General features: G+C 32.6%; 14 protein-coding genes, 1 non-coding gene and 1 pseudogene across 17 annotated transcripts; 7 read left to right on the top strand and 9 right to left on the bottom strand.

Annotated features, from left to right (window-relative positions):
- Positions 1-8,956: 8,956 nt before the first annotated feature.
- LOC130965343 (uncharacterized) lies at positions 8,957-11,018 on the bottom strand. The gene is made up of 2 exons (XM_057890111.1): positions 10,885-11,018; positions 8,957-10,700 (listed from the first exon to the last, which is right to left on the bottom strand). Exons 1-2 carry the CDS (start codon positions 11,016-11,018, stop codon positions 8,957-8,959), a joined length of 1,878 nt encoding a protein of 625 aa, XP_057746094.1.
- Positions 11,019-11,132: 114 nt separating this feature from the next.
- On the bottom strand, positions 11,133-12,518 carry LOC130965342 (uncharacterized). The gene has a single exon (XM_057890110.1). It carries the CDS (start codon positions 12,516-12,518, stop codon positions 11,133-11,135), a length of 1,386 nt encoding a protein of 461 aa, XP_057746093.1.
- Positions 12,519-19,720: 7,202 nt separating this feature from the next.
- Positions 19,721-23,306, top strand: LOC130968785 (probable receptor-like serine/threonine-protein kinase At4g34500). Its single transcript, XM_057894242.1, has 7 exons — positions 19,721-20,497; positions 21,401-21,505; positions 21,613-21,735; positions 22,039-22,209; positions 22,286-22,415; positions 22,505-22,714; positions 22,814-23,306. Exons 1-7 carry the CDS (start codon positions 19,887-19,889, stop codon positions 22,928-22,930), a joined length of 1,467 nt encoding a protein of 488 aa, XP_057750225.1. The 5' UTR covers positions 19,721-19,886; the 3' UTR covers positions 22,931-23,306.
- Positions 23,307-26,828: 3,522 nt separating this feature from the next.
- LOC130967769 (cyclase-associated protein 1-like) lies at positions 26,829-30,613 on the top strand. Its single transcript, XM_057892774.1, has 10 exons — positions 26,829-27,258; positions 27,860-28,028; positions 28,110-28,174; positions 28,579-28,879; positions 28,950-29,097; positions 29,207-29,316; positions 29,422-29,477; positions 29,583-29,639; positions 29,800-29,943; positions 30,240-30,613. Exons 1-10 carry the CDS (start codon positions 26,971-26,973, stop codon positions 30,324-30,326), a joined length of 1,425 nt encoding a protein of 474 aa, XP_057748757.1. The 5' UTR covers positions 26,829-26,970; the 3' UTR covers positions 30,327-30,613.
- Positions 30,614-31,536: 923 nt separating this feature from the next.
- On the top strand, positions 31,537-31,608 carry TRNAE-UUC (transfer RNA glutamic acid (anticodon UUC)). Its single transcript has one exon. It is a non-coding gene; the product is annotated as a tRNA-Glu (tRNA).
- Positions 31,609-34,078: 2,470 nt separating this feature from the next.
- Positions 34,079-37,200, top strand: LOC130968819 (guanine nucleotide-binding protein subunit beta-1-like). 2 transcript variants are annotated; one of them, XR_009081744.1, is made up of 6 exons: positions 34,079-34,428; positions 34,532-34,626; positions 35,135-35,559; positions 36,047-36,433; positions 36,518-36,631; positions 36,945-37,200. XR_009081744.1 is itself a non-coding variant. In XM_057894287.1 (6 exons), the coding sequence occupies exons 1-6, from the start codon at positions 34,302-34,304 to the stop codon at positions 36,978-36,980; spliced, it is 1,155 nt and encodes a 384-aa protein (XP_057750270.1). In that variant the 5' UTR covers positions 34,079-34,301; the 3' UTR covers positions 36,981-37,200. The 2 variants fall into 2 exon arrangements, 1 of the variants encoding a protein (XP_057750270.1); XM_057894287.1 differs by having other exon boundaries at positions 36,076-36,433.
- A 173-nt stretch (positions 37,201-37,373) lies between these two features.
- LOC130968818 (coatomer subunit gamma-2-like) lies at positions 37,374-43,340 on the bottom strand. Its single transcript, XM_057894285.1, has 18 exons — positions 43,131-43,340; positions 42,636-42,733; positions 42,480-42,530; positions 42,222-42,335; positions 41,913-42,113; positions 41,737-41,838; positions 41,436-41,543; positions 41,125-41,358; positions 40,593-40,843; positions 40,301-40,472; positions 40,056-40,211; positions 39,857-39,907; positions 39,581-39,721; positions 39,313-39,510; positions 39,073-39,204; positions 38,815-38,988; positions 38,163-38,402; positions 37,374-37,855 (listed from the first exon to the last, which is right to left on the bottom strand). Exons 1-18 carry the CDS (start codon positions 43,174-43,176, stop codon positions 37,661-37,663), a joined length of 2,664 nt encoding a protein of 887 aa, XP_057750268.1. The 5' UTR covers positions 43,177-43,340; the 3' UTR covers positions 37,374-37,660.
- Positions 43,341-44,288: 948 nt separating this feature from the next.
- Positions 44,289-47,504, top strand: LOC130968817 (guanine nucleotide-binding protein subunit beta-like). The gene is made up of 6 exons (XM_057894284.1): positions 44,289-44,573; positions 44,685-44,779; positions 45,166-45,590; positions 46,313-46,670; positions 46,755-46,868; positions 47,132-47,504. Exons 1-6 carry the CDS (start codon positions 44,447-44,449, stop codon positions 47,165-47,167), a joined length of 1,155 nt encoding a protein of 384 aa, XP_057750267.1. The 5' UTR covers positions 44,289-44,446; the 3' UTR covers positions 47,168-47,504.
- Positions 47,505-47,775: 271 nt separating this feature from the next.
- Positions 47,776-55,254, bottom strand: LOC130968341 (coatomer subunit gamma-2). Its single transcript, XM_057893553.1, has 18 exons — positions 55,029-55,254; positions 54,436-54,533; positions 54,274-54,324; positions 54,026-54,139; positions 53,700-53,900; positions 53,520-53,621; positions 53,140-53,247; positions 52,827-53,060; positions 52,304-52,554; positions 52,019-52,190; positions 51,774-51,929; positions 51,594-51,644; positions 50,012-50,152; positions 49,744-49,941; positions 49,504-49,635; positions 49,244-49,417; positions 48,637-48,876; positions 47,776-48,270 (listed from the first exon to the last, which is right to left on the bottom strand). The coding sequence occupies exons 1-18, from the start codon at positions 55,072-55,074 to the stop codon at positions 48,076-48,078; spliced, it is 2,664 nt and encodes an 887-aa protein (XP_057749536.1). The 5' UTR covers positions 55,075-55,254; the 3' UTR covers positions 47,776-48,075.
- A 2,911-nt stretch (positions 55,255-58,165) lies between these two features.
- Positions 58,166-61,645, top strand: LOC130969422 (ras-related protein Rab7-like). The gene is made up of 7 exons (XM_057895132.1): positions 58,166-58,424; positions 58,753-58,779; positions 58,938-59,037; positions 59,807-59,953; positions 60,060-60,140; positions 60,299-60,444; positions 61,368-61,645. The coding sequence occupies exons 1-7, from the start codon at positions 58,372-58,374 to the stop codon at positions 61,432-61,434; spliced, it is 621 nt and encodes a 206-aa protein (XP_057751115.1). The 5' UTR covers positions 58,166-58,371; the 3' UTR covers positions 61,435-61,645.
- Positions 61,646-62,292: 647 nt separating this feature from the next.
- On the bottom strand, positions 62,293-68,524 carry LOC130969421 (SWI/SNF complex subunit SWI3D). 2 transcript variants are annotated; one of them, XM_057895131.1, is made up of 8 exons: positions 67,898-68,524; positions 66,934-67,469; positions 65,553-66,203; positions 65,035-65,192; positions 64,199-64,935; positions 63,808-63,998; positions 63,275-63,721; positions 62,293-62,616 (listed from the first exon to the last, which is right to left on the bottom strand). In XM_057895131.1, the coding sequence occupies exons 1-7, from the start codon at positions 68,370-68,372 to the stop codon at positions 63,347-63,349; spliced, it is 3,123 nt and encodes a 1,040-aa protein (XP_057751114.1). In that variant the 5' UTR covers positions 68,373-68,524; the 3' UTR covers positions 62,293-62,616; positions 63,275-63,346. The 2 variants fall into 2 exon arrangements, with proteins under 2 accessions (XP_057751114.1, XP_057751113.1); XM_057895130.1 differs by having other exon boundaries at positions 62,293-62,604.
- Positions 68,525-81,685: 13,161 nt separating this feature from the next.
- Positions 81,686-83,184, bottom strand: LOC130968223 (organ-specific protein S2-like). Its single transcript, XM_057893390.1, has 2 exons — positions 83,089-83,184; positions 81,686-82,342 (listed from the first exon to the last, which is right to left on the bottom strand). Exons 1-2 carry the CDS (start codon positions 83,137-83,139, stop codon positions 81,875-81,877), a joined length of 519 nt encoding a protein of 172 aa, XP_057749373.1. The 5' UTR covers positions 83,140-83,184; the 3' UTR covers positions 81,686-81,874.
- Positions 83,185-93,196: 10,012 nt separating this feature from the next.
- Positions 93,197-94,469, top strand: LOC130968222 (BURP domain-containing protein BNM2A-like). The gene is made up of 2 exons (XM_057893389.1): positions 93,197-93,395; positions 93,475-94,469. Exons 1-2 carry the CDS (start codon positions 93,321-93,323, stop codon positions 94,288-94,290), a joined length of 891 nt encoding a protein of 296 aa, XP_057749372.1. The 5' UTR covers positions 93,197-93,320; the 3' UTR covers positions 94,291-94,469.
- A 2,202-nt stretch (positions 94,470-96,671) lies between these two features.
- Positions 96,672-98,647, bottom strand: LOC130965341 (lysM domain receptor-like kinase 4). Its single transcript, XM_057890109.1, has 2 exons — positions 97,384-98,647; positions 96,672-97,264 (listed from the first exon to the last, which is right to left on the bottom strand). The coding sequence occupies exons 1-2, from the start codon at positions 98,645-98,647 to the stop codon at positions 96,672-96,674; spliced, it is 1,857 nt and encodes a 618-aa protein (XP_057746092.1).
- Positions 98,648-108,818: 10,171 nt separating this feature from the next.
- LOC130968224 (organ-specific protein S2-like) lies at positions 108,819-110,018 on the bottom strand. The gene is made up of 2 exons (XM_057893391.1): positions 109,927-110,018; positions 108,819-109,234 (listed from the first exon to the last, which is right to left on the bottom strand). The coding sequence occupies exons 1-2, from the start codon at positions 109,978-109,980 to the stop codon at positions 108,911-108,913; spliced, it is 378 nt and encodes a 125-aa protein (XP_057749374.1). The 5' UTR covers positions 109,981-110,018; the 3' UTR covers positions 108,819-108,910.
- A 12,100-nt stretch (positions 110,019-122,118) lies between these two features.
- LOC130965340 (chitin elicitor receptor kinase 1-like) lies at positions 122,119-124,953 on the bottom strand (annotated as a pseudogene).
- Positions 124,954-125,273: the final 320 nt, after the last annotated feature.

The following is a 125,273-nucleotide window of genomic DNA, read 5'->3' as shown; positions in this document are numbered from 1 at the left end:
TTATCTTAAATTTAAAAAAATTTAATGTGTATATTTTTATATTTGATTATATATTAAGTCTATTGTACAAATAGAAATAATTAATTTTTATGCCTATTATTTAAATATATTTTTTCTATACATATAAAAATATAATTAGATATTAGCATAAAAAATTTATATTAATAGTTATAAAATTAACTCAAAATTATTTTTTAAAACAATTGAATCTTAATTCTAATTTTTAATCACAACATTAGTATTCTTTTCAAATTATCTGTAATAAATATTTGAAGGAAAAAAAATGAAAATATATATTAGAAAAAGATAAGTAATAAAAATTTAAAATTAAATAAAAATATGTATATAATAATAATAATAATAATAATAATAATAATAATAATAATAATCTTAATTTAAATTATATTATTTTGTTAATTTTATTTTTTGTAAAATAGAAAGATAGAAAAAAATAGAAAATGAGAAAAAGAGAGAGAAAGATAAATAAGAATGAGAGAAGAAATTTGTTAATTTTGAAAAGAGAAATTTTATTTTAATTATAATGAAAAAATATCTAGTGATACATTTTAATTTGTCAAATTATTAATATAAAATATAAATTATAAATTATATAGAAAGTGAAAAGTCTAGAGAGAAATAAAAAATGAGAGAGAGATAGATAAAAAAAATGTAGAAAGGAAATTTATTAATTTTTGAGAGTCTTCTCAATTTTAATAAAAAAAAAATATCATGTGACACATTTTAGTTATTAAATTAATTTTTTTTCGATTGTTGGATAACAAACTCGACCCAAAAAGGAAAGAAAAGACACACAACAAATTCTACATCTCAATTATATTTCTTTCGGCATTGCCATCAAGAATAATAATCAAGAATAGGACAACACTACTAATACTAAAATGTCCCAAATGCAAAAACATCACACCTAATTCAGGGACTAATGCCAAATCAAAAAGTAAGTTCTCCAACTAAATACTAGAGTTACAATAACTCTTGCTATGTTATCTTCATCTTTTATTGCAATATTCTGTCTCCAGCACGGTATAAAAGACCACATCTCTATGATCAATGCCATAATTGCACACAAAAATAATTTTGGTGATCACCAGTGACGGATCCAGAAAATTTTGTCAATGGAGGCAAAATATATATAACATAATAATAATTTTTATAATTATATTATAATATAAAATATGATTATTCTTCAAATTATTTAACTAATAAATTAAAATAATAAAATAATAATTTAAAATAATAACAAATAATTTAAAATTTTATTCTTCTAAATTTCATAGTTTGAAAAAATTGAATAATCTTTTCATTGTATTAAATATTTTTCTTTTTATTTATGTCGCTAAATAATAATTTAAAAATTCATCTCCCATACGATTACGAAGCCGACTTTTTATAATATTCATAGCAGAAAAAGCTCTTAAAAAGCTCTTTCAATTGATGCAGTTACTATGAGCAAAACTAAAGCTAATTTCAAAAAGTCACAAAAAAAAGCTAATTTCAAAAGAAAACAATATGTTTTTGAGTCTTAACCAATTTATGAGAAACGACACGATCCCATTTAAATTTGAGAATTTATTATCAGAAAGTATATCTAATATGAAGTTCTCAAGTTGACTATTAAATGCTAAAAATTAAGAGAAAAAAAATTCTAACAGATAGAATTGAGCTAAACTGGATCAACTTCTCTTTATCAACTTCTCAATTACTAATAGGATAAAATTATAAACCTAAGTTAATTAACTAATACAAATAATTCACAATTCTACACAAATTTAAAAGTCCATAATAAAATTATAAATCTAAAACTGACAATCATATCTCATTCAAATTAATTTCCAACTACAACAAATAATAATATCCTAAATTCTTAATTCAAAACAAGTTAATATACAATAATAATTAACAAACAGATTAATGAAACCAAATTAATAAACTAACTAAAGTAATTATCAAACAATGAAGCAAATAAGCAATGAAGCAAACAGCTCAGTGATTCAGACATTCAGTATTTTAAGCTTTCAGTGAATCATGAATGAATGTACCAAGAGTCTAAAGAGGCAGACTTTCAGTATTTCAAATTTTCAGTATTGCTTTACTTATTTGCTTCACTGGACTGAACTGCTAAATCCAGGAGACAAAACATAGCAGCGGTGCCGAGGGACAGATCGTAGAAGAAGAAGACAGAACTAGAAGAGCTGAAGTCACTAAAGAGGAAGAAGAAGGTAATGAAACGCTAAAGAAGGTAAAACCAGACACCGAAGTAGCGGCAGAACCACACAGGTACACAGCTAGTGACGCGGAAGAAGAAGGCAGATTCAGAAGCTGAGCCACGCGGAAGAAGAAGGCAATGCAAGGAGATTTATATACAGTCACGGAGCCATGCGAAAGAAACGTTAAATGGGGGCAGCGGCGCAGCACTGTCAGCAGCAGTGAGTCAGTGATACCGGCAGAGACGAGGAGTGCGACACTAGCGGCAATAGCTCTGGAGGGCAGAGGTTGGAGCAGCGGAAGAAAATTGGAAAAAGGGAAAAAAAGAAAAGGGTTAGGGATTTGGGGGTGGGGTCAAAATTAATTAAGTAATGGGGGCAAATAAGGTGTAACACTAAAAGCTACTTAGTACTTTTTCAAATTTCACTGGGGGCACTTGCCCCCACTGGCTGAAGAGTGCATCCGTCCCTGGTGATCACACAACTTTTCATTACCATCACAAGACTTTCCTATTCTCATTCTGATTATTGACCATTTTTTTTCTAATTGTTTATGAATTTGAACTCCTTGTGTGAAGCATATTGAACCTTAATATTATTGAAACTTTGCAGAAAATTTTTCAATTTATTTCTTTTAACATTCAGCCTCCAATAGTTATCTCCTTTTTTCTTTGGCCCATCTCATCAACATTGCTTCATTGGTGTTGAAAATCACCCGCTCTAGAACTGCACTATACTCTTCCAGCAAGAATTGAATGGAAGTTTCAATGCACTCCACAAAAACATTAACTCTAAAATTTGCATTCAAAAACTCACTAAAAACACAACAATATTATTTTTCAGCATTCACAAGATAGTCACCCACTGTCATACATTGTTTTGAAGCAACATATTCAGCACAAATTCACCAAAAAAATTCATATTCAATGTTCACATCCGGTCTTAGACTACTTGTTGCCCCTTAAACAATAGTTGACTACTCTTTTTTTTTTTGTTAAGAATTTTTCATTCTTTTAGTTGGTACATAATAAACTCTCATGCATTCTCCCACGATATATCCTTTCTTTTAAAAATAAATTGGTTTCTAATCCTCCATATCACCCATACTATTGCAAACCAATAATTTATCCACCTTCTTCCCACTCTCACCACTTCTTGCTCACACCAAAATTCAAAAAAAAATTTCATCCCCTTTGACTTAACTCATGTAATTCCCCCCACAACCATAGCTTTATACCACAAACGAATAACATAGTTACAATGGATGAAAAGGTAATCTATATCCTCATCATCTAAACCGCATAAAGCACAAGTTACCTCATTTGTACCCACCACATTAATCTGGGCCAACCTTTTCATTGTGTTGAGTTTGCCTAAGATCAGAAACCAGCCCATCATCTCTATTCTTGGAAGTACTATTCTCTGCCAGATATTATCAAAAGTATGACGTGTTTTAGGAAAGCCCAACGCTTTTGACTTCCCTGAAGTGATGAACGACTTTACTGAAAAACTTCTATCCTCCGAGCAACTCCAAATGAGCTTATCTTCTGTACCTGCATTTAAACAAACTTTTTATAATAATACTAGTAATTTCTCACAATGTTTACACTCTCACTCAAAAAAGCGTCTCCTCCATCTCAGGTTCCAGACCCACCTAAAGCCGTTCCAAAAATCACAGTTAGCAATAATTTCTTCTTGTTGGGAAGAAATCAAATAAAGCCTTGAAAATTTTTCTCTAGTCTTAAATCACCTAACCACTTATCATCCCATAATTTTGATTTTTCATCATTTCCAACACACATTCTAAGTTACATTATGATATCCTTTACACAGTTGGTTACTTCTAACTCCATTTATGATATCCTTCCATGGTCCGCTAGACTTAAGTACATTATGCTCATCGACCGGTTCATCTAAAGGTACCACATTACACGAAGATACGATTTTCTTTCACATTGGTTTATCCTTTGCTAAGTATCTCTACCACCATTTAAACAGCAAAACATCATTTTTAATAGTGATATCTCTCACTCCAAGTCCTCTATGCTCATTTGGCTTTTGTACAGTGTCTCGTGCTATAGTTGGTAACTTTGTTCACCCTTCTTTTGTACTCTAAAAAAATTTTGATTGCAGGAAGATGATCTTCTTAACCACCGCCTTAGCTAGTTTGAATAAACTCAGATAGTAAATTAGTAAATTATTTATTACCGATTTGATAATTGTCAACCTACTCGCCCTTGACAGTAACCCTAACTTCTATTTTAACAGTTTCTTCTCCATTTTCTCAATGATCGGCTTCTAAGTTTTATTAATTAGTTAGTAATATATAATATATAATATAGTTATATTTTAATTTTAATTTTAATTTAATTTTAACCAATTAGAGAATGTCACATATATATTTTGATGGTCAAATTTATAATTAGTCATTGATAATGATATATAAAAAAAATAGAGTAGGTGAAGAAATAAGAGAAATAGAAAAAATGAGAGGGAGAAGAGGAGAATTTCTTAATCTTAAAAAATTATTTTATTTTAATTATAATGAGAGAGTAACATGTAACATATTTTAATTGTAAAATTAATAATATATAATAGATGAAATAGTTATTTTGGCATATTCTTTAATTTTTTTAATAAAAAAATAGACTAAATTATTCAAAAAAAAATAAAACTTAAGGATGGAGAGATTTTAATTAAGAAAAAAATAAATTAATTTTAAGAAACTGTTTTTTTTTCCTTTTTATTTTAGTTGATGTTATTAAATTATCATTATAATGATTATATGATATTTTTTATATACTTTTTTTTGTCTTATTTAAGGTTAATTTTTTACATGTTATTTTATTGTTAGTGAATCACTTAAATATTGAACATTTTGGTGTTTAACAAATTTCTGGAAGCGTTTTTGACATAATTAAACAATTCGCTAAGAGCGAATTATAAACAAAATTTTTTATTTATAAAAGAATAATTTTTATAAAATAATATCTCACTATTTTAATTTAAGACTAATTAATTTTTTATTTTATTATTTTATTCATTTTTTTAAATAATCTAAATTTCTGTTTTGTAATATCAAAATAAAAAATTATTTATTTAATAAATATATGAAAAAAAAAAGATACTACTTTAGAGAAAAATTTAGTCTTTTCTAATATGATGAGATGGATATTGGGCAATTAGCGTAGCAGTAGTGATGTAATTAATAAAATGAGAGTGAGTGAGGAGCTAGGCGAAAGAAATGCTTATCTTGAATTAGGAGGTGGATAAGATTAAGCTAAGTCTGGATTATTTGATCTGATTGATAGATTTATCCAAAGGGATGCATTGGACGGTGCCCTGTCCTACCACATAAACAGATGGACAAATCACATACTGCCTCCTCTTCAAACCAAATATGTTTCCGTTTTGGATAGAAAGAGACACCACTGTCATTACTTTTAGCTTTCTTTTCTTTTAGGTCTACCCGATTAATTCAGTTTAAAAAATTTAAATAATTAATATTTATATTAAACATAATTTATAAATAAATTATTTATATTTAATTTTTTAATTTTAAAAATATTTATTTAAAAAAATAATAAAAAAATTATTATAACAAAATTTAATTTTTTTATTTTTGTTAAACACTTGAATGATTTTTGAAAATATTATAATTTGCTTTTAAAAATTATATTAAACATTAATATTATAATTTTCATAAGTTACAAATAAAAAAATTACTCATGAATTTATCTAAATTGGTCCTTAATATAGCGTGCAAGTATATAGCAATATACGTCTATTAAGGGGTGGCAACATGCATCCTACATGCAGGTATTTAAACTGATTTTACTCGGTCGGTAGGGTTGTCAATTCAATTCACAACGAATAGGATAGGGTGCGAATAGGAATTTTGTGAGGACCCGGTAGGGTAAGGGTTGAGTCTCAACCCTACTCGACCAACTCGCACCTTATATATGTATATGTTATATACTTATATAAAAATATGTTTCAAGTGGATATTGAACGAAAGACCTCTCACTAAATGCAAAAAATCCTTAGCTACTAAAAAATATCATTAATTGATAATTTAATTTTTTTTATATAAAAATCAATTCTATTTTAAATTATCATCAAGTTATATAATAATGTTATATCTTTTTTATAACTCATGGGTTAAGAACGGTAGGATATTCTCAATCTGCAGATAGGATAGAATTAAGTTTATATAAAAATTTCAACCCACGGATAAAATTAAGATTGACTCCAAACCTTACTCTACTCTATTCTCTTTAGGTGAAAACTCAAGTGCAGTCGACTTCACATGAAGTTGATAGCTGAAAGTCGTTAGATGATTTAACTAATTTAACAGCTCTCTATTATCAACTTTACATAAAATTAACTGCACCTGAGTTTTTTCTTTCTCTTTTTTTTTTTTGGTATTCAAACGGGGCTAAAACGCCCAAAAGGAAAAAACCGGAAACTAAATACAGATAGAACGGGGTAAGGTAGCCCCTCTCTCATCCTCCTGGAGAATGCTAACTAACTCTGGGAATGGATAGTCCCAGAACAAAAACCCAAAATCAAGATCAATACTCTTCTTGGCCAGGCAATCTGCACACTTGGTGCCTTTCCTGTAGTTATGTACAAAAAAAATTCTCCAATCAAGTTTTTTCAGCTCACTAATCCTTCTAATCAGAGAATTAGGGTGCATTTCTAACTTTCTTTCCTCATTCAATAACTTCACCACTCCCTCTGAGTCACATTCTACCATTATATTCTTCATCCCCAATCTCCTTGCCATGTTCAGCCCTTGCACAACACCCCACAGTTCGGCGATGAGGGTAGAGCAGTTTCCAATCGTGTGAGTGAAGCCCGCAACCCACTTCCCGTTCTCATCCCGCAGGAGGCCGCCGCACCCCGCCTTGCCCGCATCCCCTCCCGATGCTCCATCGACATTAAGCTTCAACCATCCCTTCGGCGGGGGTTTCCACCCCACCCGGCCCAGTCTTCTCGCCCGCGCTTTTCCCATCAGGTAAGTTTTTTCAAAAGCTTTGTTAATTTCCTGAATTTCTTTGATGATTTATGTGTATGGCTGGATTGGTCTTCTGTAGTTGTCCTCATGATTTTCCTTATTTCTCCAAAACCAGATTTTTGAGCATGTAACCATGTATATATCCTTCCAATCTATATTTTGGTTCTATCCCAATTGTTTTATTAGGTTAGCTTCCACCCAATCTCCCCAATTAAGACTGAAGAATTTCTGCAATTCCATAGGATTAAGAAAATTAACCCAAATTGTTGATGCTTTAGGGCAATCTCTGAATAGGTGTAGAAGATCTTCTTGCACTCCTTGGCAAACCTTGCAGTCTCCACTTCCACCAAACAATCTTGCTATTCTCTGATTTATAAGAGTTCTCTTATGCATAACAGTCCACATGAAAACCTTGACTCTTTGGGGGCCTTTCCAACTCCATAGGTGACTCCAAATAGATTTATTGGGTTTGCTCCAATTGTTTAGAGCTTTATAGGTCGATGCAATCGAGAAATCTCCCTCCTCATTATGCTTCCACCCTTTTCTATCATCATCTGCCTCAGAATGAGGAGGGTATGTTGCTGTAATTTTCTGGACAATCTCTTCTGGCAGATAGGTATTGAGTCTTCTTGCAGTGCTCCTACCCCTTCAAGCCAGTGATCATGCCAAAATCTAGTACCCCTTCCATTCCCAATAAACTTAATAGTGTTTGATTGAAAAGTTGGCCACATCTTGAGAACTTCTCTCCAGAAGCTTGAATCTGTGTTTCTACTTTGCGTGTCATCATCAATTAGGTTCCCATCACAGTATTTGTGCTTAAGGACTTTCACCCACATTTGCTCTGGGTTTTCATCCATTTGCCATAAAATTTTTATAAGGAAAGCATCATTCAAGATGATAGCTTCCTGAACCCCAATCCTCCTTCATGCCTTGGGAAACACATAGTCTTCCATCCAATCAGGTGCAATCTTTTTTTATTTGGTTCGTCTCCCCATATGAAGTTTCTTTGAAGTCTTTTCACCTCTCTACAAACTCCCTTAGGTACCCTTTCGTGCTGCATCTGGTAGTTCAGAATCGGACTAATAGTTGATTGTGCAAGTGTTAACCTTCCTGCCAAGGAAAGACACTTAGTCTTCCAGCCTTTAAGTTTGCTTTGAACCCTTCTCACTATATCCTTATACCTCTCCTTTCCTTCCCTTTTGTCAGAGATGCTCGCTCCCAAGTATTTTCCTAGCTCTTTCTGTTCTTTAAATTTAGACAAATTTAGAATCTCCTCCCTTGTGCTTCCAGCCGTACCCTTAGAGAACACAATAGCAGTCTTCTGCTCGTTTATTTTCAACCCCGAAGCATTACAAAAAATTTCCAAGACACCTTTTATTCTTGCCATTTGGTCTTGTGTTGCTTCCGCAAAAAGAAGAAGGTCGTCCGCAAACATAAGATGGGAAATTTTTGGTCCATCTCTACCCACCCCAATCGGCTTCCATTTCCCGTCCAGCACATTTTGTTCTATGAGATGCGAGAGCTTATCCATGCACATAACGAACAAGTAGGGCGAAATGGGATCCCCTTATCGCAATCCTTTTCTTGGAATAAATTCTTCCGTCTTATTCCCATTCCAAATAACATTGAACGATACCGTGCTCACGCATTGCATTATAATCTTGACCATCTTATCTGGCAATCTGAATTCTTCCAATCTAGTATTGAGAAAATCCTAACCCATCTTGTCATAGGCTTTTTCGAAATCTATTTTGATCGTCATGAACTGTTTTCTCCCCTTCATTCTCTTCATAGTGTGAATAAGCTCCTTTGCAATGATGATGTTGTCTTGAATTTTCCTTCCCGGTATGAAATTTGACTGGTGCGTCGCTATTCTGTCATTCAAGTGTGGTTTTAACCTTTCCACTAGCACTTTTGTTATGACCTTATAGCACACATTGCATAGCGCTATAGGCCTGAATTGGTTAATCAGCTCTGGATTGTTGATCTTAGGCACCAAAGCAATGAGGGTGGAGTTTGCTTGTCTGATAGTTTCTGGATTCCTCCAGCACATATCTATGAATTCCTGTACTTTTCCTTTCATGTTGTCCCAGTTACTCTTATAGATGAGAGCAGGGAATCCATCACTTCCAGGTGCTTTCAGGGAGCCAATGCTGAAAATGGCTTTCCTCACTTCTTCTTCATTTGGAGGTGTTATGAATCTCCTGCAATCATCATTGGTAAAATCAGGTGGGGCATAGTATTTTAATTCAAAAGGAACAGTCATTACCTCATTTTGATAGATATTTTTGAAGTGGTTAATAATGTGGTCTCCTAGCTCCTCCTCTTCTTCGATCCACTCCCCATCTGTTCCTTTGAGCTTCATAATTCTATTCTTCCCCCTCTTGACAATTGTTTTAGTATGGTAGTATCGTGTGTTTCTATCTCCATCCACGATCCAATTCTCCCTAGATTTCTGCAACCAAAAAGATTTCTCTTTGTCCAGAATGTCATCTAGCTCTCTATTAAGTTTTTGCTCTAGATCTTCAAGGTAGAGATTCCTTCCGTAGCTATTGCTTCTTTGAATTCCTTCAATTCTATTAAGAAGTCTCCTTTTTGTTTTGAAAATGTTGCCAAAACTTTTCTTGTTCCATTCTTGGAGGTCCTCTTTGAGCTTATTGAGGGCACTGCAAAGTGAGGCCTGATTGTTCCAGCTGTCGTTAAAACAGTTCTGAAATTCTGGGTGAAGAGTCCACATAGCCTCAAACCTAAAGGGTTTGTTGTTGGCTATATGTGTAACTCTCTCTGTTTTAATCAGCAGCGGGTGGTGATTCGATCTTCTTCTCGTAAGCACCTCGACAGTAGCATCATGGAATATCGTTCTCCATTGATTATTAGCCAGACCTCTATCTAGTCTCTTAAAGACCCTCTTTTGTCCCTCCCATTGGGGTCCTCTCCAGGTGAACCGGGAGCCGATGAAACCGAGATCAATTAGCCCACTTTCATTGATCCAATTAGCAAACCGGTTATAAGCATTAAGGTCAATAGCCGCTCCACCTTTTTTCTCTGAGCTGTCCTTGATCTCATTGAAGTCCCCTGCTATTAGCCATTCGCCTCTCATAGTATTGGCTATATCCAGAAGCTTTGACCAGATTAATCTCCTCATTTGATAGTGTGGATTAGTATAAACTGCAGTAAAGAACCATTCTTTCTTTCCATCTTCTTGTATTTTAGTGTGAATAAATTGTGCATGGAATTCCACTATGCTAATATTCAGGTCTACTCTGTTCCAACAAATCCAGATCCCTCCTGCAAAACCCTGGGCTTCTTCCCAAATATAGTTGTTAAACCCAATCTGTCTAATAACATTATTTGCATTCTCTCCACTGCATTTAGTTTCTAACAAGATAGAAATATCAGGCTTGTGTTGTCTGATTATTTCTTTGAACGTTCTTCTAAAAGCATTACTTGCTGCTCCCCTGACATTCCAAATTAAACTAATCATTAAAAAGATTGGAAGGGAAGTAAAAAACAAAACAAAATATTTAAAACAGGCACTCAATAAAAGCACAGGAAGCCCAACACCTGGCACCCTAATTGTCATCCATTTTAGCGTCCTCAAGAGCACTGATGTAGGGAGTAGTGAAGTCTACCCCCTCCAACAATCTTATATTCAGGTCTTCTGTCTCTTCCTCCATTTCCATGGGAGCTGGACTATTTTCCTTTGTATTATCTATGTCAGGTGGTCTTCCATTGGTTGGAGTGTTTTGATTTGATAATTCAATGTCTTCGTCCATAGTGCATTGGGTAGAATCAACTTTATCTATCCAATTTTCTTCATGATGTTTTCCCTTTTCTTGTTGTTTAGTCATGCTTCTGTTTCCATTTTCTTTTCCCCCCTTTTTCTTATGTTATGTGTTGAGTGTATGCTGTTGCTGTTCAACATTGTTGGCTCCCCCTATGCCTTTCCCTTCCCGATTCTCTCTTTGTGTTTCAGGTTTTTTTTGCTGAAACTTAACCCTCTTCCCTTTTGCATTATCTTTCTTTCCTTTTTCCTTCTCCTTTTTTCCCTCTGATTTTTCCCTATTTTCACCTTCAGTTATCTCTTCATTCACTTCCTCAATATGCAGCACACTAAATTTGCTCTTATTTTCTGTCTTCGTACTTGTTTCTTTTGTCTTGCTAGATCCTGCCTCTTGGCCTTTTCTTCCTTTTTTTGGTCTTTGGACAACCATCCAATCACCAAAATTTTCTTGACTTTCTTGCATGACTTGCTTTCCTTTATCCAGCTTCTTTCCGTCTTCCTTATTATTCCTTTTATCACTCATCTGATCTTTCTCTGGTAACTCCTTCTCCCTCTCTCCTTGAACACTTGGCACATTGTTTTGGGCTACTTTTAACGGACAGAGCTTTTGATCATGATCTATCCGTCCACAAGAAAAACAGATCTGATGTATCCCTTCATATTCCACCCTATACTCCCTTCCGTTGATTAGGTACTTCCCCACAAGTGGCTTTGTTAGGTCCACTTCTACGCACATTCTCGCAAACTTTCCTCTACTTAGCTCTGCTGTATTGCTATCCACTTTTATTGTTCTTCCAACTAAATTTTCAATCTTCCTTAGCACCATTCTGTCATACATTTCAATGGGGAGTCCCGGTAGTCTTATCCAAGCAGTTACCTTGTCTATACTTGCTATCAGGGGATTGAAGTTTGGTTCCCACATTCTCACTGTGAGGTAATGATCATAAATCTTCCAAGGTCCTTCTAGCAGGGCAAAATCAAAATCTTCCATCGAATAGAACTTTACTAGGTAGTATTCCTGGCCCAAGTCTATCACATCAATGCATCCTTTCCTACCCCACATAGTTTCTAGCCGTCTCTTCATTGCTGCGTATCCAACCTTCCTTCCTAAGAGCTTTACAATGAGTGTATTCCACCATGGCTTCCATAATCTTCGTTCTGTTGTCTCATTTATGATTATATTGTAGAGCCCTTCCTTAACTGCCTCTACTCTTATCTCTGGGCTGGTTTTCTGTTCTGTTTCCTGCACATTTTCTGACCCTTCAACTCCTTCTTCTTCTGATGACATGAAGTCATCTTCCAAGTTATTTTCTGTTGGTCCATTCTTTACGGTTTGTGCAAACGATCTTTGTCTAACCTGGTCCTTCTTTCCACCTAAATCTTCGACCATCCACTCCTCTTCCCTGGGAGTAAGTAGTTGATCCCCTGTAAAACCTCCTTCATTTGTTCTTACTTTTTTCTTTCTTCCTTGCAGGGTTTCTCTTTCCTCCATCGCTAGAGGATGTTCTTGGGTAGCTCCTCCTGGATCTCCAGGGTCGCTGGTGCCAGACATCAAGAGCGAAAAGGAAAAAACACTCACACACAAACTCACTTCAGAGAGAAAAACTAGCCGTTATTCCCTTTCTCTTTATTACCATTTACCACCCCTATCTTGTCTAAATAGAAAGTGAATTGTGGGCTTCGTTTTATTGGGCCTTGTGAGTCAGTTAGCTTTAGGATCATTGCTTCATTCAACATTTACATATGGCTCCTTCTATCTTTTTTCTTTTGAAAATTTTATTTAGTAAAAGAGTGAAATTAGATAAAAATAAATAAATAAATAAAATAGCTATTGTTTTTAAAAATACATATTATATATAATGTTTTTATTTTTTATATTATAAAAATTTAATTTTTAATTTTATTAAAATATACTCTTTATTATGGTATAACTTTTTCTCTTTAAACTTTGTCAACATTCTTCAATACCTTTTCTTTTTTTCTTCTTTTAAGAGATATGCTCATTTCATAAAATAAATATTACAATACACAAAAGACAATAATTTGTATACGTATATTTAATTATGAAATATTATATTATAAAAATAAATATAATTAAATGATGGTGTAAAATATTTTATAATATTAGTGAATCAAAATTAAATTTAAAAACATTAGGTTTAACCTTACAATAGTGCTATATCGTAACGTTGTTATTGCTCCCATAGCCGATCCACCACTACCAAATTCAACATTAGATCATTAATACATTATACGTTAATCTCTCAGAGTCAAAGTTGAAAAATTGCATGGTGGCCTAAATTGTTGGTTTTTCACTTTTAATCAAGAAAAACAACTAATTAAACAACAACCCAGTTCTCAATTTGAGAATATACTGTGGCCCTACATTTTTATTATTTACCAACAATGCCAACTGAATACATTAATTACATAAAAGCCCATAACAGTTAGAAACGCTAAATCCACAGCAACCTCAAAACTCCCAGTAATTGCATCACAGTCCAAGACCATAGTACTGAGAAGGGTGAAGCTTGGATAAATTCAGAAATTCCCGATCTGATTTTTTTAAAAATGAATAATAGATTAATTTATATACACATTATTATTAATAATGAATCGAAAATTCAAAATGAGGCAACCCATCATTTTTCTATTTCAACTAAAGCCTAAGGCAAATATTATATGTAACATTAGATTAAATTTTTATATTGGTCTCTAAAATTTATAATTTTTACTATTTTAATTTTTTAAATTTAAAATTTATTATATTGATCTCCAAAATCTTATATTAGTTTTCAGACCATTTTCAGTGAATACGAATAAAATATTAAGCTATGTTTTGATTTATCACACTATATACATGACTAAATGATGTTTGTTCGTTTTGGAGAATGAGTGGAAATAAAATAATTTGCACATTGTATAAACTTTTTTTTTTATCTTCTCATTTTATCTTGTTTAAATGCAAAAACAACGTATCTATCATATATCTAAAGTAATAAATTAGAACTAATTCAACACATTATGTGTTAAAAAGAGTTTAGAAATCAGACTAATATAATATCCAAAACTAAATTATGAGGATTAATATAACAAATTTTGAATTTAAGAAACTAAAATAATATAAGCCATGAATCTAAAGTACTACTTTAGAGATTTAATCGTAACATTAGTTATATGTATTGGTATTTCTACTAAAGTCAGAGTTGATGGTTGAATTCATTGGTTATAGTAGGAATGGTACACGTTAAATGAAAAAGGAAGTTGAATGTGCTTCTCCACTTCCAACAGCATAATAATGTGGCATGGCCTTCGCTTTCGGTAAATTATTTCTTCTGGTCCAACTTGTGAAAGCCATCACCATTATTACTTTCATGAAATAGTAAATGTGAAGTTCTAAAGTTGTACTCAATTGTTTCAATATTCAAACTAATTATCATTTTCATGGCATTAATGCATGGCACATGGTGTATGTGGATGCCTTGCGCCATTACCGGACAACAATACAAACGCAGAGTGAATTGAAAGAAAACATTGCATATCTTCAGTTCTCCACTAAAGCTATAAATCATTACATTATAGGCACATCTCAATACACATTCATGTAAAATGTGAAAATTATACAATTTTAGGAATTTTGTCTTTATGTTTCATTTCTACATGATGTTTAGATACACTTAATAAGTTTATGGCTACACCTAATTAATTAAAACAAAGACTACTCAAGTTTATAATTCATAATTTATGTTAGAATAAACCGATCTTTTTAATTTAAACCTAGATCATTAATGTTATATCATTAAAAAGTAAATACTAATGTGAAAGCATATAAGAATCTATGAACATAATTGAGGGTTAGTAATCTCAGTGTTGACTTGTACTAATTTGATTTTAATCGCTAGTGATTCTTCCATTTTCCTCAATTAAAATCTTTAGAAGAGAGATGAATAACAACTCTTTTAACAGAAATGGATTGATAAGACGATTTTAGTATGTTGGATTGAAATTTTAAAATTTTTATTTATATTTAGATGTGATTTTTATAAAATCTTAAAATCCAATAAAATAAAATGTTTAATTTTATTTAGACTTATTTTATTTAATACTTATAATAATAAATGAAATCACCCATATATAAATTTATAATATAAAATAGTTAAATGGATTATAATTAATTATATAAATGTATTGGCCACAATAGGAATTATAATTTAATCTCTTAATTAATTACTTGAAAGTTGTTGAAACTATATATAATCGAGGGTGGTCCTTTGAATGGTTTTGATTTTTGAAAATACATAGGGGTACAATTTACCTGAAAACATTGAATAACCACGAGAGAAGGCAGCTAGCATATGTCTAATTTTTTCACGTACTTTGAGCTGTCCATTAATGTTATTTTATATATATATATATGTTGCAAACTCGCATGGAGCCCCACTCAATTACTTTCACAATCTCCCATTGCTACATGGCTTAATTATAAACTACAACCAAATAATTAATGATGAGAGATGTTCTATACTACAAGAATTTATTATTTTGATCATTTTTAGTTATTAATTTAAACTTTTTAATTTAATAATTTAATAATAAATTTTTAATTTATATTTTTAAATATCAATAATTAATTATTGACTAAAAATAATAAATTTTGTTGGTTTTATAATATTTTTTATTAGTTATATTATCTAATAATACTATTTATTTGTAATTTTTATTTTAAAAATGTATGTATTTTGTGTTCGAAAAATACATATTAAAATTATAAATTATTTTTTTATTAAAAATATAAAAAAATTAAAGTTTTTTATATTTTATTTTATATTTATTAAATAAAAAATTAAAATCTTTCACTTTAAGATACATGTTTGTTAGCTAATAGTACACTTAATTATTATTTATTCTATTCAATTTTGAGAATATAATTGTGGGGTAAAAAACCAAATAAATCAAGCTGAGAAGTTTATTACCCAAATCAGCCAAAATAAAAATTATTTCAACAATTTACCAATGACCATTTATATATAATTCGAATCAATATGATTCGAACTATAAATGCATGTAATTCAAAACAACTTGCTTCGAATTACGTTTGAATGGATATACATGTAATTCAAATCAAGTAGAATCGAATTAGAGAAGGGTAAATCAAATTGACTCGATTCGAATTAGTAGGCTCACGTGACTTTATGGAGTTCGAATCATATTAATTCGAATTATTCAATGTTGGTGACACTAGGTAGATCGAATTAAGTTGATTCGAATTACTAGTGAGTTGCCTATATAATGCTACGTTAGTTGGATATATATCAAATTTTATTTTTCACATTCTTACTTGGATAGTTGGATATATATTTTATAGTTGATACAAAAAATATTTATTGTATAATTTTATTTTTCTAAAAATATTATATATATATATATATATATTTTTATTGATGATTACAAAATTTTAGAAATATTTAAAAAATATTATTAAAATTAAAATTATATTTTTTATTATTTGACAATAAAATTAAAAATTAAAAATTAGGGATTAATATTAACTTCCAATAGTTAATTTTGTTAATGAAATGTTCTATAACCAAATTTATATAATTTTAATTTTAATAATATTTTTTAAATATTTCTAAAATTTTGTAATCATCAATAAAAATATATATATATATATATATAATATTTTTAGAAAAATAAAATTATACAATAAATATCTTTTGTATCAACTATAAGATATATATCCAACTATCCAAGTAAGAATGTGAAAAAAAAAATTGATATATATCTAACTGACGTAGCATTATATAGGCAACTCACTAGTAATTCGAATCAACTTAATTCGATCTACCTAGTGTCACCAACATTGAATAATTTGAATCAATATGATTCGAACTCCATAAAATCACGTGAGCCTACTAATTCGAATCGAGTCAATTCAATTTACCCTTCTCTAATTCGATTCTACTTGATTCGAATTACATGCATATCCATTCAAACGTAATTCGAAACAAGTTGTTTCGAATTACATGCATTTATAGTTCGAATCATATTGATTCGAATTATATATAAATGGTCATTGATACACTGCTAAAATAATTTTTGTTTTGACTGATTTGGGTAATAAACTTGTCAACTTAGTTTATTTGAATTTTTTACCCATAATTGTGTATATGTTGGAAAAAAATGTAATTATTACGAACTAGCTCTCCTGTTGGATTCGGGGTGATGGTCAACCCAATAATACCCTTTCTAGGAGTATCTCGGTCCAAATAAGAATATCTATCTATATTTAAATTTAAAGGATATCGACTTAAGTTTATAAAAATCCTATTCAAATCTTCCCATAATATTTTATCTAAATATTATAAATAAAATGTTTAATGTGCCTCTGAAATATATTATCTAACTCTAATTCTTATATTTTTTAAATTATTACTGAGTTGATCGAATGATCAACTTATTTATCTGTTTAAATAAATATTAGAAATTTAAATTTCGTCTTATATAAACAACAATTTATTGATTAATAATAAACTCTTAAATATAAATTTAAATTTACGATGAATTAATTTTTTATTTATCGAACTAAAAATACTATGAACAACTAAAAAAAAAAATATGTTAAGTAGTGGATGGTGTGTTAACCTAATTTCCTTCAATGTATTAGGTTTGAGTAACTGAGCTAAGAAGTACCATATTGTCCTTTTCTTTAACATTATTTAATATTAGTTAATAAACGGACCAAATACAAAACGTACTAGATTGTGTTGTTACTCCATTAAAGGTTATATATTTATTTCCATAAGTAAAGAGCTATATATATACATATGAATATGAAGGTGAGTTTGGTGAAATTAATTGTCATAAGCTAGAGGAATATTTCATTCTTTAAAAAATCGTTTGGTGGTGAGTTAATATTGAATCACGTTCGTGTGGAATCACAAACCAGTCAATAATATGACATATAAATACATCCAAATCCAGGGTCTATGATAATTAAGGATTATGTTCAAAGAATGTAATTTGATTGGCTCAAATTAAAAAATGGTCCAATATATTAAAACATGGCTTAAAAATCTGAAGACGTAGCAGTCGGTTCAACAATGGGATGCCAAATTCAACCCCTTTCTTTGTCTTATTTTGAGTCTCCTTCATTGTTTAAATAGGACCTTTAATTTAAATAAATCATTTAGACAATTAGGGTATCTAAAATAGACGTTTTCTCTTTCAGATACAAACAACTATATGTACCCTCTCTTTGGATAAAAGATAAAGATGTGCTTATCGAGTCAAAAATAATCATATGCTTAAAAGACTATGTTAAGTTAATTTTAACAGTCATCATTGCATATCAAACGGGATTTTCCGGTAACTCCAATTTTTGTATACTAAATAAAAATTTAATTAGCCAATGAATAATAGCTCAAATAACATAGTCTCCTCATGCTCAATTAAGAGGTTGCGAATTCAAATTTCCTATCTTTGATAAAAAAAACTAATTACAAATTAAAAATAATATAAAAATATAATTTAAAAGATATAAAAATTTAATTATAAATTTAATAAAATTATAATATTAATAAAATAATTAAACACTAGTAATAAAATTTTTAATAAAATTAGTAGTTCAAATTTTTTTAAACTAAATCACAATATATACATATTATCACTTCAACAATGTTATTATTGTCATTGCTGTTTTTTTTTTATTCATTTCTAATGTTGTTATCTTTTTTTTCTTTTTAATATTTTTTTTGTTTGATTTCTTTTCCTTCTTATATTTTCCTTGTCATCTTTTGTCATTATCATTGTAGTCATTGTTGTTGTCATCTTCATTTTTTTTTTCTATAAAAATTTTGAATCACAGCATAAAAATTTTAATGTACAACACAAAAAATTCTTAAAAAATTACATATGTTTTAGAACATTAATATCTAACCCACAAAATAAACATAGCACATAAGTTTTAGTATACATTACAAAAAATTTGATAAATAATACAAAAACTTTTGAATAATTTTATGTCTAAAATATTGACTCCAACCAACAAAATACATATAATATAAAATTTCGGATGTACATAAATTTTGTATACACAATATAAATTTTTCGATATACATCACAATTTTTTTAAAAGCTACGTATTTAAAACATTGATTTACCCATACCAATAAATTATATTCGTAATAAAAATTTACATATTATATACAAATTTTTTTATGCTATCAATAAATGTGTATTTCGTACAAAATTCTGTATTATGTAAAAAATTTATGTATTATATTAATAAATTTTGATATTATTCAATAAAAAATTTCTATATTAAAAATATACAAAAAAAAAGACAATAACACATGCACATATTTTTTTATTAAATTTATGTCAATTTAATTGGAGTTTGTTAAAAAAAAAAACATATATCATCGCCATGAAAATTTTAATTTATTCCTTTACAAATGTTAAGATTTTTTTTCCCCTTACATAACACAATTTCATGTAATAATGAGTTCTTCCCAATTACCCAACATGTCCCCACCGTGGCACAGTGTGTTTCCTTCTTTTGTGCGTAGAAAGTCAGCAATCAAAGGGCGATAGTGAGAGTGAGAGTGGCATTCCAGTAATTACACCCTCCACGCCAAAGCCCAGAAAAAACACTTCACTTTCTTTTTCCCCCCCTTGTTCGTTGTTGTTTTTCACTTTCGTTTATTGTATCCGTTGAAACCCCACTCTTCCTCCACACTCTCTTTTCAATGCTTCAAAAACCCCCTCACAATTTTCTTAGCTACCAAACACTCCTTCTTCGCTAAGACAAAAAAGTATTCACTGTTTTCACACTTTCTTCTTCTTCTTCTTCACGTCAATGGCGGTTTCCGGTAACTCCTCCGGCGAACCTCTACCTGAATTGAACACAACATCATCGGTTCTAGGCGTGAAGCTCGTGGTTCTAGTTGCAATTATCTTCATTGCGATCGTGGTAACGATCTTGCTCATCTTCTTCCTCTGCTTCAGAAGAAGCAGAACCTCCTCTTGCAGAAACCACAGAACCCTCGGGAAACATAGCTCAGGAACAATCCCTCTGGTTTCAAAGGAGATCAACGTCGTCAAATCCCTAGATCTCGAACAACAACAGCAACAGCAACAGATTCTCGAAGACGTTGTTGTTGTTGATGATGATCTAAAGAAGAAGAAGAAGAAGGAGGAGGAAGGTGAAGGCATCAAGAATAAAAAGAGTGAGGGAGAAGGGAGTGATGACGTGTCAATTTCCGGTGGGAGAAGGAGTGAGGCGTCGTCGATGTCGGTGGAGGATCCGAACATCGGGTGGGGGAGGTGGTATAGTCTGAAGGAGGTGGAGGTGGCGACACGTGGCTTCGCGGAGGAGAATGTCATTGGTGAAGGTGGCTATGGGATTGTATACAGAGGAGTTCTGCAAGATGGTTCTGTTGTTGCCGTCAAGAATCTTCTCAACAACAAGTATGTTTTCAATTTTCATCTCCGTTCATTCTTTTTTTTTTTTAATTTTCTTTTAGTATTCAAATTTTCAGTGCTTAAGCTATGCTTGTGTGTTTATTATCTGTGTATGTTACTTTGCTTCTTCATTGATGATGATTATTATGAGAATGTAAGTCGATGCAGTTAAGTATTGTTTAGTCAACTCTTTCCCTGTTTATGCACATGCATGTATTCGTTTGTTTAATTAATTCGCAAGTGGGGAATAAATTTCTGAAATGGGATATTTAGGTCTTCATTCTGGTCAAAAGTACTGGAAAGTTGGATCAAACCCGTGGAAATGAGTATTACATTTTGTTGAAATTCATTTAGAAAAAGTAACTGTCCACTTTGTTTTTCTTCTATGTTGTTAATTGTATATTTTTAATGGCATGATATTAGGATATAGTTAATTGATAGTTTCACTATATAAAAAGTCAGTTTTTTGTTTGGAGGTGGGGTAATGTTACTTTACTCTTTACTTTTACTTTCTGTCCGTTTATTTTAACATATTATTCCATGATTGCTGGATTAACTTTGTCCTTTGGTAAGACACTTTCTTAATCCCGAGAAAACTTTAGTTTAAAATACAGGAAAAAGAGTTAATGTGTCTTGACTCTGGAACTGGATACAAGATTACAAGTACGTTAACTAACGCGCTTTATGTCTATTCCGGGATTTGCAACTACTTATTACTAATATATTGTGGTAACATCAAGTTACTTCAAATTCCAACTCATGCAGCAGAATATTAGGACTTCAGGAGTGTAGTACATGGAAGAGTCCTTAAGCCAAATCAAGTTTTCTGAAATAATACAATGCAACAACTATAATATAGTACTATTAAAAATTAATTTCTTTTTTTTTTTTTTATTGTATGGTGAACAGGGGTCAAGCGGAAAAGGAGTTTAAGGTGGAGGTTGAAGCCATTGGAAAAGTAAGGCATAAGAATTTGGTTGGGCTGGTAGGATATTGTGCAGAAGGTCCTAAAAGGTATTGTTAATTATATTATTCTGTTTAATGCCTGATTTTCTTTTGATTCAAAGTCTTTTAGATCCCACTTTACTTTTAATGCCAATTTTGTTTATCATCTCATTCAGGATGCTTGTTTATGAATATGTTAACAATGGAAATTTGGAGCAGTGGCTGCATGGTGATGTAGGACCAGTTAGCCCCTTGACATGGGATATTCGGATGAAGATTGCCATTGGCACTGCTAAAGGGTGTGTTTATTGTTTACGGTTTTATCCACCTTCTATATTTTTTGGTCTTTGTCAATGCTAGTCGGATTCTCTTACAGGAAATTTGACTAATTCATCTCAAGGATTCTATCTCGTTCTTTGATAATAGTAGATACTTATCATTTAAGGATTACTTCAATTTTTTTAATTTAATTTTATAATACAATTACTTGTTAAGTGGGATCTTTCATGTCCAATAAGTATTTCAGAATGTTATTTGTTCCATGATGATTAATAAATTATGTTATCTTAAGTGAGAACTAATGGTTCTGAATTGCGAAACAGGCTAGCTTACTTGCATGAAGGCTTAGAACCCAAAGTTGTGCATCGAGATATAAAATCCAGTAACATTCTTTTGGACAAAAACTGGAATGCCAAAGTATCCGATTTTGGACTTGCCAAGCTCTTAGGATCCGAGAAAACCCACGTGACTACGCGTGTAATGGGAACATTTGGGTAATTATTGCTGTTTATCCAAATCGAACTCATTTGGTTGTCTATACTATTTCTTATTACCACTAATTTTCTGCAGATATGTGTCACCTGAATATGCAAGCACCGGTATGCTTAATGAGCGCAGTGATGTGTATAGCTTCGGAGTTCTTCTCATGGAGATAATTACAGGAAGATCCCCCATTGATTATTCTAGACCTCCTGGAGAGGTGATTACTGGTTTTTGAACTGATTTTCATTGGTTCATTCGATGAACACCATAGTTACTTAACTCTGCTCGTTTTTTATTTTGATTCAGATGAATTTGGTTGATTGGTTCAAGGGAATGGTAGCAAATCGTCGTGGTGAAGAGTTAGTCGATCCTTTAATCGAGGTTCAGCCCTCTCAAAGATCCCTGAAGCGAATGTTACTCATTTGTCTTCGCTGTATTGATTTGGATGTTGTTAAGCGACCAAAGATGGGTCAAATTGTTCATATGCTTGAGGCAGATGATTTCCCATTTCGTTCTGTAAGCCCTTTATATGCTTTTCAAAAAAATAATAATAACAAAATCTATATGCCAATTATTGCCTTAAATAACTAACTCTTGTTTTGTTTGTTAAATTAGGAAATTCGTACACTTAAAGAGAAAGACAATGTCCCTTCTTCTGCAGATGTTTCGAGTAAAAGAGTGCCATATGAATCAAAATATGCAGAGTCCATAGGAAAATCAAGATGGAAATAACTGCTTGTATTTTATTTTTGGACACGCAAACTAAGGAGATCAAATTGTTTGTTCTTATGATTTTTTTGTATGCCATGAACAAATTAAATTAGTCAGCATTGTGCATATATGCTATACAGTGTAGTCACTTGTTCAGGTCATGCACCTTTTTTGATGTATTTGTTTATCTTGGGAACATGGAAGAGATGAGCCTTGTAAATATGTATCTCAAGATATATCAATTTTCTGTCTGCATGTCGAGGTATTTTTGCAATATTACTAGTGTGTCCCATGAAATGACATGAAGGAACTTGTTAGGGATGCTACACTGACATTTGTGGGTTTACTAATCCAACTACAAACTTCATTGATAATTTTAATGGGATGACATAGGTTTATGTTTTTATAAGCACCAATTTGCAATAAGAGAAAGAACGAATCAATTCCATACAAACTTACAAGTACTTAACCTATAACTAATGAATTTGCAAATTTATAAGACAATTAACATTGTCTACTCCACTGCAAGGTTGCAATATTCAAAATTATAAGGCTTAATGTGATTATATTAAAGCTTCTCATTATTTATGATCAATGTTACATGAAACTCATCATTTAGGTGTGTATATATCTAGACACCATAAAATTATACTTTTATGTTTCACTTCTCATTTGTTTAAACTTGATATATAAGTACAATTTTGTAATGTCCAAATATATGAACGCCTAAATAAAATTTATATAGCATTGTTCTTTATTATAACATAAATCGAGTTTCTAAATGTATTTCATAAATTTTTATCGGCACTCAACGCAACATTAATTGATTTGTGCCTGTCTGAAATCACTAAAACACTTGGTTGGGATGTAACATGTTACCTCATATACAAAAGAAAAAATGATCAAGTCTCTTTTATCTCATTCTCGACAACTACAAATCCAATAGACAATATGTTTAAATTGGCATCTTGAACAATAGCTATTAGCAACGTACCTCTGTATTTACCATATAAATGGGTGCCATCAATGGAAATAAGTGACTTGCAGTGCTTGAAGGCCTCAACACACGGAAGAAATGTTCAGAATACCCGATGAAACATGACAATATCAGTTGAAGCAGACCAAGATTGTGTTACAAGTTGAACCCAACACTTAAATAACCCCAGATGTTATAATACAAGAGGACTATGTTAAGCATACATAATTGAAGACAATATAATGAATCTTATCAAGTAAGTACATTTGCATAGCGAATAATCAACGAAAAATCTCGTTTTATGACTCCTCTCAATCTCCGTATATCCTACCAATTACTCTTTGCTTTGCAGGCCAAACTTTTTGGTAGGACGCCTTGTAATCGAAGTGATTCTCCACACCTCCTTGCAGAACCCTTGTGCTGATGGTTGGATCTGCTTTGACCATCGTGAATATGTGCTGGGCAATCACCTTCGAATCCAACCTTCTATGGTCTTGACCCACCGATGTTTGCATGCAAGTGTGAGGACCATTATATCTCGTCACCTTTCACTTTATCTGCTTTCGATGATAATATATGTGTATGTTCCATCTAACCGGACCCAAATTGGGTACAATGTACAACATATTTTAACTGGTCACTCTCTAATATTTTATACTCCAGAGCCCTACTGATGTTGTACGTCTTAATGGCCAACATGACTTCCTCCTTGTTTTTAAACTGTTGTCTAATCTCAAACTCACTGACGGGATTCTCTTCGGGGTCTCAATGGCTAAATAAACAATCTGAAGTCATTGTCTCGAGATTCAAAGTCAAGAAGTGATCCAGCCAGTTGTATGGTCGAGAAATGGCAGGTTATGTCAACGCGATTTGTGTGTCACTATAGTAGTTCATCTCTTCTTCCTCTTCACGCTCATTAGGAATTGCCGTTGGTTCAGCCTTGACATCTTCACTGTCATCGAGATTAACCTAATAGGGATCCGTCATTGGCTCCCTAATCGTAGAACCCTCATGACTTTTAACATCACATTACATCATACCATCATTAGAATATTCAACATTTGACCCCTATTGACTATTTTCAGATGACATATTTAAGTCAACCATCGTCCTTCTAGTATTTCTTCTGACAGCTCCACTTAAAGGGCTATTATCAACAGTATCCACAAATGATCCTCATTCACCTAACTCAATTAAGAAAACAAATAATTCCAATAGATGAACATTTGTCCACCAGTTGTGTCACACCCTTATAAGACGTATGTACTCGTCATCACGTAACCGATACCTAAACAAAAAAAACATAAGATATTCTCAAAAACTAAACTCTAATAAAAATAACACAGAAAAATCACAACATCTATGATATATTTTTTGTAAAACAAAACGTTATCTTCTGAAGGATATATATAGTAAATCTTTTTCACTCTTTTCGTGTGTTGTTGGCCAATGAAATATAATATTAAATTTTTCAATGCAGTCAAACTGTTGACTTCGGGTGCCAAGTATGCAAACTCTGGTTGAGCAAACTTAAATACGATAAACCTTTTTTTATCATACACTATTTCATATTTCACCATTATAATGAATAGATATCAATAGAATTCTAGACATTGTAAAGATTAAATTAGAAATAAGAGCAATATCAAAGAAAAGAATGAACTACTAGTATTAAGTTTCATCCTCAATCAGCGTGGGTATTTTTGGAAGAATTGGGTGAAAGTTTGCCGAGATACGGCAAACTCTATAAATAACTTAAAATTTGCCGGGATATGGCAAATCTTAGTAAAGTAATGAGATTCGCTGCCGGGGTACAACAAACTTACTTAAAATGCGAAAAAAAAACTTACTTGTCAACAGCAACATTAATGGAGCCTGCAGCTAACACATAGTCGGCTAACAAATATTTCAAAATTTAAACCAAGACAGCATTATTTCCATGATTCTAGATTTCTAGGTATAGTTTAAGGTTGGTGTCTTTACTGCCACTGCAAGCATGGTTCATATTCATATAGCAAGTTACGTGTTATTTTTAGTAATTATGCATGAGTGAATCTTATTCTTTTGAGTTCTTTCTAATCTTTGGATGAACATGTGTATCTAGTTTGTTAGATGAAGATACATATAACGTTACATGAAAGTCATAACACCACCAAACACGAGAGACCTCAGAGAGAAACAGAAAGTATACGTGGGTTAGTTGGTGGTCACCGAATGTATCAACTCACATGTTTCCTCCATTACTGATAATAATTGAATACTTATTCAAAAAGAATGTCCAATTTTATGGTGGGACATATAATAATAGAACATGTAAATTTCCTTTCTCATGGAATAACCCAGACGGCATGCGATACAAGAAAAAAGAAAAAAGAAAAAACATGTTCATGTTTATACTAGAAGATTTGTTCTATTATTATTATCACACATGACTTATTATATTTTTATCTGGCTTTCTATGATATTATATGGATGTATTTTTGGTAATTTAATCTTGAATTATTAAAAGATAATTATTCATATATAAATGTTAACTAATATGTAAACATGCATTATATTAAAATTTTAGTTAAATATATTAATTTATCTAATAATTTTTATTTAATATTTTTACATAAAATTATTTTATGTGAATTATTACCGTAGTAAAAAGATATTTAATAAGTGGAGAGTAGGATGATCTCCTTTACTAAATCATTGCATTTTGTATACGACAGGCAAAAAGGCAATTGATTATTTGATATGTTTTTTGTTTTCTTTGTGTACGATTATACACAAGAAAAGAAATAATGAGCAACCAGAAAAAAAAAAAGAGTTTAATTTTTTGTTCTAAAAAAAAAGTCCATTTTTTTTAGTCCAGAAAAAAGGACACGTGTAACTGCAGGTCCGAAGCTGCAATCCCGCGCGAAAAGTAAAACTGCAACCGCCAATTCCCAAACCGAAACTAACTTTCTCTTTATTTTTCTTTTTTTTCTTTTTCAATTTCTTATTCGGAAAATAGAAAGCACGTAACGGCCTAACACCACATGTAACCAGATCTATTTTCATATCTTCCGAGAGAAGAGTGTGTGTGATTGTGAGAGTGATGGAAGAGAAACTTATACAGAGGTTGGAATCCGCGGTGTCGCGCTTGGAGGCTCTATCCGCCGGATCACATGGCGGAGCTTTCACGGCCGGTGGTGGTGGTGGTGGTGCCGATGATGCGGCGCGAGATCCCTCCGTCGTGGCATTCGGCGATCTTATTGATGAGCACCTAAGTAAGCTCTCTGCTGCGGCGGAGGTCATCGGAGGTCAGGTGTTGGGTATCAGCAACGTTGTGAAGGAAGCTTTCGCCGCGCAGAAGGAGCTTCTGATTACGCTCAAGCACACTCAGGTTCATCTAATTCTACCTCTTCTGAAATTAATGGATTTTTAATTATACGTGCGTCATTTCGTGAATCATGACAATATTGTTTTCTGTGATAAGTATTCTGGAATTGAGTGCAGGGAGTTGCATGTTTCGTCTGATTTTTTGTTTTGTTATGTTTTAGGATTCAAATGCATGAACATTGTTATGGTTTGTGTGGATTCGATGCATCTGTTACCTGTTGTCCTTGTAAGAGAAAACAGTGAGTTCACATGTTTAATAAGATTTGAAAAAAAAAAATGACACTGTCAATTCTTGAAAGAAAAAAAAATGATATAAAGAAATTTAGCTTAATGTTTTGGTATATTCATTCAGTTGAGGTTGCTATTTTTCTCGATCAAACATTTTCCCTCTCTGCTTGTGTAATTTGAAATTGATCCAGTGGGATACGGGGATTGGTTTGAGAGAATTGTAATTCTGTTTATCGCTAAGAGAAATTCATCTAGGTAGTAGGAGAAAAGAAAGTACATAAAAGATGTGGTTCAATGTTTTGATATTCGTTGGGGTGGGGATGAAAGTCCCAATGTCTGTGAATGCTGACTTAATATGTCATATTGTCACCATGCAGAAGCCCAGCCCTCAGGGAATGGCTGAATTTCTGAAACCATTGAATGACATTATCAAAAAAGCTAACGCAATGGCAGAAGGAAAGAGATCTGATTATTTCAATCACTTGAAGGCTGCTGGAGACAGTCTCTCAGCTCTAGCATGGATTGCATATACAGGGAAGGAATGTGGTAAGTGATGTATGGTTAATTGGTTATTCTCATATAAATTCTGATCTTTTTGGCATCATATTTTTCTTCTGCTGTTTCAAGGTATGAGTATGCCTATTGCGCACGTGGAAGACAGTTGGCAGATGGCTGAGTTTTATAGCAACAAGGTATTCTGTCAGAGGCTTCTTGATTTATGTTGAATAATCATATACTCCTCCATATTTCAGATTAAGCAGGAATAGGATATTGTGAAGGTGACGCCTGCAACTCGCAAACGATGGAAATCATTAATAATTTTCGCAATAGAAAAGTTGTCTTTTCCCCTGTAATTTGTGAATGTATATCCATTTTTTGAGTTACATTGGCTTAATTCTGAGGAATATATTATGCTTAGACTCGGTAACTAGATGACAAATGCTGGATTTGCAATTTACCTTTGAAAATACTTTAGTTACATAATTATGTGTACCAATCTTGCAATAGCCTCTTAGACTTTTTCTTTCACTTTACTAATTCATATTCACTGAAATTTCACATGTGAAGGATTATTTTTCTTTTTGGTAATAATCAGGTGCTTGTCGAGTACAGAAATAAAGACCCAAATCATGTTGAGTGGGTCAAAGCTCTGAAAGATTTATATGTACCTGGCTTGAGGGATTATGTCAAGAAATTTCATCCTTTAGGCCCTGTATGGAGTCCAACAGGAAAAGTAATTGCTGCATCAAAAGCTCCTTCATCTAATTCACCTGCTGCCCCTGCTCCTCCACCTGCTTCTCTCCTTAGTTCTGAAACATCTCGGGCTTCATGTTCTAAGCCAAATGTAGGGATGTCTGCTGTTTTTCAACAGATCAGTTCAGGAGATATTACTTCAGGTAGTTTATTCTTACTCTTGCAATCTTGAGTGAACATTCGGTCTATATAAATTATATTTTTATATCCTAGGTTTGAGAAAGGTTACAAATGACATGAAAGCAAAGAATCGAACGGATAGAACTGGAGTTGTTGGAACTACTGAAAAAGAAAGTCATGCAGCTCCAAAGGCAACTCCTAAAGCAGGACCTCCGAAATTTGAGCTTCAAATGGGCCGCAAGTAGGTTTATATATGTCTGTCTGTGTCTTAGTCACTGTGTTATGAACGATTCAGTATTAAGAATGACACTTGTCCATTTCCCAAGCCTAACTATTCTCTGCCACTGTAGGTGGGTTGTTGAAAATCAAATTGAGAATAAATCTTTGGTCATTGAAGATTGTGATGCAAAGCAGTCTGTATATGTCTATGGATGCAAGAACTCTGTTTTACAGATTCAAGGTAATCATAATTGTGTTACAAGATTCTTTCTTTACTAGCTTGTTTCGAACTTATGAATTGGTGAAAATGCTAAAACTGATTTTATATCTTGTGTACAATTTTCAGGCAAGGTCAACAATATAACCGTTGACAAATGCATTAAGATGGGAGTTGTGTTTAAGGTTAGTGAGGCATGAGAAATGCAGCTTTTATTTTTTTTTCCATAACACGAATGCAGTTGATATTGAGGGATATACAAAGTTAATTTTTCTGTTGTTAAAATGTAGGATGTTGTTGCAGCTTTTGAGGTCGTAAACTGTAGTTCGATAGAGGTGCAGTGTCAGGTACTTTTATTCCTTCCTCTTCCTTTTTACAGTTTACTCCTTAAACTTCTAATGTTGTTGGCACGTCAAACATGATAAAGGGTAAAAGGTTTGATCATAAATAATGATTTTAAGTCAAATCTGGTTTAGCTATAATCATGTTTTGCTTTCACTGATACAGGGTTCCGCTCCAACAATTTCCGTGGACAATACTGGAGGCTGCCAGCTTTATCTGAGCAAGGATTCTTTAGAAACATCCATATCAACGGCAAAGTCAAGTGAGATTAATGTAATGGTTCCTGGTGCTGAGCCTGATGGTGATTGGGTATGTTTCATGTTTGTTCTACTATATATTGAAAATTTTGGTTTTTCTAATATTTGTATCCTTTAATTTCTTAATAGCAAAATATGGTTTGTCATCTAAATATGAAATAAAGCCTATTCTACCCCCCATCCCCAAAAGAAGGGAAATAATTCCAACCATGTACTTCGAATCTTATCTGTTACATTGTAAATTATTGATTGGATGCATCTATCTTGTTCTTAGATTATTAGTGACCCAGGGAACTCAAGTGATTTACTTAATATTCCAAATTTTAAACACTTCCTCTATTATTACAGGTGGAGCATGCTTTGCCCCAACAATATATCCATGTGTTCAAGGATGGTCGTTTTGAAACAACTCCAGCTTCTCACTCTGGAGGCTAAACTGATTTGCAGTTTGAAGCTTCTATCTACATATTCATATCATCTTATTCCTTGGATTGCTGTCAGAATGATTTTATTTGTTGTTTCTTTGATTCATTTATATATACATATAGGTTTTGATTCATCATATAAATGATCGGCTTCTTACCAGTGTAATTATTCCATTGGCTTATTGAACCATTGGAAATATAATGTCCATGTGACTTTTTTTGGAGGCAGAATTTGTGTCTGCTTGAGCTTGTTTTTCTTGTTAAGTTGGGTTATGTAATTGGATTTTTAGATTTCAGATGATCCTTATTTACTTCAATCGTTTGCTTCTCTCTCTCTCTCTCTCTATCAATCTCTCTAAGCCCGAGCCAGATCCCTTAGCGAAAAGCATTAGCAATATCTATTAATATTATTGGAACTAAAAGCTTCGGTGGGAGAAGGTAGGGTGGTGTTCATGGATTGGGTGAAATCAAATTTGTCTTGACTCAAATCTGATCCTAAATATACATAGAGTTTGTTTTTTTAATTCTAACCTGGTCCTAAACCTGATAAAATATAAATATTTTCGGATCACAATTATATTAAGTCTAAATTGGGTCTTTAAAGTTTTAACAATAATTTATAAAAAAACTTATTATGATACACTTATTTATAAAGAAGAAACTTGTTATAAAAAAGTTGATATCTATATTTAAACTTGAATTTGTTCGTAAATTCTAATTTGATGTTTCTTTGATCTATTTTTTAATTCAACAAGTGTGATTGAAAATAAAACAATAAGTTTATAATTAATAAAACATAATATCAAAATTAATTTAAAACATATATATCTTTTTTAGTTCCTTAGAGTGCATATAGAGTGGGTGAAGCCGAATTTATCTTGACCCGGATCCAGCCCAAAATAATAACAGAGACTATTTTATAAGATTTTTATCCGATTCTAAACCCGATAAAATTATACCAAATTAATTCTTAAAATATTAAGAGCTGGGCCATATGGACCTTAGAAGGGTTTAATAGGATAAGCAATTATTAACAATATCTTTGTCATGATTTACATTTGTCTGTCACATAAATAATATGCATTATGCAGAGAATAGTGTAAAAATAAACAAAAATTTGTTTAGGGGAAAGAAAATTGGCAGATGCATAAATGTAATCTTCAGTTTCGTTCAGTTTTTTCTTACTATAAAAATATATCATGGAATATTTGACAATATCATCCGTTGTCGTCCAGCGGTTAGGATATCTGGCTTTCACCCAGGAGACCCGGGTTCGATTCCCGGCAACGGAATTTTTTCATCATTATTCCTTTACCTTAATGAAAGGTTACTAATTAACTGAGGAGAAGATTCATCATTCAACTTTATATTTAAAGGCAAAGTCTATGGTATGGATGGGAGTAAACATCCATATGTATGGATTCTGATGTGTACATCTCACATAGTACCACGTGTACATGTTAAGTTAACTGCTTAACATATTTTTAATAAAAATTATTTTGTTTATTTTTTTTCTATGGACTTGATGGGCTTTTGTTTTTCTTGTTCTTCGAATGGACTGAAAGATGCTGGAAGCTGACGAACAAGGTAGTGTCGCCATAACCTAAGCTCCAAAAGATAAAGAATAGTTCTTTTTTTTTTATTTAAACAAGTGAACCATGTTAGTGAAACTGAAAACCCCACTAGAATAATTTGAAATTAATTAAACAATTTGTCATTCGTTTTCCTCTTTTTTTGCTGTCTAATGGCTTCATTCTTGTTCTCTTCCTAGAGTGCTTCATTCATAATTTTTTTAATTTAGGTATAAAAAATATTTTATTAGAAAAAATAGTTACCAGTTCAGTTGTTTATACTGCAGTGCTTTATTTATTTATTTTAAATTAAATTTCAAATTATTCTAACGTATTAGTGAAAATAATTTTTTTGTTTTACTTTTTTTTGTATTGGGCTAAGCCCAAAAAATCCTACCCGAACCAGTCCGAACCCCCTGACCCAAAACCGCTTCCCCATCGTTTCTATCACAGAAAACTCGCGCCAAGAGCTGTGCTTCCATGGCTGCCACAAGCTGAACATGATAGCTCCTTCTTCCGATTGATCATCGATTCTGGATCAAAATATGATGCGGCTGAACTGGTCCGAGAAGGTCTCTCCGCTGGTATCACCTCCGCAAGAAGTTCTGTCGCAGAGGATAAAGAATGACGCCTCCATTCACTGCCATGCTTCGCCGGCAATCCCCTTTAATTCTCTTCCATCCAAAACTTCATATCCATCCTATTTTCCATTTCGATCTTTACCTGGACCATCACTGTTGCAGTTCAAGCACGGTATCCATTGCCACCTCCAAAACTACCTTCTGCGTGCCGCGTGCCGTCTCTGAACCTCCGTTCCACGTATTGCTCCTCCTTTCAAGGCATTTGCCTTTTTTCCCCTTTTTTTTGGTCAGCTTTTTTTTTGTCAGTTTTTTTTTCCTTTAACTTCCATTTCGTTCTCCTTTGACTGTTATAAGAAACAGAAAAATCTCATGAACCTGAAATAAGCCCAAACAATTAAGAAACCCAAACAATTTCAGCCCACTTCCCAAAAACCCTATAATCGCACACTCACATTAACTGTCTTAATGTAAACAGCCGACACACTCGATAATTATCTGCTACAACCTGCGCTGCCAGGCTTTTAAGTGCGCAGTCCACAGAAGAATGAAACCAGGAGTCGCAACATGCTCCATGCCACGTCGGATCCATACATATGGATGTTTGTTCCAGTCCATACCAGAGAATTTGCCTATAAACTTCACTAAAAGTCAAATATAAAGCCAAGCCTGTGTGGTTATGAAGTTGAGAAGTATAACATACGTGGAAAACCATAGGAAAAAATAATTCTCATTTAGCTATTCTGTTCACAATGATATGATGTACACTTATTTTGAGCATTTTTCCACAAAGGTGGGCTCCTAATAAGTAATATGAGAGATTTGGTTTTGACTTATGAGCAAAAGAGCCACTTGTAAAATCCCGGGTTTCTCATTCGATACACAACGTAGTTTTCAAAGATTCCACCCACTCCAACTTGGCTAGTCCCCATTTAGAAAAAGATCTCATGTTGAGGTGGCCTAATTTTTCATGTTTATCCTTAATCTTAATTTGTGTTTGGTGGATGCTTGGGAAGTGGGGTAGTGTCCAAGGTTAAGACTTTAAAAGTCAATTATCTCTCGTTCTTTTTTTATTATGTTTTTCTGTACAACTATATTAATATAGTTAAACATTAAAAGAATAGAGTCACCAAAAAAAAGAATTAAAAGAATATATACTTGATTCAAGTATGCATTACTTCAAAATCTTACAAAAAGAAGACATGTTTTGAATTTATTTACTTATTCTTATAAATGAAAGAACATTGCAGTTTCGGTTAAACTTAAACATGAATTCAACTATATTAACCTTTTTTTCTTTAGCTTCTAATGAAAAAAATATAAAACAAATATCAATAATGTATGATATACACCAGAAGCTCTTAATATTCATATAAAAATACAATTTTTATTAATTAATTATATATTTAAATTATTTTAATTAACAAAAATAGTATGTAATATCAATGTCCGCGTAGCAGAGATCTTTGAATATGGCAAATTAAAAAAAAAATTGCCAGCTCAGGTCTTCGTTTCAGTAGAGATAGGAAAAGGAAATGTCCTACAAAGTACAAAATACAATTATTCTATTTATTTATTTATTTGATATTATTATTTAAAAAATTTATAATTCATTCACACTTTCCTTCCCCGAGTTTGAACTCCACCTTTCTTCTTCTTCTGTTTGGAAGAACAAGTTGAAAAGTAACACAGCACCAAACACAAAACTCAAGCAACCCCATCATTTCATCGGCATAAATTTCCCAACTTGCATTCATTCTGAAACACACTGCAATGTGATTGTAATTGTGGTTGTGAATTGACTTGTATTGTGTGGTGCTTCAAATTCATGTTCATATGTCCCTTTCTCAACCAAAAATGTCTGTTGCTGAGCTCAAGGAGCGTCACTTAGCTGCCACTGACACACTCAACAATCTCAAACAACGTTTAAACCATACACGCCGTTCTTTGCTTGATACTGATCGTAAACCCAAAAACAATTTCTTTTTTTCTTTTACTCTATACTGTGGAATTTGGATTTTGATCTTCTGAACTCACTGTTTGAAGCATTTTTGTTTTGATTTCAGTTGCTGGGTATGCGAGGTCTCAGGGTAAGAGTCCCGTGACTTTTGGACCTACTGATCTGGTTTGCTGTAGAACTTTGCAGGGCCATACAGGAAAGGTACCCTTTTTCTTGCTGTTTTTGCCTTTTCCTCTTCTTTCCTTCATATGTGAAAAGTAATGCATTACTTTCTTGTTCTTTCCATTCAATAATTAGTTGTTTTTATCAGTTAATACTTTGTTAAATGACTATGGAATTGCCTTATCAAGTATTAGTATGAACTATTATTCATGAAATTTGAGTTGGGAGTTAAAGCATTATGGAAAAAGATCATATCTTGTAAGCTGAAACTGTAAAGTGAGAATACCTTATCTATAAACTAGTGTTAGTGTGTATGTAGTTTGAGAAACTGGAACCAGGGGGGGGGGGGTATAGTTTTCTTTGCTGCACCTGTGAATTTAACAAATGTTTGAGAAATTAATTTGATCAATAGTTATTCAATTCTTTCATCTCTGCTTCCCCACATTGACCTGGTCCTTTGCTTAGTTATATATCAACAGTTTCGTGAAGATTAATACTCATCAGACTAGCAGAATTTAGAAATTTTATTTTCATTTAACTGTTGCAGGTGTATTCATTAGATTGGACATCTGAGAGGAATCGGATTGTTAGTGCATCCCAAGATGGTCGATTAATTGTGTGGAATGCTCTAACAAGGCAGAAAATCCATGCCATAAAGCTTCCTTGTGCATGGGTCATGGCAACTGCATTCTCACCAACTGGTCAGTCAATTACATGTGGTGGACTTGACAGTGTTTGCTCTATTTTCAACCTGAATTCCGCCACCGACAAGGATGGGAATCTACCTGTTTCCCGGACGCTTTGTGGACATAAGGGTTACATTTCATCTTGTCAGTATGTTCCTGACGAAGACACTCACTTAATTACTGGTTCTGGTGATCAGACTTGTGTTCTATGGGATATTACTACCGGCCTTAAAACTTCTGTCTTTGGTGGTGAATTTCAATCTGGACATACTGCAGATGTACTTAGGTATGTTTGATGATTTTATGAATTAATTCAACTATTTGTGGATTTTTTCCGGACTTTGGACTTTGGAGTATATTACTATCCCCTTCTTTATAGTTTGCATTTACTTAATAAGATGTTCCATCTATTACACAAATGTTCAGAAGAACTCCTGCTTTGTGATAAACATAAAATTAAACTTAAAATACTGCTTAGTTCAGTTGATTTCGTTGATAATTTTGTAGTCACTCTTCCCATGTGCAACTTCAAATTTGAGAAAAAAGTGAAGAGCATATTTGTTTTAGGATGCAGCAGAATTGAATGATTGCTTTGGTGTGCTGTCCAATGTTTTGAATTAAAACCCAAAGAATGAATATGCTCTTCTTTTAAACATTTCATCTCATGCAATCCCACTGAGAAAGTGGTGAAATCTTGATGGTAATCAATGTGCTGACTAGGTAACATGTTCATTGGAAAACTATTATGTGTTATTTATTGAATACTTTCTTAGGAATATGCTGTTACTTTGTCCTGCCTCAGCATCTCCATTAACGAATCCAACTCAAGAATGTTTGCATCTGGTTCCTGTGACACCACTGCTCGATTGTGGGATACACGTATGGCAAGTCGAGCAGTTCGGACATTCCATGGGCATGAAGGAGATGTTAATTCGGTCAAGCTCTTTCCAGATGGAAATAGATTCGGAACTGGCTCGGAGGACGGAACATGCAGATTGTTTGACATTCGGACTGGACACCAACTTCAAGTATACTGTCAGAAGCACAGTGACAATGAAACACCACCCGTGACCTCCATCGCGTTCTCCATATCAGGAAGACTCCTTTTTGCTGGATACACAAATGGAGATTGCTACGTATGGGACACTTTGTTGGCAAAGGTACTCGCTTTGTGCCTTAATGTAATGTAACTTGAAAGCTTGTTAAATTTTGTAACATATGATTGATTATTTGTTCCTTTGCAGGTGGTGTTGAATTTAGGGTCTCTTCAAGACTCTCATGAGGGCAGGATCAGCTGTTTAGGTCTGGCAGCTGATGGAAGTGCCTTGTGTACAGGAAGTTGGGACACAAACCTTAAGGTGAGCATTGAATTTTGGCCTTATCAAATCCCTCTGTTTCATTTTCTGTCATGGTAATTGTATCTTGATAAATTGATTTAATGATATACCAAAAGTGACATGGCAGATAAAAAGAAACGGAAGGAGTAACTTACATAATATATGAAGTTGATGAAATTGTGTTACATGTCTGCTTGATATTTATGTTGTTTCATTAGTTAATTAATACTTAATAGTAGATATTATGGGATGAAAACAGTGAGGCAATTGAATCTAATATACTTTTCACTTGTAGGACTTAACTCTTGTTTTCCCCCCTTTTTTTATTGATTAGATATGGGCATTTGGAGGGCATAGGAGGATGATTTGAGCCATTGAAGGAGAGGGTACAGACTAAACTTTTGAGTTCCCTTGTTAGGTCCATTTATATGAAAGGCTATACGAGCGGCTATATACGTTCCTAAGGCATGTAGTATATAACTATATATAAGCGTTCCTAACATTTTCTCGATTGTGAATGTAGTATGAAACAATACTTACGTTCGTTATAACATTAGAATATATAGGCAAATGCTCTTTATGCATCCTAAGTCTCTCTTTCTCCTTTATTTTTTACCTTCTCTATGCATCTCAATATTTTAAACAAAGATTGCGGCTTTTCTAAGTGCGACATATCAACACTGTAACGTAATGATATCAAGAAATAAACAATAGATTTCAAAACTAAGTAGGAGAGAATATCTTTCAGACAAGACAATTGCTATTGAACAAATATCGATTCATTGTCGAAACAAATATTAAGGTGAATGCGCAAAATTTGTATAAAATGTTCTACAAAGAGAATGAAGTATAAATGTATAATAATCAAGACTTTGGAGTATGGTTGCTAGTCTAACAAGCATGCAGTAAGTGACAAATAAATGGTGCATATGCCAAGTCCAAAGCGTACAGTTCTGCAATTCTTTACACACGTCTATCTATGACTATATGTTGCTATTTAACTCCAATTTCATCAACAGAGAAAGGCCGAGCTGAGTCAACGTTTGTTCTTTAGCCGCTTGCCACAATCTCGTGAATGGCATCACTGACGGTTTCATCCTCGGATCTGACGGCCAGTTTCATTGCAACATCCTTAGGACCGTCAAGTCCGAAGGACAACCGCACAAGCACTTTGATGTTCCCTATGTATACACCTGACAGTAAACATGTGTGCGACCTTGAATTGGGAGGGACAACCTCCGTGCCCTACAAAGTGGACAAGATGAGAGTCATGAAAAGATACACACAAATGATACTCTACTTTTATCCTTACAAAGTTCAACTTCCGATTCTTTTAAAGGAACACAATGAATGAGAGCAACAAATTCTTTTGTATGCACCAATGTACTTGAATCTATATGTGAGATATGTCAAACTCTGAAAACTTACGGTGTAGAAGATTAATCTTGTACAGAACCAAATATTGAACAATCGGCTTATTAACAGACTAAGAAGAATAGGTCTCAAAACAAGAAACATGAAACGATGCAGCAAATCGACATCAACGGCTTACCTCACAAGGCTGCATGCCAAGAAGAGTGATGACCGCATTTACAGCTTCGGCCAAACTCTCCCTCGGGCCAAGACCATATTCATCTACTCGTTCACAATCAGGTCCCATACCTTCCCAAGCATTCCTGAAATTGGAGACCCCCACTTTCAATATGTAATCTGCCGCAACAACCTCCAGATCCTCCAGCTGGTATTCATCTTCAACACCATCTTCTTCTGCCTCACCAGTGGATGGGTCAACCTGATCAAAATCAAATTTATATAGTAGTGATGAGATTTCCAGTTTTCCACAACCAAAAAAATGTAACCAAATTATTTTTTATACACAAAATGGATTATATGAAGTGGTGAGACCCACTCATTTATTTTCTTTTGATACTCTAAGATCCACTCATTTATGCAAAGGGAAAACGGTGTGGCCAAATCATTCTAGCAATTCCAATAAAAATTCTGATAAAACACTGGCTGCTGAGTATTTTCAACTTTTTGTTACACAAATATATGGTAGGTTGTAATTTCAAAAAATTTCTGGCATAAGGAAAAAAAATAAAAAATACAAGCTCTAGGCATGAAATATACACATCATTATATACATACTGGGGTGACTGAGATAAAGAAAACCAAAACCTTAGAAGAATAAAAGGGAAACATACCTCTTTAACAATAAATCTCAGGATGTTAGCGAATTTTCCAACTGTTGCCAATCCCTCAGGCTTCTCGAATGCCACAAAAGTTTGCCCAGGTGAATCATAAGGAAGAGACCTGAGAGGCTTGGAGAACACCTCAGAAAATTCTTCTGCTTCTGAAGCATCCACAATTACAATAACCTGGTATATGGGAAAAGATTAAATATAGTCAACCCAGAGAGGTAGTGTAGTATGAAATTGTACAGTAAATGTATTTCACATTACATTTTCTAACAACTGCTCCGGTATTGTGTTTGTGCAGTTGTACTGAAACACAATATGCTTGTCAAATACGTGTTTAACAACATTAACAGCATATTCTGTCTCTGCTTCGGTAAGCTCCACTGGTGCTGAGGACTGGAAAGAAATATGATGTCAGCATACATATCATATTGGATATAAAAAGAAAAATATAATACTAACGGGTTCAGGAAGAAAAAAAAAAGAAAAAAAAGGTGAAAAAACCTTGAAAAGCTTCCCAAAGTTTGCAAACTCAGGAATGGACAAAAGCATCCTTTCATATGAATCAACAGTAGACGGGGGCCCACTACTAGAGACACCCAAACCAGCTGGCTTTTTACCAGGTGCTTTCTTCTCTGCAAGAGGCGCAGACTTCACCTCCCTGGGCACTGAGTTAATGTCAAAAGGCTCTTCAGAAGGCACCTGCATTCACATTCAGAACATTAGATATGTCCTTAACAAATGAAGAGCAAGAAAAATGGATATGACTTACATAATTTTTCAAACTAGTCTCAAGATTGACAAGTGGGATATCAAATGACCCAAAGAGGAAGTCCTTCACATCTTTATCAGTCTCAACAACTGAACCATCGCCTCCAAGCGTATTCTGATAAAGTGTTGCCCTATCACGGACCTACATAGAAATTAAAAAGAACAACATAAAAGTCAAAGCAGGTAGCAGTTTTACACATCTCCAGGGGAGAAAATCTGTGATATCAAAAACCATGCAATTACAGAAATCCCTTAAAAGATATGTTTAGAAATTTACCTCATCATCACTGTCAAAAACACACCGCCTTAGCAGAACAAATATGCGGGGCTGAAAAGGGTAAATATGAGGTTTCAGACTAATTTAATAGCAACTTCACATTAAAATAACTAAAGAAAATATTACAGATATACTATCCACTAGAAAAAATAATAATAATAATAATAACAATAAAATAATAAAGAGAGGCAAGTTACACCTTTAACTCATCAACTGCAGCCCCAAACTTTGCTAGCGTGCTCACAGCACTGGCCCTAACAGTTGCATTCTCAAGATGTACTCTGTTATAAATATAACGAATATATTTGCTGGGGTCTGATGTCTTTGGGCCTTCAACTCCCAGAAAGTGTAGTATCTAGGGTATGACAGGGAAAAAACAATGATTGATGACAAGTGATAAAATTTCAAAACCACACAATAAAGAACAAAGTAAAAAAATAATACCTGTGTGGACAAATAAGTGAATTCACAATCTTCAATGAACTCACAAAGATGGAGCAGCCCACTTTCCTTAGCATCAGGGATATCTCGAATCAGAATCACAATTGAATCTACAATTGCTTTCTTGTAATCAAAACCACCTTCTTCCCTAAGAATGTTACTCAGGAAGTTCATCCTGAATAATGTCATCACAGAACCCATTAATTTAGACTAAATCACTTATCTAGAAAGATATTCGTATGAAATATGTAACATCTGGGAAAAAGGAAACCAACAGAATGACGCATATACTCACAGAGATCTATATTTTAAGGGGAACTTCAAGCATAATGATCTTATTGCTTCAACGACAACAATCTTGAATTCATCCGCAATATCAGACATGAAATTTGTAATCTGCTTCATAAGACGGTCTACGCTGGATTCGTTACCTGTTTTCAAAAGAGTGGTAATAGCTAGTGTAGCAATGCTTCTGTTCTGGTCAGAAATCAAACTTTCCATATCAATGTTGCAGTTAGTGACGGCCATTGGATGTTTCATTGCAACCTGTAAAGTTCAAAGCTATATTCAACAATTATGAATAAAAGTAACTGATCAGGTTTGACCAACATAACTCCTATGATGCATTAGCTAACACAAAATTTATGAACTCAGAAGATTTTTTAAAAGTTTTTCAACTGACTTCCCCCAAAACATAACAGGCAAAAGGCAAAACCTCCCTTGAGGGGGGAACAGGGATTGTGCTGGACCCTTTCTCAGAATCAATGAAACCATAAAAAGCATTTTTTTTTTCTCCCCTCAAATTCAAATGATAAAAGAAAGTTAACCTTGTTCAAAGTTCGGACAGCTGCAAATCTCAAAACTGGCTTAGAAGAACTCAAGAAGAGCTGAAGAACGGTAATTGCTGGTGTTAATTCTCGGCTTGTTACACCATTGAGCTCTGTAATTGCTCTGGCAGCTTCAAAAATCACCATCTCTGATTTGTGACGAAGGCAACCCTCAAGATAATCATAGAAGGGGCGGTCACCTGATTGTGTATTATTTCCTGATTCCCGAATAACCTGCAAACAATATGCATTAAATATTATGCAAACAAATATCATCCCAGCGATAGAAATACACGAAAAGTAAAGCACACCTGACTTGTATAACGAATCAAAAGGCACTGGGCCAAAGGTGAGCGGACAGTTCCCCTTGTCAAGCTGGTAACCAGCTTGCTAACAGCTAGTCGATCATTCTGCCGTATCTGCAATGTTGTAAACCACCATGTGTCACTAAACTGTTTGTAATTCACAGTTGATTACCATGTGAAAATAAAACTAGGATCCTGACTTACTAAATGATTTATAATGATCAATAAAGTATTTATTTTAGTTCAACTTATTTTGCAACACCAAGAACCTGTATATGTATGTTATCAAAGCATTCATGCAGCATACCTGATGTAGCAAAGCCAGTGCATGAAACTGTACAAGAGGTGATCTTGATTGAACAGCTTCCTGAACCTCATTGCTCCACCTTTTTACTATCTCAGGATTTGTCTGAAAGGGGTGATATAAGATAAGCAAGCAATAGAATCTGCTGAATAAGGACAAACTATAAAACTAAGTATTACCTGGAGGAGATGTATGCCACTAACGAGGGCCGCACTTGCAACGACTGGATTCTTATCTACAATGGCTTGTTTCAAATACCGCTCAATTTGGGTAAGGAGCGTTCCATCTGTGATACGACAAAGCACACGAATGGCATTTGCCCTATACATATCAATCTTACTATTCATGTCCTTCATAAGAGAGCTTGTGACAATGATAACCTTTGGAACAAAATAAAAAACAAAGGAGAGAACAGTCAGAAACTAAATTTTTAATGCACAGATCAATGTGTATCTGACAAATAATGAAGTTTGCGTGAGAATTTGTACCTCATCTGAAGAAGGGGAGAGTTCCTTTATTATGAGGTAGACCATTCTCCTAAGCCCAAGATCTCGAGACTGGAAGAGCTTTGTCACAGCAAAGAAAACTTCTGTGGCTTCAACCTACACAATTGAAGCAAGAATAAATTACAAAATATCAATGACTCTAACATGATTATGCAGGCTCAATCTATAAACAAGTGTTCAAGGTACAAAACAGATAACTCTCCACAACAGATAAATGGAAACTTAGGCAAAACTCTTTACCTTTGTAAATGTATCTCCCTGATTCAGTAGGTATAACAGTTTTGTAATAACCTTGAAAAGGTACAACGAACAAACACAATATCAAATTCAACTGCTGAATAACTCGACTGAAACAAGATAGATTACCTAGCTGAGGATAGATAAATAAATAAAAACCTGTGAACATCTCCTCGCATCTAGTTGCGGGTCATTAAAAACCCTGGCCTCCTGAAGAACAGCCCCTTTTTCAATTCCCAAGAAGGGAGAATACTCAGCTGTTAAACAAACCGGAGAAAAAATGAAATTAATACAACACATTCATGATAGTACACTCAAATTCATCTCAGTATACAAGCGTGACTCCGGAGCAACATGCGAAAACTAGCTATGAAGAATATGAATGAATCAACTGAGCAGTATAACGAATTCTAAACAATCAATTGCAAAGAAATAACGATCTGCATTGCAAATTACGTGCCTAAATCAACACAAGTATCTTAATAAACTATGTCCTATGTCGAATCGGAACCAGATCAACAAGGCACCGACACGAGGATCTAAGAATGAGAAACAGGAATTAAGCATTGGATCTGGAAGCGAAACATAGTGATGGAGGAGTGGCAGAGAAAGAAAGAAAGTAGGAAGAAGAAAGGGAAAGAAAGAATGAAGGACCTTCGTCGTCGTGGTCATCGTCCTTCTTCACTAGAGGCTGAGCCATGGGCGGAGCAGAAGGTGGTGAATCCGCGAGATCTGGAAGTTTCAGCTATGTAGGTGCCTCTGCTGAGTACCACTTAACTTCACAAATGAAAGAAAATACGAAGAAGAAGAAGAAGAAGAAGAAATGTGGTATTGTAAAGTTTAAACGCAAAATCGGGGTGTACCTTCAAGTTCAACCTTTTTAAAAAAAAAAAAAAAAGAATAAATTAAATTTCAATGCATAAACCACAGAGATCTAGTTAAGTAATTTCTTACAAGTAAGTAACAATTTTGATCGTTAAAGATTATAATTTTCACAAAATAAATTTCAAAAAAATAAATAATAAAATAATCTTTTAAAAATATGTTTTACTTGACAAATTCAATTAAATATTTAATTAATTTGTTTATATGCGTTTAGTTTATTTTATTATTTGTATTTTAAAAAAATTATTTTGTCTACATTGTAATTTTTTTAAATATGAATTTCAATGAGATTAAAAATTTGTCATGGATCTTTTATTAATAGATATTCAAAAATTTGTCTAAAAAAATTTAAATATTAAGTATTCTTTTGTATTGTTTTTTGGTAAATAAGAAATAATTATTTTTGCAACACCTATATGAATAGTCATAAAAGTTGTAATTAAATTAGATTGTTTAAATAAATCACATAGTTAGGAACATTGAAATTTATTTAGATTAAGTTAATTCTTAAATATTTTGATAGAACATATTGGTATTTATGTATACCAAAAAAGAAAATAGATTAGATCCAACTCCTCTAAAATAATTCACTTAAATTGATTTACATCATTAAAATAAGTCAATAACTTCAGACAAGTTAAATCATTTTTTTTTTTTACCAAAGATAGGAGACTTAAACCCGCAACCTCTTAATTGAGTATGAGGAGACTATGCCATTTGAGCTATTACTTATTAGCGACAAGTTAAATCATTTGATATTATTTATATAATAAATATTAAGTAATCAATATTTTTTATATTATCTTAGAACTAACAGCATGCAATTCTTTCATTTTTTTTAGTAAAAATGTTGGTGTTTTTAAATTTTTTAAAAAATCTTATTTAAGTATTTCAGAAAGAAAAAAAAAATTGCCACTTCCAGTTCAGCTCAGGTACTGCTGCTTCTTCTTCTTCTTCTTGACTTCTTCCGATTTTCTACTGAAGAAGAAGAACCCATCATTCGATCCACATAAATTTCCTAACTTGCATTCATTGTGAACAAACTGAACTTGTATTGCGCTGTGAAAAATCACATTCACATTCATATGTCCCTTTCTCAACCCAAAATGTCCGTTGCTGAGCTCAAGGAGCGTCACTTAGCTGCCACTGACACACTCAACAATCTCAAACAACGTTTAAACCACACACGCCGTTCTTTGCTTGATACTGATCGTAAACCCAAAAACAATTTCTTTTTTTTTTTTTGTTTACTCTATACTGCGGAATTTGGGTTTAGATCTACTGAACTCATTGTTTGAACCATTTTTGTTTTGTTGATTTCAGTTGCTGGGTATGCGAGGTCTCAGGGTAAGAGTCCTGTGACTTTTGGACCCACCGATCTGGTTTGCTGTAGAACTTTGCAGGGACATACAGGAAAGGTACCCTTTTTCATCCTCTTCTTTATGCATTATTTGCTTGTTCTTTTGCTTCAGTATGCTTGGGTTTGACTTTTCGGTCTCAAGAACACATTTGTTGTAAATGATTATGGAATTGCCTTATCATATCAAGCGTTAGTATGTTGAGACTTCAAGAATTATGGAAAAGATTATACCTTGAAAATTGAAGCTGTAGAGTGGAGATTCTTTTATTTATATAGCTTAGCTGCATTAACAAATTTGTTTAAGAATTTAAGCTTGATCAAAAGAGTTGTTTACTTCTTCCTTCTCTGCTTCATTGGTCAGTTATATTGACAAAATTTAGAGTAGCTTACTGAACATGAAACTTGAAGAATTTAGATAACTTCATTTTCATTCAAATGTTATAGGTGTATTCATTAGATTGGACGTCTGAGAGGAATCGGATTGTTAGTGCATCCCAAGATGGCCGATTAATCGTGTGGAATGCTCTAACAAGGCAGAAAATCCATGCCATAAAGCTGCCTTGTGCATGGGTCATGACAACTGCATTCTCACCAACTGGTCAGTCGGTTGCATGTGGTGGTCTTGATAGTGTTTGCTCTATTTTCAATCTGAATTCCGCCACTGACAAGGATGGGAATCTACCTGTTTCCCGGATGCTTAGCGGACACAAGGGTTACATTTCATCTTGTCAATATGTTCCAGATGAAGACACTCACTTAATTACTGGTTCTGGTGATCAGACTTGTGTTCTATGGGATATTACAACTGGCCTTAAAACCTCTGTCTTCGGAGGTGAATTTCAGTCTGGACATACTGCAGATGTACTTAGGTATGTTTGGTGATTTGCTGAAACTAATTTTACTATTTGTGTCGATATTTGTTTTTTGGAGTATGGAGTATATTATTATCCCCGTCACTGTACTTTGCATTTACCATACCTTTTTCCGTTTTCATTACACAGACATACAAATAACTCCCATCTCTTTTTGGAAAACATTGCATCAACTTCAAAACAGTGCTGAGTTTACTTGATTCAATTTATCATGGATGTTTCATAGTCAAATATTATTCCCATGCCATTCATCTTTAAATTTGAGAAAAGGGAAGAGCATATTTGTTTTAGGGTGCGGCAGAGTTAAATGATTGCTTTAAGTGTCCGATGCTTTGAATTAAAACCAAAATATTGAATGTTCTCTTCCCTTTCACCACAGGACACTCGTCAGATAATCTTTTAGTCAAAGAACTTGTTAGGCATGATACTATTTTGGAAATCTTATTTTTTGGCATTTTATGAATGGTACATGTATTAGGGTGAGGAGAGCAACACACTATCGATGTACAATTGTTGTTTTTAACTTGTTGGGGGAGGAAAGAATAATCTGACCACTTTAGCTTCATAAGATGAAGTATCTATATAATTTGAATAATTTTTTTCTTCTGCACTTCCATTGATAAGATTTTGAAATTTTGATGGTGATCAATATGGTGGCTAGATATATGTTATTATGCAATCATATCTTAGGAATATGCTGTTACTTTGTCCTGCCTCAGCATCTCCATTAACGGCTCCAACTCAAGAATATTTGCATCTGGTTCTTGTGATGCCACTGCTCGATTATGGGATACTCGTGTGGCAAGTCGAGCTGTTCGGACATTCCATGGGCATGAAGGAGATGTTAATTCAGTCAAGTTCTTTCCAGATGGAAATAGATTTGGTACTGGCTCAGATGATGGAACATGCAGATTGTTTGACATTCGGACTGGACACCAACTTCAAGTATATTGTCAGAAGCACAGTGACAATGACATTCCACCCGTGACCTCCATTGCATTCTCCATATCAGGAAGACTCCTTTTTGCTGGATACACAAATGGAGATTGCTATGTCTGGGACACTTTGTTGGCAAAGGTACTCACTTTGTGCCTTAATGTAATGTAATTTGAAAGCTTGTTAAAATTTGTAACATATGCTTGATTATTTGTTCCTTTGCAGGTGGTGTTGAATTTAGGGTCTCTTCAAGACTCTCATGAGGGCAGGATCAGCTGTTTAGGTCTGGCAGCTGATGGAAGTGCCTTGTGTACAGGAAGTTGGGACACAAACCTAAAGGTGATCATTGCATTTTGGCCTTGTCATATACCCCTTCTATTCTTTTTTATCTAGGATGATAATTGTATCTAGATACATTGATAAAAAGAGAGTAAGATGCTACAAAGTTGGGTTACCAGTTATGAAATTAGGTTATATGTGTGCTTGACTTGAGTTTCCAATAGTCAATAGATATTATAGGATGAAAACAGTGATGCAACTGAATCTAGTATGCTTTTTTCACTTGTAGATCTTGTGTGCTAACAACTTTGCTGTCTTAGCAGATATGGGCATTTGGAGGGCATAGGAGGATGGTCTGAGCCATTGAAGGTGCGGCAAAGACTTATTGAGTTCCCTTGTTAGGTCCATTGATATGAAAGCATTATTGGTGGATGTGAATGTTCCTGGAGCATTCATTAAATGTTTCAGAAGCGTGCAAGTGTTTCTCCATTGTAGGAGAAGAATAGTGTGGAATGCGAAGGTTATAACCTTTTTGCATTGGAACTAGGGCGACTGATCATTTTACCCTTGTGTCCATTTGTCAATGTGTGTAAACCATAATGGACTTTGATTTCTTGCCTCTCCAATGTCAATGTAGCATGCAATACTATGTAGAATTGTATAAAAATATTAAAATCAAATTTGTTGTGCTGACCATCTTATCTTTCTTTTGGTGTTCAAAAAATTAGAGTATTTTTCCAATTTTAGAATTCTCATGCAGTCATGCGTACTATTTTAACTAAGTGAATGCGGCTATTGTGCGAGACAAAAATCAAGAATGAATGAAACAGCTTTGTTTTCATTTCATTTTAGTGTTTTGAAGTAAACTGACTGAACCAAAACTTATCCCGATAATGATGTGTAAACGATATATTTCAAACCTAAACAAGAGAGAATGCCTTTGAGCCTTTCGCGGTAGACATTGCGATTGAACAAAATGTCAAATTCAATAATTCATTGACGAAACAAACATTATGGCGAATCCGCAAAATTCATAATACATTTGCTACAAAGAAAATGATGTATAGAAGATTAAAAGTAAAATAATCACGACTTCCGAGTATGGTTGCTAGTCTAACAAGCCTGCAGTAAGTGACATAAATTGCAAATGCGTCCAAAGCGTACAGTTCTGCAATTCTTTACACACGTCTATCTATTTGCTATTTAACTCCATTTTCCTTAACAAAAAGAAAGGCCGAGTTGAGTCAACATTTCTTGACTTAGTGAACTAGCCGCTAGCCACGATCTCATGAATGGCGTCGCTCACGGCTTCATCCTCAGATCTGACAGCCAGTTTCATCGCCACATCCTTAGGACCATCGAGTCCAAAGGACAACCGTACAAGCACTTTAATGTTCCCTATGTATACCCCTGACAGCAAACATGTGTGTGACCTTGAATTGGGTGGGACAACCTCCGTGCCCTGCAAAGTGGACAAGATGAAAGTTAATAAGACACCACTTTTCTGAAGAAAATAACACTATACCAGTAAATAAACCATAAGCAGATATTAAATATAAAAGAAACTCAACTTTTTCCTAACAAACTTGAACTTCCCATTCTTTCAAAGGAAAAGATGAATCAGAGCAAGACAGTCTTTTATATCATATGGGTCACCATATTTGAATCTATATATACGAGATAAATCTATAACTCAGAAAACCTAGGGAGTAGGAGATTATCATGTATAGCACCAAGCAATGTACAAATGGCTTGTAATCAGACCAAAAAAAACAGATCTCTAAACAAAAAACATCTACCAATGCAGTAATTGACATTGACAGCTTACCTCACAAGGCTGCATGCCAAGAAGATTGATGACTGTATTTACAGCTTCGGCCAGACTCTCCCTTGGGCCAAGACCATATTCATCTACTCGTTCACAATCAGCTCCCATACTTTCCCATGCATTCCTGAAATTAGAGACCCCAACTTTCAATATGTAATCTGCTGCAACAACATCCAGTTCCTCCAGCTGGTATTCATCTTCAACTCCATCTTCTTCAGCCTCACCAGTGGATGGGTCAACCTGATCAAAATTTATGTAGTAGTGATGAAGTTTCCACAACCACAAAATGCAACCAATTTTTTTTACACAAAACATGGTGATAGTTGGATGAAATAAAGTGGAAAGACTGACCCAGTTATTTATGCGAGGGTTACTGGCATTGTAACATCATTCTACAAATAAAATTCTGACAAACATACTTGTTGTCTAGTATGTTCCTAAGTTCCTTGCACAAAAATATTGTAGGTTTTATTTTCTAAAAAGTTCTTGGTGTCAAAAAAGAATACAAGCTCTAGGCATGAAACATACACATCATCATACATATTGGGAGACTGGGACAAAGAGAAGTAGAGAACCAAGAGCTTAGAAGAATAAAAGGGAAACGTACCTCTTTAACAAAAAATTTCAGAATGTTAGAAAATTTTCCAACTGTTGGCAATCCCTCAGGCTTCTCAAATGCCACAAAAGTCTGCCCAGGTGAATCATAAGGAAGAGACCTGAGAGGCTTGGAGAACACCTCGGAAAATTCTTCTGCTTCTGAAGCATCCACAATTACAATAACCTGGTATTGGGGGGAAAAGATCAAACATAATTGAACCAGAGTTAACTGTAGAATAAAAATGTACAGTATCTAATATTGGTCATTACATCTTCCAATAACTGTTCTGGTATTGTGTTTGTGCAGTTGTACTGAAACACAATATGCCTGTCAAATATGTGTTTAACAACATTAACAGCATATTCTGTCTCCGCTTCAGTAAGCTCCACTGGTGCTGAGGACTGGAAAGACATTATGTCAGCATACATATCAAATTAGATATCTAGACATTAAGACATCCAAAGAAAATTACAGAACTAAAACATTCTGAAAATTTTGGGTGAAAGAACCTTGAATAGCTTTCCAAAGTTTGCAAATTCAGGAATGGACAAAAGCATCCTTTCGTATGCATCTGCAGTAGATGGAGGCCCACTAGGAGGAGCACCCAAACCAGTTGGCTTTTTACCCGCTGCTTTCTTCTCTGCAAGAGGTGCAGACTTCACCTCCTTGGGTACTGAGTTAATATCAAAAGGCTCTTCGGAAGGCTCCTGCATTCACATGCAGAACATGAGGTATGTCCTTAACAAATGAAGAGCAAGAAAAATGGAAAGCACTTACATAATTTTTCAAACTAGTCTCAAAATTGACAAGTGGAATATCAAATAACCCAAATAGGAAGTCCTTCACATCTTTATCTGTCTCAACAACTGAACCATCACCTCCAAGTGTGTTCAGATAAAGTGTTGCCCTATCACGGACCTGCATAGAAATGAAAATGTTCAACAAAAAATCAAAGAGGGCAGCAGTTCACATACCTCTAGGGCAGAAAATCTGCTGATATCATAAACCATGTAATTGTTGTCGGTAGAAACATTGACTAATGACAACATAGAAACTAGGCAAACCTAGTAACTAGTTGCACAGAAACTAAGCACTCCTAGAAAATTATCACTCTAATTTATTATAATGTTTTACAATAGCCTTTTATATTTTTGTATATCAATAAACAAGTCAGTTGTCCATATTTTTCACAATCATATTCTTCAAGGTCACTTCATGAGAGGATTAATCCAATAAGAGCACATTTATCTAGTCATTGATTTAGGAAAGTTAGAATACTTTCTTTGAATTGAAGTTGCTCAATCGAGCATAGGTGTTGTTATCTCTCTAAAGAAGTATGCTCTAGATATACTGAAGGAAAATGGGATGATAAATTGTGACCAACTGATGACTGTATGGATCTGAATCTCAAGTTATTACCTAATCAACGGGAGCTAGTTTCAGGTCCTGAAAAGTACAGAAGACTAGGTGGAAACCTCCTCTATCTCATTATTATTATACCTGATATTTGTTTTACAGTTAGAGTAGTAAGTCAATTTTTGCAATCTCCTTGCTCAAATAAATGGAATGCAATAATGCAAATATTGAGATATATTAAAGGATCTACTGGACGGGGGATACTATAGGAAGACATTGGGAGTTCTCAGACTATTGGCTTCAGCGATGCAGATTGGGCAGACTGTCCTATTGATAGACGATCTACTACAAGTTATTGTGTTTTTTTCTTGGAAAAGTAAAAGGCAAAATATTTTAGCTCATTCTAGTATTGAAGCAGAATACCGTGCTATGGCTTGTGAGCTCATTTGGATCAAACACCTTCAAGACTTTAGATTTGGTGACTTCAAAGAAACAAAATTATATTATGATAATTAGACAACTCTTCATATAGATTCTAATCCAGTATTTCCGGGAAGAACAAAACACATTGAAGTTGGTTGTCAGTTTGTTCGAGAGAAAGTCCACACAGAAGTAGTGACTGAATCAGTAAGCTCCAGGGAACAACTAGTAGCCAATATTTTCACGAAATCTCTCAGAGGACCTCAGATTTAGTATTTTTGTAGAAAACTTGGAGCATTTAACTTATATGCTCCAGCTTGAGGGGAAATATTGGAAAGAAACATGGTCTATATAGAAACTATGCAAACCTAGTAACTGGCTTTATAGAAACGATGCACACCTAGAAAAGTATCACTCTCAGTTATTGTAATTTCTGAGTTCTGACTATAGTCTTTTACATTTTTGTATATGAATGTTCTACTGTCAATATCAATAGGCAAATCAATTGTTCATATTTTTCACAATTATATTCTCCAAAACTTGTTTATTCACGTATTATAAAATGCCCCAAAAGAAAACTTACCTCATCATCACTGTCAAAAACACACCTCCTTAGCAGAACAAATATGCGAGGCTGAAAAGGGCATATATGAGGTTTTAAAGTGAGTTAATACCAATTATCACATAAAAAAAATTAAAAGTAAAATCCTAGAGAAATACCATCAACTAGAAAAAATAATTAATAAACAGAGCCAAGTAGCACCTTCAATTCATCAACTGCAGCCCCAAACTTTGCCAGTGTGCTCACAGCACTGGCCCTAACAGTTGCATTCTCAAGATGTACTCTGTTATAAATATAACGAATATATTTGCTGGGGTCTGATGTCTTTGGACCTTCAACTCCCAAGAAGTGTAGTATCTAGGATACAACAGAAAAATGACTGATGCCAAATGATAAAATTCCAAAACCAAATGGTAAAGAACAAAGCACAAAACAAGAGATAATACCTGTGTGGATAAATAAGTGAATTCACAATCTTCAATGAACTCACAAAGATGGAGCAACCCACTTTCCTTAGCATCAGGGATATCTCGAATCAGAATCACAATTGAATCTACAATTGCTTTCTTGTAATCAAAACCACCTTCTTCTCTGAGAATGTTACTTAGGAAGTTCATCCTGAATAATAACATAACAGAACCTGGTAACTTAGACCACTTATCTAGAAAGATATTCATAAGAAAGATGTAACATCCGTGAAAAGAGACCAATAGAGTGACGGATATACTCACAGAGATCTATATTTTAAAGGGAACTTCAAGCACAATGATCTTATTGCTTCTACAACAACAATTTTGAATTCATCAGCAATATCAGACATGAAATTTGTAATCTGCTTCATAAGACGGTCTACACTTGATTCATTTCCTGTCTTTAAAAGAGTGGTAATAGCAAGTGTAGCAATGCTTCTGTTCTGGTCAGAAATTAAACTTTCCATGTCGATGTTGCAGTTAGTTACAGCCATTGGATGTGTCATTGCAACCTGCAAAGTTCAAAGCAATACTCATTAGTTACAAATAAAAGTAATGATCAATTTTAAATCCTGAGATGCATTCGCTGTAAAAGAAAATTTATGAAACTCAGAAGATTTTTCTATTAACAAAAAATAAAGAAAGAAAAATCAACCAACTTTCCTCAAAATGTAACAGAAAAATGCTTCCTTAAGGGGGACAAGGGTTGTCATGCAACCTTTCTCAAAATCAACAAGCATAACAAGCATTTCTTATGAAATTCAAACAATTAAAGAAGGTAGACCTTGTTCAAAGTGCGGACAGCTGCAAATCTCAAAACTGGCTTAGAAGAACTCAAGAAGAGTTGAAGAACAGTAATTGCAGGTGTTAATTCTCGACTTGTTACACCATTGAGCTCTGTAATTGCTCTGGCAGCTTCAAAAATAACCATCTCTGACTTGTGACGTAGGCAACTCTCAAGATAATCATAGAAAGGGCGGTCCCCTGGTTGTGTATTATTTCCTGACTCACGGATAACCTGCAAAGACTATGCTAAATGAATTGCATGCAAATAAATATCAAGACAGTGATAGCTACCCATGAAAAAGAAAGCACACCTGACTAGTATAACGGATCAAAAGGCATTGAGCCAAAGGCGAGCGAACAGTTCCCCTTGTCAAGCTGGTAACCAGCTTGCTAACAGCTAGTCGATCATTCTGCCGTATCTGCAATGGCATAAGCCACCACAGGTCACTAACTCTGTTTATAATGCTTAGTAGATTACTATGTAACAATGTAATAATAAAACTAGTATCTTGAGAAGGTAAACCAGATCAGGTTATGTGGATATTTATATAGAACTTTAGAGGAACAGAAATGAACAGAATTTGCATTGACTTACAAAATTGTTATTAATGATGACACATTATTATTTAGTATAATTTATTTTGAAACACCTAGAGCCGCCTGTATATTATCAAACCATTTGTCAGTATACCTGATGTAACAAAGCCAGTGCATGAAACTGTACAAGAGGTGCTCTTGATTGAACAGCTTCCTGAACCTCATTGCTCCACCTTTTTACAATCTCGGGATTTGTCTGAAAGGAGTGACATGAGATAAGCAAGCAATGTAATCGAATATGCAGAATAAGAAAACAAATAAAATTTAGTAATACCTGGAGTAGATGAATACCACTAACTAGGGCCGCACTTGCAACAACAGGATTCTTATCTACAATTGCTTGTTTCAAATACCGCTCAATTTGGGTGAGGAGAGTTCCATCCGTGATACGACAAAGCACACGAATGGCATTTGCCCTATACATATCAGTCTTACTATTCATGTCCTTCATGAGAGAGCTTGTGACAATGATAACCTTCGGAACAAAAAAAGAAAGGGGGGGGGGGGGCATAAAAGTGGTAATAGAACAGTCAGAAACTAAATTTGTAATACCAATATTTATATCTGACTAGTAATAAAGTTTGGATGAGAATTTGTAACCTCGTCTGAAGACGGTGAAAGTTCCTTTATTATGAGGTAGACCATTCTCCTTAGCCCAAGATCTCGAGATTGGAAGAGCTTAGTCACGGCAAAAAAAACTTCTGTGGCTTCGATCTATGCAATTGCAGCAAGAACAAATTATGCAAAGGGGCTAACAAGGACTCTATAAATAAGCAAGGATCTTTAATATATATTAAAGATAACTCCATAAAATAAACAAATTAAAAGGCTCAGGTGAAACTGTTTACCTTTGTAAATGTATCTCCCTGATTCAGTAGGTATAACAGTTTTGTGATAACCTTGAAAATGTACAACATAAAACAAAGTCAAAATTCAACTGCTGAATAACTCAAGGGAAACAATATAAATTATGCAGCTGCAGATAAATAAATAAAGAAATAAATAGAAACCTGTGAACATCTCCTAGCATCTAGTTGAGGATCATTAAAAACTCTGGCCTCCTGAAGGACGGCCCCCTTTTCAATTCCCAAGAAGGGAGAATACTCGGCTGTTAAAATAACCAGAGTAAAAAAAATATATCAATACCAATATACCTTACATTCATGATAGCATAGTCGAATTCATCAAAATATACCACCGTTATTTGGCACTAAAAATGCAAAATGGAGTTATGAAGAAATCTATCTTGAATATCTATCAACTCAGCAGGATAAGCATTCCTACTTCTAAACAATCCATTGCGCAGAACTAACGATGCGCATTGCAAATTACGTTCCTAGATCAACTCAAGTTTGTTAAAACGATGTTGAATGGAACCAGATCAACACGCGAGAGGTTCAACAGCACACTAACCGAACGATCTAAGCAAATCCTATCGCATCTAGAATGGGAAACGGGAATTAAGCATTGGATCTGGAAGCGAAACTTAGCGATCAAGCAGTAGCAGTATAGAGAGGTAAAGAAACTAGGAATTTGCGAAGCAGAAGCACGTAGATAACAGATCGAATTAAGATAGAGATAAGCAAGCGAGAAAATGAATGACCTTCGTCGTCGCGGTCATCGTCTTTCTTCACTAGCGGCTGAGCCATGGGAGGAGCAGAAGATGAATCTGCAAGATCTGGAAGATTCAGCTATGCGAATCTCTCTCTCTGTCTGAAGGTGCCTCTGCTAGTGCACCACTTAACTCCACCAATGGAAAATACGAAGAATAAGAGGAAGAAGAAAATGTGTTATTGTGAAGCTTAAACGCATAGCAGAACAATGATAATAGGTGAGGTGGTAATTTAATTTTTTATTTCTTTATTTATTTGTATTTGGGACCTTATATTTGACTAATAAATAATAATACAATACAAATTAGTGAAATTACTGTAAGTACTTGAGGAAATGAAAAATTACAACACGGATTTATCAGTTGTGTGAATATTGTAATTATTTGAAAAATTTTAAGTCCAACATTTTAATTTTTTAAAACTTAATTGATACTTTATTTTTTTAAAAATTTATCATAATTTTTTCGAAAAAATTGTTGGTATTTTTTTGACAATTTATAAATTCAAAAATCAATTATCTTATTATTCTTTTATTTATATTCACCAAAAATTATTATGAAAAGATTGAATTTTAAAAAAAATATTTATTTTTTATTTTTTTTTAAATTAATAGACAAAAATTATTTTATATTTGGATTAGATTATTTAAAAAATATTTTTAAGTATTAAAAATGTCTTTTATTTTTATTTTTTTAACTAAAATATTGTTAGCTTCTAAAAAATATAAATAATTTATTTTTTAAAAAAATATATTCAAATAGATTTAAAATTGAATAAAAATACTTTGTTTTTTAAAAAATATATTTTTTCATTCAAAATAACTTATCTAAACACATATTTTTATGCAAAACATAGCAAAAATTTGACAAAAATGACTATAAAAAAAGAAATTTTGATAGAGTAATCATGATAACAAAGAGAAATATTGGAGTAAGGGAAGAAAAAAATATGATATTTAAAGTTATGGTCGAAAAAGAGTTATTTAAAAGAAATTGACCTAAAGAAGTGCTTAGAGGAGAGTGTGTCCAACCCAACTTATTTAAAACACGAATATCATTATCTATATAAGTAACTGTGCTTTCACTATTATTAATATTGTCCACTTAATGAATAACTGCTACAATATAGGTTAATTTCTTATATATTTAGAAAAGAAATCGCCCACTATTCATAGATGAAAGATTCAAGAGTAATACCATAATATGCTGCTTTGCCATCATATGCTAAAGATACCAGCATATGCTGCTTTGCCATCCTTATGAATTGAACTGTCCAAGTTTAGCAAAATGTTGTTTGTGAAAATGTCAATGAATTTGTCTTTCTTAAATTCACCATTTTTTCTTTTTGTTTGAGAGAATTTTGTTTGGACCAAATAATAGTCTTTAGCTAAGTAATATGACTCCACCTCCAAGGCGTTGGATCTGTCAAAAATGAATTTGTTACAATAGAACCATATAGCATACAAAAATAAGAGGCTACAAAACTCCTTTAAAGAGAGATTGGGCAGATATATATTCTTCACTAACCAAGCTAAGAGAGGTTTGTTGAAGAAATTATCACAATTCAATCTAACATCCAAGTTCTTTCATAGTTTCATGTTCTATGAGCAATCATGCAATTGCAGAGGACGATTAACAAATACTTGAAATTACTACAAGCAACACAACTATTATCTTGAGTCATATGTCTTCTGCAACAAAAGATGAAAAATATTTTTATATTTTTTATTAATTAATTTTTTAAATTAAAAATTAAAAATTTATTTATCATTTTCTCTATATAAATAATAATTATTCAGCTTGTTTAAACTTTATATTTTGAATTTTATATTTTAAAATGACTCCTATAAATAAATTTTATAACCTTCAATAGAAATAGAGACTAATTGTTAGTTCTTAAACATGGTGATATTAGATTATACCTTTTTTTTTTCTATCAAATATAAAGAGACTCGAACCCACAATTTCTAAGTGAATATGAGAAAATTATGCCATTAAACTATAACTTATTGCCAATATTAAATTATACTATTTGAACTATAATTCATTAGAACAAACATTTTTATAATTAAATTTAACTAAGTTACACAAATTTAACAAAAAAATATATGTGCATGTATCACTTTTTTTGTATTTTTCAACACAATCTTTTATTAAAAAGTACAAAATTTTATTAATATAGTACATAAATTTTTATGAACAATACAAAAAAATTTATACATAAAACATTTTATCAATATAACATAATTTTTTTACATAACACAAAATTTTTTATTTATAACATAACTTTTGTTGTGAAAACTTAGGTACAATTAATTTTATGTGAAATTGATAATTAAAAATCATTAAAAATTTTGAATAATTTAATTAAATTATTATCTAAAGCTCTCAATTATCAATTTCACATCAAATTAACTACAACTAAATTTTCACCAATATTTATACATGACACATAAATTTGCATAACTCATGCGAAGTTACTTAATCGCATAGTTTTCTTGTCCGAAAAATGCACAATAGACTTTATCTGGCTGGTTAATTTGGTTATGGAAGTGGTGGGTGTGTTATCCTGGGTAGACCAATATGTGGGACAGTTTTTTTTTTGTCAGAGTTGTTGATGAAAAATCGGACCCAACGATTTCCTCTTTCAGCTTTCCCTGAGCAAATCGGAGGGTCCGTTTTGCATGAAGAGGAGACAAGGAAATCGGACCCTGCGACTTGTACATGTAGGTAGTTTATTTTTATAATCCTTGAAGGTAATCGCATGATCCGTTTTGGTTGTTAAAAAAAATTTGGTCCTAGGTCCGATTTATTTGTGCATATAAAGCTCTCCTCCCCTCCATAACACCGTCCAGCACCAACAACCCCTCCATAACTAAATTAATTTCCGACTTTATCTACATAATTTGTTAATTAGCTCGTTTCGTGTTCTTAGGTCTTTCAAGTTACAACAGTGAACTGCAGAAATAGATTAGGGCAAAAAAAAAAGAGAAAGTTGGAAATTTGTACTAATTTGTAATTTGCCATTTAAGTGAAGTTTATTTATTAAATTAGTGTGTGAATCAGCTACAGCTGTCAGCAGGGGAATATTCTTCTCAATATTAGAAGAAAAAAAAAATAAAAAAGAAGAAGAAAAAAGATTGGGGGTTGTGTTGTGTGTGTGCTTTGATTTGAGGAGGACTAGAAAGCTCGCACCAAGTCTCAACTCTCAACGCAACTGCTTTGCTGAGACTCTCAACAGAAAGCGGTTACACCTTTTTCCGATCTCTCTAACAGAACAACAACAACAAAAAGCGGTTACACTTTTTTTTTCCCGATCGGTGAAAAAGTAACCATGCCTTCCAGAAGAAGAACTCTATTGAAGGTCATCATTCTCGGTGACAGCGGGTAAGTTACTTTTCGATTCCAGTCTTTCTTCTTTGTTGCAATCATGATTTCTCTGCAGATCTTTGCTTTAACCTTCACGATTTCCGTTTTTCTGCCACCTACTTAGCTCAATTCGATCGAATTTTTTTTCTCCCTAGGATCTTGTATTTTTGTCGCTTTCTGCTGCGGAAATTGCCTTTTGTTTTCAACTCTTTTTCTTGATGCATACGCACGATTGGTTGATACTGGAAAGAAATTTTCACTATATTTGATCGTGATTTGAATCATATGTGCACTTTCAATCTTGGTAGCAGCTTGCGTTTATGTAACACTGTTTGTGCTGTTGCAGGGTAGGGAAGACATCTTTGATGAATCAGTATCCTTTGGTATTTGGTTCTTCAAATTCATTCGTCCTTGCTTTCTTTTTTTTACGCGATTTGTTTGGTATAGTTTAGCGCTGTACCAAGGGGTTACATATTGAATTTCGGTTGAGTAGACTTAAAAGCATGCATTTCCCTAACAAATATAATTTAGATATGTGAATAAGAAGTTTAGCAACCAGTACAAGGCAACCATTGGAGCGGACTTTTTAACAAAGGAGGTGCAATTTGAAGATAGGCTTTTCACCTTGCAGGTTTGTGAACGGTACTCAGTTGTGCTTTTTTTTTTTTGGTGCATGTGTGTGTGCTTGACCATATCCATATGCATAAGCTGGATAATTAGGTAAGGTGGCGAATCTCGGGGATATATCTGACTAGTTGCTTGAAAAATGCTATGTGTTGGACTATTAATTTATCTGATACTACTTAGATTTTTCTGTATTTTATATGTTATATTTCATAATACATACTGATTTTAGGTAAAGAACTTAGGCTGCAACTCTCTAAGTGAACGAAGTTGGATATGTTGTTTCTGAGTGATATCAGCTTGTGGAAAAGAAACACTTAGTTGGAAATGCATAACATATTTACCCCAGACTCTTACCATTTGTGATGATTTCTCTGATTAAGATTCTTTCCTTGTTGTACCTTTAATATTAGAAAGCCTAAGCCTTAAAGTGTATCAGTTGATGTCTTTGAAACCTATTGGTTCTTGTCTTCCTGATGTCTTTGAAAATGGGATCGTGATTGTATCAGTTGGTACTGTTTCCTATTGTGTCTCAGAAATTGTTTTTCATCATATGACACATTTCGATGAGGCACATACATGTGATTAGATATAATGATCTCACTCTTGGAGTGCTATCTGATACATCTATGTAACTTTGTCATATAAATAATGCTTGGACTCTTATCTACATACATGATACAACAATTCTCTTGTTATCTCTTGAAAGTTTTAAGCTACAACAGTTGTCAAGTTTTACTATTCTTTATTCTTATTTTAATATTTGCTCCTTGCAGATTTGGGATACAGCTGGTCAGGAAAGATTCCAAAGCCTAGGAGTTGCTTTCTACCGTGGGGCTGATTGCTGTGTTCTTGTATATGATGTTAATTCAATGAAATCATTCGACAACCTTAACAACTGGAGGGAGGAATTTCTGATTCAGGTAGGCCTGCGTTCCTCTTGCTGGACATATTTCTCAGTCTTATCTATTATCACAAGCAATGTCTAAGTGATTTTTCAAATGTTAAGCTGTGCAATAATTTTTTCAGGCTAGTCCTTCCGATCCAGAGAATTTTCCTTTTGTTGTTATAGGAAACAAGGTAGATATTGATGGTGGAAACAGTAGAGTGGTACGTTTTCTCTTTCCTAGAGTTGGCTGTTTTCCATGTTTCTTTTCTTTCCGTCAAATGTTTGATTGGCTCAGATGTGTTCATACTCATAAAATACCTGAAATATACTGCTGGACAGCTGAACTACTTAACACAAGAAAGTGATTGTGTCACTGCAGGTTTCGGAAAAGAAGGCTCGGGCTTGGTGTGCATCAAAAGGAAATATCCCATATTTTGAGACATCTGCCAAGGAAGGTATTAACGTTGAAGAAGCATTCCAGTGCATAGCCAAGAATGCCCTGAAAAGTGGGGAAGAAGAGGAATTGTAAGTTCTCAAATGTTATCTCTCTTCTTCTTTAGTGTATGTGAACAAATGCAGGCACAAATACATTTAGAATCCCTGATTATAGCATCAGTTGATTGGTTGGGGGAACATACTATAATTCCGTTGGTGTTTTAGCTCACAAGAGCCATGTTGTCTCTCACTCTCTTCAAAGGGGAAGATCTATAAATGATGATTATGGAAACAATTACAAACCATTACTGACATAATAATAATAATAATAAGGCGGGCATCCTTGGATAGTTGACTATTATTAAACCTTGAAGTTACATTAGATAGTACCACCGCACTTTAAAGTTACATTGGATATAGTGGTTCCAGTTTATATAATCATACCCTGCAAATGAGTATAACCATTTTTTTAAGTTAGCTCTTCGATTCATTTTTTTCTTGATTTAGTTACCAGATATTAGGCTGTGTTCAGTTCTGAGAACAGAACAAGACAGGATACTGAGAACAAGACACAAATGACAAGGACACAAAAATGAGTGTTGTATTTTGTTTGATGATAAATTAAATATAAGAAAGAATAAATTATGAAAGTCTAATTTAATCATTTTTTCCTTGCAAAAAATTTTAGGAAGAATAATATAAAGATAAAAAATATAATTATGTAAAGTTGATAGATAATAAAAGAAGAAATGAAAAAATAAATTGTCGTTTTTTAGTATCTTAGTGTCTTTCTTGTCAGGAAATATACTAATTCAATGACTCTAGACATAATGTTTGTGTCCATGTCTCATTTGCCAAATATGATTGTGTCTTTATCTCAGTATCCCGTGTCTGGAAACAAACATGGCCTTATAGATCTCGTATATAATTTGGAAAAACTGAGATAATCCGATATGTTATTGATTTCGCGTCTTGACCGAAGCTCTGATTGTGGTAAGTTTGTTTTATTGTAGATACCTACCCGACACAATTGATGTTGGAACCAGCAGTCAGCAACGGGCAACAGGTTGTGAATGCTGAGATATAGACTTGTTTTCAATACAATAAAATTTGTCTGTGTTAGCTATTTCTGGTGTCTGAGGCTTCATTGTACATTGGTGTTTGCTCAAAAACATATTGGTCAAGACCTATTTGCATGGTGCCTGTTTGATCGGATTAATTTTTCACCTTGTATGTCATTCCATTATTGTGACAGGCTTGCACGGCTAAGATAATCCTCCAGTTATGAATACTTGATTGCTTATTTTTCTTATTAGATACAATCGCCCAGAGTTCAACGAATCAAGGATAATAATATGATTTTTCCTCGATCACTAGTTGATAATTGTTATTTCATATAGTTTAAAACATTGTTCAAATTAGATGGGTAAAGACATGGTTTATAGAAAAAAAATAAATTGTCGTTGTGACTCGGTTGAGGCATGATCAGTAATTACCCGTTGATTGAAATTCGCCAAGCATGATTTTGGGCTTTTGGCACCAGGATTGCGGCTGAATCATAATTAGCTATCAGAAATTCAGAATGAACAAATGTGAGGACACACACACATGTATTATATAAGGTGCGCCTTAGGATTTGATAAAATTTTTACACACATCTAAAACATAATCTAAATTTGGTTCGCTCTATCATGTTTGAGCTTTGGCAATTCCACTGAACTTAGGTCAAGGAAAAACAGAACCTAATGTTTGCCCGTCTGAGAGTAACCAAAATATTTAAGTACACCCTTTAAAATACGTCTTCAAAACCGCTTAAAGGGGGAGATTCCTTAATTTTCAAAGTTCGGTTGGGAAGCGGATTTGGATAAAAGAGAATGGTAAAACGAGCAGCATTGCCTTGCCAACTTGTTGACATATTCTTTAGTAAAGTCGCCCAAATTTCCATATGCTGCTCCTAACCAATAATGAAATAGTAAATAGCATTTTTAAGTTACAGGGATTGAACGCACCAGTTTTGCAAAACTATCCACTTGTTCAAGTTATCAAACCATCCTCAAAACTACAAAACCAATTGCCCTCTACAAATTCAAATATATATCATATCACTAAATATTTCATCCTCTCATTTCTAGCCACTCATTATATATAGAAAAGATGAGCCTACAACAATGCACTATTGTGGTCACTGAGCTCCCAATAGCTGTCAATTTAGAGTTAGTCCTCACCAGCACTTGACCTTCGTCAAATTGACTGCATCAAATACTGATCATTAGTTAATAATGCAAGCAAGAGCAACTAATCTCTAGAAAGTAGCAAGATTAGAACCAAATAAGCAACTAGAGCAGCAAACAAGCCATTTGGGGCTGTCAAATAAATTAACAAGCACAGAAGGATAAACCAACCAGTTGCTCTGGCATTTTATAAGGATAAACTAAACCAGCACAGAAGGTGGAAGGAGAATGGATCAAACACATTTTTTACAATAAAGAAAAAGTAGTTTGCAATGAAGCACTGGTTAGCCATTCATTCATTCATTCCTCTCGTAGTCTATCATAATCAGATTTATTAAATGGAATCATACTTAGAAGAATGGGGAGCTGAGGACAATGCTGGGCAAAGAAAACAAAATCTGGTTGTAAATATCCCCAATATACCAGAGTGAAAAACAGGTTGAAAGAAGAGCAATCTATGTGTAAAAAGCATGATTTCTATCAATTGAAATAGGATTTTATGTATTCTTAACTAGGAATATTTGATATCATGTATATTCTCAAGTTGTGTTGCATATGTTCATTCTAATTCCATTGCAGTTCCTAGTTCTGGTCTGTCTGCTTAACTATACACAGAATTTATCTTAATATATGTCATCATTCATTTGATGAAGGATATGAACCATGACAAAATCAAAATGTTTACTCACATTGTCAAAGTGGTGGCAGGTGATCAGTAAGTAAGACGACTATAACTATTTTCTTCCATATGTAGTCTACATTTATTTTGTCCCAACAGACGAAAGTTTTTCCTGGCTCGGTGGCCGAACTGCATTTCCTGCTGCAGTTGCAGATGCTAATGGGTTTGGAATGGTAGCAGCTGCCGTGCTAAAAGGTCGAGGAATTGGTGGTCTTTGGGGATTCATCATCATTTGTGGTCTTGGGAGCGAGTTTGCAAAATTCATAGGAATTCTATTGGCTGGCAAGTTTGGTGGTGCACCTCTAGATGAGGAAGGTGGTATACCAAGCCGGGAAGCAATTATCATAGCACGCTCATGGAAAAGCTTATGCCGTGATCGCTCCAAATGTTCCCTTACCCTCATTACTAAGTTCTCCATATCGCTGAAAAAAGCCAACTTTGCTTGCAACTTATGCAACTGCAAGTTGATGAAAATCACAAACAAAGTCAACGAATCAGCACATATAAATACAATGCAATGAACCTTACAAGCAAAGAGATTACCTGCTTTTCTATCAATGAAGAAGCAAGTTCTCGGATTTGGTCCTCTTCCTCATTTGCTAGAATTTTTGCCTTTACTGCTGCTGCAGCAAGTGTTGTGACTGCAGCACATTTTACTTTCTCAAAATTGTTATGATCTTTCTTCTCCGTCCTATCGTCTTCTCCTTTTGCACCATTCTCTGTTTGATCTTTGCCTGTCATCATATGAAGGTTATATTCGTTTTCATTAACTGATATATTTATGACGCACCCAAAATAAAAAATAAAGAGACAAAAAAAAAAACTCATACTGAATTAGACCTTTGTTTCTACATACACCCCTTATTAATTTACAAATAACCACTGCATTCGTTTTTCTTCTAAATGTGTCTGGATGTTGGAAAAAAGGACAGACCTGCTTTTGTGCCATTTTCAGCACCAGAAATTGATCCAACTGGATGTGAAGGAGACATCATATCCACATCATTTTCTTTCCCATTATGTTCGGTTGAAACTGAAGCACATGGTGGCTGAGATTCACTTTTCTCTGGCAGCTCAACATCCATTACGGAGTCTTTCTTTTGCAGAGTGTCACCAGCAGAACTTGAAGATAGCGTTTGTGACTTGTCCTTGTCTGAGGGAACAGAATCAGACACAACATCAGTATTCTTTGTTTTCTCTACTGGTTCTGGATGGTTTCCTGCAAGATTAGCTTTAACAGACTGCCGAAGACCATTCTTGTCCGACAGACACAAGTCCGAAGCAGGCATGTCCTTTGTTTCCACTTCTGAATGGAACAGTTCTTTATTCAAACTTCGCTCTTGTAGCTCCTCAGAACTAGGTGGATTTTCAGCCTTGGATGTTGAACCACCAGAATCATGCAGAGTGGATGGTGCTTGATCATTGGGTAGCTTCGAATTGCTGGAGCCATTACCATTGTCAAGCCCACCCTCATGGTTGATAATAGCTTGCTCCTTTGAAGTATTTGATTTTTCCAAGTCTCCATTTTCAGAAGCTAGCTGTTTCTTATCTTCTGGAACATTATCTTCAATTTCCATGTTGTTGTGATCATTCGGTAAATCTTTGTCCTCTGAGATTGGTTTATCCTGCTTTGCATTTATCCCATCCTGGCCTTCCTCATTTTTAGAATCCCTATGACAATATTGGGTACAAAGTTGTAAGTCCCAACCAATCATAAATGGAATAGTTATGGAATTTCCAAAAGTGCACACTTTCCATAACATCACATACCTCGTAGTTGGTTCCTTATTATCTGGTTGATCTCCCAGAATAAAAGAATTCCTCGCAGCAAGCTCAGTGCCAGGAGAATTTCCCAAAATGGATTTTAAGGCGGTATGAGCTGAAGCAACAGCCACATCAGGACCCACCAGGCGTGCGAGGAAAGCTGCCTGTAGAAAGAAAAAGCATGACATCAATGCATAAGACTGAACATTGACAAGGAGACACATACATGAGAAGAAGGAAAGGAAGTAGAAGCATAGTATTAGTTAAGCAGTAACGAATAGTATATAAGAAAAAAAATTAAATACTAGCAAGTTAGTTGTTACTTATCATGCAAGCAATAGATATAACAGTATAAAACAAGATGATAGCAACAACATATACAGAAAACTATAAAAATTAATTTTAAATCATTTTTTTGAACTGATAAGACTTTAAATAAATAATTCAGACCAAGTTCTTGTTGACTGTCCAAAAACATGGGAATTGGAAATGCAATTGTTCATACACTCAAGCATTTAACTTACCAATGCCATGACAGGATTACCAACTTCAGCAAATGAAGATGGGCCTTCAGGTTCAGGAGAATAACCAACAGCTACAAATGCTTCCTTGAGAGCAATCAGGGCACAGTCATTGCCTTCTTCTGGACAAATTTTGACTTTATTGGCATCTTCTGATTTAGAAGTTCCCTCACAGGTTTTCTCACCCACACCATCCTCTTGATTCGGAATCTCCTGATCTACTTTTGCCTTAACCTCTTCAGACTTAGAAGCTTCACCATGGCCTTCGGTATTATCACCAGTGTTATTCTCATTACATTCAGAAGCATCTTTATTTGCAGATGCATCATTGTTAGTTGCAGCTGGATCTGCTGTTTCTTTACAACTGGTTTCAACATCATCTTTACAATCCATAAAGGCATCCTCAATAGGCATTTGAACAAAGTGCAAAATGCATTGAGCTTTTGATTTTGTGCCAACGTGCTCTGCAATTTCGTTCCAATTTTCTTTATACAGTTCTAGTGCTTCAAGAAGCAAGAGGGTTTCCTGATCAGTCCATTTTCCACCACTAACTCCTGCAACTTCAGCTGGTTCCATGAGTATAAAATCCGATGAGGACATCCCGGAGCCAAACTTTCTATTACTAAAGCAGTCGGAACATAGATCAAAATCTGCCTGTCAGACACATCACACAACTGATGAAATATATAACATGAAACAAAGATGCAAATAAATAATCATCAATGGAACAAGCATTCCAACAATGTATGTTTGATAAATCAACTAAAAGTTAAAATAGTTAAACCAACTAGTTGCAAACTAAACGAAAATCATTATGCCAACAAAAAACCTACATGAATAAGGACATTCTAAATCTGCAAACACCAGGCCTAATGCATTCTCTTCTAAGTTAGCCAGTATTGAACAGGTCACTGAGTTGATTTTTCAGAACTATTGAATATGATGTTCGTAACATATTAACTTCTGCTTATGCTTCCGCCACTGATAGATGTTACTATAGGGCACTTAATGAACAAATATTTTGAGAGATCTAATTCAATTCAGGTAAGATTAAAATTGGTTCTGTACCATAAACCCACAAGGTATCTGAAATCTGACACAATATATCCGCTGCAGAGATGACAAATAGAAGTTACCAAATAAGATTTCTAGAAGCAAAACATGTTAAAATTTTTACTCAGATGGTAGGAAATGCAACTACACTAAACAATGTACATTACCCTGTGTTTCTACAAGAACATCAAGCTTCGAAGAACACCATATTTGAGAAGTACAGTAGGAACTATAAATTAAATATATCTAGTTAAGGTTAGGCAAATGAAAAAGTCCTTCATGAACCACTTAATTACAAACTTCAATGACTAACTCAAAGTCAGATAACAACCTGCTTCTGGCAATGGTAACGCTTGCGGGAACAATCAGCCGAACAAGAGTTGCAATGATACTCAAGCATCTCAACTGCTGGCCCCTCTTGTTTCACCAATTCTTCAGCAATTGCAGACTCCGGAAACAAGCCAGAGGTCGTAGCTTGAGTCATTAGGCTAGCCTTTTGAACAACAGGCGGACACAATTGGTGCATTCCAAAATAGTACAATTTTTCAAGCAAGGAATTCCTTTCCGCCTCCCCATCATCACTTGTACTGGCATCAGCAGAACCCATAGATGGGAAAGGGTGGTAATTAATTAGACCCCAATAATCCAAAAACTCCATTATCTCTTGCCTAGAATCCAAGTCTCCAACATTAATCTCTGACAAATCTTTCACTTCTATTTGTGTGTTGGGATTTGCATGAAACTTCTTCATTACCCAATTCCTTATCTCCATGTATATATCAGGAGTACGACTTTCAGTTTTGCCATTAAAGAAAGAAGGCATCATAAACTTTTCAATTGGATGAATATCAGTCCATGAAAACCAACCTGAAACTCAATGCCAAATGTGAAAGGATAAATCATAAGTCAAACTAAACATTGAAAATTTATTTTGAGAAGAAACCCGCTCAGCTTGCCTAACTCAAATTTCTGAATTCAGAATAACACATTCAATTTCCTCGCCTTCTTCAACCAAATATACAAACTAAGGATAACATAATACAACAATTGCAGGTACCAATAGAACTAAAGAAAAAAAAATCAAAATGCAAAATGGTTGAAAGTAAAATGCCAATTGACAGAGTCTATCATATCTTCAAACGCCAGTTAAGCTGAATCACTCATTTCAAGAGACCGAAGTGAACAATTATCACATGAAGTAAGATAAAGAATGTGTCATGTACAATTCACAACATTGAAACCATAAAATTTAAGTCCCAAAGCTAAACAAGAACAAATTAGGAACAAATCCTCACCGCAATGACTCGGAACGACATGAGAATCAGTTCCACGAGATCTGATAGCTTCGAACGCAGCTTCCATCGAAGCTTCCAGAGACTCCCGCTCGCTCGCCTTCCTGATCTCCTCAGCCAGCGCCACCGCGTCCGCGCCTAAACCGCGCTCCGAGTGCTTCACAGCCGGCGGAGCAGAAGCAGAAGCAGCGGCAGAACCGGGCGCGGAAGACGACGCAGCGGCGGCGGAGGCGGGGATTTGACGCGCCCTAGTGAGAGGACCATTGTGGTGAAGGGGAGGAGTGTGGTGGTGGAGAGGTGAGGGCTTGTCGCGAGTGACGCGCTTGGAAGGCGTGGAGGAGGAGGAATTTCCGGAGAGGGAGCTGGCCTTGCGCTTCTGAGCTCCGGCACGGCGGCGCGTGGATGTAGGCTCAGATGCGGGTGAATCGGCGGAGGCGGAAGGAGGTGGAGGTGCGGCATCGCGGCGTTTCTCCTCCATTGGAAGCGAGAAATTGGGGGTTTGGGTTGGTTTGTGTTGTCTTCTTTGAGTGTTCTCAATCTCGAGAGATATACGTCATCGCATCAAACGAAAATTTGATATTTCCACTTTTCTCCATATTGCCTTGCCCCTAACCGCTTCTCCCCTTTGCCCTTTCTTTCTCTCCCTCCCTCCTCGCTCAAAGCTAGGAGTTTATATTAAATCACTATTATTACAATGTAAAATCATTTTTTAGACTAAATTATGTTTTTGTCCAGTAAATTTTAAAGTTGTCCTAGCATTTGAATCGTTCCTAACGTTTTAAAATTGATTTAATGTTGTCTTGTTATTAGGAATCTGTTAATGAAATTGACAGCGAAATAAAATTGAGACGATTTTAAAATGTTAGGGACTTAAATAAGATAAAAATATTGCGAACAAAAACGATACATAAAAATAAATTTTAATTTTATCCTTCAATAATATTAATCTTTTTACAATACATAGTTATTCAATTATTTTATAATCACATCTAAGTAAATTACACTTAATCACATTATTTTATTATAAATAATTTTTTTTATAATTTTACTTTTAAAAATTTTTACTCATCATAGTACATTAATTTGTGGAAAAAAATGATACATATACAATAAAGTAATGTGATTCTAGTTATTTACAAATATTTCATGATGAGTAAAAATCTTTAAGAGTAGAATTATAAAAAATAAATTTATTTAGAATCAAAATAATGTGATTAAGTGTAATTAACTTAAATGTGATTAAAAATAATTGAATAACTATGTACCATAAAAAATTTACATTAATGAAGGATAAAATTAAAATTTATTTATATGTATCTTTTTTGTTTCAAACGTTTTCGTCTTATTTAAGTCCCTAACGTTTTAAAATCGTCTAAATTTTGTCCCGCTATCAATTCCGCTAACAAATTCCTAACGGCAGCAGGACAACATTGAGACAATATTGAAATGTTAAAAACTTAAATAGAACGATTCAAACTTTAGAAATAATTTTGAGACTTACCCCAAACGTTAAGGACAAAAATGATACTTTACTCTAATTATATATATATATAATTTATTGCATAATATTATATTAATAAAAATAAGTATATTTTATATTGGCAATGTGAATTATAGATAAATATTATTCCGAGAGTTACCTGAAATGTTTATTTGGGTCTGAACATGAGGTCCATGTCCGACTTTTGATGTCAAAGTGTTGTTTGTCCGAGTTTTTCGTGAAGAGGTGGGGTAGTACGTGCAAGAAATTCCAATACTTAAGTTAGCAAGGACTTTAAATAAAAAATTGTTGGTAGATTAAAACGTGTCTTATACCTGAAGGGTATTAATGTATTTATAGTAGTGTTAGTAACCACTTTTATTAGAATAGTTCCATCTTTATGAATAAATGTTCCCTTTATTTATATTGGGCCTAACTTTATGTTTTGAGTAAGAGTACGAACAAATATAATTCTATCATATTCGAAGACTTATAATTAGTTTGGTAAAAAAATTTTCTATGCTTTTTCTCATCGTGGTTTCTGTTCTGCTTTACCTTGTTAAACTTTTATTCTATTGTTTCATCAAGACTTTTATTCTATGTCTTTATTTTTGGAGCTCACGTCATTTTAGATTTATTCTTATATCTCATTCTTCTTCTTTTTGTGACTAAATTTAGCATTGTTATGGACAAAATTTTCAATTTGTTTCTTTTATACGAATGATTGTTGATTCTATTAGAGGTTATTTACACAAAATTAAAGAAATTTGAATATATGCAATCTGTTGTGGTGTTGATGATATTGTTTAATTTGTTATTTTGTTTGTTATGCTATTTGACATCTTTTTTTAATTTAGATTCAAATTTAAATTTAGTAGAGACCTAATAAAATATTGGCCTGAATTATTGAAGTTTTGTTGAATTTAGGATCAAGTAAAGTTTGAAAAATTGACATAGATATCGTTTGGAATTAAATATGGACTAAGTTAAATTTGATTTCTTCAACCTATGAACATCTCTTAAAATGATCTAAAAGAATAAATATGATTAGACAATTTGATAAAATATTTTATATTATCAATATATTAAAATTAAATTTTTATTATTATATTTTTTAAAATAATATTTGTGTTTGGTAAAATTTGTACTTATCAAAATAAAATATTTAATATAATTTCATATATTAATGACTATTTAAATTTAATTACTCTTATATTTACATATATTATGATATTTTAAGATTTTAAAATTATTTTACTAAATATAATTATTATTTATTTATTAAAAATATATTTAATTTAATTTATCAAATATAATATTAAAATATTTAAAATACTATATTTTAAAAATTAATTTTAATAAACTACCTTTAAAAAATAAGAACGTTATCAAATCACTCTAAAGATAAAGAAACTTTAATGTTCTATTATTAAAGTTGAAGCTCTAGTAAAACCATTGAAGTGTTTATGTGTTTGAACTCTCTACCTGCTAACTCTAAAAGGAAATTATCATAAAAACGGAAGAAAAATAAATTGTTATGCACTTCTAGATACTAGATGTAAAATTGAATGTTTGAATTTTGAGGAGAGTTTCACCTAATTCCATGCCACTAATTCCAATATGAATTATCATCATATATCATATATACCAACTAAATTTATATTTTAATCGTTTTATAGATCACTTTTAAAAGAATGTTATTTATAATTTTTAAAAAGAGTTAATAATTAGTTTGACTTTTAGCAAAATGATTTTTATAAAATAATAATAAAATAATCTTTAAAAAATATATTTTGTTTGATTAAATAATCCAAATATTTAATTAATGGTTATTTTACTTAGTCAATCATTAAAATTTTTACAAAATTATTAGTTTATCTTTATTTTCTCTTATAAAATTTTTATTCTATTTTTCTTTCTTTCTAAATTTTTCTCATCTTTTTCATCATCATCACTCATGATCAATTCTTTTTCTCCTTATTTTTTTATGAAAATTATCATCATTAATCTTTTTTTTATCACCATTACTCATCACCAATTTTTTCATCCCTAATTTATTTTATTCCATTGCTACCATCTCATTGTCGTCGCTATACACCCATTAGCATCGTCTTACAATCTTATTACTGTCATGCTTTCTTAATCGTTGCCATTATCCTCGTTGACTATCACATTCACCTCCATTTCTTTAAAATTCACTTACTATATTTTTTTATTTATTCTATCATTTTTTCTCTCTCTCAATTTTTAATTTGTTTCTTCCTCTCAATTTGTTTCTTCCTCCCAATTTCTTTTATTTATTTATTATTATTGATGATGATGATAATAATTTTAAGTGTATGATGGGGATGAAGGAATTATGGTTAAGTATTTGATAGTAGAGATTGAAAGTGACGATAGTAGTAGGTGAGAGGCTGTGAAAAGTAAAGTGTGATGAAGATGATAATATTACCAATGAGTGAAGGTGCGACAGGTGAGGTGGATTGGTGGCAATAGGATGGGATATGATAGTATTATCAGTAATGATGATGATGATGATTCCAACCGCGGGTGAGTGGTGGTGGATGGGGTAATGCACAGTGACAGTGAAATTGTGTGGGATAGAAGTTAATGGTGACGAAAATGGATGACGGCAATAATATAAAGTTGTGGTAGTGGGATAGAATAAGAGAGAATAAGAGTGATATTGATGATATTTGAGGGAAAAAAAGACAAATATAAATCAAGAATATCATAACTGTTGTGATAAGGATTATGATGTGGATGTCTATTCATTATGGGCGGCTCACACATTCTCAAAACTGATTACATTAAAGAAGTTTAAAAGTGTAAACATTTCACCTCTATAAATAGTGAAATATAATTATACATTCGTGCACTACAACAACATAATAACATATCCTCTTTCTCTTTCTTTTATACACAGCAATAATATTCTTCCTTTTCTATTCATTGTTAATATTTCTCTTCTTCTCTTTTATGTTGCTACATATATATAAATATATTTGAATAATCTCTTTTATATTGAAATAGTAATTGTGGTTAATATTATCTAATTATATTTCTTTACTTTATGTTTGTTACCTCTTTACAGCCACCGATTCAAGTAAACTTTGTCCGATTCAAGTGCATATGGAGCCCGAGCCATCTATTCAGGTAAACTTTGCTGATTTGTTGTTCAGTTTAGGCCTAGGGTTATAACTTATCAGTTTATCAGTTTATTGTTTATTGCTGATTTATCAGTTTATCAGTTTATTGTTTATTGCTGATTTATTGTTTATTGCTGATTTATCAGTCTATTGTTCAGTTTATCAGTCTATTGATTTATCAGTTTATCAGTTTATCAGTTATTCAGTGCTGGTTCTGTGCTTAATGATTTAAACTTCAGCTGCTTGTTTATTGCTGGTTCTGTGCTTGATTTAAACTTCAGTTGAGTTTATTGGTTTTTGTTGAGGACTTGTTGGAATCAGTTTATTGATGCTGGAATATTTTTCAGTCTATTTTATTTTTTCAATCTATTTTATTGTTCAGTTTATTGAAATCGGTTTATTGTTCATATTATTGATGCTGGAATATTGTTGGAACAAGTCACACTTTGATCTTCAATTATTCAATTATACTAGATGTTAAGTGTAATTTCCAATATAATATCTTCTTTGAGCAGAAGGTGGTGTTATGGTGTAGTTGATTTACCAGATTATCATAATCTCTTAGCTGATTTATTATATTTCCATTGATTTTTGAATTGTAGGGCTCATGTTTGGGGCAGTTTTGCTTATGTTATGAAAGGCGTAAGCATGTCATTGAAACAACTTATCTTAGAGATTATGGCATCATGGATGGTGACCAGGTTAGTGAATGTTTAGGCTTACAATTTCAGTGAGAGGAGCTGGAATGCTGGATTGATGTCATTGTTACCCTGTTAATCCATTCATCTCAATGTCTATTGTACTTACTCCATTCCTCTTTACTCATGATATCTATATATTCAATTATGATACATTGTTAGTTTGTTATCCTACTATTAATCCATTCATCTCAATGTCTCTTTATTATTAGAATGTATAACTAGATTAGAATGCTTTTCTACTAGTGCTATATTATTATTATTATTATTATTATTATTATTATTATTATTATTATTATTATTATTATTATTATTATTATTACTATTGTCAACTATTGTGTATTTGTGTTTGTCGATTTCAATGTTATGACTTGTGAAATAGTATGGTTGTATTTTTTTAATTGATTGAAAAAATCGAACAAACCGAACCAAACCAAACCGAATTTAATTGGTTTGGTTTGGTTCGGATGGCTTCGAGAAAAAAAACCAAACCAAACTGAACCGCACTTTAATTAAACGATCGGATCAGATGACTTTTCTCTCAAAAATCGAACTAAACCGCACCGCGAACACCCCTAATCTTAAGATACAAACTGGAGATGTATTTAAAATCCGGTTTACGGATTGTCATTTTGATGAATCAAAATTTTTAACATTAGGGGGAGAGAATAAGCTTCCTGAAAAGGAACTTAATTGGAATGCATCATCGTTGATGCATTTAGATCCTCGATTAGAGCAATGTGAACTAGAAGTTCAAAAGATTATACATTTGCAAAGAATAGCAAATGAATTGCCTGATGCATTTTTCGATACAAAGAGGATAACTAAATCTTATATACTAGCGGAAAATGCTCCAATTCGAACTGATGTCCCAGTAGGACAAGTAGCCACTGAAGCAAATTCACGCCAGAAGCGTGGCAGACATGTCGGTTCCAAAGATGAAAATCTTCGAAAAAGAAAATAGGCAAATAGGATTCCTGTTGAAAAAGACATAGTAAAGACACCTACAGTTGTCCAAAATTCTGATATAGTTTTAACGCCAAAAGACGTTCAAGTACCTGAAAATTGTGTAAATGACGAAATCTCGATAAATTATGTCTTTACAGGAGAGAAATGGGACCGAAATAAGACAATTGTCAATGAAATATTTGCATATAATGTGCCATTGAATATCATGCATGAAAGTAAGGATCTTGAGCCAAGATCAGTCGAAGAATGTTGACAAAGGAATGATTGACCAAAATGGAAAGAAGCCATGAAGGCTGAGTTAGACTCACTTACAAAACGTGAAGTCTTTGGACCTGTAGTCCATACACCTGCAGATGTAAAACCTGTTGGATACCGATGGGTATTTGTGAGAAAACGAAATGAGAAAAATGAAGTTGTGCGCTACAAAACTCGACTTGCGGCACAAGATTTTTAACGAAGCAGTTCCCATCACAAAGGATAATGTACTCTTTTTCCTTCACTAAAATTTTTTTTCCCATTAGGTTTTTCTTTAGTAAGGTTTTAACGATGCATAATCCTAAATGGTCATCCAAAGGGGAGTGTTGTGATAATGATTATGATGTGGAAGCCCATTCATTATGGGCGGCTCACACATTCTCAAAACTGATTACATTAAAAAGGTTTGAAAGTGTAAACATTTCACCTCTATAAATAGTGAAATGTAATTGTACATTTGTGCACTACAACAACACAATAACATATCCACTTTCTCTTTCTTTTATACACATCAATAATATTCTTCTTTTTCTATTCATTGTTAATATTTCTCTTCTTCTCTTTTATATTGCTACATATATATAAATATATTTGAATCATCTCTTTTATATTGAAATAGTAATTGTGGTTAATATTATCTAATTATATTTCTTTATTTTATGTTTGTTATCTCTTATTTATTTATTTATTTCGCAACAATAACAAATTTAAGAGTTGATTAAAAAAATGAACTATGCATAAACTAATATTTAGATCATTTTGTCAAACAAAATATATTTTTTGAGATAATTTTATCGTTATCATTTTATAAGAATTATTTTGTCAAAATTAAGATCTTTTGAAAATCAAAATAATTATTTACTCTTAAAAAAAATAATTGTACGATTGTTGTGTTAATAATTTGTTCGATCGAATAATAAGATTATGAACCAAACCAATATTTATAAGACGGGAATAATGGTGATTATATTATGAAAAATTGAAATAATTAAAGGAACTAGTGTACTCAAATAATAAGTTAAGGATTAATAATATAAGCCAAAAGGAGGAGCTAATGGTGTATATATATTGAGATGAAATTACGGATAGCCCAAACCCCAAATAATGCTATGCAAGCCATCTTCGTATATATAATCAACTACATATATCAACAAAATTATTTATATATACACATTCTGTTCCTTTGTTATGACTTGTGAGAACTATTGAGTAATGATTTCACGTGCAAATGTATGTGGCTGAAAAACAACACTTTGGAATTTGGATTCTAGTTCCACTCAAACCAAGGGACAGTCAAAGATTCGATATTTAATGTTGTTAGGCCATGGCAGTTGCCACTTTTGCAACTGAAAAAAACCGAAACAGTGGGAGTGTATATGTGTGTGTGTGTGTTAGTTTGTTGTCAATTCTCAACTGTCCCTTGTGAAATGTAAAGCTTCCACAAATCACAATAATGATAATGATAATATATATAGATAGGTCAAATTATTGCAAGTGCTATTGGTCTCAATAAGTGATTGGATAATGCAAGGTTTAGTTTATTCTTACTTTAACTTACTACCGTGCTCTAAGTGTATATAAAAATAGTTTCTTGAAAAAGATCTTGGTTTTGAAAATTAGAAAGTAAAACCTTTACAAATATATCATTCTATTCCATGTGAAGACAACATCTTTAAAAAAAAGTAAAAAAAATAAATAAATGAATGAAACGTAAGGAATTTTTTTTAAATAACCTAATATATAGATGCAAAAGGCTATAATTGTTAATGTAATAACATTAAATAAGTTTACATGCTAGCTAATTGAGTAAGTTTCTTCTTTGTTTAATTTGTATGCTTCAAATTTTTTAAGCTCCTATATATAGTCTTGAGTTTATAGTTTTGGGTGATTTTTGTATTTGTATTTTGTGAACTAGACATAGGAAGATGTAAATAACTTTAATGTTAGTGTATAATAAATGTAAAGTTATCATGATTCATAATATATTTTTATGATTAATAAATTTAACAAATTTATCAAAAAATTTCAACACCCTTAATTAAGGGTACCAATATTTTTTTCATATATATTTAAGATTAATGTAATAATGAGTTCTAGTACATTTTAAATTTTAAATAATATAAAAAAAGGAAGCTAATGATGAATATATATATATATATATAGTAGCACATTAATGTATTTAGCAAGGTTGCGAGAACCGGACCGGTCAATAAACCAGTGAGGTCACTGGTTCAATGGTTCATTGGTTCGACCGGAATTCAACCGGAATTCAACCGGTTTAATTAAATATTAAATAAAATTATTAAACTTAATAAAATTCAATAATTTATAACTTAATAAAATTTAATATTTCACATAATAAATTATCCATTACTTAAGAAAAAGATTAAAAACAAAAGCCAGAGTGCAAAAAGCTCCATGAAGAAAATAAAAGTAAGCCAAATCGAAAAGCATCAGATCGGCAGATCCAAATCAAACACCAAAGGCAAGAAGCAATAAGAAAAAAGTGGCAAGAAAATAGAAGCAAACAATGGATGAATCATGAATTACCCCTATACTCATCACTGAATCAAACAGAAGCAACAAAACCCTATTTCTAAACAGATTCATGAAGCAGCAAAATTGAAGCAGCAAAAGGTAAAAATATTCTCAAAGCCACAACTATTGGCTATTGATTACAAACACACACAGTAACAAGAAACAACTCTATAAATATTAATAAGCACACATAAACACACAGAGAAAATAAGGATGACAAATTCCCCAACTGCCTTCAAACGCCCCAGCCTCAATTTGCTTGCAATGATCATCATTCAATCTCAAGTCACCAATAAACGCATCATAATAGAAAGCCAAAAACAGATTGAAGATTTATCAAACAGAAACCAAAATCATGTAATCCAGATAAACATGAAGCAGCAATTCAAAATCATGTAATCCAGATGAACATCAAGCAGCAACCAAAATCATGTAATCCAGCATGAACAAATAGGAATAGAAACATGAACAGAAAAATCAAATTATAAACATGTTCTGAACTTCTGATGAACACAGCTAACAAAACATGAACAGATGAACACATACTTAACAAATCATGAACAGAAAAATAAAAAAATTATAAAATCAAGCACAGAGTAGGCGACGATTAAATAGGAGCCGAGGTGGAAGGCAGAGTATTACCGGCGACGACGGTGGAGGCGGAGAGCTCGGCGACGACGGTGGAGGCGGAGAGCTCGGCGACGATGGTGGAGGAGAGGAGCTCTGCGACGGCGATGGAGGAGAGGAGCTCCGCGACGGCGAAGAGGGGCTGTGGGACGGCGAAGAGGGGCTGTGGGATGCGGTGGCAATGGCGGTGGAATGCGGTGGCGATGGTGGTGGCTATTAAGGTTCATGAGAGGGTGAGAGGGTGAGAGTTGAGACTGAGATACTGAGATAGTGAGATGAGGATTGGGAATTAGCCATTAGGGTTCGTGGCTTCGTGTATAGCCCTTTTTTTTTCCTTCAAAACGACGCTGTTTTGAAGTTTAATATGCAAACTAATAAACCGTAAAAAAATTGGACGGTTCACCCAGTTCACCGGTTAACCACCGGTTCAATCGGTTTTTCACCAATTTTCTGCTAGACGGTTTCTGATCTTATCCGGACCGGTTAGATGACCGATTCTTGATTTTTTCTAGTTGAACTGGCCAGTCCGGTTCGGTTTTTAGAACCATGGTATTTAGAATAATGATAACATAGATCAAGTATGCATTAAGACATCATATTACCTAAAAGGTGCGTACCTAAATTTAGAATATTCTACCCTCTTTTTTATTTGAAAAAATGGTACATAGATCCTGATTTTTTAAATTTTTTGACAAATATATCTCTGACAAATTTTAAATACAAAAAAGTTTTTGATTTTAACAAATGGAGGATAATTTAATTCTTCCGTCTATTTGTCTCTCATATACTAAACGAAATTGGCTGACGTGGTTGAAACGGTATCCAGGTGTCTGTTACAGTACCACGATGGAAGGGGAATAAAGTTCGAAGAACAAATAAATCCTTGCTAATGAAAACGACGTCGTTTTGCAAATAAAGTTCGAAGAACAAATAGGTCCTTGAAAATTTAGTTCATTATACTTCTATTATGAGAATTTAGTTTATAAAATTATGCTTGTATTTTAAAATCTAATTAACTTGTTGTATTCTGCAATTTAGATTATTTGTATTAAAATTGCAGAAATTGGGCTTGTTCTGTTTCTACTTTTTTTTCTTAAATTGCATTAGTTCAGTTTTCTCACATTAGTTAGCATTAGTTAAAATTAGTGCATTTGTGTATTATATTATAATTGGTTAAATTGCATTAGTTCAATTTTCATCGTACCAGTGGCATTAGTTAGCATGAGTTCATTTATGCATCAAGTTAGTATTAGTTCACTTATGTGTCATTCATGTATTAAGTTAGCATTAGTGCATTTATGTATTATATTAGAATTTGTTAAATTACATTAGTTCAATTTTCTCGTACCAATAGCATTAGTTAGCATTAGTTCATTTATGCATCAAGAGTGCACTAGTTCACTTGTGCATCATTCTTGTATTAAGTTAGCATTAGTGCATTTGTGTATTATATTAAAATTTGTTAAATTGCATTAGTTCAGTTTTTTCATACTAGTGGCATTAATTAGCATTAGTTCATTTATGCATCAAGAGTGCACTAGTTCACTTGTATATCATTCATGTATTAAGTTAACATTAATGCATTCGTGTATTATATTAAAATTTGATAAATTGCATTAGTTCAGTTTTCTCATACCAGTGACATTAGTTAGCGTTAGTTCATTTATGCATCAAAAGTGCATTAGTTCACTTGTGCATTATTTGTGTATTAGAATTTGTTATATCAAGGACATATTTGTCTTTCGAACTTTATTTATAAAACGATGTCGTTTTCATCAGCAAGAACCTATTTGTCCTTCGAACTTTATTTCTCTTTCAGTGTGGCACCGTAATGGATACCTAGACACGGTTTCAACCATGTCAGCCAGTTCCATTTGGTGTATGAGAGGCAAATAGACGGAAGGATTAAATTGTTCTCCATTTGTTAAAGTTAGGAATTTTTTTGTAATTAAATTTTTTCAAGAATATATTTGTCAAAAATTTAAAAAGTTAGAGATCTATCTATTTTTTTTTTTTTTGTGACACTCTACGGCTCTTATTTTTGTACGGTAACTTTTTGTCAAAAATTCAGCTAAGACTACAGAGCCATTTCTATACATAAACTCGAATGATATATGTTTTTGGACAAAAGACTTGACAAAAAGATTCCCTTAGTTCTCTTCCACATAATGGGCTCATCATGATCTTAATAAACTCACTTGGGGAAAGAGGAATGGACCTTCATGTGGTTTGGGTTTAATACTTAATCGACTGGGCTTCCGGTTGAATATATTTGGATAAAAAAAATGAGCATGGCCTTAGGCCAGTTTTTTATAAGCAGAGGCTGAGCGGCCCAAGAAATAAAAGAAAACTAAATTAGGGAAGAGCGAGAATTTTGCGTATTCTTGGCTAATTTTGTTTTCTCTTAACATGATCATTCAAACATAAAATTACACATATTCTTTTTAGTTTACACACAACTACTACCAACAAAATGCTATTGTTCAATGAGCATGAACCATGTAGCATGCGTATTCTAATTAGGATTATGTTATGTGTAGACCAAAATTAATCATCAAAGTCTGCCACCAATATAAAATACATGCTAGAATATAAATATATATTGAAAATAAATTAAATCACACATATATTTATATACAAATACATTAGTGGCTAATTTTGGTGTACGAGTAACATTTGTGTTCTAATTAAGATCTGTCAATTCATATAAAAATAATACCATATTATTTATTAGAGTAATATTACGTGTACATCAAAAACAGTCATTGTCAAAATTAGCTATCAATATAAAATATATGTTGGAATATAAATATATATTAAAAATAAATTAAATCACATATGTATTTATACACAAATACATTTGTGACTGATTTTAGTGTACAAAAAACATTTTTGTATTTATTATTGGATACAGAGAAAGTTACTACACACAAGTTTCCAATTGTGCGTTAATCCATCTTTATTTAATATATTAGTCTTTTTTATTAAAATAAACATAAAATATATTAATTTAATATTATTGATGAATACAATATCTTTATTCATATCTTATCTATTAAACATAATTTTATATCTTTATTTCCTTATTTCAATGTTCCATACTTATAAACAAAAACAACCTAATATATAGAATCAGATTTCTAGCACCCTCATCTATCTAGTCCTTTGTTCCATATTCTTGATTATTTCTCTAATTTATTATTGTTTTATCTTGTTATTAGTCTTTTAGCTGGGAAGAGTATCAATATTCAAATCATGCATGATGTAATGTGGGGAAAGCCTTCTAATAATGGTCGACGACAACAATATATTTCATTTGTAGTAGAGATATCCTAACATAAAACCCTCCAAAAAAGAGCCATGCCTAACACAAACTTGATATAATAATAATAATAATAATAATAATAATAATAATAATAATAATAATAATAATAATAATAATAATAATCAAAGTCAAAATATTTTATCAGATGTTAAAAAAAATAAATTAAAAAATTCAACTCGTGATCTAAATAATTTAACACAAAAGATAAAATACTTTTAATGATTATTTTATCACAGATAATAAAAAGAAGAAACGAGAGTCGAATACACGACTATATTCGATTGCCAACTTTTTTAACATACAGTCTACAAGTTACTCTTTAAATATTTCAATTCTCATATTTATAATTTTGGTCTCTCATTATTATTTAAAACAAAAATATAATTTGTACATCAAAATCAATTACTATATATACATATATAAATAGATATATAATCAATTTATTTTTAATATATTTTTTTATTTTAATGTGTATTCAACTAATAATTAATTTTAATATATACTTAACATGTTATTTAAATTATGGATTTGTCCCTAATTTTAGAATTGGTTCAATTTTATCAGAGATATAATTATTCATATTAGTTTTTCTTATCAGATTAAGTTATTGAAAAAAAGTAGTATCATCCCATGATATTTACCAATCAAAGCAAACCCATCGTTAGTCATCACAGGCGGAATTAGACTAAATTTTTAGAGAGAAGCAAAAATTAATTTTATAATATAAAGAGATTAGACTAAATATTATGGGGGACTGAATTAAAATTTTTATATAATTTATAAAAAAAGCCTAGGATTTAGAGGGAATCATTGTCCCCCTTTCTAATTTACATGAGACTGCGATTCTGAACCATTATTATTTGGACCACGAAAGAAGTGGCCTATTTATTATATATTCAATACATAGAAAGTAACTGCACTCAAATTTCCAATTGTGATCTAGTCATTATACTTAGTGACACTTGGAATGGGTTCAAATTCTTTATTATAAGTAGTAACACTTGGTCTTGGTTCAAATTCATTGTTCTTCAACTTAGAATAATGTATATTGTCATTGTTGTAAGCTGTAACACTTGGTCTTGGCTCAAATCCACCATTTTTCAACTTGGATTGAATATTATCATTGTTGTAAGCAGTAACACTTGGTCTTGGCTCAAATTCTTTATTCTTCAACTTAGAATGAATATTGTCATCATTGTAAGCTGTAACACTTGGTCTTGGTTCAAAATCTTCTAGAATCATCTCTATTTCCATGATCACTTTCTTCTCTTCACATTTCTGCTTATTAGGACCTTCATCAAGTAATATCTCTTGAGCATTTGGCTTATTCTCAGCCTTCAATTGGAGAAGGCTTTGAAATCCTTCTACCATTCCTGGCTCTTTTCTTGATTCCACAGAGGTAACAAACTTATCCACAAAAAATATGAGAACATCAATACAATAATCTCATCAACTCCCAATTCAGGAAGGTTACATTAGATAATTTTAATTTATAAACAAATATAAAAATGAATAATTAAAAATAATTTCAAGATTAATTATTAAAAATTCTACTGTAGAATTATTTATGCATGATTTTAGAATATAATGAAGCATATAATGCCTAGCACAAAAAAAGGGGGGTGTATATGCTATGTTCCTCGTAATATTTCATCAATATATATTAATTATTTTGTTAGTTTTATAATTTTATTAAATTTATAATTAGATTTCTATAATTTTTAAATTTAATTTTTAGGTTATCTTTTATTTTATAATTAAAATTTTGTCAATATAAAAATTATTAAAGTTAACAGAAATTTTTTTTATAAATTAAAAATATTCACAATTAAAAATTTAATTAGATATTGGATCATATATTTTTTAAAAGTAATATTCTATTATTTTTAATATTTTTGATACAAAAATAAATTTAATTATAAAATTAAAAATAATATATATATATATTTAATTATAAATTTAATAAAATTATAAAAACTTATGAATAATTAAATTATATATATGTATACTCTAAGTTACTATTGAGTATGAATTGATTGTTGACGTTAATGAAGGAGTACTAGAATGCAAGAACAAATAATGAGTTAAAGACAATAATGAAGTACACCATTATAATCAAAAGTGCAAATAAATGAATGAAAAGGAAAGCATACCAAAAGGAGGAAGAGAAGGGAGAGGGAAGCAAGAGTAGTTGGCTTCATCATGATTCTCAAGCCTCACTTTTTCTATTATTGCTTTGTTTGTCTAGTATGTATGAGTGTGGAATGATAGGTCATCTAATCATCTATTTATAGGATAAGCAGCATATGATAGTGGAATATCATATAAATTATTACTGGATGACTATTACTTATAATTAACTTATGGAAAATTCAAAAGAATTATTTTATTTTCATCTGGAAAAATATTTTGTTTTGATATATATATGTAGGTCCAAAAAATTGTTAAAGAATTTGGATTTCTGTAAATTGATTTTAGAAAGCTCGAATTGTTATTTGGAATGAGTTGAACTAAAAATTTTATAATTAATCTTGTAGGGATATTAGAAAATGATTTTATTGAGATTTAATCCAAATGTTTTCAGAAATACTTGTGTTGAATAATGACCAAAAGAATAGAAAAATATTAGTGACTAAAAACTAAAATTTGCGGTCAATATACCAAAAATATATTTAAGGCAAAGTATTATTACTAATATATTAAGTATTTGTATAATTTAAATTATCATTGAATTTAACCAAGAAGGATATAGTTAATGGTAAGTTAACCAGCTTCTGAATGAATAAGAGTATCAAGCTACATTGTAAATATCACTATAGCAAATACGAAGGATAACGGCGATTAATTGGTGGTTATTTACCAAATCGCTACAAATTAATAAGATAGAAGCAGTTATAATAGCGGTTTAGATTTCTGCTATAAAAAAAATTAAAATAGCAGCAGTTAATTTTTTAATTGTCGTAAGTCAGCGCTCTAAGTATCCTGTCATCCACTCGACCAGAATTTCAGAGTTTTAAAGTTTGAATCATTCTTCTTTCTCCAACCTAATTTCTCTTCGACTAGCAACATAGTGCCACTATCGATCATCACTCCAGCGTCTCCGTTAGAACCATATAACAACCACCATCGATCATCTACCTTCGCCGAATAACCACCGCAAAAATCCTTTCTCTCTTTCTCTTTTCCTGTCTACTGTCTTCTTTTCTGTCTCGCCGCCGGCTACCATCCAGTGTCTCTGTGACCATCTTCTTCCTCTCATCACAACCTTGCATTGTGGCTCTCTAGCTCACCCCTACCTCCCTCATTCCCAATCGCAGAATCAGAACAGTGCTACTCTAGTTCTAGCGAGTTCAGACGCAGCAGCAACTGGTCACTACCACTGTATATCCCTCTCTCCTGATTCTTGTTCTGTTCTTTGACTCAGGTTTTCAGATCACCTTTTCTTCTCTAATCTATTTTAGTTCATTTAGGATTAATTATATGTTGATTGTAGTGTTAATTTAATTTGGTTAGGATTATTTGTTGCTGTTAGTTAAATTTAGGTTAGAATTAATGTTAGTTTATACATAATTAAACATGTTTTTAAGAGCTTCTTGAGTTTGAATTTTAATTTATTTGGATTTATTGATTGATACTTTACTAAATTCTTGCAAAATGCTGTTGATTTTTTATGCCATTGATGCTGAATTTTAATTTGGTATTGCGAAAAATGTTTATTAATGTTACTTTGTGTTGTTTATGTTTTTGCATGCTAAGTGTTTGATAATATGCCAAATATTTTAAATATGTTTTATCATATTATTCCAAATAATTTCGACAATATTTTGCTACATTTTGACACTAATAAATGCAATTGTAAAAGTTTAATTCCTGTTATACTTTAACTTCTTGATACTCTTTTACACTTTTTGATATTCAAAATGTGGTGTTTTATGCGAACATGATATATATATATATATATATATATATATATATATATATATATATATTTGAATATCAAAAAGTGTAAAAGAGTATATAACTTTATGTATTATTGTGAAGAGATCTTTTTGCAACAACAAGATTTTTATATATACAATTTTTTTTAGATTATTTACAACAATTATATCCATAAAATTAAATAGGAGAAACGACAAAAGCAACTCTAAAATATAATTAGTCATCTTCATCAATATTATCAACCAAAGACAATTAAATACTCATGAGAGCCACTGTCAAAAAATAAAACAGCAAATTAACCAAAAAAACAAACATATACATTAAATTAATAAAGAAAATTCATTGCATAATGAAGAGAAAAAAAGAGATAAATATTAAATTGGTACTTAAAAAATGGTATTTAATTTTTATTATTGACAAAATAATTTTTAAAAGATTTTAAAATTTGACAAGCGTGCTCTCGAACTTGTCGGAGCACATCTCCGACAAACACACTGCTGACGTGACCACCGTATTTTGCTGAGATGGCAAAATCCTCCCCAACCCTAGTCCCTCCCCTCCCCAATGCACTCTCTCTCTTCCCTACCCCAACACACTCTCTCCCTTCTCATTCTCACACATATACTAAAAGTTACCAGCAACAAACTACCAAGAATTCTACTCCAGATGAGAATGGCTAAATGTCAATGTAAAAAGTTCTCTTCTTAATTTTTATTATGATGGCAATAAAAATTTGAAAATATGTTCATAAGCTTTACAACTAAAGATAAAGATATCTCATCTAGCCACATTTTCTACTTCATTATTAAGAAAGTACCAAACCCAGAAGGATCCTTCTATATCTAGGTTCAAACCATAAACACAATTCACTCTCTTCCAAAATGAGTCAAAGATCATTATTTTAATGGCTAAATACTTACCCCACAGCAATTTCAGAACAAAATGAGAAGTCACAAATTATATTCCTTCCTATTATTATTGTTCTTGTTCTTGTTCTTTTGAGAAGGTTGAGAAGCACGACGCACTGAAGCAGAGGCGGAGGCAGAGAAGGCAAATCACGGTGAAGGCAAGACAGCTGTTTCAACACAGACAGAAGAGACACGACAAGGCAGCGACTGACGGCGAGTATCGAGCAGATATGAGCGGCAAATAGAGGTGAGTAGCGAGCTGTTGGAATCGAAGCACGAGCTATATCAAGAAACGAGCTGTTGCGAGCAGCAATTGGCAGCGGGGAGACGAGGCACAGCTACCGGCGAGAGGCACGGAGACGAGGTCGATGAGTGAGGCGCCACTGCTGTGTGTCCTGTTCTTTTGCTTGACCGCATGGAGAGAAGCGGGACGGTGCAGGGACGACGCAACAAGACGATGACTATGCAACTCTTTGAGGGTGAGAAGTTGAGGCGTCGTTTTGGCCCGTCTCATAGTGAGAGAGCAAGAGTGTATTGGGGTGGAGGAAGGGAGGATTAGGGTTGGAAAATTTTCACTTATTATTGATCTAATTTAATTATTAATTACATCTAAGTAATTAGTCTAGGAATGCTGCCATCTTAGCAAAACACGGTGACTACGTCAGTAGCGTGGTCGCTAGAGATATGCTCAAGCAAGTTCGGGGACATGCTTATCAAAATTTAAAACCTTTCAGGAAATATTTTGTCAATAACAAAAGTCAGGTACCATTTTATCAGTGTTAGAATTTTTCGAGTACCAATTTAAAATTTACCTTGAGAAAAAAATTACAAACTTGACTTAAAATATTTAATATTAATTTTCTTTTTGTCTTTGACAAACTCATCAAGTCTATCAGAATATATTAGAATTATTTAGTATATCTGAATATTTATTATAGAATATTACGTTTTTATTATTACGATTCTCTTAGCACCTATAAATACTATTTTATATTGTATCATTTTAGACAACTTAAATATATTTAATAATATATAATTTTTTTTAATTTTGTTTCTTATTTTTAACAAAGCCCAAGAAAAGGACTAGGTCGGAGACCTCGAGGATGTCATGGCCATCGCTATCTCAAGCTGGTGGAACAAAAAGTATTATTAATAAAGAATTATTCAATGAGACAATCAGATTCTCTAGGATCCTCATCATCGACTATCTATCTAATCCCCTTGTCCCATATTCTTGGTCAATTTTTAATTTATTATTGTTGTTTTATTTATATTGTATGTTTTAGACTTTTAGCTAGAAAGAGTATCAATAATATGCAATATAATGCACGATGTAATTCTAGGAAAGCCTTCTAATAATTTGGTCCATCATTATTTAAAATTTAGATTTGTTCGTAACTTTTTTTAGAGAAAAGAAACTCAGTAGAACAAGGTAGAACGAAATCATATAAATTATCTAAATAAAAACGCAATAAGAAAGCAAATTAAAATGACTAGTTTTATGCCTACCAATATACTAGACCGACCTAATAACAAGACCTACCAATATATATACTAGATCTAATGAGACTATAGATCTTTGACAAAACCATCAACAATCAAATGTTACACCATTCTTTATATCTTACCAATGATTTATGTGATTAATTTCTCTAACTTCTCACTATACCATAGAAGGCTTTTAGCGGCAAATTTTTTTTGAACTGCCGCTAAACAGCTTAGCAATGGTCTCCATCCCTTAAGGAGCTGATAAATGATTTTCCGACGATTTTTAACGACAGCTAATATAATCACTGCTAAATAAATAACTGATTTATAACTGATATTATTTTTTACAAAAAGATATTCTTCTATCTACCAATCAAATACATATTCTAAATAACAACAAAAAATTCAATAAAGCAACAACTCAAGCAACAAATAATGTTCAACAATTTCAATATCTTTTTTAGGTAACACACATATATATAATTTCTATGTTGAATAATACCTAATTTATTCAATTTCTCTTTAATAAGACAACTAAACAAATCTGGTGATCAGAACCCTAATTATATAGTCTATATTTTAAATAATATAAAATTGAATAAATCTTAAAATGTTGAAAATAAAATTGGAATAAAATAAAATAGATTTGAAGAATAAGATTAAAATTTTGACAAAAGGTGAGGGTATGTAAAACTTTTGCTTTTTCCCTTCCAAAAATTAGTATTTTAATCTCATCATTAAGCACACCATAAACGTTCTACATCAAAATAAACATCATGCAAAAGATTTCTTACTATGTGATGTGGGGGCCTTCGCACTGCACTAAATTATCTTCATTTTGTATAGATTTTAATCATACTAAGTGTATATCAGAATTAATTATTAAAATTAGTTAATACTAGAAAATATATATTAAAAATAAATTAAAAAATATATATATTTATATAAAAATATATAACAATTAATTTTAATATACAAATAATATTTATTATTAGAATAAAATACAAATTAAAGTGGCAGCTTCAAATACATGATCAAGTTATTAACGGTCTGGGAAATTGTACAATCATATACACATGACAAGATAAGATTTAGTGAATCTCTTCGATCAGAAGATTTGCTTGAAAATAATACGATTTACGATAAATTTCACAAAAAAAAGGTGATTAAACACACACACATACATATATATATATATATATATATATATATATATATATATATATAAAATAAATATTATACATACACAATTGGACATTATCAATGTGTTTGCTATATAGCTACTATATTCAATCGCATAATTATATTGCTTATATATTTATTATTTACCAAGTATTTCCGTTTAATGATTAATTACTAGCTTAAATGATTATTCACACATGGAAAAAGAGATAAAATTATACTTAGTGCGTGTTTCATTTTCACTTTTGCTTTTTCAGCTTTTTCCTTTTTCCTTTTACCTCAAAACATAATTTTCACGTTTTTTTATTGTTTGTTGTTTTATATGGTTGTTAGACGTCCTTTTAGCTAGGAAGAGGATCAATATTTCAAATCATTCATAATGTTATGTTAACTGTAGGTAAAGTTGATAATTGAAATTTATTAAATAATTTAATTAATTTGACTAAATTTTTATTTATTAACTATCAATTATTAATTTTATGCAAAGTTAATTCCACATGAATGTTCAACATAAATTAAAACCTTCAAATAATTTTAGCAATTTGAGTCCACCCTCTAAAACCGTCTAACGTAGGGTTTTAGCGACTTGGGATAGACTGATTTCATGGGTTAAATGAAATAACCAAAGTTTAAAAATTCAACTCAAGTATCTAAATAATTTAATACAAAAAATAAAATACTTTTTAATGATTGTTTTATCGCAGAAGATATTAAGAAGAATGAATGAGTTTTGAATACACCACTAGATTCAATTGCAAACTTTTTGACAGCTTTACTAGTTACTCTTTAAATATTTTAATTCCCATATTTATAATTTTTGTCTCTCGTTATGTGAATTCTGGATTTGTTCCAAATAATTTTAGAATTGGTTCAATGTACACTTTACTATATCCATCTTAAATATAAAACTGAACTAGTCATAAAATATTCATAATAAAATTAAAATTAATTTAAATTTTAAAAATATAAAATTAAAATTTTGACAAAGATTGAGAATAAAAACTCTCTTTGAAAAATTTATTATTTTAACCACAGCATTAAAACGTTACAAATATTATATGAATTTAATTTTGATATATTGTCAACATCATTAAAAATAATTATTATTTTGTATTGACCACATAATTAATGATTATCTAAAAGAACGAATGTAATTATATGATTGTGTAAAATATTTGACACTATTAATACATTAAAATTAAACTCATATTATATTTGCATAAAAAAGTAACATCATGCAAGAGATTAGTTATGATAATGCGTTTGGGCAGCTATGAATATTTAAGTTAAGAATGACAATAGGTAAGATAGAATTGAGTTTAGTAAAATATAGTTTAAACCCAACTTTAATTCTATCGACAGGTTAAATTTGTTACTAAAATTTAATTCTATCTGCCGGCTGAGAACAACCTAAACTTAATTCTATCTGCAGTTAACCCGTCAGTATTCTATTCTATCCACAAAATTTTATACATATGTTATATTATTATATAATCTAATAAGCATGTAAATTAAAAATTCAATACAAATAATCATTCCACAAACAACACAATTATACTATAAACAATATAATCACATCAAATATTCAATTCTACATAAGAGTTTGCTTAAATTAATAACACAAATACAAATAAAAGATTATGATATAATATTGTATTTTTATATTACTAAAATAAAATTAGTTTTTATATATACAATAGTGTTAAATTATTAATTGATGATATTGGTTTAATAGTAAAGATTTTTTGCACTAAGTGAGAGTTCCTTGGTTCAACACTCACCTATAACATATTTTTATAACATTATATATATATAGGGTGCAGGTTGATCGAGTAGGGTTGAGACTCAATTCGCATCCTATCGACTCCGCACTCAACCCTATCAACAGCATATCGGATTGGCAACCCTATTCAACTGAATTGGATAGAGTTGGATACCTACGAATATGGTACATATTGTCACCCTTATATTTAGTTTTTTATTAGGATGTTTTATCTTAAAAATAAATAAACAAATAAAAATGCTCTCATTTTTTGCACGACATTATTTTATAAATTTCATTTTCGATTTGAATAAAATACAAGTCATTAACAGTCTCGGAAATTGAACAGTTATAAAATTACATGAGAAGACAAGATTTGGTGAATGTTTTCGATCAGCTCCGTATCTGAACCATTCATATATTATTATTAGGCAACTCGCATGCGTGCAGCGTGCTTGAAATTAAAATAACAAGAATTTATGACAAATTTCACGAAGAAAGTGATGAGTTACGGTAATAACTAATTTAAATTTATACTACAGAATATGTATATCGCAGATTATAAAATATTCAATCATATTATTACATGCATGTATATAAAGAAAATCAGCAACTAATTAATCATCACTTATAAAAAAACATATATTTAGTATTTCAAGAATTTTATTATACTATTATAAATAAATTTGCTTATTTCGTTTGTTGCAAATTTTATTATTCTACTATCTGTTGGAATATATGGCAAAAAGGTTGTCGGGCCATTCTAACTTTAGTTGGTCGATGAGGGAGGAGATTGAGGGGAGTACAGCGGGAATTTATTGAGTATACCAGAATTTTTTTTGTTTTTTTATTTTTTATTTTTTAAAGAAGTGAGAAGCGTAGAAGTAAACATGTGGATTTGCACCAAAATGATCTTTAAACAATTTAGATTTGATATTGATACTGTGATTTTTTGGGGGATCAGGTGATTTGAGACAAACTTTTTGAGGATAAAGTATGGTGTAACGTCATTTTAATGGACCATTTACTGTTAGGACGTTTTTGGTAATATAATTATCGAATTATTTATGATGGTTTCAAAAATACATATTCCTTTATTAAAAATGACAAGAAGATTGTATTAATTCCGTTACAATATGTAGATAGTTAGAAGAATTAAGCTGAGTTATACCTTTTCACATTTTTTAAATGCATTCACCAATAAAATCTTTCATCAATACAAGATGAGCCTTTTTTAACTTAGGGAGGATAATGTAGGAGCCCTTTCCAATCCAGGAAAAATGATGCGGGAGCATGTATCTTTATGTTTGTGTCGTTAATTAAAGTAGTTTAGTTTAACATATATTATTTATATTGTGTTATGAGTTAGTCCTACATCGTCCGAGTAATGAAAGTTTCACTTCCCTTATTAGTATAAATATGCGTATATACTCCTTTTGTTTATAAGTTGAATTGATTGAGTTATATATTGAAATAAGCTGTATGCTTATTTTCCTTTAGATTATTTGAGAATAAGAGGTGCATTCTTGTCTTAGCCAACTAAGGTGGTTTTTTGGTTATTTTCATTCATCAACTTGAGTGATACACTTGAGCGAAAAGTTTAGAGTGATTTCAGATTTTTTTTAGGTTGATTTTATGTCTTGTATTTTATACCAGTGAGGTACCCCTTTCTTAGTTGGGTAAGGTATTAGCAGTGTGAATCCTGTAGAATTGGTGTATATAATACTTTAATTATAGTGGAAATTGCACCATTGTGGTGGAGACTGGATGTAGATTGCATTGCACAAGACAACTGAATCAGGATACATGATGGTTTCAGCTTCTCTCTTTCCTTCTATGCTCCGTTCTCAGATATTCATGAGACAAAATAAAATTATCTCATCAATTTTTCGCTACTGAATTTAAATAGAATCTTAGTGTAAGTTTATAAGTTAAGCCTTATTTCATTAAACTAAAAGAGCGGTTATAGATTCTAACTTTTTTTCTTTAAACTTTTTACAATTTTCAAAAATTTTTACTTAAAAAAAAATATTATAGATATAACTATTTATACTGTCTCTTTCTTTAAACTTTTAAAATGAATGACTTTATAATATATTTCTTTTTCGCTTTTTCTTTCTTATCTCTCTCAAATCACAACATAATTTTCACGTTTTTAGTTATTTAGTTGTGCATTTGTAATTATTTTTAAACACAAAACCAAAAACACATGTAACTTCTTGTGATATAAATTTTTATTATTATTTTATTAAAGCTTATCTTAATTTTTGATAATCTAATCTTTCTGAGCAAAATCTTCAGCTCATATTTTTCATTTAAAACGTGAATTTATTTTTTATTTAAAAAATCTTAAAAGTTAGCAATATAATAGTTACAATATTATAAAACAATTCTCTGTAAAAACTTAAGTTAATAAGAAAACACATCATTGATGATATATAAAAATTTCTTTTAAATTTATTATAAAATTTTTTGGCGTAAATATTTTTTTATTTTATATTTTTTTTTCGTCATAAAAATTTTGATACCAGTTTATAAAATTACTTTACTCTAAAAAACTAAAAAGAGATACATGAAAGATTATTTTACTACCCTAGCTATCAAACATGTGTCTCTACTAGATAATGATAAATGCTATGGTGTCTTTGAAATTGTGCGTAACTTACTAAAAAGAATAAATAGATAATATTTAATAAATTTTAAATATTTTACTTTTTGTTTTATACATTTTATTTTTATTTTTAAAAATAAATTAGATAATTTAGACACCACATAGTACCATAGAACTCACCTTAGATAATTCTTTATAGGTAGTTGTATTTTTGGTGTGATCTTTATTTCAATGGAAAAATGACGTGCAGATAAGATTATATTATTATTGTATGATATGATGTATGGTTGCGGAAATTATTTGCTTTGTTTTTTACCAATAATTTAGAATTAAATAATAGATTTAATGCTGGTAACGGATCATATTTTTGCATTTTTTTACTTTAACTAATTTGAGCCACGTAGTACAATGGACCCTGCCTGATATCACTGTTCTTCATCTGAATTTAGTATCAAAGGGTGTGTATGTACTAGTTGAAATTCACAAAACTGTTCAATGCATTATTCAGCTACAAACATGGCTCAAAATGTTCTACCATGGATCCTCTTGCTCCATTTCCTACTTATCATGGTATAATAAATTATGTTCAATTATTCTTAGATTCATGCAATTTATGGTAACTTATAGTAATCTTATTATTGTTTTGCAGTGTTCATCTTATGGAATCATTGGAAGGGAATTGGGTATGAATCATCATGGAACAATAACATCTAATGATGATCACAAACATGATCATCATCATCATCATCATGACATAGACCCTTCTCTAATGGTGTTCTTGACAATGAAGGATTTGAAGGTAGGTCAAAGAATGCCAATTTATTTTCCCAAGAGAGACCCTTCAACTTCACCGAAGCTATGGCCAAAGCAAGAAGCTGATTCAGTTCCTTTCTCGTTGGAAAAACTCCCACAACTCCTCCAACTCTTTGGCTTCGCCCGCGATTCTGCGCAGGCGAAAGCCATGGAAGATACCCTGAGGGAATGTGAGAGCAAGCCCATCAAAGGAGAGGTCAAGTTCTGTGCAACTTCCTTAGATTCCATGCTTGATTTCGCTCAAAGCATTCTGGGAAAAGATTCCGGGTTTCGAGTCCTTTCGACTTCTCACAAGACTAAGTCTAGTGTGAGTTTCCAGAATTATACAATGTTAGAAGACATTAAAGAGATGGAAGCTCCGAAGATGGTGGCTTGTCACACCATGCCTTACCCTTATGGTGTTTTCTATTGCCATAGCCAGACAACTCTGAACAAGGTTTATAGTGTGCCACTTGAAGGTGAGAATGGTGATAAGGTGGAAGCTATCGTTGTTTGTCATTTGGATACTTCACAATGGGGGTCTTCTCATCCTTCATTTCAAGTTCTTGCTGTTAAGCCTGGAACCACTTCAGTGTGCCACTTTTTCCCTGCCGATAATCTTATCTTTGTTCCAAAAGTACTTCAATCCCATGCTGGATTTTCTGCCATGTGATGTTAGCAATTAATGTATGCATATGTTCCACTTACATAAAACTATTATCAATAATGTATGGATGTTGTGTGGTAAACTGTGTGCCTTCAAGGTTAAAAAAAAAAAAAAAACTTTTTTATTATCTTCATAAGCATAACGTTGAATCTTAATGGTCTTTGGTCTATCTAGTTTATCATTTTGAATACAGGAGTGCTAGGAGTTAGCATGTAGGTGTTGTGATTTGGAATTACCAATTAGTTATTATTAATGTTTTTAATAGTATGAAATTATATCTAATGATGTGAAATTACTCATTTTTTTTTGTTAATTAAGGCCCAGTTTGGGTAACCAACTTAATCAAGCTTCTTTTGATAAAATAACTTAAACAATAAATGACTCTATTAAAAGTAACTTATAAATAAGTTATTTTGTGTTTAGATTTTTAACTCTAAAAGTGCTTATTTTATAAAAATGTGATGAAAAGTAGAAGTATTATGAGAAAAGTCATTTTTTTAAACTTCTCTATAAACTCCTAAATAGCTTCTTAAAAAGTTGCAATTTGGTTTTGAAAATTACACCAGATATTAATATTACTACTTTTCATAAGTCAAAAGTTAAAAAAATTATTTCTAAAATTTTTTAAACAGACCCTAAATATTAGTCAAATTTTAATAAAAATACTAGTACTTCAACTTTCTCTTTTAAATAATCATGTTGTGTAGATAACTTTTATCAAATACTATGTTTTTGTTAAGAAGACAACAAAAAATTTGAATAACTTAAATAATGGGCCAATTTTTTAGTTCACCAAAAATAAAAAAATTTCACCCTAATCAAGTAACAAAAAATCTTTTTACTTTATTTTTGTGATTTATAATCATCAATAATAAATAATATTTTTAATGATGTGAAATTTCATTCAATAACATAAAATTACTCATTTTTGTTTTGTGGATTACGGTAAAAATTTAATATACTTTCTCTTATTCATTTTAGTTACCACTAGCTACTTTCACTGCCAACCACAACAATGTAATAATAACAACAATGCCATTAATAAAACGAAGGTACACTTTATACGAAAACATATATCAACCATGAGATCTCAAATTGCCATCGCAATCTAGGTTCTAATCATCCAAATAATTATTTAACACTAAACTATTATTTCAGAACCAAATTAAAGATCTCATAACATACCTTATTATTAATACCCTAATACACAGATAACTAGGAACACCATAATATACCACGTTTTTTTTATTGGTTGCGCTAATACATTCTTTTTTTTTGTTCAGCCATGTGATAATAATAATAATAATAATCATCATCATCACATAAACTTAATTCATTATTTCCTGGTAGTTTCGCCGTATACAAAAATATTGGTATGGGTTCAAAATTCTTCACAATATTTTGCTTCTTCTCCTCGGCACTAATAATGTCCTCTTTATAAACAGAAATGTTTAGTATGGGTTCAAAATTCCTCACAATATTTGTGTTCTTGTCCTCTTCACATTTGTGCTTCAATCCATCAACAACAAGGCCTTCGATTCCTTCAGAAATTTCATTATTTTTCATCACCATTTTCCCGTATTGTCCCGGCTCTTTTCTTGATTCCGAAGTAGTAGCAAACTTATCCACAAAAATAATGAGAAGGAAAAATTAGTAAAATGAAGGCTACATAATGTGTTCAACTTCAACGTTAACACATCGATTAATAATAAATTTAATTTACTTTTAAATTTTTAACTTGTTACAAAAATATTTAATTTTAAATTTTTTTTACAGATTCTTGATGCAAGTTGAGCTTCAAGTCTCTAAGGTAAAAAAAAAATAGTAAATATATATGATGATGTTCCTCTTATTATTTCATCAATCTTATTTTCATATTATATCATATATTCATAACTCTAATTAAGTTACTATTGAGTGTTGATTGGTTATTGGTGTTAAAGAAGGAGAATGCGAGAACAAATTAGTTAAAGACAATAACGAAGTGCGCATTATTATAATCGAAAGTGTGAAAGAATGAATAAAAAAAAAAGCATACCAAAAAGAGGAAGAGAAGGGGAGGTAAGCATCAAAGTGGTCCCTAAAGTTATCCTCGAGGCTCAAAGTAATCCCTGAAGTTAAAAATTTGTCTAGATCGTCCCTGAAGTTGATCTCCGGTACTCATAGTGGTCCTTCCGGTGAATTTCGTCCAGCTGGCGCAACCGGAAAGCTGACTGGTGTCGTTGGTGACACGTTAGCAGCCCAACGACTTGCTGACGTGGCGCAATAAACATTTTGGACTCAATTTGGTCCCTAATTTTAGGTTAAAAACCCTAACCCCCAATTGACTCTCTTCTCCTTTCTTCTCCATCGCACACGCTGTTCTCCTTTACTCTCCGTCACACTCTTCACTCTTCATTTCTCCAGTCACACTCTATACGATTTAACCTCTCCGTGCTTCCACTGTCATTGATGCGGCAGGGTAACGTTCTTGTCTCAATTTCTGTATATATTCTAAGCAAACTCGAGACCACTTCTGCCATGTTTGGTCTCCTTGAAGGTTCTTCAACCAAGCATGCTAGGCTTAGCTTAACTAGCTGAATTGCACAGACCTTCTCACTGTTTCCCATGAGACTAGGATCAATGAACAAACCGAGTTTCTCTTCTGCATCATCTTTATCAATGAGATTCAATATGATTGATGAAAGCATCGTCTCAGTTCCATCATCCTGCACAATAATAGAATCTTTGCCAGTGATCAATTCCAACAGCACCACTCCGAACGCATACACGTCCATCTTCGATGTGACTCTCCCTGAATCAAGATACTCTGGAGCCATATAACCCCTAGTTCCCACAACATGTGATGTGTAATAAGAACAAGAGCTTGTTACTTCTCTATCTGATTCTTTAGCCAAAGTGAAATTCGCTATCTTGGCCCTTAGATCTTTATTTAATAATATATTGTCAGTGTTTATGGCCTTGTGAACATAGCAAGGATCTGTGAAGTTATGAAGATACTCAAGTCCATTTGCAATATCCACAGCAATCCGAATCCTCTTTCTCCAACATTGGTGTTCTAGGGTTCTGTTTCTTCTCCCAAGCCATTCTCTCAACAACCATTTTCCATGTACTCAAAAACAAGATAGAAGGATCCATCTTTTTCACAGTAACCTTCCAGCTTTATCAGGTTGAAGTGATTGATCCTTCCTAACAAATTCACTTCCTTAGAGGCACCCAAATTCATCTTCTTGATCGCCATGATTTCCCTCTCCTTACCAAATACCCCACGGTAGACAGAGCCTTTGATTCTGTTGCTTGCACTGAAATTCTCATCTGCTTCTTTAATTTCATCAAACTTGTACACTTTGGAAAGAAGCTCAATGCTTGCTACCCCTTCACGTATTTGTTCTGAAAACACTTGCTTTGTTCTGCCTCTTCTATCTCCCCTGAAGAAAATTTCTAATCTCTTTCTACGCACAAACACGAGAGATAAAACGACAAACAGAAAAAACAAGAAACTCGCAGAAGAAGTAAGAGCAACTATGATTCTTTTTCTTTTTGTCTTTGTCTTATCCTTTCTTACAGTGTAAAGAGTAGTCGGAGAAGGTGGTTGACCATTTTGAACTTTGGTTATTGTGCTGTTGGGTTCACTTGTTAATGGAATCAGGACAATTGTGAATGGATAGAGCATTTCATTTTCTGAGGATAAACCATTGGCATCAACCATACTACTTGCGTTGACATGGAACCGTGTTGCGATATTAGAGACGTTATCACCCCAATTAACCGAGTAGGTCAGCAAATACTTGGTGCCGCTACCGGCTTGACGCGCCGTCGGACAAGCGCATATGAGGGGCACGTGCAACACCATGCCAGGATGCAAATCAAGAACCCCATAAGGATTGTAACGCTGGAGAGAATCGCACGTGGTTAATCCCTGAAAGGTATCTTTTGCTGTTGTAAAATATGTTGGATCTTTTGGCAGAACGTATGTGGTTTGAGCTTGATAGTACTCATCATAATCATCATCATGTTCTCTGGTTGGACAAGAACAATTGAGAGGGACAATGACTTCTTTGCCGGTTCGGAACAGTGTGGAATGAGTGGCGTTGTTGAACCTTGCAAGGTCCTCTGGGTTTGAGGAAGTGAGGTTGGAGATTGTGGCAATGGTGTTGTGAGGAGTTTGGGATTTGAATATGAGAAAGGTTAAGCAAGATTTTTGGAATCCATTGCAGGTGTATAGGAAATCTGAAGAAGGACCCTCTGTGTCGTTGTTGCTGCAACTTAGTACTGAGTTTCCTGAATAATTCTGCTGTGACATGATGCCATTTGAAGATACAAGAAGAAAGCTTACTGTGAAGAGAACAATAGTATTATCCATTGGACTAAGACTCGTGATATGATAGACTAATATTTCTCATATCAGAATACGTAATATATAGCGCAAACGCGGGTTGGATTAAAAAAGTGATAAAATTATTTAACTTAAAATTAGGGACCAAATTGAGTCCAAAATGTTTACTGCCCACGTCAGCAAGCCGTTGGGCTGCTAACGTGTCACCAACGACGCCAGTCAGCTTTTCGGTTGTGCCAGCTGGACGAAATTCACCGGAAGGACCACTATGAGTACCGGAGATCAACTTCAGGGATGATCTAGACAAATTTTTAACTTCAGGGATTACTTTGAGCCTCGAGGATAACTTCAGGGACCACTTTGATGCTTACCTCAGAGAAGGGAGAGAAAAGCAAGAGTTGGCTTCATCATTCTCAAGCTTCACTTCTATTGCCTTTCTTTGTGGTGTGACTTGTGAGAGTGATGGTTCATCTCATATCTATTTATAGGATAATAGCATATGATATAGCATATGTATTGGATAATTAGCCATGGAAATTAAAATTAAAAAATATATGACTAATTTTTTCAACTAATAATTAATTAATATGTTTATTTTTTCTTTTAAATTTTGTTTTTTTTTTCTTTTGATAGAGAATAATGTTATATGCACCAATTTTTTGTATTTTTTTCCGTATACTTTCTATTTTTATTATTAAAAATAAGAGAAAATTTATTTTTTATACAACTAAAAAATGAACCGAAATTACTTAAAGAATAAAAAATTTGGTCAATACTTATCAGCAGTAACAGGTGAACCTCAATTAACACACAAATGAATCGAAATTAGTTCAATTTTGAACAAGCAATAAAAAAGGCTCAATCATCAATAAAAACACATATAATTTATTTCTGCATCGAAATGAACCTCAATTAAACTAAGAAATAAACCAAATTTTTTTAAGAAATAAAAAATTTGGTCAATACTTATAAGCAGTATCAAGTGAACCTCAATTAATTCGCAATTGAACCGAAATTAGTTCAATTTTGAACAAACAGTCAAAAAGACTTAATCATCAATAAAAATACATCAAATTTATTTCTAGATCCAAATGAACCTCAATTAAAAGGAGAAAAAAAATGCAGCAACAACAACAACAATAAAAAAATGACGATGGAGAAAAAACACATGAAGAAGAAGAAGGGGAAAGACGAAAAAAAAAGAAGAAAGAACGCAAAGAAGAAAAAAGAGAAATGCGAAGATGAAAGAACGCCGAGACAAAGACGAAGAAGGATATGTTTTGCGTTATTGAAACGCGCGTATGTACATGCTAGTATGATGAAAATAATTTTATTGAGTTTAAGCCAACTTAATTAAATTTAATTGTCAAAAATACTTAAATATGTACTGCTTTATATAATACCAATTATAAAATCTTCGATAAAATATTCAATTTAAGATTATTCTAAAATATCTTTGTAGATTTCAATTATTTTCCCAATATAGCATTCGCCGGGCCCCTTTATATGTAATGATTATCTATTCACCACAAAAAACGAAAATAAAAATTTTAGAAGCATGAAGCATTATTTAACGATTCCAAAGAAGTGTTGTCCATTTCAATTATTTTCCAACAACATGGGACCTTTTACATGTTATTATTACAATGATGATGACTATCTATTTCACCACAAAAAGAGAAAATTAATTTTGGTTTAATTACTCTGTTGGTCCCTATAGTTTAGTGAATTTTTCAATTAGGTCCCTACACTTTTTTTCCTTTCAATTGGGTCCCTGCCCCCAATTTTTTTTTCAATTAGGTCCCTATTGACGGTAAACGTTACAAAAAACGTTAAGATTGAGTGATTTGACCATTATAACCCTCACTTATCCCTTACAAATGAAGGATACTCAGTAGGGATCTGAGGATCTGAGTTCTAACTCTCTTCTTCTCGCCTCTTCCTCAAACTTCTGCTCCTCTCTTTGCAACCCTTACCCTTACTATGTCAATACTCATAGATCAGAGTCAGTTATCTTCAGGAGTCTGTAGTTCCAGAACCCTCATCAAGAAGAGACATCTTTGTTTTTGTGGTGAGGCAGTTGCTGTGATGTCTTCTTCGGCAGTAGCAAGCCATGGAAGAAGGTATGTTGGTTGTGGGAGAATGCCAAAATGCAAGTTCTTCGAGTGGATTGATGATGAAGAAGATGAGAAGAGCGGATGGTTGAAGCAAAAGGAAAGGAGGGTCCGGTGCTTTTGTGGAGACACTCTGATTCTTCGTAGTTCAAGTACATCAAAAAATCCAAACAGAAGATTCATTTTTTGCCCTAATAGGAGATGCAAGTTTTTTGAGTGGGTTGATGGGAAAGAAAAAAAGATATCTGGAGAAGATGCAGTGAACAGTCATGAGCAAGTACTTGGAAGGGTTAGAGAATTGGAGGCACAAGAAAGGAAGATAGACAGATTAAGTGTTGATCTAGAAAGATTAATTGCAGAGGTTGGAGAAGTAGATGCCTGGGTAGGAAGGTTATGTGCTGAGCTGAGTTCAGTGGAGGAGCAATTTGCTAAGATGGAAGATAGTATGAAAAAGCAATACAAGATGCTAGTTATGCTGGGCTTGATATTAGGTGTTTTGATTGTTGCAGTGTTATATGTAAAGATGTAGAAAGCATGGTTGTTATGATAATGTAATAGTCTATATAAGACAATAGTGTACTGTTTAGCATGGGTTCAATGAAGTTATATGAAATGTTTAATTTTTGTAAATGAAAGGTGTTCCTTTGCTATTTAATATGCATACAAGTATGATACTGAGAAAAAAGTGAGTAAAACAAAAGATGCATTGAATTATAATAGATAGTTAGATACCATTGTTTTGTACATTATATAATGTAGGACACCTAGATAGCAACAAAATAAATGTGACACCCACTCAAAATAGTTTTCTACCAACATAACAAAAGTGGTCCACAACACATAACAACAGTGGTCCAAACAATAAAGAAACCAGAGTCACAGGTGAACACAAATCCTACATAACACAAGAGATATCAAAAAGAAACCCTAAACTCTATTCAGCCTCAATCAAGTGTAAGGTCAACATGTTCAGGCGGCTGATTTGTTGGCTTCCTAACTCCAATCTTCAGTCTTCCACTTCTTCTGACACCAAAGATTTTGGTCTTGGGCAAAGGTTGAGATGCTGGTGCAGTGGACAGTGATGCAGGTGTAGGCAAAGTGGTGGGCAGTGATGCGGGTGTGGGTAAAGTGGTAGGCTGTGATGGTGGTGCAGGCTTTGATGGTGGTGCATGGGTGTTTGTATGCTGTGAAGGTGGGACAGGAGTGTGTGGTGGCTGGGATGGGGGTGCAGGGGTGTGTGGTGGCTGGGATGTGGGTGCAGAGGTGTTTGAAGGCCTTGGTGCTGTTGCAGTCATGGGTGCAGCCCTCCCTCTACCCCTTCCTCTGGCCATCCCTCCTGGTGATCTTCCTCTGCCTTTAACCATCCCTGCTGCTGCTCTTCCTCTGCCTCTCCCTTTAACCATCCTGGATCTAGCAGTTGCAGCAGCTGCAGATCCATTTGTTTCATCAGCAGCAGCAGGTTCATTAGCAGCAGAGTCAACTCCTCCAGTTCCAGTTGCAGCATCAGATCCTTGTGTGCCTTCAGGAGCTACAAGATGAAATAGCAGTTAATAATAGTTCATCAACAATTGAACAAAATAAGTTGGCAAACAATACCTGTCACTATAGGATTTGGACAGAGTCTCCTATTGTGTCCGTATTGGCCACAATTACTGCAGGTAACAGAAGTTCCAGATCTTCTATACTTTGTCTGTGATCTGTTTTCATCGGGTTCTCTTATCCTAACCATCCTTGGCCTTCCTGGTTTAACTCTAAAAATTGGAGGGATGATGGTATCGCATTGTATCTTTGGCCACAAATTTTCTCCATTGATTGGTGATATTGACTGCCCATATGTAGCAAGGTATGCTGCCTTGCTATAATAGTTACTACAATAATCTTCCGGGTTGTCACCCTTCTCAAAGATAGCACAGCAAGCATGGAGACACGGCATACCACACAAACCCCAGAACCTACAACTACACCTTCCAGCCATCAAATCGACCACAAACCTTTCCATGATCATCCTGTTCTTATGGTGGACTTCATACTTCAGGTCTCCTGCCCATTTAGCTTGCCACTCCATAGCTCTAACCGCGATGATATCTAGCCGTTTCTTGGGTTTTGGCAAAAGTGTACCCTCATACCTCTCTGCCTTCTTCTTTTTTTCTGCAAACCTTGTCATCAAATAGCACCTAATCCATTCAAACATTGTCAGAATTGGCTTGTCTCTTGCCTCTAGGATTCTTCCATTGAATGCCTCGGAGATGTTGTTCATCAGCATGTCACTCTTGGCCAGAAATGTAAAGTGACTCTTTGTCCACAATTTTGGATCCAGAGCAAACAACTTCTCATAACAGTCTCTGTTGAGCTCCTTTAGTTGATTCATCCTTCTTTCCCATTCTTCCACATAGGTAGCTTTGGCAATAGACAGAATTAGGTCCCTTAGTATAGTACCACCCCCATATGCTTTCTTACAGTTGGCATATAAATGCCTCAGACAAAGCCTATGCTCCAGTGTTGGCAATGCCTCTTGAAAGATTTGCATCAGCCCCTGTTTTATTGATTCAGTCCAGAACACAATATACACAATATAGTCAGGTAAATGTTCACTAACATATCAAATATTCAACATTAATGTTCAAAAGCTTAGCCATTGCATCTAAACATAACATCACTAACATGTCAAGCTTATGTTCACAATCTTAGGCATTGCATATATGATCATATAAATTTCATATTTACATCTACAAACTTATCAAGTGCATATATGATTATATACATATCAGATTAATATTCACAAGCCTCCAGTTGCATATATCATCATAAACATGGCAGACTTAGATTCACAACCTTATATTCACAAACTCATATCAGTTGCATATATCATATCAGTTGATTTTTAAAACTTTATACATATTACATAATAAGATATTCAGTATGATCCTGGTGTCTTTTTAAAAAAATGGATAATGTTACTCATTTTAATAATCTCACTCTTTTTCTTAATTTATAAAATCATACAATGTAAAAAATATTAAACAAATAGAATACGATTATTATTTCCTAACTTTTTAACCTGAAATTGACAACTAATTGATTTCATTCAAACTAATTACATTCGCTGATTCGCTATACTGAACTAATTACATCCTATACTGTATTTATAGATTAAGAATATAACTTACTATTCAATTATAAATAATGCGTAGAAAACCATGTGTCTTACCAAGAAAACTCCACTCCTTCTATTCTTATTTCAGGAACAGCTTTTTCCAAATTAAATATCATCACTTGTATAGAGGCATTGCATATATGATCATATAAATTTCAGATTTACATCTACAAATTTCATATATCATCATAAACATGGCAGACTTATATTCACAAACTTATATTCACAAACTCATATCAGTTGCATATATCATCATAAACATGGCATTCTTATATTTAAATAAAATTAGTTGCAAAAAATTAAAGTGATACCTTTTGTTGGTCACTCATAAAAACCCATTTTCTTGATTCTCCAATGTCATTTAACAGCATCTCTAAGAACCACCCCCAACTGTCCTTAGTCTCTGCCTCTACTGCAGCTACGGCAATGGGAAAGTAATTGTCATTTGGATCTCTGCCAACAGCAACTAGCAGCTGATGTCCATGGTCGCCCTTCAAGTGACATCCATCCACGCCAATAATAGGTCTACACCCCGCCAAGAAGCCTTTCTTGACTGCATCAAGGCACATGTACATTCTCATAAATCGGGGCTGGTGCGTAAGAGAAGGCCTATCAACCAATATGGTCAGACTAGATCCTGGATTTGCCCTAAGTATCTCTGCACAGTAATCCCTTAGTTTAGCATACTGTTGGATTGCCCGCCCATGTACCTCTTCTCTTGCCTTCCTCCTTGCCCAGTAAGCCTTACCAACACTGATATTGGCCATGTATTTGTCTTGTATAGTCTGAATAACTGTCGCAAGCTTCATCTCTTCCCCTCTACTGATGTTGTTGGCAATCTTCTTTGAGATCCAACTACTTGATGCAAGTCTTCCGCTATAGTTCCTTCCACATGTATGCTTTCCATTCAACGTCTTGATCCGGAAACAGTCAGAACCCCCCACCTTACTCGCAAAACAAACCCACTTGCACTTTCCCTTTCTTCCTTTGCAAACAACTCTACACCTCACCTTATCATTTTTTCGAAACCTAATGTCCCTACCATTCAATAGGGCATGCTCCTTAACAGCCTCTTTGAATTGACTAAGTGATTTAAATTCCAACCCCACCTGAAATTCATACTCTCTGTTCATCTCTGCCTCATTGTACTTAGGGAACCTCCTCTTTTTTATCATATCATCAGAGTCCCCCTCATAATTATCTATGTCATCAGTCTCATATCCATCAGATAAGCCCCCAACTTGCTCATCACCCTCCCTTAAACCTTCATCACCTTCAGCTGTTCCAGCTGCTGCAGTTCTCTCATCATTTAGTGGACCAGTAAATTCCCCAAATGCATTTGATGGTGGATCATTATCCTCCACCTCAAACCCAAACTGATCATCATGGTCACCATCGTCAGCACTATCATCAAATACCTCTTCTTCAGTAGAAGGCTCTGACTCAGCATCCACTTCAACCTCTAACAACCCATCATCATCAGCATTGTCCTCACCTTCCTCTGGCACATAATCAGCATCAGTTGAAGTGATCTGAATCCCATTACTTTCTCTGGCTCCATCGACAACATATACCTCGCAATGTTTGCAGGAATTTGACACCAGTGACCTAGCCATTCTCATCGCATCCCCATCGGACTTCAACTCTCTAAGACCTAACTTCAAATCCATCCCAGGTTCCTTGTACCAGACCCTAGCGAAACCCTTATACCCTAGTTGCTTTAGCTGACTGACAATCTCTTGTAATGACCATTCATCAACCTCAAAATGTAAATCCTCCACAACCATTCCTCCTAAATACTCTAATCGTTGTCCACTGTCAATAAATTTGCCACCATGGTGGATTTCGATACTGAAATCCAAATCACCCATAACTGCATACAAAAAAAAATGCCATAAATCCCTCTTCAAACACTTTGAGAAACACAAGGAAGCTCTAATAAACAGAATGACAAACTTTCACAGGAGAAAAGAACAAAAACCCTTCAACCAGTGAAACGTTGAGCGTTGTCTTACCTAGAGGAAGAAGCAACGCCTACGACGACGGCAGTGATATCGGAGATGCCAAACCCTCCCGCAATATTCCGGTGGGATTAATCTCTGCAGCTGAGCGAGTTGGGAAGCAAGGCATGCACACGAGTTTCTTCTCTAAGTTTGGGAGAAGAGACCGAACAGTTTCCAAGAGGGTAAAATGGTATTTCAGAAAAATATAAATGAAAGAGCATTAGGGATTTCACATAAAGTTAGGGAATCTTTAACTTAGGAACGGAATATTCCGTTAAATCTAACAGTTTGGTCACGGTAGGGACCTAATTGAAAAAAAAAATTGGGGGCAGGGACCCAATTGAAAGGAAAAAAAGTGTAGGGACCTAATTGAAAAATTCGCTAAACTATAGGGACCAACAGAGTAATTAAACCATTAATTTTTTTCATTAAAGAACATTTCAATTGATTAAAAACTTAAAGTTCAATCTTGAATTAATTTTCAAAAATAAACCTACAATAATATTAATTAATAAAATATTTAATCATACATTACTAAAAACTAGAAACTATTAGACGATCCTATATTTATTGCTCACACTAAAGAGAACAAAGGAAAAACTCGGCCAATCTCTAATCTTTTATAAGCACGCATGAGATATTATTTAACTAGTCCAAAAAAATTGTCCATTTCAATTTCTAGGACCTTGATGGTCATAACGAAATAACAATTTCAACTTTAATTAAAAAATTTAAAAAAATAATTTCATGATATGTTAATAGAATTTTCGTACGGTAACTTTTATCAAAATATGCCAACGAACTATAGTTTAAATGATATAGCCTTTCCATATTCATTTAAGAAGTCGTGGGTTGAAGTCTTTCTATCTTTGGTAAAAAAAAAACTTTTGTCAAAATTCAGCTCTATCTATAAGACTACAAGACCCATTTCTAGACATAAACATGACAAAAATAGGAGTGAACGTGGATCGGATCGAATCAAATATCCGCAGTTTTTAAGTTTAGATATGTGCGGATCGGAATAGGATATATCCGCAAAACACAAAAATATTTTTAAAAATTTATTTTTATTAAAAAAATTAATAAAATTTATTTTTTTCTATTTTTTAAATATGTTTACTTTTAAAACAATATTAAACATATTTTTTTTAAATAATAAATTAAAATAATACAATATATATGATAATTATTAGTTGAAATAAAACATAAACAGAATATTTACTTATTTATTTCTTTATTTTTGCGGATACGCGGATATACGGATACCTACACAAAATTCGTAATCCGATTCGATTAATATGCAGATCAAACCCATATCCACAATTTTTAAATTGGATTCAGATAAACACCACAAATATGCAGATTAAATTTGATCCATGAAAATCTCTAGACAAAAACATGCCCTTAGTCCTCTTCCACACAATGGGCTTATCATGATTTTAATAAACTTACTTGGGGAAAGAGGAATGGATCGGACCTTCTTGTGGTTTAGTTCAATACTATCAAAATATATTTGGATAAAACAAAAATATTTGGATAAAAACACGATGCTGAGAGAATTGTTTTCTTTTTCGGGCTTAGACTCCGATGATTGACTTAATACTTAATTTTGTGCTTAAAATTTGAAGTCGACCTTAAATTGTCCCATAAAATTATAATTGTTTTGATTTGGATCTCAAAATTATAATAATAATAATTTACGTTAGTCTTTGAACTAATTTTTGTGAATAACTTGTTAATTTTATAAGTTAATTTGCAAAGATTTGAATTTCTTGTATAGATTTTATGTGGTTGAAATTTACTAAATTTCCTGTAAACTTAAATGGCTTCTCAATATTCTTACGAAAACGACAATAACAAGTTCAATTTATAAATTTGGGGAATTAAGAGCAGCAATAAAGTTTTTAAAAGCTTAGTCTCGATTACATAGAATTTAAGAGAGAAATCCAAATTATAGCAAGTTAATGTGTACCAAATCAATACGTCGTTAACAAAAATCAGCTCAAAATTTATTGTGAGTTACGATTCTAAATTTAGAATTCAATTTGAGTCTACTAAAATTTTGAGGATCAAATTGGTTAATTTTATTTTCTCTCAACATTACCAGTTTTTTCCCAATAATTATAGAATTTGTGTATATAATAAGAGTTGTTTTATGAAACTATATCAACTTGCATTGCTTTTTTTTTTTTGGGTGACTACCAACTTGCATGGTTTGATATTAATTTTGATATATTATTATTATTCAGTTTTTTTTTAAAAAAATAATTGTATCAGTTAAACATATATATATATATATATATATATATATATATATATATATATATATATATATTGAAATGCACACAAAAGTTAATTCATGATCAAATTATACTAGAAAGAATATGTATGATTTGGGGTATGCATGATTCATATATCACCGAAGAAAAATGCTAAATGACTAACCTTTTTTTTCTTGTATTTAAATCATTTAAGCACTTCTCTATTTTTATTTATTAAAAGTGTCGACTTCTAACATTTTTTTTCACGAAAGCTCGTTTCGTTCATCATGTATATTTGATCTGTCTGTACGTAATATGTATGCACACTCCCTAGCTATTATTAGTTATCTACCCACATATATTAGTTATTTTTTAATTCTTTGTTATTTTTCTTCTATAACTATATATATTTATATATCTAATCAAGTTGAGTACGAGCTAGTTCGATTATAGCTAATGGAGAATCAAAATACTTTTATGCCATATAAGATAGCTTACACACAATATTTTGTATTTTTATATTATATAAATATATATTTATTTGATCTAATACGATTTGACGTGCTTGAAATGCCAGACATGATACTAGTATATATAATGATTTTACCAACAAAATATTATTATTCAATGAGTATGAAGCATGCATATTCTAATTTAGATCTGTCGATTCATAAATATAACCGCTTATTATTTATTATTAGATCCCATGCATCCAAGAAAGTTACTACACACAAGTTTCAAATTGTGCCTTAATCCATCTAATCGTTATACTTGGTGCTACTTTGAATATTATCATTGTTGTAAGCAGTGGCACTTGGTCTTGGCTCAAATTCAATGTTCTTCAACTTGAAATGAATATTGTCGTTGTTGTTGGTTGTAATACTTGAACTTGGTTCAAAATCTTCTAGAATCATCTCTTTTTCCATAATCATCACTTTCTTCTCTTCACATTTCTGCTTATTAGGACCTTCATCAAGTAATATCTCTTCAGTATTTGGCTTATTCTCAACCTTCACTTGGAGAAGGCTTTGAAATCCTTCTACCATTCCTCGGTCTTTTCTTGATTCCACAGCAGCAACAAACTTATCCCCAAAATATTATGAGAAGATCATCAATACTACTACTATCGCAACTTTATTAAAATTTCCACGGTAGAATTATTTATGCATGAATTTGGATATAATATAATGAAGCATATAATGACTAGAGAATAGAAAAAGAAAAGTGTATATGCGCATATTATTTCATCAACCTTATTCTTGTCTTATATATTCATCACTCTAATAAGTTACTATTGTGTGTGAATTATTTATTGATGTGAATGAAGGAGTATAGAAGGCGAGAATAAATATGTTCAGAAAAATGTTACGTATATAAGTTAAGTCTTTTTATAAACTAAATTCAATCAAGTTGAATAATAAAATTTTGACTATGTTATACTTCATTAAAATTAGCTATTAAAGTCAGTTATAAATATAAAATATAAGTTAAAATAATATAAATGTTATTGAAAATAAATTAAATTATATATATATTTATACACAAATATATTAATGATTGATTTTAGTAACTAATTTTAGTATACAAATAGTATTTTTATAAAATTTAGGCAAGTGGCGGCTAAGTGAAAATGACGAGAATAATTTTTATTGATATTAAATTAATTTAGTTAAATTTAGTTGACAAAAATTTTTTAAGTTAAAGACAATAATGAAGTACATTATTATCATATATAATGAAAAGTGCAAAAGAATGAACGAGAAGGAAAGCATACCAAAACGAAGAAGAGAAGGGAGGAGAGGAAAGCAAGAGTAGTTGGCTTCGTCATTATTATTTTCAAGTCTCACTATTTCTATTCCTTTGTTTGTAGTATGTATGTGGAATCAGAGGTAATCTCATCATCTATTTATAGGCGATAATAAGCAGCATATGATGGTATAGCATATATATTATTGGATGACTCCTACTTATATTAAACCATGGAAAATTCAAAAAAAGATTTTTATTTCGATGTAAACAAATAATATTTTATTTTGGTATAGGTCCAACAACTTATTATAGAAATTGTATTTAGTCCTTAAAAAGTTCTGTAAATTGATTTTAGAAAGCTCAAATTAAATTGTTATATATTTGGACTGACTTGGACTAAAAGTTTCATAATTAATCCTGTAGGGATATTAAAAAATGACTTTATTGAGATTTAATCCAAATGTTTTCATAAATATTTAAACATTAGAATAAGAACAATATTAGTGAGTAAAAACTAAAATTTACAACATACCAAAAATATATTTAAACTAAAGTATTATTACTAATGTATCAAATTTTATTCGTATAAGTTATGAGTTCAACTGAAGCTTCAATTTTTAATAGTTAATAATATCAACTCATTTTTATAATTCTAAATTTTAAATTTTAAACTCAAAATCTTATATTATAAATCTTAAATTTTAAATTTAAATTCTAAATTTTCCAAAAAAAAGGAGTTCAAAAAAATAAATTTGCAATAAAAAAAAAGTTGACTAATATTTAAAAGTTTATTTACTATATTTCTTCTTTAAATCATCATTGAATTTAACCAACAAGGATATAGTTAATGGTAACTTAACCAGCTTCTTAAGAAGAGTATCAAGGTACAATCTTAATATAACCCTATTATTTGGGTAAAGTATATTTTTCTAAAGTTTACGATTTTTTTTTAAATATGTCTAATGTGTAATTTTATTTAATTTTATTCTTAATATTTTGAGTTCATTCAATTCTATTCATAATATTTTTTATTTGTATCAAAATTATTACTGAATATTTTTTATTTTATCTCTAATATTTTTTATGAAATTAACATTTAGAAATAATTTTGACCCAAATAAAAAATATTAAAAATAAAATTAAATATTAAATATTTTTTGGGTAAATTTATCCACCGTTCTTCAAGAAGCTGGCAAACAATTTTGCAGTAATTTTTAACAACGGCTAATATAACCGTCGCTAAACAAATAACTGATTTTGTGGCCTGGTGATTATAACTTGAAGCCAAGCGCACCACACACTTTATTGCTAAGTAATCATTCATAAACAACAAATATATATTTTCAACATTTTAAATATCCTTTCTAGACAACACATACCAAGTATTAATTCAGACAACTAAATCGAACCAGGTAAATAAAACCCTGATTTTATCATCTCTATTTTAAATATTATAACTGAATAAATTTTAAAATGTTGCAAATAAAATTGGAAAAATTTTAATTTTAAGAATAAAATTAAAGTTTTGACAAAGTCACAAAGGTTGAGTGTATAATAAATTTTGCTTACGAATTAAACCCTGATTATATCATCTCTGTTTTACACTATAAATGTTTTACATACAAATTAAAATACGCAACATGCCTCATGCAAAAGATTTCTTACGATATGTGATGTGGGGGCCTTCGGGATGCACTGAGTTGTCTTCATTTTCTATCGATTTGAATTAAATACAAATTAAAGTAGCAGCATCAAATGCATTATCAAATATCAAGTCACCAACAGGCTGAGAAATCGTACAATCATATACACATGATAAGATAAGATTTGGTGGGACTTTTCGATCAAAAGATTTTCTTGAAAATAATACGATCGACGAATTTACTATAAATTTCACAAAAATAAAAAAGTTGAAATGGGCTTACGGTAATAATAACTAATTAAACTTTTTACTATTATAATACAGAAAGAATTTTAAGTATATCAAGTATATTAGTGTTCTAATAACTTAACCGTTGATTATAAAAAAAATATAATGTATATTAATTAAAATCAATTATTAAAATTATTGAAACACTAGTGTTCTGGATATATTTAAAAAATTTTCTATAATATATATTTGCAGATTATAAATATTACATACAGAATTGGACATTATAAATGTGTTTGCAATATATTCTCTACTATATTAAATGGCATAGTTATATTGCTTGATTATTGATTATATACCAAGTATTTCCTTTTAATGATTAATTATCAGTATAGATGATTATTCACACATGAAAAAGAGAGAGAAAATTATACCTAGCTAGCCAGTGCGTGTTTCGTTTTCACTTTTTTTTTTTTTACTTCAAAATATAATTTTTACGTTTTTTATATTTTGTTTTTTTATGTTGGTGTGACCACTCAGATAAAGACATTTAAAATGTCTTTTTTAAAGATATTTTTCAGTAATTAAATTTTAATATATATAATCAATTAAATCATATTATATTTGTCAAAATTAGGTTAGACAAATTAATTTAAATAAAAAAATGATAAATCAAATCTTGAACTAATCTAGATTAATATTATTTTTTTATAAAAAATGACTATAATACCTAACCCTACGATAGAAAAATAAAAGACTAAAATTTATGATTCTCAAAATTAATATATATAATAGAAATATTTTAGTCATTTTTTATAATAAAGTATTGTAGTCATTATCTATAAAAAATAATATTAATTTAGACTAGTTCAAAATTTGATTCACTATTTTTCTGTCAAATTAATTTATGTAGCCTAATTTTGACAAAAATAATACGATTTAATCAATTATATATGTTAAATTTTAATTATAAAAAACGTTTTCGGTGTCTTATCTGAGTGACTCCCTTTTATATTTGTAATTTTGTACCTAGGAAGAGTATAATAATATTCAAATCGTGCATGATGTAATGTTCGGAAAGCCTTCTAATAATGGTCGACAACAATATATAATTATTGGTATAGATATCCCAACATAAACTAACGCTCCAAAAAAGAATGATGTCCTCACTACTAGAAAATTAGTTATTACAGACGGATATTTTTAACAGATTTTATCCCACTGAAATACAGATGGAATTTTAGAGAAATTTTTTTGTTGTAAAACAAAAAAAAAATAAATTAGCATAAATTACAGACGAAAAAGAGAATCCGTCTGTAATTAAATAGACAAAACACTACGTTTTATTAAATTATTACAGACGAATTTTCCGTCTATAATTTAAATTATTCTGTCGAAAGAGGTGAAAATAAGGGTATGAAAATCACGTTCTCCTCGACGGCGTCTTCATTTTACAAAACACCCCATCCTTCATCGACGCCGCTTCTCACCGATTCGCTCCTAATCCTTCATCATCGGCGCCTTTCGCCCCTTCACCGCCGTTCCCGAAGCTCCATCACGCCCCTTCTCTAATCTCTCTCTTTCAGTTTCGATGCCGATGAATTTCGCTACCTTCTCCATGCCGTTTTCTGTCGCTACTCGCTAAAGCTCGTCAGCGTCGTCGCCGTCGCTTCTACCTCTTCTTTTCGTCGCCGTTGGTTCAGGTAGGTTTCGTCGTTCCTTCAAATTACATTGATTTTCTTGCAATTGTATCGGTTCTGTTCTCAAAACAAATTTAGGATTTTATTATAGTGACAAATATGGCAAGCTTTTTGTGAACGAACTCCCTTCATTCTTCTCTTCTTTGTTTCTTCCCTATGACTGTGTAACCCTTTCTAGTCTCTGCCATTTTTTTCTATTGAATTGAAATTTTGGATTGAACTAACCTGTGTATTAATCCTTGACTTATATATTCCAGTGATTTGGTTGTAGCTTCTCCTGTGGAGGATTACTTTTTATACATTGATGATCTGAAAAATCCTGATAATAAGGTTAGAATTTTGTTCAAATTACTTTTCTACTTTATCTCCAAAGAAAGAAACTCTTTTGACTCGATTCCTTTCCTCGTCATTGTTAATGGTAGGAAGAAGCTGAAAAAATTACACAACCATATTTAGATGCTCTTGGTGAAGACTATTCTGTTTGTTGCCAAGGTAATAAATGAATCACAGTTAGTGTTAGCCTACTGGTTATTGAAATTATGCAGTTTTATTTGTAATTATACCTGAATCCTTTTAAATTTTACCGTAGGAACTGCTTTTTTTTCCTTTGCAAAGCTGCATGAACCATTCCTGTAGTTCTAATGCCAAAGCCTTCAAGAGAGACGAGGTACGTTTCGAACTGAGTCAATCGGTACCTGGTTTAATTTGATTCTGTAAAGATATGACTATCTTTGTAGTCCTAATCTTTTTGTATGCAGGATAGGGATGGCCACGCAACCATAATCGCAGTAAGGCCGATTCGAAAAGGAAAAGAGGTTGGTTTGTGAAAAATGTTTTATATCTATAGTGTAAGTACCGCTGGATCAGCTTTAGAGCATATTAAGAGGACTCATGAGGCTGTAAATGAGAAAGAGTCCAAACATATTTCTGCAACAGTGTCACTAATCAGGTATCTAGTGAATTGATTGTGAAAAACTGAGAATAACTGTCAGTAATGCCCATGCTTATTGAAAATGTGCTTCATTCAGTCGTAATCCGCTCTTAAACTAATACTTTTGTGATCAACTGATGCAATATCAATCACTTGTGTATAGTAATGCTTCTAATAGCAATGAGCAACATGGCATGGAGATCAATTCTGCTCGTGTTGCAGTAGAGGAAGACATGGCAAAGAACAACAAGGATCTCTTTGAGCAGTTTGATGGTAAGTGTATGGTTTCATTGCATAGCAAAATTGGTTGCAAAAAAGCAGAAAAATTGTTTTATTATTGGCATTCTGACGTGTGTGTCCATTAGCAATCTGGTTTCAGAACTCTACTCTTTACCATTTTAGCATGTTTCATACCTCCCACCATATTCAACTGTTTCTGCCACATTGTTTCATTATGCATATAACTAGTATGTTTTATCACTAGTTAATATATATATTCCAAACTACCGTTGTTTCATTATGCATATAACTAGTATTTTTTATCACTAATTAATCTCTTTGACAGTTTTAATTACCAATTCATATGTAAACTAATCTTGAATCTAACAACAGCAAGTTGAGAAATCTAGAGAAGGGTCTTCCACAATACAAAGCAGCACCTTTGTTTGATAAGCTTGTGTTTGATAAGGTATGCTTTAAACTTAATCAATACTTTACTAGCAAGATAGAAAACTCATGAAAGATTGAATTAAAAAGCTAATACATTATTGGTTTGAATAATTGGTAGACAAAACAAGCATTAAGTGGAGGAGTTCGAATCTTGTTATCAGGAGCTGCCCTTTGCCTAGACATGTTGAGGAGTTTATAAGGGTCACTAGTGGATCTACATTATCACAAGGATATGCTATTCACTAGTTTGATTTGATAATAGTTTTATTTTTTCTAAAAAAATCCAAGATTGTATAAAAATGAATGTGATTTTGATCTTACAACACTGGATTCATATTATATTTGGAGTTTTCTAAAATCATAAACTCTTTACAAGAAAAGATACTAATGCTACTGATATGGGAAAGAAGGGTAGTTGGTTTTCTGCAATAACGAGGGTTTTCACACACCACTCCAAGGAGAAGCAAGTACCTAATGTAAGCGATTTTATTTATATTTATTTATTTATTTATGATGTGGAAAATCTTGATCCTGTTTGGCATGTTCTTGATTTTTCTTTTTGTTGTTGTTAGGCTTGGTTTTCTTGTTACTGATAAAGACTTGTAGTAGTATTAAAATACTTAATCATTTCTAATATTTTGAAATTTTGGGATTCTGGTCTATAAGAATGTAGATGAATATAATTATGTTGTATAAAGTCATAAACTAAAAGGATCTGATAGATGCCAATTAAGTTGTGTCATATGATTGAAGTTTATCTAAGCTGCGTCTCTGAAGGCTCCTTTTCTGCATGCTACCTCTCCCAAAGCTACTTCTTCTAGGGTTGTTCATCACCACAAGGAGGTTGGCTATAGACCAGAACCAACTTTAAGGAACCAACATGCTGTGGCATCTAAGATCCACGCTGTTTATAGAGGCTATATGGTAAACTTCCAAATTTTCTGTTTATAGATAAGGTTCAAGCAAATTCAGATCAGGCTATGGTTTGGAATCAGCTCAAAGCAGGATCCTTCCAATAAGTTTCGAGTTTCTTTTAGTTTTGCTTCCTGCTTTCTTCAGATCATTGAACCAAAGAAAGCAAAGAATTTGTCAATTTTGTTGAAAGCATTGAATGTAACACTAGAAGAAGTTCGTGATGCACTCCTTGAAGGTGGTTTTTTCTTCCTCATTCAATTATATATTGTACTTGCATGAATTCTTATAATTTTTTGTTGGTGATAGGAAATGAAATATCCCCAGAATTCCTAAACACTTTGTTGAATATGGCACCAAGTCAAGAGGAAGAACGAATCAGATTGGGCATTGAATTTGTTGAGCATTGAATTGAATCAGATTGGGTACATTTTGAAATGGACTCTGTTGAAAGAGTTTGTTGCATGCATTCTATCTGTTTGCTGTCTTGCCTATTTCTGGCTTTCTGTCGTCATTATTCAGGAGAAATTAGGAATAGATTTTATGTGTGTGAAAGTGGAATGAGCTTGTAGGGTCTCAAAATCCATGGAGATTAATGGTAAATTAATTTGGTATAAGAAAACATGCATGCGCTTTTCAGTCAAATAATGAACCTTTCAACCTTTAAGTCCTTATGGTTATTTGTTAACATTCTCTTAAAATGATGATTCTCTTATGCATTCTTGTTGTTCTGTCAAGCAAGGCATCTGAAGCGGTTGAGCATCATTACGTGAATGCAAGTGATCTCAACTTGTTGGAGGCAAATGAAGCTGAAGCGTCCTTAGCTGGAAGGGGTGCTTACACTCTTATGGTAGGACTCACCCTTATTCAAACTGCTGCCGCTAAAGTAGCAGGTACAGTACTCTCTACTCTCAAAACTTGTAATAATTATATTCATAAATTAAAATAGTATCTTTTTATTTGTTTATAATTGTATTCACTATTCACCTACTGCACTATAAAGGTTTCTATTGATATTAGGGTATAAAGCACATGTCTCAGAAGAACAGCTGATCAAGAAAATCAAAGGTAATACTTTGACTTCAAATTGATTGTGATTATCTTGCTGCTTCTTGTCACTTTTTGTGCTTTGAATTATATCTTTTAAAGTTTGGAGCGCAGTGAAACTATACTCATGCAAAATTTAATTTAAAATGTGTACCCGATGGCTTCTATGATTCATGTGCCACAATTATAAGGCACTTATTTCTTTTCTAGATACACCAGAAAAATGCAGTGTATCCCTCTTTCGTACCTTCATTTTCTGTTATCTTTTGTACAAAAGAAAGCCTAAAGGTTAAGAGAATGTGTTGACCCATCAATATCTTTGGGATGAGTCTAATTTATAAGAAATAATTTTGTTTTCAAATTGGAGTGTATACTGATGACATGCTGAACATCCCAGGCTTTTTTGGATGGAGAACGAGCTACAAGATATTTGACAAGTGAAAGCAAGAATTATGTTTGTTTATTGTTACTACTACTACTACTACTACTACTTCCTTGGAGTTTAATGGATAAGGTAATTTAATCTAATATTCAGGACATGTCTTGTAGCTTATTTCTCCTCATTAAACCAAATTTTGTTGCTTTATTCTAATTATTTGAATGTGTTCTTGTTTGATAGTTGACTGAACAAAAATTGACAAGAAAGGAAGGTATAAGCTTTTCTTGTTTGAGGTTACTTGCTAAGATTAAAGCCTCGCTATCTTTCACTTGAAATTTCTGAAGGTTTTGATAAATTTTACCACCAATAGAAGCAGGAGGCTAATCTGATTCAATCTGCTCTTATTGTCAATTATCTTTGTTTCCATCTCAATGTGTTCCTGTCCTAAATAACATTGTTCATCTTTTGTTGTTTAGGAAGCTTGCAGACAAGATTGCAGCTTCTGGTTACTATGTGGTTGTTCCGGACTTCTTTTATGGTGAATTCTATGATCCTCAGAATACTAATAGACCTTTAGGAGAGTGGCTAAAAGATCATAGAACGGTTAGTTCTTTTTAATGATTCAACATTATTTCTTTGTTCATAATGATTCAACATTATTTCCCCATGATCCAAACCACAAGCTGCAAATCCACCATATCCTCTCTCATCCTCTCCTCTTTCTCTAATGGAACCTCTCAGTTCCTGCTGTGATTCGATCCTCTGCTGATTGGAAGAACACTAGGAAGAACAAGAAGTGCAGAAGGAGGAACACTGAAAAAAGCAGCACAACATGTCACCATAAACATGCTTCTTCTTCTTCTTCTTCTTCTTCTTCTTCTCAGGATGTATGGTGTGGCCCTGGAATTGGATTTGCATTAGATCATGCTTCTGCTTCTGTGGATTATGTGGTGGCAAGGAAGAATGCTTCTTCAAGAAGGAATCTTGATGCTGTTGAGAGAGCAACACATAGGGAAGAGGTATTTTTCTTTCTCCATCATCATCTTCTACTTCGATTCTTACTGTTTTCTTTTTTTATTTAATTGATTCATTTATGTTGTTTTCTCTTCAGACATTGCATTTTCATGTTCATATAATTATTGTGAATTGAGGCCTCTTCTCTTCCTCAACTCAATGACAGTTCTTGATTGCTTAACTGATCAAAGACTTGTATAAAGTATCCAGTCACTGAATTGAATCTGAATCACTTGCTTTTAGACTTGTTCTGGTTTATTGCATTGTGTGCATTACATGTTCCAAATCTGCTATTGCTATTTGGCAGAGTCCGTGATCTTTAAAAAGAACTAACCCTGAGAAATCTACGGAAGAGTTCCAAATTGTTGCAGGCAGATACTTGAAATTTAATCAAAAGTAACTGCAGTGGTAACAATTCCTTTTTGGTTCTTTTTTCTAATAACTGCAGTGTAGATCGGATATAGTAAGGTAGACATCTTCTGCTCAGAAAGTGGGAAGCAGCAAATAATTTTGATGGACCAAGAATCTCAAGAAGCATATATATTGCCATCATCACTAAGAAGTTCAAGAAAGAATTAAGCTATCCATAAATTAGGATATTGAATCTTGATGAGTCCACTAGTAGTTATTTGTCATCTAATGTATTTAGATTGTATTATTGTATGGAAATAATTACTTCTTATTATAAAGAAAGCGTTTTGTACTCACTGGTGTGTTTTTCTATTTATACCATCAATAAAAATTTGTATTTATTAAATTTATATTTATTTTGTATGAAAATAAGTTTATTTTGTAAATAGAAAAATAAAAAAATTCTATTTTACCTTACTGACGGATTTACAGACAGATTTTCTGTCTGTAATTAGAGTGTAAGATGATTTTCCAAAGTTCAAAATACAGACGGAAAATCTGTTGGAAAATCCGTCTGTAATTACAGACGAAAAATTCGTCTGTAATTACAGACTGAAAATCCGTCGGAAAGTTCGTCGCCTTTGGGAAATGGATAGAAAATTTACTGAGGAAAAATCCGTCGGTAACTGGTAAAAATCCGTCTGTAATTTTCCGACAGAAAAAAATTCGTTGGTAAATAATTTCCGACGGAGCTTTTACAGAGGGACAAAATCCGTCGATAATTTTGTCGGTAACCAAAAATCCATCTGTAATAAAGACTAAATCCGTCTGCAAATCTGTCTGTATTAATCCATTTTCTAGTTGTGCCTAACATACACAATACAAACTTGCTATGGTTTCAGTATTAATTAATTAAGTACTGATCCATGGTAAGGTGATAAAATGGGCTTAATTAATTGACTATTTCACGTAATCCATTAAAAAAAATTGTACTTGTTTTTGCCAAGTGAAATAGACTGATTCGAGAGGTTAAATGAAGGCTTTTTTACCTAAATAATAATAATAAAAAAACAGAATTACACAAATTCACTAAATTAAATTTTAATACATAAATCTCTTCTTTTTATATTTATATAAATCATTCCAAGATACTTAATTTTATGTTTTTACGTAATACACCATATTTTGAGACGATTTATATTCAAAAGTTGATCAAAGATCGAATGTTAATCGCTACAAAGAGAAGTGTTTTCAAATCGCACATTAATCATTTTAAAGTGAGAGAGTTTATATATGTTTCAGAAAATTAAACACATAAGGTGAGATGATTATTTACCCAAGAAAAATAAAACTCAAAGAATTAGGACGATTTATGCTAAAAAAAAAACTAAAACTACAGAGGTAAGGACAATTTATGTGTATAAAAGGAAATCTTAAAACTTAAGATTGAGTAGACTTAATTCAAATCCAGAAGTTAAATCATTTAGAGGTTTTATCTTTGAAAGATGTGAGACTTATAATATACTTCTTTTACATTCTAAAAACCTTATTATTATTATTATTATTATTATTATTATTATTATTATTATTATTATTATTATTATTATTATTATTATTTCAATTGAATCTTAATCATGGTTATAAAAATCAAACTGGATTGATCGATCAAATCAATCCAACTATAAACCGATAGTATAGACAATTCAGTTTGTCTCGTAAAATTGCTGTCTCTAAAACCGAATATGAGCCTTGGATCGGGTAAAAAATTGGTCAGTTTTTCCAAAACAATGTTGTTTCATTCATATTCAAAAAGAAAAATGAAAAAGAAATCACTTCAATTCAGTAATGAGCCAAGTCCCTTCCCCCCTTCTCCAGAACTTAGAACCAAGGTCTCAGAATCCAGCCTCTCTTCGTCTGTCCGTCCTTTCGTCGAGCCACTGCTGCCATCCATCACATGCAGAGGCTTCTCTTCGTCCGTCTAGCCACTGCGCCCCTATCCCCTTCTCCAATCTTCTTCAGTTAGCACAAATACTGCGTGTAGCACTATCCCCTCACTCAACCTCACAGCTTCTTTGTGGAGCATCCGTCGTCTTCGTCCTACCTTTTCTCAACTTCTGCTACCTCTGCTCGCTCTGCTTCATGCCTCTGTCTCGAACGTCTAGTTGGTCTCTGTTGCTGTTTTTCTCTGGCCATCAATGGTGCCTATTTGTTGTCCCTAATGGTCATCGTTGCTAGATATGTGGTTGTCGATGTCGTTGCATCTGCTTCTGCTTCAGACGCTCACTAATTGGGGGCTTGTGATTGGAGCTCCTAAATTCTGAATTATGAAGCTCAAGCGCCCTTGATTTGAGCCTATAGGCTCTAACCACTATTTCTCTCCTAATTTAACTCTATTTCATATATTTTTTCTAAAATTTTATTTCTTTTAGATTAAGCTTATTGATTTTGGTTATTTATATTATTAAATTAAACTTGAATGTTTAACTGTGTAGTGTCCCTGATTTGATTATTTTATATTATTATAAGATAGAAATAAAATTTTTGAAATAAAACAGCCAAAAAAGTGATTGACATAAATCAAAATTTTGATATAGTAGTACAATCTTATTAACGATGTGCAATTAAATTAATATTGCAAGTTGAATTTGAATGTTTAAGAGTTGAATTGTTGTATTCTTTTATGCTATCTGCTACATGATGCTTTGATCACAACTAGAAAATGGATTAATACAGAAAGATTTAGTTTTTATTACAGACGAATTTTTAGTTACCGATGGATTTTGTCTCTCTGTAAAAACCTCATCGAAAATTATTTACCGACGGATTTTTTTCCGTTGGAAAATTATCGACGGATTTTTACCAGTTACCGACGGATTTTTCCTCGGTAAATTTTCCATCCATTTTCCTAAAGCGTCGAACTTTTCGATGGATTTTCCGTCGGTAATTGGAACCTTGGAAAATCATCTCAAACTTTAAATACAGACAGAAAATCCATCTGTAAATCCGTCAGTAAGGTAAAATAGAATTTTTTTAGATTGTTCCATTACAAAATAAACTTGTTTTCATACAAAATAAATATAAATTTAATACAAATTTTTATCTAATTTGTATTTGAATATTTATAATATTTCAAAAAATAAACAAATTCATCGTATTATCAAACTAAAAAAAAGTACTATAAACAAGTAAATCAATAAAATTCAAAGCATAAACAAAGTGTGTCATCCTTTTCAGCTTTTATATCTTTGTGATCCACTTTCATTTCTCTGTGTGGTTCCTCATTAATCTTCTTGTTTTGAGTTGCCTTGTGGGGTGGTGACATATGGAAAGACAAGCGCTTCAAATCAATTGGATTCAGCTTTCCTAAAAGATCTTTGACTGTTCTCTTCAGTTCTGGCTGTGTATTTCATGGGTTCTAGAAGAACACCTCTAGACGTGTCCGGAGAAGAGCTGCCCAAGAAGCTGCTACCATGAAAGGAAGGGGAGCCATATGTAGATGTAAATTTTTCGAATGTCATAATTTGAAACTTGTCATTTGCAATCTTGATCATGCAATCAAGTGTGGCCAACAAAGTTTTCCCTGAAAAAAACATTTAAAACAAGTACTCCATTCAAATTCTGCCAAAATTCAAGTTTTTCAATCCCCTCACAGAATCTATCAATCACATACTAAGTTGCAGCATATTGCTCCTATCCGTGCAAGAAGGAAACACACAATTGATGTTGTTAGTGCAGTCACTATTCATTATCCTTAATCCTCAAAACCTTATTTTGTAATATAATCCCCGGATAGAAGCAATATTTCATTTATCATACAATACCCAATGCAATACAAGCAACAAAACAATACAAGCAATATTTCATTTATCATACAATACTCTAGAAATCAATGAAGTTTACAACACAAGAATTGCACTAACCTGAACTCCAAGTAAAAAGTTGAAGAGATTGGACCAAAAAACTCTGAGCAAACACACAAATTAATCTTATAACAATCAACTACTGTGCAATGTGAGAGAGAGAGAGAGAGAAAGAGAGAGAAAGAGAGAGAGAGAGTTAGAGTTGTGGTTATATAATAAATACTAATTATGGAACGCACATTCAGCAAGGAAAAAACATGAAATTTGATATAACAAAGTACACTCTTTAAGAGCAGATTTATTCTCAAGAATCTGAAACTAAATATTTAGGCAAAATTAAATTTACTATTCTCATCAATCATCAAACAAAAATGCATTATTAAAGAGCAAACTAGAAATCATTACTGCAGCTAGCATCATGTTGGATTTCACTAGCTGGTGTTGAGCTTCTGGATTCAATCAATGCTAATAGTAGCAATGGATAATGGATAATGATCAAAACAGAACTTTTATATATATTTGTATTATAATAGTAGCAATTCTAATAGTAACAATAAAATCCCGGCATTCTACACCCATATATATATATATATATATATATATTTGTATTATAATAAATATATATTGAGACTTATTAAAAAAAAGAGAAAGAAAATAATATCTTAACTGTTGAATGAGGAAGGAAGTGAAGGAGGGAGATGCATGACAAGATCCATTGAAGATAACTGTCTTCTTCTCTTGTGTTCTGTTCTGTTCTGTCCACCAACTATTACTCTCTATTTTTTCTCTCTATTCTGCTCCCTTATTCATTTGCCTCCTTTCCTCCAAGTCTAAGAAAGAGAAAACTAAAAAAGAATAAAACAACAACTGAAAAAGAAAACTGCTCATTAGGCATTTGTATCTTGGTCTTGATCTCTCTGTAACTTTTTTTAATTTGGTGTTTCTAGTTTTTTTTTTATCCCCTTCTTCACTTTGTAAGAGTATTCTGCTTTAGTTTTATTCTGTTTTAGTATTTGTGGATTGTGAGGCAGGCCTGTGCTAGTTCCGATCTTTTGAGAGTAATATATAACTAGTAGATAATACCTTGAAAACTGAATCAATTGAGTAATTATCTCCAAGCCTAAATTATCTCCAAGCCTAGGATCCACCAGTTCTTTAAGACCACCTTTAGGATCTGGTTGATCAAAAACTTCATGAAACTGCCACAAAAATCACCAAAAAAATTAAAAAAAGAAGGAACATAAAGATAATCTGAATTACTTATGTAATGCTACTAGGCCCTCTAATGTTATCAATTATCACACACAAAAGAAAAAGTAATGTCTAGTAGGGTATCAAAATTCATCAAAGCTATAAATCCCATAATTTCAGCACCACCATTGATCACAGCTTCTTTAGCAGAAATAAGCTCATAAAGCCCCAAAAGCAATGACATCTAATTTAGGAGAAACTCTGCCATATATATACCTGCAAATAAGAGAATAAAATGGTTCAATGGTATAATTGAATTTGATCCCTTAAGTGCATGTTCTGTTTTGCATTGTGAATGTGTCAATTTAAAATAACAAACATGATTCATCATACTCTGGTGGCATGTAACCAAATGTACCTGCCATATTAGCAGTGGGAGCTAATGAACTTCCAATATCAATTAGCTTTGCTTAGTCCGAAATCCGCAACCTGCAGATTAACTAATACACAGTATCTCACAGAATTATAGCACAAAGAAAAGAGTAACAAGATCACATAAGTCATCAAAATGTTTCATACCTTTCCATGGAAGGGTTTGTCTAATAATATGTTTGCCGACTTTATATCGCGATGGATATTGTGCTTTGTATGTTCATGAATATCCATCTGGCACATCAACTGTAGAAACATCAACTGTAGAAAAACACACAGGTCATTTAACTCTTGAACACTACAATAATTAAGCAGCACAATAAATTATATGAAATTCACCTCTTTTACACTTTCTCCATTCTTCATAGAGAACAGTAACAAGAAAGTCAGACCAAATACCTCTAGCCTCCTCCATAAGAGCAAAAGCACAACTATTAGGCACCTCTCCACAAGATCCCTACTCCTTGAATAGTCGCCACTTCGATTTTGACCTAAACATCAAGACTAAAATCACAACCAATAGATAACAAGAAATCACAAGTTGATATCAATTCTGAAGGAAGAAAATGGAATCGAGAAAAAGAAAAGGCTTACAGCGACGATATCAGGGTCACACTAGGGAAGCTGGTCTTTGCCAGAGAAGAAGTTACCAACGAAGTCAACTATCATTCCGAGTTTCGCTTTAAGCTTCGCCATTCAACAACAACCACCGAGTTGGACTGAGTTTTTCACGAAGCACTACAGACATGACCGACGAAAAAATCTCTTTCTTCGCTGATAGTAAAATAATTGATAAACCTACAACAAACTCAATCAGCATCAACAGCAACAAGAAGATAGAAACTGCAAAAAAAATTGATAAACCTAAAATTGGCACAGAAAAATTGAGCCCTAAGCACCAAAATCATAAAATCAGATTATTATACCTGAAATTCACTAAGGGTGCAAACGCGACAAGAGCAACGGCGAAGAGAGCTCTGTGACGACGGCGATGAAGGGAGCAGACGCGACGAGAG

This window comes from Arachis stenosperma, chromosome 3 (genome assembly GCF_014773155.1).
Source record: "Arachis stenosperma cultivar V10309 chromosome 3, arast.V10309.gnm1.PFL2, whole genome shotgun sequence".
Taxonomy (NCBI): domain Eukaryota; kingdom Viridiplantae; phylum Streptophyta; class Magnoliopsida; order Fabales; family Fabaceae; genus Arachis; species Arachis stenosperma.
The sequence above is the reverse complement of the archived record's forward strand: the minus strand, read 5'-3'. Positions and strand labels throughout refer to the sequence as shown.

Excerpts from the sequence above, each read along its gene's own strand:
- LOC130965342 (XM_057890110.1), bottom strand. The coding sequence starts at position 12,518 with ATGGAGGAAAGAGAAACCCTGCAAGGAAGAAAGAAAAAAGTAAGAACA.
- LOC130968224 (XM_057893391.1), bottom strand. The coding sequence starts at position 109,980 with ATGACGAAGCCAACTACTCTTGCTTTCCTCTCCTCCCTTCTCTTCTTC. Across the intron at positions 109,235-109,926 it reads CCCTTCTCTTCTTCGTTTTG|TTTGTTGCTGCTGTGGAATC; the intron begins GTATGCTTTCCT and ends TTTGGGGATAAG.
- LOC130967769 (XM_057892774.1), top strand. The coding sequence starts at position 26,971 with ATGGAAGAGAAACTTATACAGAGGTTGGAATCCGCGGTGTCGCGCTTG. Across the intron at positions 29,478-29,582 it reads AGATGGGAGTTGTGTTTAAG|GATGTTGTTGCAGCTTTTGA; the intron begins GTTAGTGAGGCA and ends GTTAAAATGTAG. Across the intron at positions 29,640-29,799 it reads CGATAGAGGTGCAGTGTCAG|GGTTCCGCTCCAACAATTTC; the intron begins GTACTTTTATTC and ends TCACTGATACAG.
- LOC130968818 (XM_057894285.1), bottom strand. The coding sequence starts at position 43,176 with ATGGCTCAGCCTCTAGTGAAGAAGGACGATGACCACGACGACGAAG. Across the intron at positions 39,722-39,856 it reads TTTTTGACAGTGATGATGAG|GTCCGTGATAGGGCAACACT; the intron begins GTAAATTTCTAA and ends ATTTCTATGTAG. Across the intron at positions 38,989-39,072 it reads CGGAGCAGTTGTTAGAAAAT|GTTATTGTAATTGTGGATGC; the intron begins GTAATGTGAAAT and ends CCCATATACCAG.
- LOC130968341 (XM_057893553.1), bottom strand. The coding sequence starts at position 55,074 with ATGGCTCAGCCGCTAGTGAAGAAAGACGATGACCGCGACGACGAAG. Across the intron at positions 53,061-53,139 it reads TGATCCGTTATACTAGTCAG|GTTATCCGTGAGTCAGGAAA; the intron begins GTGTGCTTTCTT and ends TAGTCTTTGCAG. Across the intron at positions 49,636-49,743 it reads ACTTTGGAAAGCTATTCAAG|TCCTCAGCACCAGTGGAGCT; the intron begins GTTCTTTCACCC and ends ATGTCTTTCCAG.
- LOC130968817 (XM_057894284.1), top strand. The coding sequence starts at position 44,447 with ATGTCCCTTTCTCAACCCAAAATGTCCGTTGCTGAGCTCAAGGAGCGT. Across the intron at positions 44,780-45,165 it reads TGCAGGGACATACAGGAAAG|GTGTATTCATTAGATTGGAC; the intron begins GTACCCTTTTTC and ends CAAATGTTATAG. Across the intron at positions 46,869-47,131 it reads GTTGGGACACAAACCTAAAG|ATATGGGCATTTGGAGGGCA; the intron begins GTGATCATTGCA and ends CTGTCTTAGCAG.
- LOC130968223 (XM_057893390.1), bottom strand. The coding sequence starts at position 83,139 with ATGATGAAGCCAACTACTCTTGCTTCCCTCTCCCTTCTCTTCCTCCTT. Across the intron at positions 82,343-83,088 it reads CCCTTCTCTTCCTCCTTTTG|TTTGTTACCTCTGTGGAATC; the intron begins GTATGCTTTCCT and ends TTTGTGGATAAG.
- LOC130968222 (XM_057893389.1), top strand. The coding sequence starts at position 93,321 with ATGCATTATTCAGCTACAAACATGGCTCAAAATGTTCTACCATGGATC. Across the intron at positions 93,396-93,474 it reads TCCATTTCCTACTTATCATG|TGTTCATCTTATGGAATCAT; the intron begins GTATAATAAATT and ends ATTGTTTTGCAG.
- LOC130965341 (XM_057890109.1), bottom strand. The coding sequence starts at position 98,647 with ATGGATAATACTATTGTTCTCTTCACAGTAAGCTTTCTTCTTGTATCT. Across the intron at positions 97,265-97,383 it reads TTTTGAGTACATGGAAAATG|ATCCTTGCTATGTTCACAAG; the intron begins GTTGTTGAGAGA and ends ATAACTTCACAG.
- LOC130969421 (XM_057895131.1), bottom strand. The coding sequence starts at position 68,372 with ATGGAGGAGAAACGCCGCGATGCCGCACCTCCACCTCCTTCCGCCTCC. Across the intron at positions 66,204-66,933 it reads GTTACCATTGCCAGAAGCAG|GCAGATTTTGATCTATGTTC; the intron begins GTTGTTATCTGA and ends TGTGTCTGACAG. Across the intron at positions 64,936-65,034 it reads AATAAGGAACCAACTACGAG|GGATTCTAAAAATGAGGAAG; the intron begins GTATGTGATGTT and ends ATATTGTCATAG.
- LOC130965343 (XM_057890111.1), bottom strand. The coding sequence starts at position 11,018 with ATGGACGAAGACATTGAATTATCAAATCAAAACACTCCAACCAATGGA. Across the intron at positions 10,701-10,884 it reads GAAGACCTGAATATAAGATT|GGGAGCAGCAAGTAATGCTT; the intron begins GTTGGAGGGGGT and ends TTGGAATGTCAG.
- LOC130968785 (XM_057894242.1), top strand. The coding sequence starts at position 19,887 with ATGGCGGTTTCCGGTAACTCCTCCGGCGAACCTCTACCTGAATTGAAC. Across the intron at positions 20,498-21,400 it reads AAGAATCTTCTCAACAACAA|GGGTCAAGCGGAAAAGGAGT; the intron begins GTATGTTTTCAA and ends TATGGTGAACAG. Across the intron at positions 21,506-21,612 it reads TGTGCAGAAGGTCCTAAAAG|GATGCTTGTTTATGAATATG; the intron begins GTATTGTTAATT and ends CATCTCATTCAG.
- LOC130969422 (XM_057895132.1), top strand. The coding sequence starts at position 58,372 with ATGCCTTCCAGAAGAAGAACTCTATTGAAGGTCATCATTCTCGGTGAC. Across the intron at positions 60,141-60,298 it reads ATGGTGGAAACAGTAGAGTG|GTTTCGGAAAAGAAGGCTCG; the intron begins GTACGTTTTCTC and ends GTGTCACTGCAG. Across the intron at positions 60,445-61,367 it reads AGTGGGGAAGAAGAGGAATT|ATACCTACCCGACACAATTG; the intron begins GTAAGTTCTCAA and ends GTTTTATTGTAG.
- LOC130968819 (XM_057894287.1), top strand. The coding sequence starts at position 34,302 with ATGTCCCTTTCTCAACCAAAAATGTCTGTTGCTGAGCTCAAGGAGCGT. Across the intron at positions 34,429-34,531 it reads TTCTTTGCTTGATACTGATC|TTGCTGGGTATGCGAGGTCT; the intron begins GTAAACCCAAAA and ends TTTTGATTTCAG. Across the intron at positions 36,632-36,944 it reads GTTGGGACACAAACCTTAAG|ATATGGGCATTTGGAGGGCA; the intron begins GTGAGCATTGAA and ends TTTATTGATTAG.